At 60.4% G+C, this 132,037-nt stretch overlaps 13 protein-coding genes across 23 annotated transcripts in view; 8 read left to right on the top strand and 5 right to left on the bottom strand.

Moving 5' to 3' along the window:
• The window catches only part of HRH2 (histamine receptor H2), a 13,889-nt gene extending 13,372 nt beyond the window's left edge, over window positions 1–517 (top strand). The window contains exon 4 of the mRNA XM_054217891.1: window positions 1–517. This exon is cut by the window's left edge and continues 265 nt beyond it. The gene's annotated coding sequence lies outside the window, so the exon portion shown is untranslated.
• Window positions 518–17,993: 17,476 nt separating this feature from the next.
• CPLX2 (complexin 2) lies at window positions 17,994–33,429 on the top strand. Of its 2 annotated transcripts, XM_054217860.1 has the most exons (5): window positions 17,994–18,109; window positions 22,757–22,855; window positions 32,021–32,128; window positions 32,622–32,797; window positions 32,961–33,429. In XM_054217860.1, the coding sequence occupies exons 3-5, from the start codon at window positions 32,098–32,100 to the stop codon at window positions 33,156–33,158; spliced, it is 405 nt and encodes a 134-aa protein (XP_054073835.1). In that variant the 5' UTR covers window positions 17,994–18,109; window positions 22,757–22,855; window positions 32,021–32,097; the 3' UTR covers window positions 33,159–33,429. The 2 variants fall into 2 exon arrangements, with proteins under 2 accessions (XP_054073835.1, XP_054073836.1); XM_054217861.1 differs by lacking the exons at window positions 17,994–18,109; window positions 22,757–22,855 and adding an exon at window positions 29,771–29,785.
• Window positions 33,430–35,649: 2,220 nt separating this feature from the next.
• Window positions 35,650–39,495, bottom strand: THOC3 (THO complex subunit 3). Of its 3 annotated transcripts, none has more exons than XM_054217415.1 (6): window positions 39,100–39,495; window positions 38,503–38,659; window positions 37,440–37,644; window positions 36,939–37,100; window positions 36,748–36,848; window positions 35,650–36,398 (listed from the first exon to the last, which is right to left on the bottom strand). In XM_054217415.1, the coding sequence occupies exons 1-6, from the start codon at window positions 39,304–39,306 to the stop codon at window positions 36,235–36,237; spliced, it is 996 nt and encodes a 331-aa protein (XP_054073390.1). In that variant the 5' UTR covers window positions 39,307–39,495; the 3' UTR covers window positions 35,650–36,234. The 3 variants fall into 3 exon arrangements, with proteins under 3 accessions (XP_054073390.1, XP_054073391.1, XP_054073392.1); XM_054217416.1 differs by having other exon boundaries at window positions 39,124–39,492; XM_054217417.1 differs by lacking the exon at window positions 35,650–36,398 and adding an exon at window positions 36,475–36,555.
• On the top strand, window positions 39,435–47,593 carry SIMC1 (SUMO interacting motifs containing 1). 2 transcript variants are annotated; one of them, XM_054217410.1, is made up of 11 exons: window positions 39,435–39,568; window positions 40,351–40,566; window positions 41,128–41,865; window positions 42,110–42,330; window positions 43,070–43,139; window positions 43,544–43,689; window positions 44,134–44,313; window positions 44,767–44,895; window positions 45,864–46,020; window positions 46,102–46,186; window positions 47,148–47,593. In XM_054217410.1, exons 1-11 carry the CDS (start codon window positions 39,443–39,445, stop codon window positions 47,366–47,368), a joined length of 2,289 nt encoding a protein of 762 aa, XP_054073385.1. In that variant the 5' UTR covers window positions 39,435–39,442; the 3' UTR covers window positions 47,369–47,593. The 2 variants fall into 2 exon arrangements, with proteins under 2 accessions (XP_054073385.1, XP_054073386.1); XM_054217411.1 differs by lacking the exon at window positions 40,351–40,566 and having other exon boundaries at window positions 39,438–39,568.
• A 1,821-nt stretch (window positions 47,594–49,414) lies between these two features.
• Window positions 49,415–57,140, bottom strand: KIAA1191 (KIAA1191 ortholog). Its single transcript, XM_054217418.1, has 7 exons — window positions 56,996–57,140; window positions 56,723–56,913; window positions 55,288–55,414; window positions 53,555–53,679; window positions 52,135–52,241; window positions 51,679–51,815; window positions 49,415–51,246 (listed from the first exon to the last, which is right to left on the bottom strand). The coding sequence occupies exons 1-7, from the start codon at window positions 57,021–57,023 to the stop codon at window positions 51,038–51,040; spliced, it is 924 nt and encodes a 307-aa protein (XP_054073393.1). The 5' UTR covers window positions 57,024–57,140; the 3' UTR covers window positions 49,415–51,037.
• An 82-nt stretch (window positions 57,141–57,222) lies between these two features.
• On the top strand, window positions 57,223–60,685 carry ARL10 (ADP ribosylation factor like GTPase 10). The gene is made up of 4 exons (XM_054217414.1): window positions 57,223–58,028; window positions 58,589–58,751; window positions 58,958–59,133; window positions 59,600–60,685. Exons 1-4 carry the CDS (start codon window positions 57,537–57,539, stop codon window positions 59,774–59,776), a joined length of 1,008 nt encoding a protein of 335 aa, XP_054073389.1. The 5' UTR covers window positions 57,223–57,536; the 3' UTR covers window positions 59,777–60,685.
• Window positions 60,686–60,964: 279 nt separating this feature from the next.
• Window positions 60,965–63,716, bottom strand: NOP16 (NOP16 nucleolar protein). 2 transcript variants are annotated; one of them, XM_054217422.1, is made up of 5 exons: window positions 63,558–63,716; window positions 63,244–63,358; window positions 62,485–62,554; window positions 61,671–61,777; window positions 60,965–61,401 (listed from the first exon to the last, which is right to left on the bottom strand). In XM_054217422.1, the coding sequence occupies exons 1-5, from the start codon at window positions 63,662–63,664 to the stop codon at window positions 61,258–61,260; spliced, it is 543 nt and encodes a 180-aa protein (XP_054073397.1). In that variant the 5' UTR covers window positions 63,665–63,716; the 3' UTR covers window positions 60,965–61,257. The 2 variants fall into 2 exon arrangements, with proteins under 2 accessions (XP_054073397.1, XP_054073398.1); XM_054217423.1 differs by having other exon boundaries at window positions 60,965–61,237.
• Window positions 63,717–63,823: 107 nt separating this feature from the next.
• HIGD2A (HIG1 hypoxia inducible domain family member 2A) lies at window positions 63,824–64,682 on the top strand. The gene is made up of 2 exons (XM_054217424.1): window positions 63,824–64,025; window positions 64,326–64,682. The coding sequence occupies exons 1-2, from the start codon at window positions 63,911–63,913 to the stop codon at window positions 64,490–64,492; spliced, it is 282 nt and encodes a 93-aa protein (XP_054073399.1). The 5' UTR covers window positions 63,824–63,910; the 3' UTR covers window positions 64,493–64,682.
• Window positions 64,683–66,732: 2,050 nt separating this feature from the next.
• On the bottom strand, window positions 66,733–73,704 carry CLTB (clathrin light chain B). 2 transcript variants are annotated; one of them, XM_054217419.1, is made up of 6 exons: window positions 73,432–73,704; window positions 71,681–71,727; window positions 70,245–70,362; window positions 69,838–69,949; window positions 69,363–69,416; window positions 66,733–68,867 (listed from the first exon to the last, which is right to left on the bottom strand). In XM_054217419.1, exons 1-6 carry the CDS (start codon window positions 73,613–73,615, stop codon window positions 68,696–68,698), a joined length of 687 nt encoding a protein of 228 aa, XP_054073394.1. In that variant the 5' UTR covers window positions 73,616–73,704; the 3' UTR covers window positions 66,733–68,695. The 2 variants fall into 2 exon arrangements, with proteins under 2 accessions (XP_054073394.1, XP_054073396.1); XM_054217421.1 differs by lacking the exon at window positions 69,363–69,416 and having other exon boundaries at window positions 73,432–73,701.
• Window positions 73,705–73,968: 264 nt separating this feature from the next.
• Window positions 73,969–90,864, top strand: FAF2 (Fas associated factor family member 2). Its single transcript, XM_054217413.1, has 11 exons — window positions 73,969–74,538; window positions 81,970–82,038; window positions 82,474–82,608; window positions 83,318–83,394; window positions 84,548–84,686; window positions 86,015–86,100; window positions 86,181–86,272; window positions 87,720–87,897; window positions 89,372–89,543; window positions 89,762–89,905; window positions 90,361–90,864. The coding sequence occupies exons 1-11, from the start codon at window positions 74,476–74,478 to the stop codon at window positions 90,541–90,543; spliced, it is 1,338 nt and encodes a 445-aa protein (XP_054073388.1). The 5' UTR covers window positions 73,969–74,475; the 3' UTR covers window positions 90,544–90,864.
• Window positions 90,865–93,765: 2,901 nt separating this feature from the next.
• On the bottom strand, window positions 93,766–111,196 carry RNF44 (ring finger protein 44). 4 transcript variants are annotated; one of them, XM_054217469.1, is made up of 11 exons: window positions 111,042–111,196; window positions 98,691–98,871; window positions 98,086–98,302; window positions 97,406–97,573; window positions 97,026–97,202; window positions 96,659–96,820; window positions 96,450–96,574; window positions 96,192–96,279; window positions 95,928–96,049; window positions 95,745–95,844; window positions 93,766–95,473 (listed from the first exon to the last, which is right to left on the bottom strand). In XM_054217469.1, the coding sequence occupies exons 2-11, from the start codon at window positions 98,795–98,797 to the stop codon at window positions 95,411–95,413; spliced, it is 1,329 nt and encodes a 442-aa protein (XP_054073444.1). In that variant the 5' UTR covers window positions 98,798–98,871; window positions 111,042–111,196; the 3' UTR covers window positions 93,766–95,410. The 4 variants fall into 4 exon arrangements, with proteins under 4 accessions (XP_054073444.1, XP_054073445.1, XP_054073446.1 ...); XM_054217470.1 differs by lacking the exon at window positions 111,042–111,196 and adding an exon at window positions 101,655–101,743; XM_054217471.1 differs by lacking the exon at window positions 111,042–111,196 and having other exon boundaries at window positions 98,086–98,205; window positions 98,691–98,816.
• Window positions 111,197–111,291: 95 nt separating this feature from the next.
• On the top strand, window positions 111,292–122,675 carry CDHR2 (cadherin related family member 2). 2 transcript variants are annotated; one of them, XM_054217866.1, is made up of 33 exons: window positions 111,292–111,347; window positions 112,342–112,419; window positions 112,884–112,942; window positions 113,359–113,424; window positions 113,517–113,650; window positions 113,923–113,976; window positions 114,214–114,303; window positions 114,920–115,009; window positions 115,565–115,687; window positions 115,765–115,908; window positions 116,051–116,126; window positions 116,288–116,394; window positions 116,474–116,704; window positions 116,796–116,951; window positions 117,092–117,259; window positions 117,526–117,587; window positions 117,681–117,921; window positions 118,027–118,263; window positions 118,525–118,594; window positions 118,682–119,293; window positions 119,543–119,614; window positions 119,900–119,949; window positions 120,064–120,215; window positions 120,428–120,530; window positions 120,612–120,700; window positions 120,934–121,008; window positions 121,127–121,204; window positions 121,290–121,350; window positions 121,458–121,582; window positions 121,743–121,856; window positions 122,025–122,102; window positions 122,208–122,268; window positions 122,473–122,675. In XM_054217866.1, the coding sequence occupies exons 3-33, from the start codon at window positions 112,897–112,899 to the stop codon at window positions 122,590–122,592; spliced, it is 3,885 nt and encodes a 1,294-aa protein (XP_054073841.1). In that variant the 5' UTR covers window positions 111,292–111,347; window positions 112,342–112,419; window positions 112,884–112,896; the 3' UTR covers window positions 122,593–122,675. The 2 variants fall into 2 exon arrangements, with proteins under 2 accessions (XP_054073841.1, XP_054073842.1); XM_054217867.1 differs by having other exon boundaries at window positions 111,301–111,347; window positions 122,476–122,675.
• A 9,076-nt stretch (window positions 122,676–131,751) lies between these two features.
• Window positions 131,752–132,037, top strand: part of LOC128916088 (glutamate dehydrogenase 1, mitochondrial-like) — a 7,040-nt gene continuing 6,754 nt past the window's right edge. The window contains exon 1 of the mRNA XM_054217320.1: window positions 131,752–131,791. Within this exon, the coding sequence (XP_054073295.1) occupies window positions 131,767–131,791 (25 nt within the window). The 5' untranslated portion in view covers window positions 131,752–131,766. The remainder of the gene's footprint in view (window positions 131,792–132,037) is intronic.

Raw genomic sequence — 132,037 nt, 5'->3', positions numbered from 1 at the left:
GGCAGTGGGTCAGGCTGAAAAGGCACAGGGCAGGGGCAAAGGGGACTGTAGTCAAGGTCTTGGTGCCAGACAGACCAGCCTAGGACGGAGAAGGGGAGCACAAGCTCTACCCTCCCTGGTGCCCTGTCCAAGGGTTGTAATCCACCCCTCGGAGGGGCAAGGGTCCTGGCAGAGGGGTGGACGGTGTCACAGGAGGGCTAGGCACGGTGGATGTCAGCAGCCGCGAGTGCCGGGTTGTCCGTGCACAGGGCGTCCAGTCCTGCAGCATCCATGCCAGGGCAAGCCTGCCTCCCATGTTGGAGATGTTTTGGCATCAGCAGGGCTGACCCTGCTTCACATCCCCTGTCCCAGCCCCACTGCAAGAAGGAGAGAGGCCCTGGAGCCTGCTGGGCCATGGGGAGACACTAAGCCGTGGGGGGTTGTCCCCAGGCTTTGCCCTCCCCAGCAGCTCAACACTAAGACAGGATGTTTCTGCACTGATTACGGGCAGAAGTCATGAATGGTATAAAAATCTATTTAACACAGAGATGATTGATTTATTCAGGCGTGCTCTGTCTTGGGAAGACCCTCCCTGTCCCCCTATACCCTGCTGTCCCATCCCCATGCCTCTGCTGGGACAGAGCCTGGACACACGCAGCACAATCCCCCAGGACATGGGTTGCAGCCACCCTGGGCAGAGCTGGCACCCCCACAGAGAGCACCTTGCCCTGTGGGACCAGCTAAACGATCCCCTACAGGCCCCTGAGCCGGTGGGAAGACGGGGGCAGCAGGCAGTGAGGACCAGGTAGGACAGGAAGGAACAAGGATCCCTCGCTGTGCTGCGGGGCAAGAGTTTTCCTCCCGGAATAAGCCTGACTTGCATCACCCCCGGGCACAGCATGCTCGTTCTGCACCCCACAGCACCCCCAGGGCACAGCGGGGGACAGGCAGACCCCTGTTCGCAGCATCCCGGGGGGAGGGAGGGTACCGAGCCCCCAGGACGGCTGGTTTCGTGTGTGCCGAGGCTCGGCCCTGGGTCTCGGGTGCCCTTCCAGCCGCTCCGGGACGCTCCCGCCCCGAGCTCCGGGGGTCTCCCCGACGGCTGGGGGTGGCCGGAAGGGTCTCCCTGCACGGGGCCGTGCCGGGGTCCCCGACACCCACTCGGCGAGTGTCAGGACCCGGGGGAGCCGGGGACGGGGGGGACCGCGCCGCCCCCCGAGGAGCGGGGCCGGGCGCGGCGGCGGCGCGGGCTCGGAGCTCCCCCTGCTTGTTACCGGGGACAGACCCGCCCGCCCCCCGGGCTCCCGGCCACCCCCCGGGGCTTCACCCACCAACACACCCGGCTGGGGACCCCCGAAACACCCACGGCTCCGGCAGGGCTCACCCCGAGCCGGCGCACCCCCAGAGCTCGGGTCCCCACTCCCCCCGTCACCCCCGGAGCGACCGCAGCCCTACCGCTTGTGCCACTGTGGATTTGGCCCTTCTGCTAGTAATTAGCGATGGCAAAGGGCAAATGGCTTCCAGAAGGGAGGCTGGGGGGTGGGTTGCATCCCCAGTGCCCCACAGCACCCAGCCCGGGCAGCGCTGAGCCCCACCAAAGCATCGGTGGGCAGGGAGAGACCTGCAGCCAGGTGATGCCCTGGCAGGCAACGTCCTACCTCACATGGCCCGGGGAGAGGGAGCTACGAGACCCCCTGGGGTGAGCACCCCACAGCAGAAAGAGAAATTCAATTATTTCTTATTAATGAATTCTTTAAGGTCCCTTCTAACCCGAACCATTCTATGAGATTACCTCACCAGCAGCTTCCTTTGCAAAGAGGCAGGAGCAGAGTCCCCGCAGCCGAGCACACGGGGGACTCGTCTTCTCCAAACCAACCCGACAGCAGCAGGCCGTGAATCGCCTGTAGCATCCACGCTCCAATCCAGCTCAGGGAGGAAAATCTGGCAAACTCACACCCAAACCCCCACCACCTATGATAACAATTAGAGACTTATCTAATTGCAAAAATAATTGCAATTGAAGTGTTTAATTACCATACTAAGCAGGAAGAGCCGCTTCCGACTGTTCCAGTAGCGCTCCCGATCCATCAAACAAGGTTTGGGGCTTGTTTGGGTGCTGGGTTGTTTTTTTTTTATTATTAGATTGCAGCCCCGGGGGATGAGGAGATTTGCTAATTAGGGTCTTGGAGAACAGCTACCAATTCACAAACACTTGCTTTTAATTTCAGTACTAACAAGGCTGGAAGGGAGAGAAATCCAAAACGCAGAACATCTGTGGCAGTTGCTGTCTGCAGCTCTGCTGCCCCCAGCCCCCCAGCGGCCTGGCAGAGGCCTGACACCACTCAGTGCACGGACCGGTCCGGAGGCCGTGAGGATGGGTTAGCACAGTACAAACACAGGCAGGGTGAAGCTGCCGCTCTGGGTCACTGCTGTCACCGCAGCCATCGTACAAACTAATCTCAGCATCGATCATTTATCTGATCCCCCTGGGGACCATCATCCATCACGGTGGTTTTCTCGGTGACGGGATAATCCCAGTCCTGGGGCAGCGGTGCCAGCCCCAGGGGTGCAACGGCAGGAATTTCTCCAGGTGACATTTGGTTTTGTTCTCCCCCTAAACCGACAACAAAAGAGAATTTAATTCTCTCTCCAAGCAGCAATTCTAGGAGGGAAGAGAAACTGCTTAGGAAGCTCCTACCCAACATCTGCTTTCTCAGATAGGAAATATCCCCCCGCTAGCAGTGGGAGCGCGCACAGGGACAGCTGCCAAGTGCACGGGGACGCCCCCATCCCCCTCGCCCTGCGGGGCACACGGGAGCTCGCACTGCCCTGAGATACGGGACCCCATCCTCGCCCTGCTCCCCCAGCCACCCCAGGGACCGGTGGTGCCTGGCAGGGCTTCTCCCACCCAACCACCTTTCCCGTCCTTGCCGCAGCTCTGGGCAGGGTCCAAAAACACACGGAGAGGAGACACGGGGAAGGGGAGACTCACGCGGGAGGCAGGAGAAGCCACAGGGCATCCGGGCGCCCCCTCCCCGAGGAGCACAGCTGAGACGCGGTGGCTGCCATGGGCCGGAGGCGAAGGAGCGTTTTATTTCTTTTAGATAAAAGGGAAACATCAGCAGAATGAGAAAAAAGGGTGTTGGGGTTTTTTTTCAGACTGTCATGTGATTAAACACAGAGGAGACAGAAAGGTAGCAAACAGCCCCAAGCAGTCAAAAAAATGAGAAACTTGTTGTTAGAAATCTCAAGATTTGATTTTCTGGAACAAAATGCATTTTGGGGTCACTCACCCAACAGTTTTGGCTGGGGATTCGAGCTCCTGGAAAGGTTTTGGGATTTATTGCCTCTCCCCAGATCTAAAAATTACATTTCCATGCCAAACCATCTTGGAACCAAGGAGAAGCTCTCCCTGCCTGAAGGAGATGACCACGGGGACGGCATGAGACGGTGACAAGGTGTCCTCTTGGCCTGACCCTTCTTGCCCAGCGTTTCCCCACCGCCCATGAATGCCAAGGCTGGCAGTGCCAGAGGTGCAGGGGGCCACCACGGTATGGTGGCCATGGCACCAGGAATGTAGTCGTGGCACTGGGATGGTGGCCTTGGGACCAGAGAGAGGACAAAGCCACTAGAGGGCACAAGTATGACAGAAACACGTCCCCAAATCAAGGGGCCTCCGGCTCCCCCAGGGCAGCAGTGCCAGAGGTCTCCAAAATCCTCCATACCCCCCATCTCCAGAAAGCCCACCCTTAGCTGTGGTCCTGCTGGCCCCAGGGCTTCGGTGTCCCCCAGGCACTGGGGTGGCACTGCTGCGCCTGGAGCTGCATAGCAGAGACACGTCCGTCTGTCCAGCCACGGACACCCCGTGTCCTGGCCCTGCTGGGAGACCGTCGTCCCGGACAGCCCAGGACCCGCAGCCCGTGCTGCTCGCAGGCAGTGCCTCCAGCTTGCTGCCCTCGCGCTCGGGAGCTGCGCAGCCCCACAACTCCTACCCAGCACCAGCCTGACCCTGCACACCAGCCCGTGCCTTCTCACACCCGGGAGACAGGCTGAAGGGGACCCCCAGACCCTCTCCCCCACCAGCAACGCACCTTCTCCCAGTGGCATGAGAACCCACCACGCGGGGCTGGCTGCGGAGAGCTGGGTGTCCCCGGCCAGGCGGCGAGACGCGGGTCCTGCCAGGGAGCCATCTGGCCATCGCCAAGGGCTGCGTCCAGCGTCCTTTTGTCCTTTTCTTCTCCTTTCTCCCCTAGCGCGTCCTCCAGGCAGGCGCTCCCCTCCCCGCGCCTGCAGCCGGCACTGCTTTCATTAAGGCTCTACCACCAAACCAAACACCATTTGTCAGGGAGACGGATGCCAGAGGCGGCTCTGCTGGAACAGATGCCCCCCGTGTCCCCCCCAGCAAACACACGTTCAACAGCCGCCTTCCCAGCGTGCCACACACCACCCACACACACCCGCACGCGTGTGCACGCTGCCCGCGTGGGATTGCTGTCCTCGATGCAGGGTGGGATGCTGGGTCGCAAGTTCCCATCTCCCGGGCTTGTATTCCTGCTCCCAGCCCAATGGGCACCCCGGGGACTCCCCCTCCGCAGGCGGCTGAGCCTCTCTCGGCAGCGGGGGCTGCCCTGTCACCCGCCTTGGGCAGGGCTGGCAGGGCGCTGCTGCCCTGGCGGTGTTTGCACAGCTGCCGTGGCCACACATTCCCAGCCTGATCTGCTCTCCCTGCTCCCAGCTCCCATTCCAGCGACAGCAGCAGATCCGCTCCCCGCCAGCAGGATCCCAGAGCCGCCGGAGGCAGAGGCTGCAAACGCCCTCCAACCTCAGGCACTCTGGGACCGACGCTGATTAAACGAGGCACCAGCACTGATAATTAATTTCTTGGAGGGCGAATTACTTGGGAAAGCTCCAGAGCGAATGTTGTTCTTTCTTCCACGCGCCCGTCGCGTCTACTTGGGCTTTTAAAAAAACGGACACGGACAGCAAAGGGGGAGGAAAGAGCATCCCCTGATGAACCCCGGCAGCCGTGCCCTGCCTGGGCTCGGGGTCGCTGCCGGGGTCGGGGTCTCTGTTCCCTGGGGCCATGCAGAGCCAGGCAGGGTGGGAGGACACCCTGGCACTGCCCATGTCCCAGCGGTCAGGAGACCCTCAGGGGTGACCATGGGCTTTGACCAAACCCCCTCCAGGGGCTCCTTACGCCCCTGACTCAGCTCATGTCCGGGGGATCCCGGTGCCCCCATGGAACATCCCCAGGAGCTCACAGGGATCTGCCTGCCCTTTCCCTGGGCACTGCCCATCATCCATGGGGTGGGCGACGGATGCGGCTGTGCCCACCCCAGAGCTACAGGGCCTGGAGCTCGTCCCCTCTGCCCCCGCCTCCTGCAGCAGCGCGCGGCGCGTCTCACCGTAGCACGGCTCCCTCCGGGCGCTGGCACGAGGCCGCGCTGGATGCAAATACGGAGCGAGAAGCCCCTGCAGACAGCACTATTACGCAGGGCTCTCCATCCCTTTTGCTTAATGGGAGGCATTTTTCTGTTTCATTTCCCTTACCCTTGGAGCTGAAACCGCCTTTCTGCAGCAAAACGCGCCAAGCCAAAGAAATCCTTCTCCTTTTCCAGCTCACAAACTCCCCTCCCTCCTCCACTGGCAGAAATGCCCACCCCACAGGCCACCCCTTCCCCGGGGCATGTCGTATTGCCAGGGAGACAAATGCTCCCCATCCCGTGTCCTCTCACTGGCACCACGTCCCCGGGCTGTGCTGACTCCGGGCTGCGTTTGGGTCATTCATCCTCATTCCCCAGGCTGAGACGTGCAGCCGCCCCGTTCTGCGGGAGCGCCGGGCGCTCCATAACCCCCTGAGCGCGGCAGCGGGGCCAAAGCCCCTTTCCCCGGGCAGGAGATGGCTGCCAGCACCCGTGAGCAGGATGATGGGACGGACGTGGGGGACAGCAGCGAGGGCTCAGGGGGACACCCTGGGGACAACAGAGGTACCGAGGGGGCTGCGAGGTTTGTTCTCTCCACGTATAGATCTTGCAGATATTTGCAAATACCGCAGAAGGCAAAGCGTGCCCTCGGCTCACCTCCCCCGTCCCTCCCCGAGGGCGCTTCACACGCTTGGCCTGCTTCAAGGTTGAGCTAAGTCCACTGCTCGTTATTGGGTAATTAAGCTCTTAATTAATGGGCCGGTTTCCCTTCAGAGCCCTGCCAGCATCTCCTGGTCCCTCTGGCAGCTGCTCCCCGGCAGGGCGGATGCCGCGGGGCTCAGCGTGGTACTCGGGGAGTCAGGGGCAAACCGGGGCGAGACATGCCCACCATGAGCGATGCTTAAGCCTAAAAACTCCGAGACTAGAAAAGATTCCAGCTTATATAGGGCCACAAAGATGATCCGAGGGCTGGAGCACCTCTCCCATGAGGACAGGCTGAGAGGGTTGGGGTTGTTCAGCCGGGAGAAGAGAAGGCTCCGGGGAGACCTTAGAGCCCCTTCCAGCACCTAAAGGGGGCTACAGGACGGGTGGGGAGGGACTCTGGATCAGGGAGTGTAATGATAGGACGAGGGGTAATGGTTTCAAACTGAAAGAGGGGAGATTTAGATTGGATATTAGGAAGAAATTCCTTGCTGTGAGGGTGGTGAGCCCTTGGCCCAGGTTGCCCAGAGAAGCTGTGGCTGCCCCATCCCTGGAGGGGTTCAAGGCCAGGTTGGACGGGGCTTGGAGCAACCTGGGCTGGTGGGAGGTGTCCCTGCCCAGGGCAGGGGGTTGAAACTAGATGATCTTTGAGGTCCCTTCCAACCCGAACCAATCTATGATTCTATGATAAGCCTTAAAAAAAACCCAAAATAAATATTCAAGATATTCCTGACTAAAAATCTCTCAGCAAACTTTGCTGCCGGCAGGTCCCCTCTGCCCCCTTCTCCCCGCTTTGGGACCGAGCAGGGAGAGGGGGCAGCAGTGCCGTGCCCCAGACGTGAGCTGCCTGGACCATAGGGGACAACATGGGGGCCCTGCCCCAGGCTCCCCACCAGCCTCCGAAAGGCAGAGAACTGCAGCAAACGAGCCGTGATGAGCCACTGTCCTCGGCGGGATGGCAGGGGCTGCCCTGCAGCACTCCGGCTTTTGTGCATTCATCACACGTCGGTTCCCCTTAACCATGAAAAGAGGGTTATCCTCCCCCCGGGCCAGAGCCGCCGTCCTGCTCCCAGTGGGGTTGGGGAAACGGGGGGTTTGGCACCGAGCGGTCCCCGTCCTGCTGCCGAACCAGGGCAGCCGGGTGGGAGGAGAGAGGCGAGTTCGGCTAATCCAAGTGGAAGCTAATTGTGTTTCATTGAGGTTTTATGTCTGCAACTAACAACGCGCTCCTCCAGGAGATTTAGTGGGAAGCTGTCTGGTCCCTGCCAAGAAGGCTGTTTTTCTAGAGAAAGCACATTATGCATTAAAGTTGAAATTCAAATCCTTTTTCCTCCTCTCCCAGAGTATATTTATGAGGCTCCAGGTATTCCTCGCTGTACCGTGGTTTGCAGGAAGCCCCCAGCCTGCCCTCCGGCACCGCCGCAGGAGCCCGGGACCGCCCCGAAGAGAACCGAACTTTTCCTGCTTTATTATTTTCCCCTTTGCTTAAATTGCTGCTGGGTGAGCTGGGGGGGGGGGCCGGGGGGGGGGGGGAGCGGGGACAGACAGGTCAGCTGCAGGCAGGGAAGAAGCCACTGCTGGCGCCTGGCTCCAGGGCTGCTGAACCCCCCCCCCAAGCCCACCCAGGGCTTTCCCACCCAGGGCTGCTCCATCCCAGCCCTGCTGCAGTTTACGCACCTCCAACCCCCCCCCCCCCAACCCCCCCCCATCCCCTAAACCAGCTGCAGTCTGGTGTCTGCAGTCACATCCTGGTCGGGGTTGGCAGCAAATCCAGTGTTTTTTCCTAACGATGCTCTAGTTCTCCTCCCTTCGAGGGGGTTTAGCGGGTTGCAAGCGTTGCCATGCCAGGAGGTGAATCAGCCCAGCCCGGAGCCTGCACCCCCGGGCAAGGGGGGGCGAAGGGGGGGACACAGGGCAGGTACCTCCAGGAGTGGAGAAGGGGGAGCACAGGACCGCAGGCTTCTCTCGGCCAAACCCTTCGGGGTGTAAAGCCACCCGGTTTGCTGCGGGCAGGCCGGGGGGGAGGCAGGTGGCAGCTCCTTCCCCCCCCCACCCAACCCCCGTCCCTGACAACCCATCTCAATGCGTCAGGACAGGCCCAGCATCTGCAGTCGCTGGAAAATCACGCTCCATTTCCAAAAGGGAAAGCAAAGTGTAAATCTCTCCCTCAGACACGCATTTGTTCCTCTGCAGCGAGAAAAGTGGTGAAAGCTTTAATTTCCGAGCTGGGAGGGAGAGACAATGATACATCAGCAGCACCCCGCGCGCAGAGGAAGAAAACATCAATTCTGGGATTACACCAGCGGCCACCAAGATTTCTCCCTCCCTGGCTGTAACCCAGAAATACCGCAGGTTTCCCTGCCGGCCCCACAGCTCTTACCTCTCCGCTGTGTTTAGGGGGAATTCGGATGCCTTCATGGTGATGAGGATGGTTACCGCACCAGTGTTTGCCCAGAAGTGCTGGCATGGGGGGGGGAGGCAGTGATTCCTCCCCCCTCCAGCTGGATTTTACATTCAGAGCTGGCCGGCCGCGGCGCTGGGCTCTCCCCAGAGGTTCCCTTCATAAGAGGGAGCAAATTCCATTTGTCTATTGAGGGGAGATTTGCATTTTAAATATCCCAACTCCAAATGTCACCCAGTTTGATCCCCTAAGCTGAACAAATGCACGGGAGCGGGGAGGGGGCCGGGGGCGGCTTGCCGGCACAGGCCGCCGGGAAGAAAGGAAAAACCCAAGGTTAGGAGCGTGCACGGACGTTTAATCCGGGCTGAGGTTGAGGATGGGAGCAAACGTGGCAGTGACCTTCCCCCTCTCCCAGCCTCTGTCGGGCAGGACACAGGGGAACGGGTATCGGAGGCTTCAGCCATGAAGGATTAGGGATTTCGTGTTTGAGATTTTGTTTACACAATAAGACTTAAGTGATTGCTGCATGGAGTGTAGGTGGATTCTCCCCGGTGCCTGCAGAGGGATTAGTGCCTATAAGGCAGCGAGAATGAGCTAAAAATTGGAGAGATCGAAGTGCGGAAAGAGGAATCCCACGTTCTCGGTAATGGGAGGGGAGGGGAGAAAGAGGCCGGTGGTCAAGCCTGAGACGAATGCGGCTGCCGGCCCCGGAGAGCCCAGGGAAAGGCACGGAGCGTTGCTCACCCTGCAGCTGCAGGGATGCCAGAAGGCATCTCAGGGAGCAGCCAGACCCCGGGGTGTTTTCCATCTTCTCCCGGGGCTTCAAAACCTCCCTGGCCAGCTCTAGCCCCCAGGAGAGAGATGCCCACAGCCCTTCCCGAGCTCCCCGTGCCCACGGGAGCGTCTCTGGGGAGCACAGCGGGAGAGGGGGGTCCAGCCCGGACCCGCCGCTGCAGCGCTGGGGCGCAGGGGGAGGCTCAGCGCCGTGCCCTGCGGGGAGGGGGCCCTGGTCCCGCTGCACCTACCGGGTCCCTCGTGACCAAGGTGACACTGCCCCATATCAGACCATGCCACACGAGGAGGGGACGGGCTCGGCTGGGCCCAGGGGGGCTCTGCCGAAACCCCGGCCCTGCAGCGCCCAGCCTGCCCTCCCCGCCTGCCTCTGCCACCCAGCCGAGCAAATGAGCCTTCTCCTCCTCACCTTACTAGAGCCGTGAGCTGATTCGATTAAAAAGGGGCACCAACCCTCGTCCCCAGAAAGTGAATGGGATGAATGTTTAAGGCATGAAGTTTTCTCGCCCCCAGCACTTCATTAACCACTCCAGTCCCCTGCGCACAGGGCACTGCCTCCTGCCAGCTCCCTCCCTGCCACACACGGCAGCTGCCTGCACCCGGGGGCAGGTAGATGCACCCAGGGTGGGAGCACGATGCACCCGCCAGCCCTGCACTACCGCATCGTGGCCCCAGGAACCAGGAGCCCGGTGGGGCAATGCTGGAAAAGCATCCCAGGCAGGGCAGGCTCCGGTGCAGGCAGCGTGGGGGGGGTCTCTGGCCATGGCAGCCCACAGCAGTAACGCTCACGTATCTGCAGGCAGCCCCTTTTCCTCCTCGGTGTCTGCAGCCAACCAAGTTTGCTCCATCACTCAGTTTTTTGAGAGGCAGGGGGTACGTGCGCCCACCCGCGCGGCCGCCCCGCATCCCTGAGCCTCTGCTGCACTCAGGCACGGGACACAAGTTTTATCCTCGCCCCTGGCTCAAAACCCGCAGGCAGGCGCTCCTTCGCCACAAGCCAGTCTGAAACGGTTCGGAGAAGGACTAATTCCCTCCCTCCTTAATGCATGGAAGCTTCTTACGCTAAATCTATACAGACACAATTAGCATTATTCATATTCCATATGCTCCGCTCCCTTGTGATGAATATTAATCTGTTCCCCGCTCCCAGGCATTAGAGATAACGGCGTTGCGCCGCGCTGCGCTGCGGTGGCAGAGATGGTCTGAAGGAGCGATGCTGCAGGTGGAGGCGGTTTCACTCCTGCGTCGGGAAGGGGAGACTTTGCGTCTTTTTTTTTTCTGGGGGTGGGGGGCTGGTTTTACAGCTGCAGGGCTGGGGTGAAGCAGGGTGTCCTTTCCGCTCCTGCTCCCAGCTGAACTGGTCGCCCCCCAAGGGCTGCCCCGGTCCCCCCAGGGCATTGCAGTGGGGTCAGGCAGCACGAAGCCCTGGCCCTCCCTGCAGGTGTTGGAGGCGGCGTAGGACTCGGGCAGCTCACGTTTTCCAGCCTTTCTGAGGCCGAGAAGCGGTCACCCATCTTGCAGGAGCTAAACCACTGCCCCATGGTGTTCCCAAGAGCACGAGCGGCTCTGCCAGCAGCCTGGGGCATCCCCACTGCAGCGCCCCGCCGTGTCCCCGAGGCCAGCACAGCCGGGCGGCTGTGGACCTGGGTCCCCCTCCCAAGCCTGGTCCCACCTCTCAGCTTCCCTGCGAAGGGGACACGGGGCGGCAGCACCCACCGACGCTGCAGAAGGAGTTCAGGAAGGGGGCAGAGGAAACGAAGCAGCGAACGCAGCTCATCCATGCGGCTGCTGCTGTCTTACAGGGACACGGGGGGGGGGATTTACGAGTCGAGGAGCTTTTGCAAGCCAGGGTCCATCCCGCACGCCAGCAGGGCTGCACGGACCGTCCCCAGCCCTGCATCTGTCCGTCCATCCATCTTTGCCCTCCACGCGTGGCTCCGTGCCAGGCCGGGGGGGCTGCGAGCGGGGGGCCTGGGGGCTGCGAATTGAAATGCCATACGCATGGTGGGGGTGGAAAGGATACAGGCCAAGAGGCACCGCGTCGCTATACATCCATTTGCATGCTTAATCCGCTGCTGGGGAGTATAGCGTCAGGTCCCCCATCTGCTCCGCATCTCGCATCATTAGCTGGCTGGTTTCCGAGGCGGCTCTGAGCAGAGGTGGGAGTCGAGCAGAGAGGGGAGAAGGGAGGCTGGTCCCAGCCCCGCGCTCCATCGTGTGTCGGCAGCCTGGGGAGCTCGGGGGGATCCTTGCCGGAGCTGGCAGGCAGCAGACAGGGGGCCGGGGAGGGGCAGAGGTAGAGGAGGTCGGTCCCTACGGCCCCCTGGGGCGACGCTGTGCTCACAGCTCCCTGCGAGTGGCGGGTCCCGCAGTGGCAGGTCCCCCGTGGGCAGCGCGAAGGGGACAGGGCACCTCCTCACCTCTGGCCGGTGCTGCCCACGCTCCAGCTCTGCCCAGGGGGTGCCTGGGGCAGCGACAGTCCCCGTAGCCGGTCCCTCTCCACGGGCAAACCAGAAAGCACCCACAGCCGCCAGCCCACGCACGAAGGAGAGCTCAGGTCCGCCGCAAGGATCTGGTCACGTCAACCGTCCCCACTGCTGCTAAGCCAGGGCAATGGCACCAGGGCACAGCCCCTTTAAATCCCTGCGCTCGCAGACCGGGCTGGGACACCGTAAAGGGAAAAATAAGGCAAAGAAATTATTTTCTTCTCGCCGGCAAGCCTGGAGAGCTGCCCGTTCCTCAGCAGCGCGCTGCCAGCCCTCCCACGCACCGCACGGTGGAGGACTGCAGAGGCCAGCGTGGGCTGGGGGATGCCGGGGGGGCCGGGGCACAGTGGGGCCCCCCCATGCCAGATGCCCCTGCTCGCTGGGATGCCACGGGGACGGCGGGACCCACGCGGCCCCCCTCGCCCTGGGGCGCACGGCACATCTTTCTGCTCCATCTGCCCCGTTCTACAGGGCCATTCTGATCTCCGAGCTCCAAAAGGGCTCAAACTCACCCAAAATCCCTGCTGAACTCCCCAGGTCGGGGCCACAGGGAGCCACCCCAGCCAGCTGTGCTGAGCAAATTGGGGTTTCTCAGCAAGCGGCAATGAAGAGGGGGTCAGAGGGATGGAGGGACTGGGGAAACTGGGGGGAAAAGCCCTGCGCCCCTCCAAAGTCACTCTCCCCCTCCGCTTTCACGCCTGGCTGGGTTCCTTCATTACTTACCCAAGCTGTAAATTGTCTAATTTGGAGCACACCATTTATCCCTGATGTGCACTTGAGCCGCCAGATTTTGTTTTCAGGTGCGTAATTAATTTTTTTTAACGTGATTTCTCTCCTAGGAAACTGCAAACAAACAGTTTTGGCTTTCAGGGCTGGGCGGCTCGGGTGAGCGTCAGGGCAGGGAACGGGTGGGCGAGGAGCCGAAGCCGGATCCTAGAGGACGCGAGGAGCTTGGGGTTTGCAGCAGCTCCCCGTCCTTCTGCTTTCCAGCCGGAGCCACATCCTTCGGCGGAGGCCTCTGCCTCCTCCGACACCGCCACGCTCCCCTCAGGCACCGGCATGGACTTGGGAGGGGAAGCGACAACCGCTCCCCGTTCCCAACTCTATCTGCTGGGAATTACCATTTTTATTAAGACCTAACATGTCCTTGGCTGCAAGGAATGTGATTTGCTCCTGGAATGAGATTACAGCAGCTCCTGGGGAGCCCGTATCGGCATCCGCCTCACCGTGATGATGCTCCCATCCCCGGTCGGAGCCGCTTCCACCGTCGGGTGCTCCCCGTTGTTATACGATTTTTACTGCTGGTTTTCCAGATGAAAGGAGGTGAAAATCACCCACCCCCCACCCCCCCCCCCCCCGGGTTCGTTAGCTGGCCAGAGGCAGGCCGGAGGATCTACGGAGAGAGCGCTTTCGGAGCTGACTCTCCGCAGGTCCCAACCCCCTTGCCCCGCCAGATCCCCCGGGCGTGGGGTAGCAGTTTGGGGGCGCGTGAGGTGCTGCTGTGCCACCCCCATGAAGGGACTCGGGCTGGGGGGGCTGGGGGGCCGACGCTGCGGGAGTTTGGGGGCGGCTGGTGCAGAGCAGCCGTACGGCTGCTCTGCACCAGCCGCCCCCAAACTCCCGCAGCGTCGGCCCCGAGGATGCTCTGCGTTGTGCAGGCTCAGCCAGCAGCAAGGCTGGGGGTGGGGGGAGTGGGGCCACAGCTGGTGACACCCTCGCGACAGGTCCCCTGCGCTTCTCTGCTTGCTGTCCCAAGCTGCTTGCGAAATAAAGCCACTGCTGCATCCCTCCCCCCCAGAAAAAATGATCATCTGGCAGCGCTTCCCCTCGAGCAGCGGATGCCACCGCGGCCACCGTGACACGGGCAATGACCTGCCCAGGGGGGATGCCACCGCCCGGACCCCCAGGACCACGAGCCAGACTCCTTGGGGATTTTTTTTCCTGCATTTTTAATTCTCTGTTGTTACTTTTGGGGAAGGACGGTGCGGTCCCCGGGGGGCCACGGGAGGCGGCTGAGCGCTCTGCTCCCGCATCCCGCTGCCCTTCGTGCTTTGAAACTGCCTTCCAAGGAGCTGCTTAGCATTCGGAGCAGGCACCCGCGCCGTTTCAGGGCAAAAGCTCCCGTTTGCCTTCAAAAACACATCGATCTTCTGCCGTCTGCCACCAAAACGGGACAGCGGGCACGTGAGGGCCTGACTTGGCTTTCCCAAGGGCAGATGGGATGGAGGGACCCTGCTCTGTGCCCTGCCCCCCAGCAGCACCCTGCCGTCACACCAGAGCTCCTCGCCCCTCGCCGCTCGGCTCTGCAAGCCCATGGGTTCAAAGGGAAAGGCATCAAAGCCCTGATTTCTTTGATTTCCCTTTGCTCTTTTTTTCCCCCATCCTCCCCTGGAGGAGTTCAGCTCCCAGGTGCTACCCGTGCAGGAGCAGGGATGAAAATCCCCGGGAACTGCTGCTGTCCCTGGGAAATTCCTGGCAGGGGTCCTGGCAGCTGAGGTGATGCCAGCTGCGTTTTGCCGCTGGCAGGACCGTGGGCAGGTTCCATCCTGGCTGCTCCCCCCCTCACCGGTGTCCCCTCAGTCACCTTCTGACTGGGAACCGGCACCTTTTCCTGCAAGATTTGGTGCCACGTGAGTGTTAAAGGCTCATCTGCCTAATGGGCACGGCTGATTTATCTGCCTTCCCTCTCCTGATAAGGGCCCGGCTGCGGGCTCTCCAGGCGGAGGAGGTAATGCTTAAATAGCTTCTTTTCTTACACTTTACGTGGGGATTATTATGCCTGACTTAAGTCCCCCCTCCTCTGCTGCCAGCACAGGAAAAATCCCCGTGGTGGCACTGTCAGCAGCGCTGCCACCAGGCAGGATGGGACCATGTCCCCTGGCACCGCAGCCCAGCACCAGCTCCGTGGGCTTCCCTCTCCCACCCGTGCACAGCAGGTACATCCTGCCGGACACCCGCGGTGGCACAGGCAGAGCCGTGGAGCTGAGTATCTCCTCCTGCATCGCATGCACCTGCGCAGCCACCGCCAGCTGCCATGAAGGGCGAAACCTGTCACCGCAGGGAGCAAATTTTCTGCACACCACGAGCCCGGGGATCTTTGCTCCAAAGTGTTTGCTTTTGAGTAATCGCGGTTACCCCAGCCAGGGACCGGTGCCGGCTGTCCCTGCGGCCTCGGCAGAGCCGTCGGGCCCCAGTGCCCAGCTGCAAAGCTCCAGGCTGCGGCACACACCACGGCTCTCGGAGATCATAACCCTGCAAACGCGAAGGAGAAGCAGGATGCGCTCCAGCCCGCCCATGGCTGGCTCCTCACGGCTGCTCCGGGGAAATGACAGGACCGGTGGCTCCCATTAGCAGGGCGAAGGCTGGGGAGAAAAACGGCTATTGATCGCCCCTGCGAGTTCAGCAGTGAGGCACGCACAGCCCATGGCTGTGATCGATAGTGCCAGGGAGACATTTGCTCTTGCTCTCGCTGTGGTCTGTGTCTCTATCCGGGGCTCCGGGAGGGAGCCTGTGCCACACCATCATCCGGCACAGCTCCTGCGAGGGTGCATCCTCTGCTGGGCTCTCTGAGCCGGTATTTCCATCCGTAGGAGGCAGGAGAGCAGGGATGCTCACTGGCGCATGGCAGGGGTGAGCAGGCAAAGCAGCGGTTCCATGGCCAGAGCCTCTCCATCCCCTCGGTTCCCAAGCTGGTGACAGAGAGACAGCCCCGGGGACCCTCTGCCAAGGGATGTGGCGGCAGGCAGGGCTTCCTCGGTGTGAAGCCACCCTCACACTCTCAGCCCCTGCCCCGTGCGGTCCCTTCTCAGCCAGGCGTGCCCCACGCACGCAGGCTCCCATCAGAGCCACGCTCCTGGCCCGCTTCCCATCCCCAGGACCGGCTGCCCTGGTGCCCCACGGGACACACAGCCTTGGTGTGACAGGCGGAACAGGGTGAAAATCGGACATTTCTGTCCCTCCAGGAGCGGCTGTCGGCAGGGAAGGCAGAACTACACTTCCCAGAGTGCTCCTGGCCCTGCCTGCCGCCCGGGGAAAGGCTGAGGGACCCGGCCACCAGCTCCTCCCTGCTCCTAAATTATTCTCCTTATTATTTATTTGTGGTTTTTCTGCATTTAACTGTCTGCCTCGTCCACTTAATTGGGGGATTATTGCCACTACCTGCCCGTCCGCCAGAGCTCAACTCATTAGTGGGGCTTATTTATCAGCAGCGAGGCAGTAGAAATGCACCCTGCAGCTCGCTCTCCTCTGGCGCAGGCAGCTGGAGGCAATGGAGGAAAACGAGCAGGAGCCAGGATAGGGACAGTGACAGCGGGCACGGTTTGGCCAGGTCTGGGTCAGAACCAGCCTCTGCCGGGCATGGAGGCATCACAGCAGCCTCCTCCCGTGGCTGGCATCAGCCCGGGACACCGCCGCTCCTGGCAAAGCACAGGAGGAGCAGCGAGAGCCTGGCTGCTCCTTAAAAGTGCTTCCCGAGCTCAGGAAAGGTCAGTCGCACAGCGCCGTCCTGCTCACAGCGAGGGACCTCATCTCCTCGGCACAGCGCACGAGTGACAGCCGCACGGCAGGGCGATGCCAACCGCTCGTGGGAGCCCACCGTGGGGAGGCGAAGGGGACGGTGCCCCCCAGGCCCGGGAGGAGCCAGCAGCACCCCGCGGCCCCTCTCCAAACTGCTGCTTCCATTTCCAGGCAGGAGAATCCAGGAAAAATGTGGGACAGCGGGAGCGAGCCTGCATATCGAGCGCTTTGATAAATAAAACATGGCGAGAAGGCAATCAGAGCTGCCCACTTGGCTGCAGGCGGCTCTGTCTGCGGCGGCTGCATGGGGGGAATTCACAAGTGGTGCCACCCCGGCCGTCAGGCCGCCGGCCCCGGCGCTGCTCCTCCTTTTGCATCCAAGTTTTGCTGCCTCAGCACCGAGGGGGATTGATTTATTCATCAGCCTCTCCATCCCGCAGCAGCTCTGCAAGGAGGAGCGGTGCAGTGAGCTGCTGTGCGATGTGACGAGCGGCACGGCAGCGAGCAGGGTGGGCTGACCCCCGGAGGTGGCTCCCGGCTGGCCCGCATCCCACCTGCCATGATGCCTGGTGGACAAGGGCGTCCCCAGGGTGGGAAACATGAGCAGCAAACTTCCCCGGGGCCACGCTGCTGTGCCCTCCTCAGGCACTGAGGCACGGCCGTCCTGCACCCCCCTTTCAGGACAGAAAGGCAGGACCCCATTTTTCCGGAGATCGGATCCCAATGGCCAAACCTATCGCAAAGACGAGTTGCAAAGCGAGGAGCTGACCCCAGAAAGCTCGGCAGGAGCCATTCCATGCACCCACAAACCCAAAGCAAAACCCAGGGAAAGGAGTGCTCTGCCAGGGCAGCGAGGGCAGCAGCAGCCTGCGGAGAGGGGCTGGGCAGGGGGAGGACGAGCCCCAGCCCCCCAGGCCAGTGGGGCTCTCAGGAGCCTCTGGGCCATGCCCAGCCCTCCATGTCCCATCCTGGGGACACCACACAAGAGACCCCGGGCAAGGGCTTTGACAGGTGCAACAGGGGTCTCTGATTTGAGGACCGTGGCTGGCACCCCGAGACACCCAGAGATGTCCTGTCTAGAGACCCCTCCTCCGGGGGGGGCTGGCAGTGCCGTGGGAGGGGAATCACTGACTCTGGGGGAGAGAAGTGCCAGGCCCTGGGAGGCGGGGGGGAGGAAGAATATTGGAGGGAATTGCCAGATGGGGGGGAATGGCACGCAGGGGGTGGACAGGTACTGAGGGGAATTGCTGAGTACCGGGGAAAGGGGGGGGGGACCAAGAAATGGGGGGTACTGGGAGGCATGGCCAGGTGCTGGGGGGTGGCTCTTATGGGCACTGGAGGTGCACCCAGGGGCACGACCGGGTGCTGGGAGGGATGCCTGGGTACTGGGGGGCAATTGCTGGGTGCAGGGGGGCATAGCTGGGTACCGGAGGGATGGCTGGATAGCAGGGGGGCAACTGCGGAGTACCGAGGGGGGCGGCTAGGTACCGCGGGGGGGGGGGGGGCAATTACCGTGAACAGAGGGGACCCGCGGGGGGCAATCGCCGGGTACCGGAGGGGAATTACCGGCTGCGGGGACGGCAGGCCGAGGCCGGGGGGCTGCCGCCGGGGGCGCGGGGCGGGCCGGGGGCGGTGCGCGGAGCCGGCCCCGCCCGGGAGGCCGTGCGGCGGAGGGGGAGCCAGCACCGGGTGTCCCCCCCCCCCCCACCTCCTGCCCGTACCGTTACGGCTCCCGCCTCCCTTCCGGCGGCGGCTCCTTCCCTGCGCCGGGGGCGGACGGGGCGGACCGGAGCCGCGCCGAGCCCAGCCAGGTGGGTGCGGGGCCGGGGCTGGGGCCGGGGCCGGGGCGGGCCCGCCGTGCCGCAGAGCCCGGGGGGGGGGCCGGGTACGGGCACGGGGACCGACCCGCCGAGCCTCCCGGGGCCGCCGGCTTATGTAACGGGGCGGCGGCCGCCGGGATGCGGCATGCGGGATGCGGGATGCGGGGAAGGATGCGGGGCGAGATGCAGGATGCAAGGTGCGGGATGCGGGTGGCAAGATGCAGGGCTGAGCGGTGCGGCCCCGGACTGGTCCCCCCACTCCCCTCTCTCCCCCCGCAGGGCTGGGATGGCGGGGGGACGCCGATGCGGAGGGGATGGCGGGAGGAGGGATGTCACCCCCGGACTATGCTTTGTATTCCCCCTTCCAGCCCCTCCGTGCCTGGCCATCCCCTGCGGGGGGCGATCTGCAGAGTGGGGCCGTGAGCAGGGAGAGGAGACGACCTGCTCCCCCCACCACCCCCTGCCTCCACCCGGGGGGGGCTCCACGCAGCCTTCTGCTGTGGGGAGCTCCTGGTACCCACCGGGCTCTTCCCACGCCTGCCCATCACCGGCTGCCTCCTCCATCCTGCTCTCCACCGCTAAGTCCAACCACTCGTGGAGCATCCCTGCTGCACAGTTCCCCGGGCTCCAAACCCTCTCCCTGCTGTACCACCCTTACGAGGTCCCTCCCATGCCCCACACTGCAGCCCCTCTCCTCGCCATGCCCCCAGCGCCATGGCTGCAGCACACGGGGCAGGTGGCTGCTGCGATCCAGGCCTGGCAGCACACGGTGGCACTGCCACCCGCGTGGCACGAGCGTGACCGGGCAGCCGCTGCCCGAGGCAGGCAGTGCGGTGAGTCAGAGCAGTGAAGCCGGGCTGGCACCTTCAGTCAGGATGGGGCTGATGGCTCAGGGCTTCTCCATGCCACCAGCCGAGCTCTGCGGGTAGTGGTAGCGGCTGGCTGAGGTTGGTGAAGGAGCCGGAGTGATTTGAGTCAAGCCGAGGTGCTGGGTTTGGCAAATAGAGGATGAGGAAGGATGGGCCGGGCTCAGAGTGCAGAGAGGTGTCTTCCCTGCCAAACCTTCCCTTCTCCCCCCCCAAGGCCGCAGGACCCCAAGGGTTGGCAGGACAGACTCCAGCGTGGCCGGGAAAAACAGGGATCTCAGCCCCTGGCCCACGGCACTGCTCCAGGTGTCTCCGACCCCCACCATCCTGGGGAAACTGGTGACAGCTCAGCTGAGACAAACCAGCACAGAAAAATGTCTCAAAGTCTCCCTTGGCTATGGGCCGAGTGTTTGTTTCTTCGATTGCCTTGCGTGATAACATTAGTATTGAAATGACCCCAACCAGACAGATCTATTAACACCTCCCGGCGCTGGAGGATGATTGTGGTTCGCACCTTCGCTCTTCCCCGGGTTTCTGGAGACGCTGCTGCCAGGCACAGCCCGCCCAGGCCCGGTGCTGTGTGTCGGGAGCCGAGGGGGGCCGCATTGAGTTGCCCGGCACGATTTAAGCGCCAGAGCTGAAAGGTCCCAGCACATGTCCGGTACCGCAGAGAAACCCTCTGGGGAAGAGACAGTGACCACTGGCAGCATGGCACGTCTCCGTTCCCACCACTGGGCACCAACGTGCCCCCATGAGCTCGAGAGGTCTGGTCTGGCAGGTGGGCACGGTCACTGCAGCCCGGGCTGACACCCTTCCCACCGAGCCCAAGCCCGTCATGCGCTGCCCGAACAGCCAGAGCCGGACCAGACCCCCTGCCCAGAGAGGACCTTCCCGGCAGCTGGAGGATCTCTGCTCTCACCCACAGCCTCCGCATGTTCCTGGCCAGAGCTCCCCGTTTGTTCTTACGCCAGCATCATCCTCGAGTTTAAACGATCCTTCTCCCTCCCCGGTGTTTACTCGCCGGGTGTATTTATAGAGAGCAATCAGGCCTGCTCAGCCAGGGTAAACAAGCCGCGCTCCTGCGGGCTGCTCTCGCGTGAGTGCTCTCTGCTCGCTTGTCCCAGGAGCTTTCCCCTCCGCCTCTCCCGGCTACGCGGAGCCTTCCTGGCCGTGGAGACCTGGACCACCTGCCTTGTCCAGTCATGGGCTCTCCGGGACGTGCCTCCAGGCTCCAGTGTCTCACTAGGTCGCCCGGTGCCTCACCAGGAGCCACTGTCACCTTTCCCGTGCCATTCTGCACCGCAGGTGCCTGTTCCTCCTGTAAGCAGCCAGGCCGGCAGGTCCGTCCCCCCCTAGCTGGTGTCGCAGCTCCTGCTGTAACACTCACCAGAGGTTCAGAAATATCGCTCATCTCAGACAAATCCCAGAGCCCCGTGATGGTGTGACCCAGAACTGCGCTGGCCCATGGCAAGATGAAGTCCGCAAGAGGCGCTGAGATTTTTGAGGCTGAGGGTCTGCTATTTGAAGGCAAGGCAGGTTGGCTGGGGTCCAGGACCCCAGCTGGGAAATGCCTGCGGGGGCTGGCCAGTGCAGCGTGGCACCCCGAGCCCTTTGCATCCCTGTGCGAGAGCCAGGACGGCAGACTGCCAGCACTGAGTCCGGTTTGATGATATTTTCCCCAAGCATTGTGGCTCTGAGCCTCCCTTCTCGTCCCGGTGCCCGGCCACGAAGCTGATGCCAGCCCCGAGGCAGATCACAAGAGCATCTCCCTGAGACAGGAGAAACACTTTGAGATGTGGCCCAGAGTTTCCCAGCCCGCGCACCCCGCTGCTTCCCTTCCCCAGCCCACCCTCCTCTGCAGACGTTTGGACGAGCCCAGCTATAAAAGCAGGGTGCCAAGAGCCAGAGGTGCCAAAGCAGAAGAGCTGTGGGCTCACTAACGGTCTCTTCTCGAGCATTAAGTTTTCTGTGGATACTGTGTCTTGTGTCCGGAGCCCCAGCTGGATGAAAGCAGCCCTGCCAGCGCCTGGGGGCACCGCAGTCCCCAGAGCTGGGGGTGTCCTGGCACTGTCACCCTGCTCTGCTCTTCCCTATCCTCTGCTTTTGGCTGCGGTTGGTGTCTGGTTGCCTGGACAGACAGGCAGAGAGGCTGAGCTAGCACAGCTGTCCAGGTGAGATGCATCTTCGTGATGCTGGTTGCAAAAGCAGGAAAAAAAAGGAAAAAAAAAAAAAACCACACTTTGGTCTGGCCCAGAAAAAAAATATCCTGCAGGGATGGGAGCAGCACCCCCAAGGACCCTCTGCACCTTCTCGGGTACCTGAGCAGGGAGTCCCCGCTCTTCCCACCCTCTGGGGTTTCAGCAAAGAACGGCTGATTTGCGCCCCAGGACATGGCCGACAAAGCAGGGGACTAATCCTGCTCATCTCCTCGGCGCTGAGCTGTCTGGAAACCAGCCGCCCCCAGGCACGCGTCCCCGCAGCACTCTGCAGCCCGTCTTACCCCGTTCCCGAGCCTTCTCACATCCCAGAGGAGGCAGCGGTTGTCCCCAGCAAAGGTCACCTTCACGCTGCTGCCGAGCCCTTTCCAGGCTGCGCTTTTAGCGCTGCGTTTCCCAGGGAAGCAGGTGCCTTTCTGGGGTCTCCTCGGGGGTCCCGCCGGGGACCCTCTGCCCCTTCCCCACAGACCCCAGAGCTCGGGGTCCCCAGAGTGAGCCCGCACCCTCCCCAAACCCAGCGCTGCGCCCGGGGGCTGGCAGTGTCTCCTGCCCCCGGGGCTGGGACGAGGCATCCCAGCTCCTGTAATGCTTTTAAAAACGCAGGTTCCGTCCATGCCAGCCCCTGCTCCTCCAGCGTCGCTGTTTGCCTGTGTTTCCCCCAGCTCCCCTGGGTCCTATATTTGTCTCCAGTTTGCCAAAGCCTCCCTCCTTCCCCAGGGTGGAGGAAAAGCCTTTGCTCGAAGTCAGGATGAATTTGTAACTTCCCCAGGAACCTGTTCCTCGAGTCGCAGAGCACAAATCACACTCGTGGCACCAGCCACACCATGGGGACGGACCACCCCAGACACTGCCAGCGTGGCACCCAGCACCCTGGTACCTGGGTCTCCGCGCAGCCCCTGCCCAGGCCAGCAGCTCCCCGAGCATCACAGAGGGATTTCAAGGACGTTCAGGGAAGGGACAAGATCCCTGGGCAGAAGCTTCCTGAGGTCGCAGGAGTGGGGAGCCGGAGCGGGGCCGGGCTTTCTCAAATTGTAAAGTCCGAGCAAGGGCCTTTGTTTGGCAGCTTGTTTTAACTTGTCGTTATGTTCTCCAAAGAAGAAATTCGTCATTTGCAAGCTGAGGAAGGCAGAGTTAATGTGAAATTTTAAAACCCTCAAAGAGTTGAGAGCTCTCTAAATATTTAATGAAGGCATCCAAACTGCTGGGTTCTGCAGAGGCGGCCAGGAGCCCTCAGCCAGCAGCAGAGGTGGTGTCCCTGATCCAGGAGAGGACCAAAGACCCCGATGGGCTGCCACCTCGTGCAGCCTGACGCCCTCTGCACGCCCCGCTGGGCTCCCACTTACGGGGCGATGGTGGCTCTTGGCAGCAGATTGCTCCCACCCTTGGAGGTTGGGATGCGGGGGGGTGCACAGACCCACCCTGGGCCCCCCAGGTAGGGGGAGAGGGCAGTGGTGTGCTCCGTCCATCATCCAGCAAGCAATCCCAGTTTGTCCATGCCATCCGGTCCTGGGTCCCCACCGCGGAGCTGATCCTCTCGCTGTCGGTGTCTCCCGCAGGCCCCGCTCTCCCTGCGATGCCCAGCCGCCCCCGCGAGGTCCTTGTCCCCCTGCGTTAGGTGCCGAAGCCTGCGGACGCCCGGCGCTGCACACACCAAGGTAGGCAGCACTGCCCCGGCTCCGCGCACCACGGCTCCTGGGGGACCACCTCCCTCCCCACGGTACGGGGGGCAGAGTGCAGCCGGGGGATGGATGGGGGGGTGCAGAGGTACCACCTGGGGCTGCCTCAGCAGAGCCAGTTGGGTCCCCCAGGATGGGGGGGGTCCATCATGGGCATCCTGATGAGACCCCGGTGCGGGATAAGAGGCGTCCGGACCGGCTCAGGACCAGGCTGAGGCCACGGGAGTGGGGAACAGCTCGGACTCTGGGGCGGATGCTGGGCACGGTCCTGCCTGGGGACCATGGCAGGTGACGGTGACTGTGGAGCTGGCACAGGGCCAGCGTGGGGGTTTTTTTTTTCTTTCTTTCTTTTTTTTTCTTTTTTTTTTTTTTTTTTTTTTTTGCCTTTGAAAGCCCCCAGATGGGAAAGGTACGAGCCAAACCCCACTGAAAGCAGCCAAGAATGAATTTTCTGGCCAGAGCCCCAGCAGCTCTTGGAGCGGCGCCGTGCCCGTCCGGCGTCACGCCGCAGCGGAAACCCCGAGCGCAGGCAGGCTGGGGGGGGGCTTAACTGGGGCGGGCAGCAAGCCCCCCACCCATCCCAGCTGCCCCCCGGTGTGAGGGTCTCACCCCTCCCTGCACCCCAAGCTGAGGCAGCACAGGCTCATCCCGCTCCCACCGAGCTGCAGCTTGGCAGGAGCCCAGACACCCAGATGTACCCCCCCACGCTGCCATGGAGCCCCCCACCGTGCAGCCATCTGCTGCCATCGGAGGACAGGGTGTCCCCAGCGTTGTAGCCCTCAGGCAGCTCTGTTGCCCAGGGCACGGGGCATCTCGGCTCCCAAAACTCCCCTCCTATAGGATGCGATGGGAAGGATGCTCCCCCGGCAGGGCAGATGCTCTCCCAGAGCCGGGCTGGGAGTTTGGGTAGAGCAGGACCAGCCATGACGGCATCCCCGCTCCCCTCTTCCTCCTGCTCCCCAGCCTCGGCGGTGCAGGGGGGCAAAGCACCCCAGGCTTCCTGTCCTGCTCTCTGGAGCCCCCCAGAGCTTGCAGGGTCTTTGCAAAACCAAGACCTGTACCGGCACAAGGCTGAACCCCAGGGGAGCAGCACCCGGGGGCTCAGTTTTGAGGGCACTTTTCCTGGAGGGGGGACAAGGGGGTGCTGCCACTGCTCTGCTGTGATCTGGGTGCCCGGTCGTGAGCTAATCGTGCCCTTGTCCTTCCACGCCTTTCCCCTGACGGTGAAGTGCGGGTGGGTTATAACCCCTCCGAGGCTTTCTGCAGGGAGCAGGTGCCCAAATCTCATCCTGACACAGAGCCAGGAGGGGGCCGTCGGGCATCTGCTCCCCGCACAGTCCCAACCGCCTCCGTCATCAGCGCCTGCACGGGGCCTGCCTGTCCCTGCCAGGGCGGCGGGGATGGAAATCAGTATGTGCACAGGCTGGCTCCTTCCCTAAAGTCAACGTCTGGGGCGATGGGGAGGGACGGGGAGGCAGTGCAGGGGCTCAGGGGGGGCTTTTGTCTGCCCCCGGAGCAGCGCCTGGTGCGCAGCGCCCAGCCCCGCTCCGCACCGGCCCCTGCAGAGCTGTGCGGGTGTGCGTGCCTGCCATAAATATTGATGGGGTGGACTCCGCGCAAGTGTGCCTGTATAGACGGCGATTGGGATGTAAATGCTGTGAGTACCTGCTGTGTGGGCAGGAGAGAGCCGTGTAGGTGACAGCACCAGGGCTGAATGCACAGTGGGTTTTTACAGGCAGGTGGGATCCGTCCTGCGTGGGGTGGGGAGGTGGGAAGCGGCCGGGTGAGTAACCCCAGGGGTCATAAACCTGTCTGGGGAATCGGCCAGACCCGCAGCAAGCCGAAATCTTCCGGCTGAGATTGCAGCGAGCCACAGCGGCTCCCGCAGCCCGCTGCCCGCACAGCCAGGCCGGGATAAACAGCGAGGGGCTGCAGCGCCTCTGTTTAATAATGCGTGGCACAGAGGCACCGGACGCACGCCGAGAGCCGCGGGGACACGGAGTCGCCACTGCAGCACTCGACCGGTGGGGTCCATCCCGGCATCCCCCGGCACTCACGGGACACGGACGTCTCTGGGTGGCCCTGAGACTGGGGCTGCGTGAGCAGAGGTCCCCGTCGCAGGGGACAAGGCAAGGCGCTCAGTTGCGCAGTGGCTGACATCCCGGCCGCGCTGGATGATCCTTAGCTGGAGCCTGGAGCTGGGTCCCTGTCCCCTTGTCGCTGGGAGATTCAACCCCACCGCCACTCTTGTACAGATGTAGGCATAGGTGGTCTTTCTGGGGAGTGCTGGGGGGCTGAGCAGCAATGGGAGCACCGCTCCCTCTCTGGCATCCTCCCGGGACGCTGCCATGCTGGGAACAGCTGGAAGCCGTGGGCTCGGTCCCCTCCTCGCCCCATCCCTCCTTCAGCCGCACTGGCTGCCGTGCCCGGGATGAGCAGACGCGTGCCAGGGCCCCGCGGGCACCGGTTCACAACCAGCTCCTGCAAACGGCCCCCCCGGGGGACGCACGCGTCCCTCATTGTGTGCGGTGCCGGGATCCAGCCCCGCCGACCATCTGCCTCGGCAGCTCCCCCCACCACCCACTCCCCGTCCCACGCTGCGCCCCACGGCATCGAGCTGGGCAGGGACGCGCTGGAGGTGCCCAGTGCACCCCCCCCCGCCCCACGGGCAGGAGCCCGGCAGGAGGAGGCAGATGGGTTTGGAGGAGCGGTGCCGACGGGGCCGTGGCGGCAATGCAGATGGGTCTGCAACACTGATGCCGAGGGGGCTGTGGTATTAATGCAGACGGGCCCGTGACAGCGATGCGGGAGAGGGGGAAAAGCCGCAGCATCAGCCCGGAGCCCCTCCGGCTGCAGGAGTGCTTTGCTGTGCCCATGGGGAGCAGGGCACGGGGAGGGCAGCAGGCAGCAGCCTCCCCCCGCCCATCCGGAGCTGGGGAGACCCTCAGGGCATGGGGCCAGCAGAAGTTATCCTGTGAGGGTGGCTCCTGGGGTGGATTTGGCCCATTTTTCTCTGTCCCTCTCTGGTGAGCTCAGGGGGGGCTGCCGCCCCTGGTCCCCCGCCGCAGAGCTGCTCCCACAGTCGGGCAGAGCATGACGGCAGAGCTGGGGTCAAGCCGTGGCACAAGCCCACCTCCCTCCGCGCCAGCCCCAGGGCTCGTGGTGCGCTCCCACGCCGGCCCCGCGGTGAGACCAGCGTTCACACCCCGTGCCTGGGATGGGGGGATGCTGGGGGGGCACCCACGTGTGCTGGGGGGGAGGGGGGTGACTTGCTGCAGGGACAGAGCGGTGGCCCCGCTGTCACCAGGGGCTGGCCCCCAGGCACCGCACACTCGCCCTGAGCACGGCGTAACGCGGTGACCCCGGGGTCCCCTCGCCTCGCGCGGTGTCACCGGCAGCAGGGACAGCAGGGGTGGCGGGGGCTGTCCCCGCAGCCTGTGCTCAGCTGCCACGCTGGAGGGTCCGGCTCCCGCCTGGTGCTACAGCCCGCTGGTGCCTGTCCCGTCCCCGTCCCTGTCCCCGCCGGGTGCCAGCCCCAAGGGGCCGGGGCTGCTCTTCAGAGGCTGCAGCTGCTGCGTGTTTTGTGCTGCCTCTTCCCCTTCTCCCCGCTGCTGTTTTTGTTTTGTTTAAGAGGCTGGGTTACGAATTTTAAACAGGCTCCTGAAAAACCCAATTACCTCCAGAAGACAACCTGATAAAAGCTGCCTAAGTGGCACTGTGGAAATCGCCTTGCGCAGCAGCCGAGGGAAAACCAACATAACAAAGCCTTTGGAAATGGAGTTAACCACTTTTAATCCCTCGGTGCGATGAGGAGGACCAATAATTATTTTCTGCAGAGATGGGGGGGGGATAAGTGAAATAACTGTCCTGTGCTAATGGGTGGCGGTGGCAGCAGGCTGGGCTGGCGGCGCTGCAGGGATGGGTGCAGGGATTCAGGCACCCGCTTTCCCTCTGCCTGGGAGCTTTGCAAGGGCCCGCAGAGGCTTGTGACCTTGCAGGGTCCCCGTGCGGCTGCGGGGCCTGGGGACGATGCTGGCAGCGGGGCGGGCAGGTGCCACCCGGGGGACGCGGTGGGCCATGCGGCAGTGGCTGCCAGCCCCGTGCCCTTTCCCCAGGCGCTGGCGGGGAGCGGAGTGAGGCGCTGCCGGGGCCCTGGCACCCGCTCTGGCTCCGTCCCTGCCACGCTTCCCCCGCGAGCCAGCACGGAGGCGACTTGCAAGGACTTGGCAGCGCTGAGAGCTTCCTCCTCCATCTGGCCACGGCGCTGCCCCCCCCAGTCCTCCCCATCCCTCCCTGTCCCTTGCCTTCCTGCCTCCCCCAGCAGCTCCAGGCAGCCACCGGGCAGGTGACACTGCCCAGGACGATGCCAGGGGACAGCTGTGCCTGAGGAGTGCCCATGCCAGGCACAAGCAATCTCCCAGCACCAGGAATCATCCTCCAAACGCCTGCCAGAGCCAGCTCGGCTCTGGGACTGCGGGGGTCCCCTGGGACCGTCCCCATCCCGGGAGCAGGGTGTCCGCAGGGGCGTGTGGGGCAGGAGGACGGAGGCGATGCCCAGGGCTGGTGACGAGCCCGCGGCTGCCCTTCCCATGGGAGCCCGGCCGGCAGGGCAGAGCTGGGCGCCCGCCAGCCCGTCGGCTGCGGTTGCGCTGCCGGCACCGGCAGCTGGAGTGCCGGGGCGGTTGGCCACAGCTCACACGAGCCTCGTGCTTCCCGCGGCAGCAGGGAGGGGGGCTGCTTCGCCCACCTCCCCCCAGCCACCCCGCGCCCCGCGTGGGGTCCCACGCTTGGGGACAGCACTCCAGGCCACCGAGCCCCAAGGAGGGCAAGCCCGGCTTAGTGCTGGGTGCTGACAGAAGGGACGGCCCTGTTGGCTTGGCCACAGCCCATACTGAGAGCAGTCCCTGGGCACACTGGGAGCTACTGGGGGAGGATGCACTTAATGAGCTGAGGCATCTCCAAAGATTGAAAGACTCAAGGACCCATCCCAGGAACAAAAGGAGGCGTTTGTCAGGCGCTGAGAGACGGGCTCGTTAATTCCTCCTGGCTGTCACACTTATCTGTAATGAATTTGTGCTCCGCTGTATTATTTTTAATACAATAGGAGCGGTGCCGCCCGCCCACCGCCCGGCTGCCGGGAGCGCTGACGTCAGCGCCCGGAGCAGGGCTGCCGCAGGACAGACGGACGGACGGACGGATGGGCCAAGCGCAGGCCTGTCTTGCCGCCCACGCGCCCGTCCCACCAGCTGCCAGCGGGCAGAGAGGGGCCGGGCGGAAGGGCAGGAGGCATTTTTTCCATGGGGGTGGAAAAAGGAGTTGTTGGTCTATGCCACGGTGGAAGGAGGCTGAGGAGACAGGGTGCAACCGAGGGGGATTTTGGGGAGTGGTGAGAGGGGCTGAACAAGAGGGTCATGTCCTTGATGTGTTGTCCCCGTGCTGACCCATGGTGGTGGCCATGCATCAGGGCAGGAGCTGACAGTGGGTGCACACACAGGGGTCTGTTGGTGCCGCATCCTTGTGGAGGTGCTGGGCTGGCATTGCGTGCTGGCTCCGGCCCCCCTGGGCTGCGGGATGGCTCCCCACTGCTGCCCCACATCCTGCATCTCCCCCGTCCTCCCTACAGCAGCCCCGGCAGTGCCCACCAGCACCTGCAGCATCTCCGCATCCCGCACCGCCGGGCTTGTGGGGGCAGCAGCAGCCTGTCCCAGCTCCTCTCAGCCTCCCACGTGCAGAGGTGGGGGGTCCCTGAAAAGCCCCTGCAGCACCCGGACCCTCTCCAGCGCTTTTCTGTGCCGTAGCCGCAAGATTCCCCGCAGGGCTGCTCCTCCAGAGCCTCACCATTAAACACCAGCTCTCCCCAAAGCCTGGCTCAGAGCACCACTAATCTGATTTGCAAAGGGCTCGTCTCGTTTCTAATAACCCAGGGCTGGATTAATTAGGAGGCGCCGGCTGCCCCTCTGCGGGGTGGCAGGGCTGGCGCGGTGGGGCACGCGCCTGTCCCCAGCGCCTCTCCGTGTACCGGGACGAGGATGGGACACCCGGGAGAGCATGGGACACCCGGGAGAGCCCCGTCCTGCAGCCGGGGGGGGGGGGGCGGGGCAGGAGGGGCTGCAGGAGCCCGTCTCCCTTCGAGCAGGTGCGGGGGGGGTGGACAGGGTGATGCCCCCCATTTCCTGCCCACACCCCCCCCCCCGCTGAAGTCCTGAGCAATGCGTGTGTCGTGGCCTCGATGCCCCTCGCAGCATTCCCTGCCAGAGCATCCCCCCGCAGTGGGACACCCCCCCCGCCCCGAGGCGGGGGACAGCACCAAAAATCCAAAGCTGGGGCCTCCGAGCGGCGGCGGCGGCTGGCGCTGGGGCCAAAGTCATTTATCGGGGACTTTAATTAAATTCCCGCAGCCGCGGGATCCGGCTGTCCCCACCGGGGGGGACAGCACCCCCCCCCCGCTGCGGAGGGGGCCGGGGTGCCGCGGATCGGGGTGCCGGGTGAGGGAGCACGGGGGGGGTGCGGAATTGGCGGGGGGGGGGGGCAGCGCCCCGGTGGCTCCGGCTGATTAACGCCTCGTTTCGCCCATTAATTGCCGCGGAGGTGAATCATTAACCCCGCGCAGGACGCGCTCCCCCCTATCCCCATCCCTCGGAGGGGTTTGGGTAGGGGGGGGGGCCCGTCCGCATCCTGAGGAGCGGTGCGGGGCTCCCCGGGCACCGGGGTCGTGCGGCGTTTCTCCGGTGTGGGGGTCCCGCATCCCCCCCTCCCAGTGCGGGGCCGGGCTGCGCGGTGTCGGGGCGGGGGGGTGTCGCCCCGGGCGGGCCCACGCGTGCCGGCGGGGGCGGGCGGGGGCCGGGCCGCGGCGGGGCGGGGCGGGGCGGGAGGGCGGAGCGGCGGCAGCGGAGAGCGGCGGCGGAGCCGGTGAGTGCCGCGCCGCGCCGGTGCTGAAGGGACAGCGCCGCCGCTGCGGCACCGGGCGGCACCGGGCGGCGGGCGGGGCCCCGCGCCGCAGACACCGCGGGGGGGAGGCGGGGGGGGGGGCACGAGATACCGGGGAGGGGGGGGGTTGGCGGCGGGTCCCCGCGGCACCGCGTCCCCTGCGCGACCCCCACCCCCCCGCCACCGCGGCTCCCGCCCTTCCCGTGTCCCAGCGCCCCCCCCGTGTCCCTGCGCCCCCCCCTTCCTCAGCGTCCCCCGTGTCCCCTGAGCCCCCGGTGCGTGTCCCCCGCCCTGTGTCACCCCCCCGCGTTCTCCGTCCCCCCCCCGCCCCCCCCACGTTGCGTCCCCCCGGGTTCTGCAGCCCCCTGCGGTCCCGCTGTCCCCCGCATGCCGGGTGTCCCTTACGTCCCGTGTCCCCGCTGTCCCCCGCCCTCCCGGCGCCCCCCCGTCTCCCCTGCGTCGCTGCAGCCCCTGCGGCCCCGGTGTCCCGGCGCCTGACGGTGCCTCCCCCCCCCGGCTGCTGTGTCCCCCCGCGTCGCTTGTGTCCCTGCACCCCCCGCTGTCCCCCGCGTACTCCAGTGTCGCTGTGCCCCCCACCAAGCGCCCCCCGTGTTCCGGTGCCCCCCGTGTCTCAACGGCCCCTGGCGTCCCCTGCACTCTTCCCTGCGGCCCCGGTGTCCCCCGGTGTTCCCGCATTCCCGGTGTCCCCCTCCCCTACAGCCCCGGGACTCTGTGCCGTACCTCCTGGAGGAGGCCCCCCCCCACGGTGCCGCAGGGTGCCCGGGGGCTGGGAGCAACAAACTTCCCGGGGTCTCGGTTCATGGAGCCCCCGCGCTGCCCGGCCAGGTCCCAGGGAGTTGGGGGGGGGGGGACCCGCAAGGCTGCGGCACCCACACACACACACACACATCCACACACATCCACACACGTGCACACACGCTACAAACCGCACACCCAGGCTGTGAGCACAGCCTGCAGCCCCCCACCACACACACACAGGGCACACCGGGGACACGGGGACACACACCCACATACACACACCCCCCTGCAGTCCCCCTCCGGCACACACACACACACACACACACAGAGCATGCAAACAGCCTGCAACACCCCCACACATACACACGCGGCACAGCCTGCAAATTTGTGTGCAGAAACCCCCCCCATACAGCCTGCAAACCCACGGACCTGCACACACAGCCCCACACACACTAACACAGCCTGCACCCCCCCCCAGTGTGCAAACACATACACGCAGCACAATCGCACCCAGCGCACACAAACACAGCCCGCCAAGCCGTCTGCACACACACGCACCCGTGCAAGCCCTTGCACGCACATCCGCAGAGCTTGCAACCCCCAAAACTCAGGCACGCACGCGCTCAAAGCTTGCAAACAGGCTGCAAACCCGCACACCGTGCGGGCACACGCAGCTCGCAGCCCCACAAAGTTACACACACACGCGCACGCACAGCCCCCCGTGCAAACACAGCCTGCAGCCACCCGCAAACACACCTCTTGACCAAACACAGCCTGCACATATGGCTGGCACATGCACACGGCGCACGCAAATGCAGCCGGCCACACGCAGGGCGTGCACACACGCACTCCGTCCCACACACGCAGTGCCCCTGCATGCTGTCACCCATCCCCAGCACCCCACAGGGGTCACACACACGGCCACAGGCTGCTGCCTGCAACCCCTACAGCCCCCAAACGCTGTCACAACCTGCCAACAGCCTCTTCTCCATCCCTCTGCAGAGCACATGCACTGCGACAGACACACACGCACACACACAGCACCCCGTGTCCAGCTGCGCCGCACTGGCATCCCCAGGCAGGGTCTGTGTCTCCCCTAACGAAGCGGGGACACGTGGTGGGTCCCCATCCCGCCAGCCCCCAGGCAGCGCTGTGGGGCTCCCGGGCTCCTGCTGCCCCACCGAGGGCAGCGCTGGGCTGGGAAGTCCCTCCGCAGGTCCCCACGGCCAGCGAGGATGTGGGGAGGGTGCCGAGGGGAGGAGGTGCTGCCGGCAGGCAGATCTGCCCACCCTCTGCCTGCAGATCCCAAAAGCTCCCTCTGCCCATCCTGGGAGGCATTTGGGGCTGGAGACGCAGAGGGTGCATCCTGCAGCCCGAGGGAACGTCCCGTCCCTCCCACCTGGGTGGTGGGCACCCTGCGCACGGTGTCCCTGACCGTGTCCCTCTCTGCCCACGCAGGTGGCCCTGGTCGGCGAGCCCGGACAGCAGTGGATGAGCGCTGGGCACTGGCCTAGCCACACGCACACACCGGCACCATGGACTTCGTCATGAAGCAAGCGTTGGGCGGTGAGTGGGTGCTGTCCCTCATCATAGTCCACCCTCCGGGAGCGATGCCGGCCCGGCACCACAGGGAGCGCGGTGGGAGAGACATGGCGGGGGGTCCGAGCTGTGGGGAGAGCCACCGGTGGCGGGGAGCTCCTGCCGGAGCCCTCCAGGGCTCCCGTTCCCAGCGCCAGCAGCGCCTGGCTGGGGAATCCCGGCTATCCTGACGCTAAGTGGGATTCCCCGGCGGGTCCCCTGGGTGCCAGCGCCGAAGGAGCTGCTGGCGTCTCCCCCGGCTGACGCTGAACTAGGGCAGCGCAGCCAGCCTGCGGCATTCCCCATCCCCGCAGCCTCCGGAGCCCGTCTGCAGCCAGCCCTGATGTGGGTGGCCCTGGGGACATCCCGGGTCATCCCTGCCCGAGGGGCTCCGGGTCATCCCTGCCTCTGCTGGGGCTTCGGCAGCCAGCGCCGGGCTTCAGCGCCCTTGGGGACCGGCCGATGGTCTTGTGCTGCACAGGGGCCACCAAGGACATGGGGAAGATGCTGGGGGGCGAGGAGGAGAAGGACCCTGACGCGCAGAAGAAGGAGGAGGAGAGGCAGGAGGCCCTGCGCCAGCAGGAGGAGGAGCGGAAAGCCAAGCACGCCCGCATGGAAGCCGAGCGGGAGAAAGTCCGGCAGCAGATCCGTGACAAGGTGGGCACACGCTTCCCCTGCGCCCACCCCTGCCCGCGGCACCCAGCGTGGGGCTGGGACAGGGAGCCGGCATGGCCGGGGAGGAGGGCGGCCCGAGGCGGTGGTGATGGGCACGGGGCGCAGCACCCACTGCCTGCCCTGCTGAGGGCCTGTGTCCTCGCAGTACGGGCTGAAGAAGAAGGAGGAGAAGGAGGCGGAGGAGAAAGCCGCGCTGGAGCAGCCGTGTGAGGGCAGCCTGACGCGCCCCAAGAAGGCGATCCCGGCGGGCTGCGGGGACGAGGAGGAGGAGGAGGAGGAGAGCATCCTGGACACCGTCCTCAAGTACCTGCCCGGCCCGCTGCAGGATATGTTCAAGAAGTAACAGCACCGCCAACCCTGCCATGGGGTGCTGGGGCACGGGCGCCCTCTCCCTTCCGACCCCTCCATCAGTTCCCTTGGCCCCGGGGGGGGTCCCCGCACCCCCTCCCCACCCCCTCCTGCCCTTCGCCCCCGACCAGACCAAAAACCCGCCCCGTCCCGTCCAGGCAGGGCCCCCCCACCACGCCGTGCCAAAGGGGAGCGGCCCTGGCCGGACAGGGCAAACCGTGACCAAATGCACTGATGTAACCTCGCGGCAGGCTGGGGGCACCCCAAGCCCTACCGGCCCCCCCCGGGGTGGCTCCCCGTGCCCCCTGCCCTGCCCTTCTTGCCCTCCCGGGGGACCCTGGCAGGCCTCCGCTCGCCTGCCCCCGTCCCCAGCACTGCCATCCCCCTGCCCCATCCCACCCCGGGCCAAGCCCGAAGCACAAAGCCAGGCGCCCTGCCCGCAGCTCCCCCATCCCCACTCCCCGGGCACGGGGGTCCCCCGGGGCTGCCCGGTGTGCCCCAGCATCGGGGGGTTGGAGGGGACCCCCCCCCCCCTTTCTCTCCTCCCCGCATCTCTGGCCCCATAGTTAAAGCCATATCAGTTAGACTGCAATACTTCAGCACCAGGAGGAGCGGGCGCCGCGCTCCGCCGACCGTGTACAAAGGCGCGTGCGGGGCAGGGACCCCCCCTGCCTCGTCCCCCCCGCCCCGTCCCCACCGCTCGCTCGTCCGTGTCTCGGCCCCCACTGGCCCCCCGTTCTCGCATTAGTGTGTCTGTGCCAGGGTGCGTCCCGTCGCTCCATGCGTCCTCGTGTCCGCTGCTCACGCTCCCACCCGCCCCGAGTCCCCGCTGTCCCCCGGGGGCTGCCCACGGCGTTGTGCCGAGAGCCCCCCGACACGCTGCCGGGGTCCCCCCGCTCTGTCCCCTGCAATAAAGCCAGTGCGGGGCCGAGAGCTGCTGGGCCAGTCCCAGGCTGGGAGCGCCTGGTTGCCCCCCGCCGAAGCTGGACACACGGGCCCCCCCGGGCCTGGGAAGGGATCCCTGGGCAAGCGCCCTGGGCATGCCCCAGGAGATGCTGCTTGCACCCCAAGGGGGGGACGCGGGGGCATGCCATTGCCCTGTCCCATCCCTTGCCGCACCGTGCTCCCCCCTCCCCGTGCTTCCTCTGCCACCACCCCCAGCCGCTCACCAGGGCCCTTCCCGGGAGGCGGTGGGCAGCTCGGGGCCCCGCAGACATGCTGTGACCATCCTGCTCGAACTAGTCTTTGACAAACTAATAAAATAAAGGGATTTGTACATTGCTCCAGCCTCTTCTCAACCATTGCTTCCCTGGGGCCCCGCGCCAGCTCCCTCACCCCTCCATCCCCCTCAGCGCTGAGACCTGGCAGCTCATCACACCAGGGCTCACCCCAGACGGCACCCAAAAGCACCCAAGGTGAATGGAGAGGCCAGACGTGGCTCACAGAGCCCTGCTCAGTCCAGCTGCCTCCCCACACCCCTGTGCCCACCCTACAGGCGCCCTCTCTGGGGTTGAGGACAAAGTAAAACGCATGGGTGCGGGTGGGCGCCCGTCCCATGGACATCGCAGGGGCGCTTCTGCCCCTTCCCCCTGACTCTGGGACTCCCCTCACAGAACGACTGGGGATATCTCTGGGCTACAAGGGCTGTTTCTGGTGGGTCACAGCCTTCTGCCCCAATAAGAGCAGGGGCACGAGGCAACAGGCAGGCCCTGGGCAATGGGGTACCTCACGCGCCCCTCGCCAGGCAGGGCCCCTGGCAGTGCCTGGGCTTGGCACAGCCCTGGAGGCCTCCGTCAGAGTCAGCCTCAGCTTCGACTGATTTGCCATCATTTACCAGCAAAGAGCTCAGCTGTTACCCAGGCGGCATCAGCAGAGCAGTCACCTGGAAAAGCCTCTGTCAGAAGAAAATATTGGGGTAGGAAATGATAGAGATCTTGCAGGCAAGGTCTCCATCGCAGGCAGGCTGCGCCCACACCTCCTCCGCAGCGACCATCTTCCCTGTGACCCAGCACGCCGGGGGGGGTCAGAGCCCCGTGGCTCTCCCTGGGGAGCAAGGATGGGGGAGGCACGACTTGTCACCCCGGCAGGGGCGCAGGGAAGGGCTGTGCCCGGGGCCAGTGGCCGTGGTGTGGGACAGGTGGCATCTTCTGCTGGAGCCACGGCCCTGCTCCATCCCTGCGGGGTGCTGCCAGGCGGGAGAGGGGTTACAGGAGCGGGACAGGTCCCTGCGGCTGTCCCCATCCTCTGTGCGGCTGTCCCCATCCTCTGTGCGCCCTCCCTGGTGTCACTTGTCCCCAGCGTGGGGGCGCAGCGCCCCCTGGTGGGGCGACAGCGCAGGACACTGGGGACAGGCAGCGGGGACAAGGGGGACGGCCCCTCGACACAGACCCCTCAGCCAGGGCCCTGCCATAGCCAAGGGGAAGGAGAAAGGAGAAGGGAGAGGAGCTCAGCACCCCCCTTCCGCCCGCACAGCAGCCACAGGCACCTTCATTATGGAAGAGGATTTATCAAAATTAGAAAAAACAACCACACATACAAAAAAAAGAAAGGGAAAAAAAAAAAAAAAGCCCCAGCTGGGGAAACATCCCCCAACTTGCATCCCCCCACCCCTCCCCTCACTGCCCCAGTGCGGGGAAGGGACACCGGGAGGGGAAGGGGCAGGCTGTGCTCCTGGGGCCGCCCTCGCCACCAGGCCATGCGGCAGAAGGGGACGGTCACGCAGCTTATCAGTGCTGGGGAGCCTGGAGCTCCTCTCTGGGGAGTCACCTTCAGTGACTGACTTTCTTTGGCCACTTGCCTTTGGAACAAGCCCCCCATGCCCCACAGAGGAGGCGGCGGCAGCCCTGAAACAGCGAGGGGGGCTCTGCTCGCATCACCTCCCCTCCTCCGCGGCACACAAGCTGCTTCTGTTATAAATGCTCCCGAGAGCAGTGCGCACAGAGCTGAGCCAAAGATCGCAGCACTGCCAAGCAGGCAAGGAGGGGGGCCATGTCCTTACCCTGTCCTACACTAACTAAGCATTCTCCCATCCCCGAGAGCAGGGAAGCGTTGCCTCCCCCGGTGTGGTTTCATTAGGAGTCATTGGGGAGCCCAAAGAGCTTGACAGTGCCTGCCTCCCGGCTGCTGTCGTATTTGCCATCTTTGTCATCACAGGCGAAGGCCAGCAGCGGCCTCTTCGGGTGCCAGGCCACTGTGAAGGTGGGGGACTCGCACTGCACCTCCCAGAGCTTCTCTCCTGCATGGAAAGAGGGCCACATCAGCCTCTGCCCCATAGCGCGCCCCTGCCACGTCAGCACGCTGCCCCGCAGTGCGCACCAGAGCCCAGCACCTGCTTCTTCTCTCCCGCGTAGGGCAGAGGACGAACACACACTGCTTCAGCGCCTTTTAATCACCTGGTGACAAGGCACAGACATGACAGGCACGTCTACCGCAGACTAACGAGGCAGAGGCTCCCCCTCATGGCGCTCTGCTCTGCACAGCCAAGCGGTTCCTTAGTAAACCAATACTCCCAGTGCCCTCCCAGCTCCACCAGCACTTCTCCCTCCAATTCCCTCCTTGCTGTTCCCCAAAAGCAAAACCGTTACCTGTCTCCACCTCTGCAATATCAATGAAGTGATCTTCCGATGCTGATGCCAGCATCTTCCCATCGTGGCTGAAGCTCAGTGTTCGCACAGGCCAGTCAAGCCTGCAGCAACAGAGCGAAGCAGACGGTGAGCCATCTCCCGCACGGTCACCGGAGAGGGGAGGAAAACAACTTCGGGACAGCACTACTTACCTTGAGAAGCACCTCACACACACCAGTTCATCCACGTCCCAGAGGCTGACTAACGCGTCAGCACTACCCGTGGCAAAGTACTTCCCCATGGGATCGAACTTGATGCAGATGCAGTTTGAAGGATGGGCATTGATGGACTGAATGGGTTTCAGCTCTGGGTAGCTGTGGAGATGAAGGGAGAGGGCAGGAAGCAGTGAGAAGAGTGTAGGATTCACGGGCAGGTCGGACTGGGGCTGCGAGAACCAAGCTGGTGCAAGGCCAGGCTCTTGGAAACCTTGAGCATTGAGTGACCGAGGCAAAGCATCAGGGTCACTCCTGGGCAGCCCAGCCCAGCCCAGAACTGGGGCAACCTCAGCTCCACGCAAGTTCATTCCCACCAGAGGGCTGGGAATCACTGGGGTGTGGGACTCAGGTTCCCGAAAAGCAGCAAAGGGGCTGGCAGACTGATGTCTGCCGCAGCCAGCTCAGCTACCCTGCCCACCCACTGCCACAGGCACCTACCTGAGGATGTTGATGCAGCCGTTCCCATTAGTGAGGAAGAACATGTTGTTATCGTTGTTCCAGGAGATCTCATTCACCTCAAACTTGAACTGCTCCTCAGCTTTGGAGCGATGTGTCTTGGCATCAATGAAAGTGACCACGTCATCCTTGTTCCCCACTGCAATGGTCTGTCCATCAGGGCTCCAACAGATGTTGATGTTCTCCCCTGGAGGGACAGAAAGGCAGCAGGTCCCGTTTCCACCCAACAACCCACAGCAGCCACAAATTAAGCAGACAGGCAGCTTTTAATCCTGATCCAAGGCCACAAACTGCTCCGTTAACTCCAAACCACTCCCAAAGGGGAAAGACTGCCAGGTCTGCAGTCTAACGCACAAACCCTATACAGCAACTGTCCAGCAAATACATACAGTTATTGAAAACTGAACAGGTTCAAGCCCAGATGACTACATCACTGCTCTTCCCATTTCAGCTAAGATGGGACCACAGCAACCACCAAACAAGATCAGCTCAAAGATCCTCTAAACCCAGTGATCTTCAAGATCCAGAAAAACCAGAAGCCAACAATAAATACATATGAATAACAGTAAGAACAAGGCAGGTTTCTGTTTGCCATCTTACAATGCCATTTCCAGCCCTGACAATTAAAAATTGGAGATTTCCAAGGGCAAAGATGGTATCTGGGTTAACCAGCCAATGAATTCGAATAATCGCTTTCTGAATCCACGCAAACTTTTACTTCCACCATGGCTCTCTGCAAACATGACTTTCGCCAGTCTCCAGCCTTGCAGCCCACAGACTCCAGATCCAAGTACACAAGACGTTTTAACAGTCAGCATCATATTTCAGTAGTTTCTCCAGTCCTGACAGCAGAGTAAATCAGCCCTCACGTTCACTGCTGCTCCTTACAGATGAGTGCAACACAAAGATAAAAGCAGTCAGCAAAGATGCCCCCATCACCAACACCTAGAAGAAGGATCCAAAGCGCTGTGCTACTGCAGCCGGGTCCCACGCAGCAGAAGTTCTGCCAGGACCCAACAGCCCTCCCGGGAAGGCGGGGACTCACCTTTGGTATTGACAGTGGCGATGCACTTGGTGGTGCGGACGTCCCAGATGCGGATGGTTTTGTCCCCCGACGCCGTGACGAAGAGGTCAGGGTTGCTGGGGTGCCAGCAGAGCTGATCCACGCTGTCCCCATGGCCCCGGTAGTTGTTCTCCTTCACCTAGAGGGAGAGGACAGGCATTCAGGGAGGGATGAGCCCAGCTCTACCCGCCTCCTGCCCCGGATCCCGGTATGCTGCACCCTGCTCCGCTGTCGGTTACCGGATGGGGCAGGAGCCCAGCCCAGCGCCCCACCACCATTTCAGTCACGCTTCCCACCGGCCTAGAGGAGCCCCCCCGCCTCCCCAGCCAGGCACCAGCTCCAGCCCCGGCTCCCTGGCCCCGGCCGGTGGGCTCCTCTTCCCGGTACAGTCCCCGTTTCCAGGCCTAGTACCGACCACCGGGGCCCACTCCCGGTTCGAGCCACCCGTCTGAGCATCTAGACCCGGGAGGGGTCTTTGGTACCGGCCCGAATCACCAGTCCCAGCCCAAGGGTTCCCTGCGTGCCCCGGTACCGGCCCGAGTGGCCGCTCCAGGTGTCCCCCGGTGCCCGGTAACGAACCGCGCGGTGCCGGGAGGAGCTCACCAGCCGGTCCTTCTCCAGCAGGAAGACGCTGGCGGTCTTGTCGAAGGAACCGGAGGCGAGGCGGCGGCCGCAGCAGCTCCAGGCCACCGAGTGCACCTTGGCGCCGTGCGCCGGGAACTCGCGGCTCCGCGTGTTGGCGCGGAACAGCTCCTGCATGGCCTGCACGTAGGGCGACAGCGCCATGGCGGCGGCGCCGGGGCCGCCACCGCCGCCGCCACTGACGCAGTTTCCGCCGCGCCGCTAGGCCCGACCCGGCCCCCGGACCGAGCGCTGCCCCCCCCGCCGCCGCCAGCCCGTGGGGGGCGGAGCTGCCGCCAAGATGGCCGACAGCGTCGTCCTCATAAGCGACTCGGAGGCTGAGGGCGGCCGCTCGCCACCGCCGCACCGGCGTCGCTGCCGTCGCCACCCGTCGCCGCGGCGGCGGAGCGCGGTGCCGCCCCCCGCGGTGAGTCGGCGGCCCCCGGGGCGGGGCGGGGCGGGGCGGCGGGGCCTCCCGCCGGGGGGCGCGGCACCGCCTGCCCCTCACAAAGATGGCGGCGCTTCCGCCGCGGCCGGGGAACGGGAGCCGCGCCGGGACATGAAGCCTCGAGGGCCGTGGAGGGGCGCAGCGTGTGTCGCAGAGCCGCGGCCGTGTGTTCCCGGGCAGCCCGGTCCCCTCCGTCACCTCCCTCCTGGCCCTAAGGAGGGCTCGGGTCCCCCCGGCCACGTCCCACCAGCAGAGGCCTGGTCCCCAAGCGTGTCCCCCTGGGGGTCCCAGCCGTCTTGGCCAGAGCCCCCTGCCATGGAGCGTCTTGGTCCGAGGAGGGTCCCAGCCGGCCAGGACTCAGCCCCTCGGTGGGGATCCAACCCTGGGCCGTGGTGGGGCGGCCACTGTCCCCCTCACCTGGGCCACCCTGTGGACAGGGCGACGATGGGCTGGTGTGGTGGTGGTGGTTCAGGGCACATTTTCCGTTGGCCCCAGTTATGATGCAAGTCTCTAACACCGGCAGTTCCGTGGCGTCCGGGGCAGCGGGGACGGCTGGAGCCAGGGCAGCCCCCGGCCCTCCAGGGCTCCACCGGCATCCCGGAGCACGCCAGGCCTGCTGGGTTTTGTCACTTCCCCAGGCTACACATGGCCTCTCCTCGGGAAAGGCAGCAGGGCTGAGTCAGGGGAAGAAAAAAAGGATTTAAATTGTCCGCAAAACATGTTCCTCCTTTAAGATGCTGAGGGGTTTGTTTTTTTTCAAGAGCAAACAGGCTCTCACCCCTCCCGGGCACATCGAGATCCCGAGAAGTGCCGTGTCCTGCCTGCCGGAGGTGCGGACACAGCTGCCTTCCCCTGCCCGCCCCTCGGACAGGCGCGTCCTTGGAGCTCCGGGTGCTGCATCACCCGGCGAGGCCCGGATGGGAGACCCCAAAGTCTCGGGGCTGCCTCAGCTCTGGCCTGGTGCCATGGATGTGAAGGTAGCTCTGTTCCCGGCCGCTCGGGTCCGTGCAGTGGGTGAGGCTGTGCTGCAGGGGCGGGGGTGACGAGATTCGGATCCTGCGCTGCTCCTGCCAGGAGCCCCTGGGGATGGGGGATGGCAGCGCTCGCAGGGCTCCCCTTGCCCTCCCTGCGCACCGCAGCAGGGACGGCTTTTCCCCATCCTGGGAGGAAGCTGAGCGGGCAGCCAGGCGCGCTGCAGGCCAAGGTGAGAGGTGTTTGGAGCAGAAGACACGGCCATTTGCTGTAAGGAACCCGGGGGGAGCCGGGGTTTGTCTCTGCCAGGAGCTGGGAAGAAGAGCCCGGGCTGGGCGCAGCCATGCCGCCAGGGGAGGCCAACGCTAGAGCTCGGGCTGCTGCCTCACAGACTGCCCCGTCCCCTCAGCCAGGCAGCAGCGTGTTTGTCCCTGGTTTCTTGGTCTGCTGCCAATGGGCCCCTTTTCCCCCTTGGGCTGGGTTGTCAGTGCCATCACAGCAGAGATCCCTGGCAGGGGAGGACCGAGACACCATCACTGACAGCGCTGGCCCTTCTGTCCCCACAGGAGATTATCGATCTGACCTGTGAGGACACGAGCACAGACCCGTCACCGTGGAGCAGCCTCACCATCATCGACCTGACGGAGGACACATGCAGCCCCCCCACCACTGGCTGGGCTGACCAGGGCCCCGGGCAGGCTCCTGCTGCCCCAGCAGCACACACGTCCCATCCCCAGCTCTGCTCCACCACAAAGCAAGAAACAGAGGCAACATCGGGGCCGAGCCCTGCTGCACCCTCGCACGATGCTCCCACGGAGCCCAGCGCCACCACGGACATGGCAGAAAGCGCAGAGAACTGGAGATGCTTCTCTCCCGTCTCCAGCTGCCACAGCTGCTCCTGCAGCCCGGAGCAGAACTGCAGCACTACCACTTTTAACAGTGACTTGGGCTCCCTGGCCAGCATGCAGCTGGGCTCGGACCTGCTGTCCCCGTCCCCCTCCAGCCTGGACAGCAGCAGGAGCTGGAGATCCTGTAGCCCAGAGGAAGAGCCTCCCCACCTCGGCCAGCAAAGGGAGCTGCCCCCAAGGCTGAGCCCTGCCCCAGCCATCCCCCCAACGCCAGTGAAGGCCCAAGAGCCTTTGCTGGAACCAGGTGACTTACGACACGGAGCAATCCAGCAAGTGATCCCAGCCAGGTCCAAGGCTGACAGCAAAGCCTGGCTGAACAAACTGCACTATTTCAGGAGGAGCGGAGTCCAGCACCTCTTCCTCCAAGGCATAGCACCCAACAGGGAAACACAGCAGGTAAACAGGGTTCAGAGTAGCCACTGCCAAGCCTGGCTGGAGCCTGCTCAGAGCAGCCCCTGCAGTAGAGGACGGAGCAGGGAAAGCTCCTGCTCTGCTTCCCATTTCGGGGGAAGCTTTGCCAGGCAGTTGGGATCTCTGGTTATTGCAGTTCCCTTCGCGGTGGGCCCCACATCACAGCTGGGTTCCTCTGTGTTGGGGAGAGCTGGTTTTCACCCATTGCCTTGCCTTGCCTTGCACGCAGCGGAAGCCTGACCTCATCCCCAGCGGGAAGCTGAGCATGGTGCGCACCACCATGGAGGAGAACTTCCTGGAGGGCACCTTGCATTTCCTGGGCGAGTTCGTCTCCTGCCAGCACCGTCCCCCCAAAGAAATCATCTCCCACCTGATCAGACAGATCCTGTTGAACCCCCACCAAGGGGAGATCCTGAAGGACACCTACATGCTGCTGATGAAGATCCAAATGTACGTGTTCCTTTTGCGATGGTGCCCTGGGGCTGTCTAGGTGCTCCGGGGGGCCTGCCCAGCATAAAGGTTATTCTTCCTGGTCCTCACCCATGCAACAGGGAGCGATTTCCCCTGTAACCCAGGATGATCCTCCTGTGACCAGCACAGGCACACCCCGGGCTAAGGGTGGGTCAGGACCATTGCTGGCCCAGACAGCAGCAGCTAAACCCCTGAGTGGATGGAGGAATGGGGGCGGTGAGAGAGGCAGGGGATGCTGAGACAAGAGGGAAAGCAGCTCCAACTACATCATGAGCATGCTTTAATCCTTTAGTAGCAAGCCCACACAGTGCAGGGACAGCCTGTGACACTAGGGAGCATGTTTGCCTTGCTCTTGAAGAGATCTCGTTCTTCTCTGCTGTGACATGGCAAAAATGCCTTCCCTGGGCTGCAGCAGGGGCCATGGGCTGGAGGTGGCTGGAGCGGTTCCCCTGCCGCCCTCAGGGTTCCTGCAGAGAGGCCCAATGTTTTGTGAGGCCACAGGCCCAGGAGTGTCGATGTTCTCCATGGAATACCGCCCCAGTCAGGTGCTTCTGAAAAATGAATGTAGTCAGGGGAGGAGAAAGGGAGAGGGCAAAGGTGGAGAGGAGAAGGCAGGGCAGGCCCCTGAGCGAGTGGGCTGGGGAAGGGCCAGGGGCTGCCGTGCTTCCAGGCAGGTGGTTGGGCAGTTCAGCACAAATGGACAGTGCTGTCCTTGCAGGCTCCATCCAGCCAACGTCGCCACGGTGGGATGGGACTGGACGCTGCTGAAATACATCATGGAGGACCAGGTACTTGGCACCGCGTGTGTCGCACGGGGCAGGGATCATCCAGTATGCGGTGCCTGAGGATAAGCGTTGCCCCAGGGCCTCATGGCCGTGCCCTGCTGCAGAATGGGCCAATGCAACACGCAGTTTTATTGCGTCCGCTGAGGGCAGCGAATGCTTAGTCTGCTGCGCAGCTGTAGGCACATTGTGTCATCTGAAGAAGACACAGCAGCAGAAAAGGCCTCATTGCCCCAATGCAATGGTACAACAGGTCCAGCCAAGCCCCTGGAGCACGGCCTGATCCAGGCAGCCCCTCCTGGAGCTATTCCTCGGTCATGTAAATCAGCCCATTCCTGAGACAGCCAAATTCCCAGATGCTTCTTGCCCTGCTGCTCTGCCAGGCTTATACCGTCTCCATCTGCCCTCAGGAGAAGCCCCCTGGCTGGCTCCTCTTCCTGCAGTACGTGGTGCAGACCCTGGAGGACGACTTCCAGGAGAACCTGAGGTTGCGCCTGCTGCAGAAGTCAATTGCCAAGAAAGTGCTTTCGTGTGACACGTGCTTCAACAATGTCAAGTAAGGGATGCCTCGTCCTCCCCTGTTCTCTAACCAGATACTGACAGGCAGGGGCTCAGGGAACACTTGTTGAGACTCCAGGTTAGACTTTCCAGGAAACCAGCTTGGGAGACAGAGGGAGGTGTAGGGGCCAAACATAAAGAACAGGAACAGGTTTACAAAAACAAACCCCCAGAGATAACGCAAGACATTTGTGGCCACAGCCTAGTGGGCATTTCCCAGAAACAAGGTCAGATTTGCATTGCTCAGGACGGGACTGAGGAGGAGGCAGTCCTGTTGACAACTGCATAAATCTGCTGCTCAACAGAGCTACTCTCTAGCCTCTCCAAGCAGATGAAGAATGCATCCCACCCTCGGGGTCTTTCCTTGAACTCCAGGTGGATCTATTGGTCAGAATGCAGCAAACCAGGCCTGTCCCTGCTAACGTTCCTGTTTCTGTGACAGGGAGGTGGTCGAATGGTTGATCACAGCAGTGACAGGAGTCGGGTTCTCCCAGCCCCAGGAGCAGCCACAAGAAATTACATCCTCTTCAACAGAAGCAAGGGCTGAACACAGCTCATCTGCACCATGTCTGGCCAGCACTGACCAGGCAGAGGTGGCTCCACCAGCTTTCTTTGCCCAGAGGTAAGCCCCAGAAGTCCTGGCTGCTTGCTGTCAGTATCGTGGGGCCCAAGTCAGGGAGAAGCCAGAGTCTCTCCCTGTCAGGTCAGGGAAGCCAGGCTGAATGTAAAGTTCTCCTTTGAGGTAGACGTACACTCGGTGAGCAAGAGACTTCCTCACCTGGTAGGAAACTCTCAGTGAACGTCCTCCTCTTACATGTAGCATAAGGCTGGAGCTCTTGGCCCACCGCCCAGGCTGCCTCATGCTTCTCCACCAACACCCAAGGGCCCACCTGGGGATTAGCTCTGCTTCCAAAAGCATCAGATTCAAAAGCCACCAAGAGACACCAAATCTAGCCTGCTACGTTCCCCTGCGTCTTTCCCTGCAAGGCGTGAGGCTGAACTAGGTGCCATCCCCACTGCTTTACTTTGCAAGCCGAGGGTAGTGTCTCCTGGTGCTGACTGTCTCTCTAACTAGGGTGATGCTCCTGCTCCAGCGGATGTTGTCCATCGCAGTGGAAGTGGACAGATCTCCCAACTGCAGCTCCTGTAAGATCGCAGATGTGATATTCCCATTTATACTGAGTATTCCCCTGAGGAGCCAAAGGTGAGACAAACATGTACAAGGCAGCATCTGCCTGTGTCAGCAACAGTCTTACTCCTGATCTACATCCAAGTCTGGATGCATAAAATACCAGAGGGTGTAGAAAGACAGGCTCATTTATGACTAGCCAAACACATGGTTGTTGGACTGACAGATCCCATGGAGAAAGAACATCACCAGCTGAACGCATCTCCCCAGCTTGTGTGTTTCTGAGAAAAGTTGATTCTCCCACTTGTTAAAGTTGCAGGACCTTAAAACAGTAAAGTCGGTCTGAAAAGCAGTACTCTGCATCAGCATGGTCACCTACTGGCAAACTCGGCACTGATTCCCAGGGACAACTGAGAAGCTCACCAAAAATATGATGCAGTTCTTGCAGCTTTGCCTTGACATGCTTTTGTTTGCTTTTCTGAGAAACACAGTATTTGAAGCCAAAGCACAAGGGCCTGACTGACTCTAGCATAGACGCGAGACCACTAGACCCAGAGACATTTCAAACCTACGCTTGCCAGCCCCAGCAGGCAGCCCTTTCGGACCCTTTTAGCAGAACTCTGAGCACTCTGGGTCTAACCAAGACAAACTGACTCTAAACAAGCTATTGCTCCTACCAGGACAGATCTCCTAGATCCGGCTGGCTGCTGACCCCACTTCACACTTGCTTGGCTGTGCTCCCTGCAAGTCAGCAGGAATGGGTAACTTGTGCACAGGCTGCTGGGCAGGGTGAAGCGAAGCAGCTAAGCTTGCTTCACAGACTGTACCGACCTCGAGTTGCCACAGGTCAGACCCAGTGACGTAAACATGCCCGTGGCCAAGCTGCATAACAAATGTCACCCTATCACATCTAGTGATTTTCCTTCCACTGCACTGCTGAGCACCACCAGACCAGCACCACTGGGACACCAGGAACATGCTACAGCAGTTGTCCCTGGTCAGGCTGTGCTGTCTCACTCAGAGTAAATCCCTTTATCTTCCAGGGAAGCTTTCTTAAACACCATGGAGAGTCACCTCCTGCGCTGTAAACTGCTAGAGCTGCTGTTCCAGCATAGTTGCGATGTACCCACAACCTTGCCCTTGTCTCTGGCCAAGATCCTGTACTTCCTGAGCCACTCCTCTGTGCTGCTGCAATACCAGGTATCCAGTCCAACCTCTCCTTTGCCTTATTTTCTCCTGAGAAAACCTCTTCTAATAACCAAATACTGTTTCCTGTCATAGGATGAAACAGCAACATGGCAAAGATGGGATGAGATGCTGCAGTACCTGAGTTTGCTGCTGATGAGTTACCAAAATGTAATACTGGGTAAGCAGCCTGTTCTGGCCTTGATAAACACAAATCTCATCAAGACGCTGCAGTAAAACAGCCAAAGTACCCTTCCTCCTCTCTTCTCATAATTCTTGAACTCCCAGCCACCGAGTCTTAGAAGGATAGTGTGCCTTCATCCACGCCAGTAACTATTCCCAGCAGTCAGAGCAAAGAGCGATGTTGCATCAAGCAGAGCACCCAACCTGCTTTGGGAAGTTTAGCCCCTAAAAAATAACCTACTTCCTAAAGGATCAATCCCAGCAAGTACACATGGGGGTGCTTTGTACCCACTGTTGTCTAAGTTGCACACCCAGTGGGTGGAAGAATAGGGTGGTTTAGGAGGAAAAGCAGAAGTCAAAGGCATGGTAAAGCCAGGACACACTTAGCAGACCGGGCAAGGAGCACCACCCACAGTAGCCATGGAAGGAGCAGTATTTCTGACCCCAGGAGAGCAGCACAGTCACAGAATACTCCCTAAACTCCCTAAAGTTGTTTTACCAGAAAATTCTTTAAGTCCCTTCCCTACTTCAGCTGCTTTAGCCCAGGGTTAAGGCTCTCATGGAGGAATGTAGAGGACAACCCACCATCGCACATGCACAGAGTTTTATTCTCCCTGAAGCCCTAGATGATCACTGTTGTTAAGCTCTTTGGAGACACTCCTTTGCAGCTGGAAAGCTGTCCAGTCTGCCACTAGCACAGCAGAAGAGGATGCTACAAGCCCTGCCCCCTCCCCATTTCTTGGGCTCTCTCCACAGGCAGACCAAGCTCCAGGAGGGGAAAGTACCTTCTTCCACCAGGCTAGTCTTGTGCAGCAGCAGCAAGGAAACCATGAGAGGATCAGCACAGTTCCCAACCGCTCCTCACCACGGTGCTGCCCATGGCATGCTGCGATCTGTCCCTGAACAGGTCAGGCAGCCCGCTGTGCATTGCCTCTCCCCACCAACATTTCCTCTTGCAGGGCACTTGCGGAGCTCGCTCAACGACCGGATGGACTTGATCATTCAGAAAGCCAAGCCCAAGCTCCAGGACAGCGATGACATCAGCCATCTGGACGTTCAGCTGAAGATAGAGGACTTCATCAGCCGAATGCAGGAGGCCCTGGGGCAGCCTTTTCCCTGGCAGATCATGGAGAAACTGTGCATGCTTCGGGAGTTGTTCCTTATTGTCACTGCTACCTGATGGAGACAACCACTGCGGCAGGGGGCACAAAGAATTTCACGTTTCCTCTATAAAACCCCATCAGAACCCCCATCTCATGCTGCAGTTGCAAGTGTCATACATCTCATGGGTTTGTTGATACATTTCTTCGGAAAAATGCCTGGTTTACACGGTCCCAGAATTGCTTCATTCTAGTTTTACAAGGAACTTTGTACACTTTTAAAAAAATAAATTATTTTCGTATTTGCCGAGACTCTTCCATCTTGGTGCCAGCCCTGCCCAAAGGAAGCCCAGAGCTCTCAGTGTACCTTGGGATAGCATTACACAAACACAGCCATAAACTGACAATAGTTTGTACAGCCAGCAAAATGCCAAAATACCTGTTCAATATTTAGGGAAAGGTGATAATATTTAAGAAAAAGAGCAGGTGTGGGCTGCAGTGAGGGCATTCACAGTGCAGAGATCCTCAAGCTATGCTAATCAGGAGAGGAACATCTCTGTTCCAAATCCAATACATCTACATGACTTTGCCCAAGGTGATTAGCACGTCAAGAGGGAGGACTGGATAGCAGCATCAGCTGAAAAGGCTGCGCCTCTTCCAGAATGCACTGAAGTGTCTGCAGTGCGGACAAGTGTGCGTGTTATGATGAAGATGAATGTTCAATGCAAATACACTGCCATCAACTCCAATCACAGCTGAGGCCAGAGCACAATTAGGCATTTCTATAGAAAGCCTGCTCAGGCAGTTCAGAAGCAACAGAGGCTGGGAGAGGAGAAAGACTCCTGTAGCTGCCCCACCACCCCTTTATCTGCCTCTGTGGCAGGCAGCCCTTGGCAGGGTCCTACTGAGGAGACCAGAACCTAGGAGCATCGAGCGGCACAGTCACAGCCAGGAATGGAGCAGTCCTGATGTTAGTGCTGCACACACTGAAGACCCGGCAGCTGCTGCACAGCGAGACCTCCTCCAGCAGCCTGGCTTCAGTGAGCCCAGAACTGTTTGGAAGGATCTGACCTGGGACTCTCAGGTTTGCTCCTTGTTCTTTAAGGAAGCCTCCTCCCAACTGCCAGATGTAGAACAAACCACTCATCTGCATGACATTGCTCCTAATCCAGGAATAAGCCATCCAGGGAAAAATGACGTCTATTTTGTGCGTAGTAGCCAGAAGCATTCCCAACAAGTGCTCCCTGCTCTACAAAGCTGCTCTTCCTGCATGGTATGCTCACCCAGGTATGTTCTCCAGTTAAGTCCTTTTAACTGGATTAGATTTCTATCATTAGATTAGAAAAGAAGCTGCAATCCAGCAAGAGGTCCAGAGTTATGGATGTTATTTTGTGATATGTTGGTCATATCCCCAAGAATGATGTTGGAGTAAAATACAGAAAGTAAAATGAAATTATCACACTAAGAGGCCGCACTTTAACCCAGCCCTTCCAAACTAAACTATGAGATTAGCCTGTGTCACCAAGACCTGCAGCAGTAGCCTGTACCAGAGTACTTGGGTGCTGCAGGATCCGTTTCATCCCTTTTAGTTCTGCTAACGCTCTAGAAGCACAGGAAACACCAGTGTTCAGCTCAGGCATCCCCAGCCCAGGAGAACTGTGTGCTCTATCAGCAGTACTTTGGCAGCTACAAATGCTACCGCAGCACTCAAACCAGAACTTTTCAGAGGAAGGCAAAGCAGAGACGGCCACACCACTGGGACCTGGGCACCTCTAGGCAAACAGCAGCCTGGCTCTCACACCCATGCCCACCTCCACAGTACAGGTGCAAACACAGCACACAAGCTGCAAGAGAGGCAACCTCACGAACATGAAGAACACCATTGGAATAGCTCAAGAAAAGACAAAGACTGCATGTTTAGTTTCATCTGCACAAGCACTAAGACAGGACTGAGTCCGGCTTTAAACCCAGTCTCCCTGTCAAAAGGGAGTTTCAGAGAGCTAACATTTTACCCTAGTGCAAGTGCTGCCAGAGCCTTGTTAGGCAGAACCTTGACCCCACACTCACTGGACAGCCCCACGTTTCTTCCACAGCTGCTTTGCCAGCGCTAACGCACACCAAGGACCTCCATTCACAACAATTTTATTTTCTTGTAACAAACAAACAAAAAAATCATACACATTAGAGACATGAATACAGACAACAAATAAATTAATGTCAAATGACAGACTGATTGCCAAGGTGCAAATGAGCAGTGACAGTGAGAACTGCTGGGTTGGGTGGGAGACTTTCAACACAACACACCATTGGCAGTTCTGTTGAAGCTTGAGAGGAAGCAGAGCCACAAAACGTGCTGCTTCAGAGGGGAGAGCAACTAGCCAAGCGAGCCAACCCTGCCTCACCCTCCAGGAGGAATGTTTGGTTTAAGGCAGAAACCCCAGAGCTCAATGGTTACCAGCTGTTAAATAACCTCTGTATAGTGTCCTGGCAACAGAGAAGCTTCCAGTACCAGATGCAAGGCTGCTGCTGCCACCTCGCCACTAGAGAAAGCCTGCTGCTGGCCAAGGGAGCTCTGCAACACAATCGTAAGATCAAGAGAGAGGAGACCTGTTTGCCACAGGACAGGTGAAGGTTACAGAGCAACACTGCCTATAATGCTTAAGGGATTAGATGTGGAAGTTCCTTCCACTTTTCATGAAAGCAAGTTTTAGCTGTTCCCAGTAACTGGTTCTGACTTGGCCAACAATTACATACAGCTGTACCAGAGCAGGGGGGAATGTTCAGCCTTGATCTGCCCTCAGTCCTCCCCCAGCCCTGCAAAATGCATTTAATGATGATAAAGAAAACCCAACTATTTGAGAAGTGCCTCTGGTGTCCAATACACTTCTACATGATTCAGAAAAGATACTAGAAAAAAAAACAAATTAAAGCAGCACCCAGAGTGCCAGAACATCAGTAAGTCTGTTGTCTAGGAGAAGGCAGGACAGTGTTGTTTTGCAAAAAGAACAGAGGAGGATTACTTGGTTCAAGCCACATCAGCTCTGGTCATTTCCACCTTTTTGGAGGAACAGGAAGAGTTGGAGGAGAAGCAATTCTTCCTTGTTACTGCCAAGCCCCATTAGATTCTGCTCCCTGCCTTTCTAATACGAGCATCTTAGAATGGTCACTGCTCCATTTTTCCTTTAAAAGTATCCAAGAACAAAGACGTACTAGGTGTTGAACTATAAGGTCACACTGGATACTAAGGGAGCACCACATTTAAAACTGACCCACCGCATTCCCAGAGCAACTTCTTTCTGGCAGTTAATGGTCCAGTTGCTTGTTTTCATCATTTTCTGCTGGCGTTCTGTATATGCCAGACAGAACCACAGTCCTCCTGAGGATACTGCAGCACTGAGCAGGACAAGACAATCAGACTACAGGCAGACAGGCCAACCTGCTTGCACACCACATGCTGTCCTGTCCACAAAACATGGTTCAAGGTTTCACTGTGGTGTAGTGTACCGGGAAACACATTAGTGCAGCCTAGCAGACCGAACTGGTGCAGTGCAGCAGACAGGATGGTTTACATTGGTTTAGTACTAGTGCAGGAGTTTTTCCAAGACTGGCTTTAGGAGGACAGTCACAGCTGTGTCCTTTTGAGATGAACAGCTGGAAGGGAGACTTTCCTATTTTACTGCAGCACAATGGGACAGGGAAGCAGAGCCTAAGACACCCTGTAGCCCACTAAAGACACCAGAAGCTTCTTCTCAGAACCCGGTGGGAGTGAGCACATTCAGATCCCGAGGTTTGATATTATGGGACCGTGGAGATTGTTTCCTCCCTTCTGTGATTGGAATGTCCATTTTGGGTGGCTTGAAGGTGACTGGATCCTCTGGCATCCTAGTAGCCTGAGCACGCATCAGCTCCATTGGGGATGGCTTCTGGGCACCCTTATAGGATTGGATGGTAAATCCTCCTGATGAAAAAAATCACAGCAAGTAAGACCTAGGAAAAGCCGCCAAGTCCTTTTTCTGCTGCTGCCAGGAGTGAGCTGTGTCACTGATGTTCAACACTGCAGAAAGCCTGTGCAAGACCCAGCAGCTTCATGTCATCTAAAGCCTATTCCACATCAGTGGCTGGCACTTCCAGTTGTGGTTCCAGACAGCAAAGACAGAGTGAAAATCTGTCACCTTCACACCCTGCCCTTCCACTGCAGCTCAGTGCAAGTTATGGCTACTTTCAGATCCTTGGCATACGTTTTACCTAACTGCTTTATATTTAGGCACAGCAATTATATGAATAGCACGCATTCACAAGGCAAGCAGGATAAGACTCCAGAAATGGCAAGTTTGCTCTGTGACAATTCTCCCATAGCTCTTGCAGGGCAGAAGATTTTTAGAGGACATACCTGGATCATTGGTGGATTTCTGGATGGCTTTGGGTCCAAAAAAGCTCCATCTTTCAGATGGCAATTTGTCCCCACCAGCTTCCATGGCAAAGTCTGGGCCAGTGACAGAAGTAGAGGATCCCTGACTAAACCAACCCCTAGGAAAAAATCATTGAGATGTAGAAAACATGAGAATAAATACTTCTAGTGGCCCCACTGTGCCAGGAACTTTACATATAGTTATCAGGGGCAATTTAAACAATCTTGATAGGTTTGTTACCACCCAGGATGAAGATATGTATGCCCAAGTTCCACAAGCTTTCCAACATTTGGATCTATCCAACACAAATCCACAGCAGGGGCTGAATTTCACCCCTCAGACAGTCCCTCACTGGTAAGAATGTTATTTGTAGCAGCTCCCACCTCAGCAGCCTGTAGGAAACCAAAGGCGGCAGTGGTCTGCCAGGAACAGAGTACCTGCTTTTATGCTTGGGAGAGGAGTGGGGGGTGCTGCTTGGAGTGGACTGCGCAGAAGAAGCCTGTTTGTCATCTTTTGTTGTCTCTCCACTCTGCATTTTTAGCTTCTGTTAGGAGAGGCAAGAGAAACACAGAAGCAACAGAGCTTAAATACAAGACATAAGGAACAAACAGCAAGTTTTATTGTCAAAACTGGACTATTGTTTATATCACAGGTGATAAAAGATTTCAGTGTCACTTCACCTAAAGATAACCCAGTATTATAATACTTGCATGCACCCCTCAAGCTTCTTTCCAGATCAGATATGAGCATTTCAGAAGTGCACTACACTCAAGACATCCTCCAGACTAGAGGAAGTAAAATCACACCCATAGCTCACTCTGCAATTCAGAGTCACCACCCAGCAGTAACGCGCTGCCTCAATACCAGCATTCACGGGGAGGTTGCAGACGTAGCAGAGCTACCTTACGCATTAGTTCTGGTACCTGGTAACAAGCCTAAATGCCACAGCCACCATTTGTCCGCAGCACTTTTCAGAGCAACAAAGCTTCCAGGCACACAAGTTCTTTAATGAAGGTGAGACCGGACCTCGTACAGAAGTCTCGAAGCACTAGACCCTGGGAAGTGACTCACTACAACAGGATGGGAACACTGCTCTAGAACATGGCGCTGAACTGCACTGGAAGAGTACGCCTGGTCATGAAATAAACAGGAACCGGGTGTATGGGAGCCAGGTTATTACAAGTCAGACAGTACAAACTGAACTTTGCAGAAGTCACTTGAAGGGCAGTTATAGTTCAAACGCCAACCACACAGGCACCTTCTCAGAATGTTTCCTGTGCCTATCCACGCCATGCTAATGCAATTCACCAACACTGTTATTGAAACTTTGACCTTGTGGGAGTACACTCAGAGTTCACTATTAAACTCCAGCTGCAAGATTACTGTGGGCAACTGAGCTCACCAGAAACATGTTGATTCAAGACCTTTGTCTTTATTTCCAGTAAAAGGCAAGCCCATTTCATCTTTCATCTGGGAACTTCCACATCAGAAATGCAGGGTTTACAAGTTCTCTTGGAACAAACAGTTACAGCAGTCAACTGCACAGCACCATGCAAAGGTACAGCAAGAAACTAGATTCTGGGTAGGGTTGTCCCCACTTGCAAAGACGACTGTGATAGTCTGGCATGACTGTGCAATGTGACAGATTTCAGAAAAAAGTTTGTTTCAAAACTATAAAAGGCAAACACTAACTTTAAAATGCAAGAGGGTAACCTTTGTTACACAGTAAGCTAAAAGCCTTCAGAGGAAGCAGTTTATGGAGAGTCCTAGCAACATGCTCCAAAAGTTATGTCACCAGATAAGTGTTAAGCTAGTACACAACCTACATGGAGAAAGCCAATGCAAAACAAGCCTTACGTGAACTGCCTCTGCCACTCGGTGATACTTGGTCTCCTCCGTAGTGAGGCCTTTGTGGGGAGTGTAGCCAGCATCTCTCAGTCCTGCCTGCTGCTCAAAGCGCTGAATGCTCTCCTGAGTCTGCTCTGGAAAGGACAAGAGCACATCTTCACACAGAAATGCCACCACAAGGAGTTCTAGCAAACAAAAGCAACTTCAGCAACCAAATGCAAGGCCTTTTTTTCATCATTCATACCGAGATATTGTGGCAAGTTGACAGAGGCAGCAAAATGAAGCTAATGAGATATTTTGACTTGAAAACTATCCTGAGTCATAGAGCTAAATCAGATGAACAGCGATTTGTCCTGAATCACCAGATGTATTACAAATGCAAAACCTGCAATTAAACCCATCTTGCCCCAGAAGCTGCACTCCTAATTACAGCTTCCTAAATCCAGGAGACCCCAATAAGCTGGACATTTTAAGTGGCCTTCTAGATTCAAGGGAGGGTTTTTTTGGCCAACAAAAAAAAAAAAATGAAGTCTTCTGAAAGACTGACCAGACTTGGCTAATCTGACAATCACAGCCTTGCAGAACAGCTGGTAAAGACTCCCAGTGATTCTAGACAGGTAAAATTAGCTATTTCAGCCAAATACAGAGCCAGCATCTAATACACAGATATCAATTTCAGTTATGAAATATATAAGCACTTCCACCCCCGGCATAAGATGCTCACTCCCTAGTGAAACTAAGAAAAAAGTCAAAAGGAATTCAGGCACAAAAAGATTACTGGAAAAGCTCAATGACTTCTCTAAAACAGTAACACTTCCCATGTTAATGTTAAATTATTTTCAGGGATAGTGCACTGTATGTATGAGAAAACTAGAAGACCTTTGTCTGTTTATTTCCAACTTGTGACTGAATGTTTTCCTGGGAGGTGGAGGTTGGGGCTCCTGACTTCTTACTGCAGAAGAACATTTTCAGGCCATCATGGTTTTAACTAGATTAGCATTTTATCATTAGACTAGAACAGGAGCTGCTTTTTCCAGAAGAAAGTCCGTATTCCTGAAAATCTATAAGCCTTTGGAAGCATTGCTTGGATGAAGCTCAGATCCCAGCTGCTAGAAGAGGAGGCAGCAGGGACAGATTAACACAGGAATAATTCCTCTTGCTGCAAATGGGCATGTCTTCTCTGCAAACGTAACTGACCCAATTTGATTTTAAAGCATCATGATCTACAAGGTTTGTTTTTTAAAAAGTGTTACGGTTAGCAAGACAGCTGCTGCTGCTATTAACTAACATAAATGCCAGCAAGTGCTCCATTAGCACAGTATATCAGCTCTCCACACCACTCCGGTTAATTTTTAGAGCTTTACCTGTCATTCAGAAATACCAAGTTAATAAGCAAACAGAGTAGCAGCAGCAGCTGCCTCTGCACTCCAGCAACAAGGTGGCGTGGACTGCAGTGTCCTATCAGCAGGTAACATACCCTACACACCTCCCTCCCTCCTCACACACCTCCAGCACCCACCCACCTCTGTGGAAACGCAGAAGCAGTAACTGCGGCCTATTCCCTAATTCCTTGCTCCTTCTAGAAGCATCCTCCAAATAAGCCTCATACAGCTCAAGAGCAGAGTCTGAACCCACGAGCTGTCCAGAAACTCTGGCAGTTACCTTGAGGCATTACCAAGCCAGAGCACGCTCATGTGCCCACACACCCCATTAGCCACCACATCAGAGGTGAGAGCTCTTACTTGTAATGAGAGAGTTCATGATGATGTGAGTGGCCTTGGCCTTCACCACAGGCACCTTGTTCACACTTTCAGTAGACGATGAAGGAGTTATGACGGGTGCATTCATGTTAGCATCCCCTTCCTCAATCTGTGGAGAAGCAGCAGGGTACAGTTGAAGACAAGAAAGTATGTCAGCACCTTGCCAGGACACGTCACTACTCAAATGAGACACAAGGCCAAGCTGCTCTAGCAACTAGCCTTCATCTCATGGGAGGAACCCATACACTATTCTCACTACAGCCCAGGAATGTTTAGAGCTTGAACCTTACAATTCTTAGCAATGAACAAGCAACTTGCATCAAACATTTGAAAACCTACCAGGCTCAGAGCCAACAAGTTGTTAGTCTAAGTACAAAAAGGTGAACAGGAAAGAAAACACAACTTATCTACTTCCATTCTTAGAACTGCAAATTGGACTTCAAGGTCAACTGGACAAACGCACCCTTCCACAGACAGCTCAGAAACACAAACTATTTACAGAATGGCAGTCACACAGATTAGAGGCTCGTGTTTAGACCTTGTTTTCCCCCCTCATTTGTTCTATCAGTTTCTTTCTCAGTGGTTATAGCTCTAACACTGATGATGAGACCCTAGCAACAAAGAACCAAATAATAAATGCTAGAAAACAAGAAATCCTGTGAAACACAGACTTCCTCCCTCCTAACACCAGAGTTACTGTTCCCTGACCGGACAGTTTGCTTTTTGTGCCAAACCACAACTTTAGGTTTTCTTCCATGAGAAAGATTTTAAAACAAAATGAGGTGAAAAGTAGAGGTTAAGCTGAAAGGGACACAGAGCTATTTACTTCCATTCAACAACATTTAACTTCACTTCAAACTTAGACTGTAAATTTAAAAGAGTTGGTCCTGCACTCAAAGCATCCCTGTAGTCATTTCGCAGAACAGTTTGGGTTGAAGGGACCTTCAAAGATCATCTAGTCCAGCCCCGCTGCTGCAGGCAGGGACATCTTTCACTAGACCAGGTTGTTCAAAGCCTCCTCCCATCTGACTTCGGACACTTCTAGGCATGGGGCACCCACAGCTTCTCTGGGCGACGGGTTCCAGTGTCTCACCACCCTCACAGTAAAGAATTTGCATCCAACTGAAAACTACCTTTTTGCTCTGATTTCATTACACCTGGCAACGGCTTTTTTTACCCATAAACGCCTCCTGTAAGCAAGGAGACTCCTCGAACACACCTATCTCAACCATGCCCCGGTGTTCCCTCAACAGAGCCAGGCAGCAAAGCCGGTCCCTTGTCCCCAGCACCTCCCCCGGGCTCCCGGGGGGGCGGTTGTCCCGGTGCGGTGCCTCGGCCAGGCCCGAGGGCCGCCCTACAGCCACAGGCAGGAGGCAGGCCTGGGACAGTGCCACCGCGGCAACCGGCCAGCCCGTACCTTCGAGAGCTCCTGGTACTTGCGCTCGGGGATGACCGGCTGCTTCCAGAGGACGTTGGCGCACAGGTCGGCGGGCGGCGGCGTCATAGGCGCCGTGTCCTCCAGGGCGTCGTCGTAGCTGAAGGCCCGCCGCGGCACGCCGAGGGGCAGCGACATCTTGCCCGGGCGGGCCCCGTCGCCCTGCTCCAGCGCTGCGGACAGAGAGGGCAGCGCTCAGCGCCGCGGCCTACCCGGGCCCGCGGGGGCGGAGGTGGGGAGGGGTGGCGGCCTTACCGGGAGCGTCCGGCTGCCGCGAGCTCATGGCGGCGCGGCTGAGGCTGGCTGAGGCTAGCGGGGCTCGGCGGGGGGAGGCGGGCCGGGGGCCGGTGGGCCGGGCGGCACCATGGCGGACCCGCACGGGACACACGAACGCCGCCGCCGCCGCCAGCGGAGGGAATCACAACCCCCCGGGAGCGTTCTTATAGGCGCGCAGATCTCGCGAGAGCTGGCGACGGCGCGCGGGGCACGCTGGGAGCTGTAGTTCAGCCCTCGATGGGGCACGGTCAGCCGGGAGGGCGTGGCTTAGTGGAGGGGGCGTGGCCGGGCGATTTGCCGCTGGGGGGGCCCGCCGGGTCCGGACCCGGCGGGGTTTGGGGCACGGGCCGGGCCGGGCCGCCGGTCCCTGCCCGTCTTGGTACACCCGCCGCCTGCTCCCGCCCGACCACGCTCCGGCCCCCCGGCAGGGGTGCCCAGCCCGCCCACCGCCCCGGCAGCGGGGCTGGAGGCCGCGCACGGCGGCACCAGGGGAGGCCCCGCAGCCGCTCCCGCTGGAGGGATGGGTTGCGCCACCGGGCAGGATTGCCGGCACAAACGAGTCGCGTGGGTGCCGGGCTGGCGTGGCGCCCCGGGGCGGCTCACGCGTCCGTGCACCGGCTGGGCGGGCCCTGCTGCCTCCCGCCCCGCCTCCCTCCCATCCATCCATCCATCCATCCATACAGCCCTCCGTCCCCTCCGTCTCTCCCCCACCCTCCCCGCCGTCGGAGCGGCCCCTTTAAGCGCGGCGGTGACGTCAGGGGCGGGCACAGCTGGCGCTGGCGCGCGGCCCGCGGGCACAGCTGGCGGGGGCAGCTGCCGGTGCGGCATGGGTCCGCCCGGCGCGCTGCGGGAGCTGACGCTGGCCCTGGGGGCCGCCGTGGCCGCCCTCGGCTCCCTCCTCTTCATCGCCGTGAAGATCTACTTCCGCGGCACCGGCACCGGCACCGGCTGGGGCGGATGGTGGGAGCGGGAGCTGCGGGAGCTGCGGGACCGAGCGCCCCCCGGCGACGCGGTAAGCGGCGGGACAGACCCTCGCCGGGATTCCCGGCCACAGGGTCGGGATCTCCCCGGGATCCCCGATACCAGGAGCCTATTACCGGGATCTCAGGGCGGGGATGGGGCAGGGGGTCGGGATTCCTCCGGGTTCTTCAGATCCCCGAGACCGTCAAGCTGGGGACGGGGCAGGGGGTCGGGGCCGCCCTGGTGATCAGCCGGCTGGGGAAGCCCGTGGATCGCCAGTGGGATCCCTCGGAGCACGTGGGGCTGGGAAAGAGGGAGTGGGGTCAGGACCCCCGTGGGATCTCTCACCAGGATCCCCCTGGAGCTGGTCACACTGGATTCCCCAGGATATTCCGCAGGATGACAGCTCTCGGGGACCGTCCTGCAGCCCGTCCTGATGGGAAAGGGGCTCCCGGTCTGAACCACCCCTGGAGCCCACCGGGCTGGAGATGGGGGCACGGGGGCTGGGGGGACTGTCAGGACCCCTTGCTCCAGGCTGGTCCCTCAAACAGCTGCCTGAACGTGGGGCTCGGGGTGCCGGGACCAGCCCCACACCCTCCTGTGTCCCCACAGCTGGACTGGCGGCAGGTCCTGGTGCTGGGGCTGGATGGGGCCGGGAAGAGCAGCGTCCTGCACTACATCTGCAGCCAGAAGGCCAGGGACCGCATCGCACCCACCCACGGCTTCAACTCTGCCCAGCTCTTCGTCAAGGGGATGGAGATGGACCTGCTGGAGGGTAAGGCTGGCATGGCCCTAAGGTGGCCTCAAGGTGGCCCCAAGGGCTGAGCCCACACGGCCCAGAGGGTCCCCCCACCCGCTGGCACCAGGCTGGGGACACCGGGCATCCCGGGCAGTGGGAGGTCTGGTTCCCTGGGGTGCTCTCGGGAGGCAGCAGCCCCGCTTGCCCCCACGCCGGTGCCTGATCCTGCCCATCTCCCGCAGTGGGCGGCAGCCAGAACCTGCGGTCCTACTGGCCCCACTACCTGAGCGAGGCCCATGTGCTGGTGTTCGTGGTGGACTCGGTGGACAGGTCGCGCCTGCTGACGGCGCGCCAGGAGCTGCACGCACTGCTGGCCGCCGAGCCCCGGCTGCCAGTGGTTGTGCTGGCCAACAAGCAGGTGGGTGTCCATCTGTCCATCCAGCCCTTCAGCTGCCCCCAGAGCTGTTTCCAGTGAAAGTGTCCCTTCCCAGGGCCCCGAGGGGAAATCCTGACACCTAAAATCCACCAGCACTTGTAAAATCTCATTTCTGGGAGCCCATCTCCTTCAGTCTTCATCAGGAGGCGTGGCTGCTGTTACCAGTGCCCCGGCAAATGAGTTTCAGGAGAGCACCCAGGCGGCAGCATGCAAAATCGCCGAGGGGAAATACATTCCCAAGGCAGGTGGCCAAGCGCGTGCCTGGTGCTGCTTCCCCTGAGCGTGTGCCAAAGCGACTCCAGTGCAGCAGCGAGGCAGCCCTGCCTGCGCACCATCCCCGCCAGGACGGAGCTCCTGCCAGCCGGCAGCACGGCTCCCAGCACTGCGGCCCCCAGCACTGTGGCCCCCGGCACCGCTCCCCTCCTGAGCGGCCGCCTCTCTCTTGCAGGACAAGAGCGATGCCCTGAGCACGGCAGAGCTGCAGGAGGAGCTGGCCCTGCACACCCTCAGCGGGCAGCGGGAGCTCTTCCTCCTGCCCACCAGCGCGACCTGGGACAGCCTGAGCACCGCCACCAGCGTCCTCCACGTGAAGAGCCTGCTGGTCACCCTGCTGTCCCAGCCCTGAGCCCACGGCAGGGGCAGACAGGCTCCCACCCCGGTCACGGCTCCTCTTCGGGCTCTGTGGAGGCGGCTGGGTGGGTGCCGCTGGAGCTCAGACTCGCTGGTAGCAAGCTGCCAGTCCTGGGGCATTCACTGCACCCCACCAGGTTTGGGGTTGAGCTGCCGCACGGCTGCCCTCGGGGAACACGAGCAGCAGGCTCTGCTCTCTGCTGCGGGGAGAGGGCAGCCGCCTCCCCCAGTTCAGGGATGAAATCTCCCTTGGGCTGGAGGCACAAGCACGGCTCTTACCTCCGGGTGAGCGGGAACGTGCAGCACAGGGCAGGGCCCTGCACCTTCATGGAAGCCCTGTGGGATATTTAAATGAACGGGGCCGGACAAGCGAGGTAGCCCTCTTGCCCACTGGCATCCCAGGAGATGGGCTCTCCTTCCCAAAAAACACGCGGAGTTACTGCTGGCGAGCCCTGCCAGTATGGTGCACACCAGTGGGAATAACCCAGGCTGTCCCTCACCAGGGCTGAGCACAGCTCTCAATTCCCCCAACTGTATTTAAAGCCCTGTCTAGGAGATGAAGGCAGGTTTTGGGCAGCCCTGCACTTCCCCATCACCCTCAACAGGGCTAAAGACGGGCTGTTTGATAGGAGCTGAACTCAGCAGGCATTTGCCCCCCTGCCTGGTCTCCCTCCCTCTCAGCTGCCCCGGGGAGAAGGGGAAGGAGCCAGGCTCGGGGCTGCAGGAAGCCCTGCCTGCAGGCGGGAGAATGCTGGGTCCGGCCACGGGATACCAGCTCCTGGAAAACCCATTGGGGAAGCTGGGGAGCACATCAGGGAAAGGGAGCACAGGCCGGCCGGTCCCTGCTGCGAAACCTTTTGCACAGTCGCTGCTTCCTTTTATCAATAAAAGAGACTGCTCACTCTGCGCTGCCCTCCAGCTCCTTGGCGGGGAAGGAACCTCCAGCCCGGTCTCCCAGGCTGCAGGCAGGAAGGTCGCTTGTGGGGGAAGGAAGCAACACGTGGCCCCACTCCAACCTCTGCTGCCTACAGGGAAATCAGCAAAGGCCCAAGCGCCGCCCCCAGCCCCGTTGCTGCAGAGGGTGACATGCACCCCATGCCCGTGTCCTGCGGGTCGGCACCGGGAGCTCTCCGAAGCGGGACTGTGCCAAGCAAGAGCCCACGGGCAAGACACTCACACCAGCTTGAGAGAGCAATTTATTTTAACAAGGCAAAAGAAGTGCTGCCTGCCACACAGAAAGGGAGCGGCCCAGCACATTCGGTCCCAGCGCCATAAGCCACAGCCAAGAGTCTTTCACGCCTGGTTATTACTGTCTCTGTCTGATAAAGGTCTTTCCTCATCACCAGAGCTTTTGTGTAGCTCAGCTTGCTGGTGCTGAGCCTGTAACTGTCACCTGTTTGTCAGTCCCCGCTCAGTTCAGAATATGGTCACATCAAGCTTGCACTTGCAGGCAAACCTGAAAAAAAAAACCGGCAGTCACTGCACATCCATCTTTTCCTGCTTGAGTGATGCAACGAAATCCTTGTACTCCTCGGGATAGAAATTCTTGTACACGTTGATCTTTCTCTTAATCTGCTTGGGAGTATCCTGGTAGTAGTTCTTCTCGTCTCGAGCCATTTCCTGTGACGAAGGAGAGGGTAAGTCAGAGGAGCGGCCCCAAGAGCAAACACCAAACCAGCCCGGCCACGCTCCAAAGGCCCACCCAGGCCAGCTGCGATCACTGCCTGAGTCAGACAGGGATCTGGACAAGGTTCAAAGTGCCACTTCTTAACAATCTGCTGACTGCAAAACAGGATCCAGGACAGAGAGGATCAGCAATTCCCATCCTGCAGAAGAGCCAGGGGTGAATCGCTCCGGGTGCTCCTCTCTCTGGGACAGCCAGTACTCACCTTGTAGTTCTCCCCATGGTTCTGTATCATGTACCGCACGTAGTCAATGAGGTCTCGTGAGAGTGTGTTTGACTTCTTCTCAGGGAGACTGGCCTCATATTCCATCTCTAGGCAGAGGACAGAGACACCATGAAGCAGGGAGGGAAGCAAGCAGCACCTCAGAGGTCCCCAGCCTCCTCCCAAGATCAAGCCCTGCCAGTGCTGCAGAAGGGAGGTGACTCCATCTGCACAGCTCCACAGCTCGCACACGCAGGGCTGCTTCCCAGGAAAACAAACAAGACAAGAGCCCTCCACGTAGGCTGCAGGCATGCAGGCCACTGCGAGGAGTGGAGCCTTTCCGCCCGGGCTGCAGAGCGTGACTCTTCAGAGCTGCCCAGCCCACCACTAAAACATGCAGGGTACTGCAGCCACAGTTTCTTGTCACCCTGGTGCCCGGTTTCAGAGTGACAAGAGCCCCCTTGGGGCTGCAGGCACAAATGCTGCGAAAAAAGCAGCACAGGAGACAGAGGATACACAGCAACAGCAGAGCTGCTGTTCTGGCTCCCGGCACAGCTCTGTCCTGGCTGGGAACCCCCAGCTGACTGCTGCCAGTGGGGTACTGCTCTACAAGCCCACCAGCCTGGAGAGAAAGCGCGCCCTCCCTGCCCCTGGCACAGCACAGCCGCTAAGGACAGTCTGGCAGCACAGAAATGAGTGACAAAATAACCCACAGGGCCTTGGGAGAACCCCAAATGCAATGGCAGCGGTGCGGTTCATCAGGAAACCTGCCAAGGCTGGTGAAGCGCTCCCTGGGGAGGACAGAAGTGGCACTGACCGTTCACCACGTAGGGCTTCCGCACTATTTTTTTTCCTTGCCCTCGTCCATCGCTTTCCACCTCCATCCCCTGTGTTAAATGAGAGAGAAGGCAACTTAAGAAAAGCATGTTCAGAAGAGAGACAATTCCCCATATATTGCTCCCAAAACTGCAAACTGCTTCACAATGTCTGCAAGGACCAAAACACCTCAGCTGGCTTTAAGCAGAGCCTTATTTGCGCCATTCAGCTAGCCCATGGGCAAACCTGTTGCACGAGCAATACTGTGTGAACCGAGACAAGTGACAAACAAGGTCACGCCTGTTTTTTTTTCCATGAGTGTGATGTTTCATGGGGCCACCTTTCGCAGTACCCACCAACGCAGGCAGGCTGGGCTGGCGCCGCTGTGCACAAAGAAGCTTTCTTTGTTATCAGAAGCAACTTGGCTGCCGCGTTCCCAGCCCCACCTCTCTCTGGCAAGTCCCAAGAGAATGACTGATGTTATTTATACTTGTTCTAAAATCCATTACTCCTCCGTGACACTGCAGCTCGTTCCCACGCTTGCATCTTGGCGACAAAAGCGTATTGATAAAGATAGGAGGCCCATCCGCCTACAGAGGCTGATCCAGAGCCACCTGATCCACGCTCCAAGGCGGGCTGCTCTCCACGCTGCTTTTCCCCAGCCTGTCCTGGGGAAAGGCCTGGCCTCCCACCCCCCCGAGAGGAGCAGCCGCGGCCGAGCCCCCCCTGCCCTTCCCCGGCGGGCCACGGCCACACTTACCAGCAGCTTCTTCTTGGGGATGGGGACGGCCTTGTTGGGATCCTCGGCCAGGCCCATCTCGGCCAGGTTCTGCGCCACCGACTTGGTGGGGTCCCAGGCATGGCGGATGTGCGAGCTGCGCGGGGAGAGGCACCGGCATCACGGTCACCCTCCCCGCGCGGCGGGGGGTCCCCCCTCCCCACAGCCCCCACCCAGACGTGCGGCAGGTCCCCCCCACACGCACCCCGGGGCACCCGCTCCCACACGGCGTGGCGGGCCCACGCCCGGTCCCGCGTCCCCCCGCGTGCCCACCCACGCGCCCTCCGCCGCCTCACCAGGCGATGCGCGGGGCGGCGCGGCGGCGGGCGCTGCGGTAGAGCCGCTTGCGGTTGAGATTGTAGGAGTATTTCTGCCGCCGGCTCTTCCCCTTGGCCTTAGGCATGGCGGCACCACGCTGCTGCTGCCGAGCGCCGGGCCGGGCCGCGCCGCGGGGCACCACGGGAAGTGTAGTCCCGCTCCCGCAGCACCGCCCTGAGGGCCTGCCCACTGTGGACTACAGCCCCCGGCATGCCTCGCGGCGGGCTACTGGGAGCTCCCCCCCCCCCCGCGTCCATTGGCCGTGCGGCGCTTCCTGGCTACGGCAGCCGGGGAGGGCCGCGGGTGGTCACCTTCGCTGCCGGCCGCAGTCATGGCGGCCGGGCCTCCCCCGCCGCTGGAGCCCAGCCCGCTGCCCGTGTTCAGCGAGGAGGGCTTCGGGGACAAGTTCCTGCGCAAGACCCGCGAGAACCCCCTGGTGCCGCTCGGTGAGGGGGCAGGGCCGGGGGGGGAGGATGATGGGGAAGGGCCGGGGCGATGGGGGCTGGCGACGGGGGAGGGCAGCGAACAGCGGGTCGGCTCCTCATGGGCCCAAACCCGAGGGGCTGCCCTCGGGGGGGACATGTCCCTGCTTTGAGGGTGTTGTCTCACAAGCCAGCAATGCTCAGGTGCGGGGGGATGTGGGGGGAGATGTGGGGGGGGGGATGTGGGGTCAAGATGGAGGTGTGGGCCTCACCTCACAGCCCCAGCCCTGCTCCGCTGAGCCCTCTCTCCGTCCTTCTCTGCAGGCTGCCTCTGCACGGTGGGCGTCCTGACCTACGGACTGATCAGCTTCAAGAGAGGCAACACCCGTCGGTCCCAGCTGATGATGCGGGCACGTATCCTGGCCCAGGGCTTCACCTTCGCGGCCCTCCTGGGAGGCATGGTGGTCACAGCCATGAAATCTAAAAACTGAAATCAGGGAAGAGAGAAGCTGCGGCCGCAGGTGTGTGCCTGCTAGCCTGTGCCGCAGCTGGCAGGGTGGATTCTGGCTGCGGATGGAGTTTTCCCAGAGACAGTTGTGGTGCCTCGGTGGAGCTCAGAGAGGCTCAGTGTTCCAGAGCACTAGAAATGCAGCTAATACACCTCTGTGATTTAACCTGAAATTTGGGCTGTGGCATTTTTTGCTTCTCCGAGAGCTTATCCTCCTGCGACACCAGAGGCTGCGCCTCACTAAGGCTCTCCACCCCCGTCAGACCTCTTGGTATTGTCACAGTCTGTTAAAATTGTGTCCTGTGGGTCATGGTCTGCACTGAGGTGTGGCTTTAGTCAGGCAGCGCACCAGCATTTGAGAAATGATCTGGCTGCGTAGGAAGGAACAGCTCTGTTTATGGCTTGATCCTGGCAGGAAAGAGTCCATAAGCAGCGGGTGAGTTGTTTGGGGAGAATATGTAATCTGTTCAGTTGCAACCGGTGAGTAATAAAGTGAATTGCAGCGAGATTCTGGCTGATGCTGGATTGCAGAGCATTGAGAAGCCAGAAGAGTAAACAGTGTAGGAAGGAAAGGGAGCGGGCACGGCTGCCGTGAAGCTGTGGTGGTGCAAGCAGGACACAAGAGATGTGACTCCCTGCAAAAACAAGTTGGGAACTCACATTTGCAAAACAGGCCCTGGCTGCGTTCTCTGGGACGCGCTGCTGCTTCAGCTGCCTTTGCTGGGAAGTTGGTTCCTGCGCAGCTCGCTGCTTTTTGTGAGTTGGAACTGGCTGCTGAGCAAGCGTCCTCTTCCCGAAGGGAGCTGCAATGCCTGTGTGTCGTGACAAACATCATCATGGGCAGCTCTGAGTCCTGCTGTTGGCATTGGACCATTTGGGTCATACCGGGGGTGTTTGGTGGGCAAGGGGGCTTTGCTCTCCCACGTCAGGGCTGCACAGCAGGGAGGAAGTGGGGCCGTTGGATCTGTTTGCTGTGTGGCTGCAGCAGCTTGTACCTGCCTGTATGAGGAGAAGAAGCTGGGCTCCGCACAATTCAACGCGAATCAAGAGAAGCCACTTTAATGCATTTTAACCTGTTCTTTTATACATTATCACTAAGTGTTCACGCGCTTTAGCAATCTCCGATTGGTTTCAAGCCTTGTTCATGCAGCAAGCATGCGAGCCCAGGCGGTAGCTGGTTGGTGCACTCAGATCCTGTTGACCCTGTCTGGGTCTCATCGTGTTCCCTTTATGCCGGTGAAGCCAGCGCTTTTCTTCCTCTTTTTGCTCTCCCAGGGTGACCTTAACTGGCCTTTGTTGGGGTCATTGTTCAGTCCAGGCTTTCATATGGCTGGCTCACATGGCCGTTTTCTTCTAGATACAATCCCACACCTGTAGGCAGAGAGTATCTCTGCAGGGGAAGGGCGCTAACGATGCTGCGATGCCTCCTCACTTTGAGCTGCGCGGGGCATTTCCAGGCTTTGCCCTCTGGGTGTCTTCATGTTGGAGCCTCTGCCCCGGCCCTCCCTGGCCTGCGGTGGCTTTGCAGCCGGCCGCCTGGCAGCTGGCTCGTGCCGCTTTGCCCTTACAAGCAGCTCTGTGGGACAGGGTGAGGAGTATAACTCACTCTGCCCATGAACGAGTGCTTGGTTTTTCCCATCTGGGGAATCGTGGTGCCGGTGGCCCTTGACAAGGAGAGGGGGAAGGCTCTCACCCACCAGAGCTGATTTCTGAAACGTGAGGGTGGGGACAAGCCATCGCCGGTGCTCAGCAGGGTGAGCTCCACCTCTGCACCAGGGAGCCCAGGGCTCTGCCAGCTGCAGGGCTGCCCGCATTCCCCGTTTGGCTGCCTGCTCAGCACGTCTTTCCCAGAAGAAGCCGCTTTTGGCTCCTTCGCTAGCACTTCCAGCCCAGGACAGGGCTGCGGGAGGCAGCTGGTGGGCAGATCGACCAGTGCAATCCCTTGGCAGCCCAGGGACGGGCGCGGTGAGCTGGGGAGTAGCTCAGGCCACCTGGACAAGCACGAGCTCACGATTCCTGGGGGCAGAGCAGAGCCCCCCAGTCCTGCTGCCACCACTTCTGCCCCAGCCTAGCGCAAATCCTCTGGCCCTTCCCCTCCCTATTTTTTTGCTGTAGGATGTGGTTCTCCTCCAGCCCCATCCTTTCCACAGAAGGCTTCATGGCTGTGGGTTCTCCTAAACACACACCCGTGTGTTGCTGAAGTGGAAAGACGACAGTGCCCCGTGGGATTGTAGATGTGGTTTATTGTCACAGGTAATTTGAACAGTCACAGATACCAAAGCCGAGGGGATGTAGAACAGCTGTGGGCACGGCTCCTCGGGAGCTGGCTGCCCCTGCCTGACATGAGGGGCACAGCAGCTGGGGGACCCAGGGGCTCGGCTGCCTGCGGGGCCAGAGGGACAGAGCACGAGGGGCGCTCCTGCCCCCAGCGCTTCCCGTTGCTCTGCAGTGAAAGGGAGAGGCAGGCAGCCAAATCCCGAGGTATCCTGCATTGGCGTCCATCCTGCGCTGCAGCAGAGCTGCCTACGCGTGCTGGAGCGCAGGGGGACAGAGTAGGAGTGATCAGCCCTACAGACAAGGGGGCACGATCCCAGCACACAACACCAAGTGACTCCCCACGCACCCATTTCCCTTTCCAGCCCGCTGCTGAGCCCCTGCCCCAGAGCACCCCGCGAGGGCTGCAGCAGCAGGGCAGGTGACCTTCCTGACTCGCAGAGCCATAGCTGCAGGCCAGCACAGCTCTGCACACTTGCTTTATCAGCTGAGCAGGGCTCTGCAGTGAGGCTCAAGCAAATGTTTTGTGGGCTTTGCTCCATGTCCCCCCAGCGCGCTGCTGCAAGCTCTTCCCAAGCCCCCAGTGGGCCAGAAACATGGCACAGTGCACACAGGCCTCCCCCTCTCCTGCTAGCTGGAGTTCTGCATGTTTCAAGGACTGGGACTCCGAGCCAGAGGGGCTGGTTGCTGATCCCACCAAGCAAAAGAGAGAAAGCTGGTGTTTGGGCAAGAAAGCTTGTGCCTTGTAGGGCAGGGAGCGCAACTGCGGCATCTCACCACGCTGCCTTAGGTGTGCAAATCCAGCAGGGACCAGAGAGGAGCCCACAGAGCAGCTGCAGACAGACGCGCGGCTTGTTGTCCAGGGACGGCACAAACCCCAGCACCAGAACTGCCCAATCCTGCTCTGGGCCCCTGGGTTAGGGAGCTGGAGGCTCAACCTGCCCCACAGCAGCTGGACCTTCCTACCTGCTTCCCTGCAAGCACACAGCCTCTGCCTCCCATCCTAGTAGCAGGGAAAGGAGCAGAGCAGAGCCAAGGGCCCCCAAAGTCTGGCACCCCACATTCCCAACTGCTGGTGGCCTTGGGGGAGGGACAGAAAACATCCTGCACACTCACCCCATGGCCCCTTCCCGGTGCCCTGCATCACCATGCTGCCTGGCACCAGCCGTCCCACAGGACAGACGGGACACAGACACTGCTACTGCTGCTCGGAGCCCTGACAGCTTTTCAGAGTGCGCAGCCAGGCTGGGGAGAGTCCTGCTGGGCTTGGGGCAACCGCTGGCAGTCCCGGCCCAGCCTGGCTGCCTGCACTTGCATTCCTCAGGCCCTGCAGCCGCGCTCCCTGCAGGACATTGTGATGCGGAGCTGAGTCAGGGCTGTTCCTCTGCCCTCCCAGCCCCGCAGCCAGCTCTGCTCTAAACCCCGCCAGAAAGGCAGACGGGTGCCAGGGGTCCCACTAGGATCACTGCCCTGTGGCTAAGACCCAGGCCCAGACGCGGGGCTGCCATGCCTACACTCACCCAGCACCAGGACAGGCGCAGGCAGGTTTACTCCCAGCACAGGGATGAGGTGGGGAACAGCGGGCGCTGTGTTCCCCCTCTCACCCAGCCAGGCCCCCGGTCACAACCTCTCACAGAGCCCAGGCTGGGGGCTCTCCCCCGAACTCAGCTCTGCCACCCAGTGTCGCTTCCCGGGAAATGCCACAGTAATAAATAAGTGTAGAAAGAGACTGATGCACCTTTTAAGCAAAGGAAAACCATGGGGAGAGTTACAACCAGTGACTCGAGCGCAGCCGAGGCACACACCAGGGAGAAGGGGGCAGGCAGGGTGAGGCCCCTCATGGGCTGGCCCCACGAAGCCGCCGGTGAGCCTGGCTTTGCCCCGCTGCGCTCCAGGCCGTGACAGGCGGCAGCTAGCGGGACAGGGGCGTCTGTTTGAGGGAGATGAGCACCGAGCGCATCCGCGAGACATCCTTGCTCTGCTTGCTGCTCTTGGGGTTGAAATCACAGAGCTGGGCCACCTTCTCCCACTCAGAGCCCGGGGTTTCCTCCTTGGACTCCTTCAGAAATGCTTCCTCTGAGGCCCTGTGGAGACATTGAAGGTTGTCACTGGCAGAACCCTTTCCAAGGAGACCCTCCCCTCTGCCTGGGAACCTTTCGTGTCCCTGCTTTGTGTCCCCGCTTTCTGTCCCCTTGCTCCAGCCAATGAGCTCGGCGTCCTCCGGGATCCAGAGACACACGATGCTCAAGGCTGCACTCACCCAAGACATCATTTGTCCAGGGGCACTGGGGTGTCTGCCTGCTCCCAAGACTTCTCCACCCCCAGAGCTATGCCCCAAAAGGCACAAAACCCCACGGCTTTGCCTCTTCAACCAGCCCCCACGGGGGCATTTCCAGGAGCTCCATTTGCCTCCTAAGACTCCACCATTTGGAGACGTTCAGTTGCATCGTCCTCCCTCCGGGACCTCACCAGGGCCCAGGACCTCCCAGCATCCCCCCTCCCCTTGGCTGGACAGCCAGTTCTGGGGCCAGGACCCCCAGACCCTGCGGGGCAGGATATGGTCTGTAAGTGGCACATACACATAGCCAATCACATCGGCGTCCGGCTGCTGGTAAAAGGCTTTGTCAGCGATCCTAGCCCCCGAGGCACAGACAAGAGAGAGAGCGCAGAGCAGACAGGCAGGCAGAGGGTTAGGAAGAGAGAAACAGAGAGGGGGTTAGCGTCCTCCCGCAGAGCGTGACCCACTCACCACACCAGGAAAACCTGCCCATGATGGCAGGGCTGCACAGACAGTGCCCCAACCCTGCCCCGATGTGAGGCCCACGCGGGGGGCAGCAGGCAGTGAGATCCCAGGGTGGTCCCAGCCAGGGCGGCTCTGCACAGCCACCAGAGCCACTAGAAGCCCTGGAGCCTCTCCCCTTGCCTGGCAAAGCTCTGGCCCTGTAGGGCTGGGCCCCACTGTGGGGAAAGAGGCTCCCAGACATCCCAGGAAGGCAGATCTGGCTGTACAGCAGCTCCTGTCGTAGCCCTCATGGCCATGCTACCCCGACATACCTGTTGTTTGCCCGGTTCTTCTCCATCTGCTCATTCTGACGCAGGTTCCACTCCTCCAGGTCCTTCTTGGCCTTCTCACGCCATTCCTGCTCAGTCACCTTCGATGCTGCATCTAAGGCCAGAGCAAGACAGACCCCATCAGCCAGACTGGCACCCACTGGGTCTGCTGGGCAGCCCCTCAGCAGGCAGGACAGCTGCAGCCCCCCAGGCCTGTCTAGTACTGTCTGAAAGGCACCACTGCCCCAAGGACCGCAGATCTTTGGCAGGGAACCCATGCAACGCAGCCTGGGGCATGAGACACCTCTCTGGGGTGCAGCAGGGTCACTGCCAGATGAGAGACCCCAAGAGGCCCAACTGCCACGTCGCAAGGTGCCACGGGTGTGGCCACACATGGCCTTGGGTCTCACCCAGCTCCTCCAGGCGCTTCTTCTGCTCCTCCCTCCACTTGCGGATGCTCTCAGGTTCCTGGGTCAGCTGGTCAGCCTTGGCTATGGCTGCGTAGGCATCTGTGGGGCCGTTGGACTCCTGCAGGAGATGAGCACCTCGCCATCAGCACCAGCTCCTCCCACAGCCCAGCTCAGCCACCTGGAAGGGCTGGCAGCGCAGGGCAGGACTCCACGCTCACAGCACTCACACAAGCCAAGATAGGAGGTAGGGCGGATGACACAATGGGACATCTGGGACAGTGCTGCTTAAGCTGCTGTCCCAGCTCCAGATCCTGTCACCCAGAAAGAATTCCCAGTGTTCCTCTCCTTGACTTGCTGCTCACTGCCAACACAGCTCTCGCACCCTCTGGGCAGCCCCACAGCAGAGGACAGCCACCGTTTTTGTGACGTGCTCCCCAACAGCACTGGGCTTCCCTGGCCCTGACTGGGGCTGAGGCAGCCCCAGGACTCTGCGTCGTTACATGCTTGGCCCCAACAGACGGGGAGAGCCCAGGCAGCACCCAAGGGAGGTACCACACTCTCCACGGACACCAGCCTGCAGGCAAGAGCCTCCCTTGCTCCTCTGAGCCGAGCTGCCTGTACAGCTCCCGTCAGATCCAGCACCACGCTGGCTCAGCGCCGCTCCTAACACCCTCCACTGGCTGGGATGCCCAGCCCGACACCAAGCTCAGCAATGGGATTAAGGCTTTCCTCCGAGATCCCCAATCTAATTAAGTCTGTCCCGTTTCTGATGTGATTATCATCCCGCAAACTAGGCACAGGCAATGCACATGCCACACTGCTGGGCACTGAGCGGGGTGAAGCGGGGGGGGGCACTCAGACACAAGCTGTGCATCCTTGTCAGATGCATGCACAGCTTCTCCTGTAGACAGCAGAGCTGGCCTTCGAGCTTTCAGAAGGAGCTGAGACCCAGGTGGGTGGCCCCCACGAAACACCCTTGGCCATGGGGCAAGTGAGTTTAATGGAGATGCTGCAGAGTCAGCAAAGCGAGTGTCCCACGGCAGCCATGTCCTCACTCCTGCCTCTGCCAAGAGATGCTCCTGACTGCCCCGAAGGACTCCAGGAGCTACCCAGGCTGGAGAGAGGGGGCTTCTGTAGGGGATGGAGGATTTGTCATCTGCTTTTAGGGCCTAGTCATTCGTTCAGGGCACAGGCCACCTGCAAACAGATCTGGGACAGGTCTTGAGAGGCAGGACCAATCTTCTTTGAGCAGGGGTGAGAATGGGGCAGCCAGGACTCTCAGCCGAGCCCCAGACCTTTCCAGGGGCACCATAGCTGTTCTGCAGCTGGATAGCAAACTCCAGTCAATCCTGGACGCAGAGCAGAGGAGTGCTGGCTCCATATCCACCCAGTCTCCCTTAGCACCACTGGGCCAGGATAAGGGACTGAGCTCTCACCTGAAAGACATCTCCATTGACAGTGGCTCCTCCATTCTGGAAACCAGCTAGAGAAAAAGTAAGAGAGAAAGAAAAACACAACTATGGCAGCTGCAAGTAATCCTAGAGGGGCTGCTGTTCACGAAACAGAAGCAAATCAGTTCCTGAGATTTTGGCTGTGCCATTTCCAGCCCAGCACACCCATCCACCACAGCCTAACATACATGGGCCAGGCCCAGTGGTCTCCTGTCCTTGGTGGGATTCAGCCAGCACCTCTCTCTCTCCTAGACAAGCCTCTCCAGGCACTTATGTCTTTACGGTGTTTTCACTGGTGTTTTATCTTATCTGAAGACTAAGGAAACTGTTCCAGGCATGAGGCCGGACACAGGCAGGCACACTGATTGTAGAAAGACAACCTGACCAACGCCAACCAGCAGGAAGCCAGGCAGAGGCTGCCGATGGACACAGCCAGCTGACCCAGAAGCTGTCGGCCCAGTGCCCAGCAGTGCAGGGCTGTGAAGGGAAGGCAACCCTGCCAGGGACAGAGCCCACAGGAACACTGCAGTGTGCTCCGCCAGGAGAGGAGGGCTGGCGTGTGCACCGAGGTTCTCGAGAGCCCACCTGGGGGGATGCCCCTAGGACAATCTGCAAGGTTAGGGCCGGGAATGAGGCACCACTGACACCCACAGCTGGGGTACAGCTCATCTCCCCCCCAGCCCCACAGAACTCTGAGAGCTTGCCACCAGGCCAGCCCCATGCAGAGGTCCCCGCTGCTGGGAGAGAAGAGGCTTTGAAGGAGGCATACTGCAGGCCCTGAGCTCTCCCCAGTGACAACCACACGGCTTTTACCAGCCGGCTAGCTGCGGGCACGGGCAGCCGCACAGCCACGGCACAGCTCAAACAAGCACCATCCCCACAGTGCTCGCCCCCACAGTGCAGTTCCGACTACACCCAGCTCCAGCCTGTCTGACTGCATTTATCACCATGGCTGTCAACACTTCTCCAGGCCCAGATCTGCTTTTGCGGCCCTGCGTATGGAGAGGTGAAACCACTGCTGCATGGAGAGCACAAGGCGTCCCTGCAGGCCTGGGTTATGGGAAGGAGCCAGAGTATTGTGGCAGCAGCGTCCCTACGTCCATGCAGAGAGCAGACCCTGCCCCTGAAGATCAGGATTAGCACATTCTACCTGCAGGGCCTGGGACCACAATGCCACAGTGGAAATGCCTTCCATTTTGCACCCCAAAGGGCTCTCCTGCCTGTGTGGACAGTGACAGGGCTGTCACTGCTCCTTAGCTCCGCCTGGATGCCTCTCACACTGACCTAGCTGGGGGCACTCAGACATGGAGATGGGAGTCCATCCAACTGAGGGAACCCAGCCTGAGCACACGGGGGGAGAAATCACCCCACAGCTGTCATGTCCCAGCTCAGGATTCACCCCACATCCTGAGGCTTGAGAGGGAACCCCAACATCAAGCCCTTTGTCACCAAGCACAGGCCCCGGATAGTCCTTATGGGGAGGCAGGCCTGATCCGCTGGGGAAACCCTGCTGCCCGCCCACTGGGGGTGCAGCATGGACCCCATCACCCACTGGGGATGCAGGGCATCCTGCGGGGAACCCCAGCCCCGCGGGGAGGGGAGCCTGGAGGGGAACCCCTGCCTGCCGTGGGTACAAAGTCCTCCTTTACACCCATGGGGGTGGCACGACAGCCCGCTCCGTGCCCGCCGGGCGCGCAGCCAGCGGACCCCCCGGGCAGGCCCGGCGCGGCGCTCACCCGGTTCCGGCGGGGCCGCCTGCCCGGCCGGGGCGGTGGCCGATTCGCCGTCGGTCGGCCCGAACCCCTCGTCGTTCTCGATGACGGCGATCTCGCTCTCCTGCTGGGCCAGGAAGGCGGCGGCCGGGTCCTCCTCGGCGCCGGCCCCCTCGGACGAGGAAAAGAAGCCGAAGTCGTCGGCCATGGCCCGGCCCGTCCGCCGCGCTCCCGCTCCGGCTGCTCGGCTGGGCTGGGCCCGAGTGGGCCCGGGCGGAGCTGTCACTGCGGCGGCGGGCGGGGCGGCCGCCTTGACATCAGCGACGGGGCGGCCCCGCCGGCCGCGTCCCGCTTCCCCGCCTCCCGGCGCAGCGCCAGGCCGGGAGTCGGTCGCAGCTCGCTCTCCGCATCGCCGCTGCCGGGACGGGACGGGCGCGGCCCCACCGCGGGCATGGAGGGCCGGGGCTGCTCGGCCGCCTCCCCTCGCGCTCGCCGGGCCGTGGTCCCGGGGCACCGTCCGCACCCGCGCGTGTACTCGTAGCGCTGCGGGGTGGGAGCGGCCGGCCCCTCACTGCCACCATCTTGAGTGGCGGCCGCCATCTTGGGTGGAGCCGCCGCCGCTGGACGGGCGACGCGGCGGGACGGGAGGTGGCCGGGGCAGCACCCACCCAGTGGCGGACAGGCCACTCCGGTGACAAGCAACTCCCGAGGGGCTCCGGTCCGCCTCCCCCCTCCCGCGGGGCCCGCTCCCACAGCCAAAGGCAGCCCCCCCCTCCACCCCGGCCAGCTCCGGAAACGCCCGAGCGGCTTTCGGCACACTTCGGAACTCTTCGGAGCGCCAAGCCCCGCCGATGAGACTCGGGTATTTCCGGAACGGCCCGAGAGCGCTTCGGCTTTTTACGGAGCGCGGTCGGGCATTTCCGGTGGCGGCCGATAAACGGCCGTCGGCTTCGTAACGGCGCCTCGTGCGCGCGCGCTCGCCCGCGCCCTGGAGCTGGGGCAGGAAGTGCGGGTGGGAGACGTCAGTTCCGGAGAGTGACGGAGCGGCGGGTCAGAGGCGGCAGCAAAATGGCGGCGCCTGAGGAGCGGGAGCTGACGGCGGAGCAGACCGAGAAGCTGCTGCAGTTCCAGGTGCCGCCTCGGCGGGGGGGCCGTGCCGGCCGGCGGGAGCGGAGGAGGCGGCGCGCCGGCACGGAACGGGTTGGACTGGGCCCGCCCCGCCGGCCTGCGGCGGGCCGGGGGTACGGGGTTCACTGAGAGCTGGGGCAGGCCTCGCCTGGAGCGGGCCCGGCGGTGGGGGACGAGAGGAGAGACCCCTGTGGTCCTGGCCCTGGCGGGGGCAAGAGCGCTCTCCGCGGGGGCGAGTGAAGCTCCTCCGTGGGGCTTGGGCTCTCTCGGGCTGGGGCCTCGCTGAGGGGCCGGCCGGTGCTGTGCGTGCCCGGAGCGCTTCGTTAGGAATGGTGTTCTGTCATCGCTAATTGGGGAGGCAGGAAGTGACTGTTGAATAAACCCCATTATAATGCACACGGGAAAAAACTCCTTGGTAAGACGTGGCCGTTTTAATTAAGTAGTCTGAAAAATTCCCTTTCTCGTTATTAGCAGTGAATGGGAGAAGCTTTCCTGGCATCTTGGAAGGGTTAGCCAGTGGGTTTTTATGGAACGTGGTTTCTCAGAAAGTTGTTTCTAACCCTCATGGTTTGGTAATGCCTACTGGGGGGAGGCCACTGGGGATTTTAATGATCTAATCTTGCTGTCTGCTACATAACATGGGCTGGGTCTGTTAACCTTTGGTTTGCCGGAGCACTGGGGTTATGCAGTAGTTGATTAATTAAAAAAAATAATCTGCAGATGTGGTTTATTAGGGAGGAAATAGTGCTGTGGAGTTAAAATACTTAGGGCTGCTCAGTGAGAAGTAATCAAGCATGCTGGCCAATGAAAATTGTCTTCAGGTGTCTTGGATTTGTTGCTGAATTGTAGGGCATCATGTGGTGTTCCTTGGATTGCAGAGTTCTTTTACAAATACGGTATTTTCTCTCAAAAGTGCTTTGTTGCTTCATGGTCATTTTTTTAGGCTGTGCTCTGTGTTTTTTGATGTGATGTAACTGTAGAATTATAGGGCTTAAAGGGACTTCAGAGGCATCCAGCCCTGCCTTGCAGAGCTGAGAGGGGTGCAGGTGTTGCTCATCATTCCAGACAGATATTTGCCAAACCTTTACCTCTGAGCCAGAGGGATTCAACAACCTCCTGAAGTAATTAATGTGCTGCAGTGTTAGCAGCACTATAGTTAAGAAAAAACTTTTTTACATATATCCCCTCTAAATCTTTACTGCAAATTAAGCTTGTTGGGCAGTCTTACAGACAAAGGAGGCAGAGCAATGTTAACAATTGCTTTCTCAATGTTACCATTTCCCTGGTAAGTATGTGAGGTTTAAGCCATTGTTTATGCTGCACACATATATATGTGTAAAAGGCTGTCCTCCAGCTCCCATTCTCTTGCTGTAAGATATTGTAGTACTTATTAATCTACTGAATCTGGACAGATAGGACCAGCTGCACTCATCAGTGTCCCTGTTGCTATTTTCAAAACCCTGTGGGCAGCTGTGAAACTAAAGAATCCTGTTTCCTAGTGCTACCTGGTGTTGCTATGGCTGGTAGACTGGGGGCTGGAGGGGAAGGAGTCAGAAGGAGGGATTGGGGTTTTAGTCCAGCTTCCTGTTCAGCCCTGGTGTGAAGTGGAGGGAAATGCTCCTTAGACTATAAAGGGGAGAATTTTTTTCAGATAGAAGACAGCTGCTGTCCAGAGCCTGGTGTGAAAGCTGTGGTCCAGAAGTCTTTGATACCAGGGTACTCTCATTCTTCTGTCCCCTGGGGTATATGGGATTAGCTTTTCACCAGGGCTGGGCCAGTGACAGACTTCATTGGTGATTCCTTCTCCTTTGGTACTTGACACCTGGCTGAAAGGAGCTCAGGTGTGCAGTCCTGCTTGTTTCTTTGAAATGAGATAGAGTAAATTAGTCCACCTGGAAAAGTTTTTTTTTTTCTCTTGTTTGCTTTAGCTGGACTCTGTTAAAGAGCATTTGCTGTTTGGAGAGGATGGCAAAGTCTCACTAAAATAATTTGTATGTTGCTATTGCTGCAAAGTACTGCTACAGTTAGCTTGTAAACTTTTCGGGGCTTCCTGCTGTCTTTGCAGGGAACACTCAAATGTTTTCAAAGATAACTTTACACTTCTGTTGTTATGCACTGTCATAACTAATTTGTACAATATTCATTTTGTGGTGGCAGAGCATTGTACTTCCACAGAAGGTGGCATGCCACTGCCGCGTGAATAAAGCAGGAGAGCAGACTACGAAAGAAGGGAGTGTGTATAACAGATGAGGCAAGCAATAGCAGAAAGCCTTCAGTAGTGTTACAGTTAAATGGAGAGCCATAAGGGAAGCATTGAGCAAGAGCTGTAGGCTGCCATTCACCCAGCAAACAGCAGTTCTGGGTGAAGACGCTGTTGTCCTACCCTGTTTATCCTACTTCTGCTGGAAATGCCTCCTTCCAAGGTAGAGACATGAACGCCTGTTGTTGTGTTTGTGGGCCAAGGTGTTGGGGTTACAGTTTAAATACATGCTTTGCATTAATTCCACTGATGTTTGCTTGATGTGCTTTGATAGTGCTCATATAAACAGCTGTGCTGGCAGAATGGTGGAAGTAGCAGCTCTCTTCCTATGGACAGGCCTGGAATAAACAGTTGTCTGCTACACTGCTATGGCAGGTTAATGGAGTGGAAGGAAAAAAAAGTACCAATATGGAGAGATAATTGGGATAAACTTGACATAACAGCAAAAAAAGCACTCTTAGGTGCTTTTGGCCTCCCATTTACTGCAGAAGCATTGGCTAATGTAAATGAATAAAAGCATACAGATTATTTGCCTGTTGAGACTTTGCTGTCTTGACATTTGTAGAGAGAAACTTGCTTTGAACAGGTTAAGAAAGCTGTGGAGATACAGTTCCATTTGGGAGATGGAAGAAACAGCCAAGCAGCTTTTGTAGGATCTTGTTATTGATCTGTGCCCATTACACTTGGGCTGATGTCTAACATAGTTATAATATGCCAGTGCAAAGTAATGGAGTGTACTCACAAAGAAAAAAGGTAGCACTCATGATACCATCTCTAGCTTCAATTGGGGAAAACAAAATGTTCAGGACTGAAAACATCTCTTGCTTAAAGAGGAAGGAGGAAACAAGAAACTCCAGGCATCTTTCCTATTCGGTGCATTGCGTATTGATCAAAACCCTCTTAAAAGCATTTGCTGTAATATGCAAAGAGAAACTCTCTTGGTAAAGGCTTTTTTTGCTGCCTGAAAGTCAGATGTTCTTTGCTCTTGGAAACATAATTCTCTGGAATTTGGCAGTGGGTTCGGAGCTAAGAGCAGTGCCAGTTAGTCCTGTGGATTTGCATCTCTATGTTTCAACACACGAGTGTATCAGCAGAGGGGAACAATTTCGTAAGTCCAGTTTACAACCTTTGTCCACTCAGGAGTATTCCTTCTGCATTTGAAGCATGGAATTGCATTTTTCCACTACTTCAGTACTGAGAAGATTTTATCATTCTAGACAGTCTCAAAGGTAAGAGATGCAAATAACTATATCCAACAGCAGCTTTGGTATGTTTTAGGACAGTGCTGTGCTTTGAGGAGTTTGAGAGGCAATGTTGAACTTCCCTGGCTTTTGTGGTACTGAGTATTTTGTTTTCTAGATGTTATCCACTGTCTTGAGCTTGGATCTACATTTATTGAAGGTTTGAGGGTGCTAGTTTAATGGGATTAATTTTATTTTTAAGAGGGGGCCTTATCTTTTTATTACTCACTATGTCTGTGTAAGATGTATGCTCTCTGAGGCACCTAATAAGAGACAGAGTAGCAAACTAGTAGTTGGTGACTGATTTGAAGATAGTGTTTGTTGTCTTCCCTTAATGATGCTAAGGTATAATATATGCTGCTTTGTCTGGCATATGAATAGTGCAGTTGGCAGCTAGCCATGAGATTCACCAGAAACGCTGTAACTGGTGCAGTGGAAATGATGTGGTGGTTCAAGTTTGTGATCTGTTCCTGTGACTAAGGTGAAGCAGTAGCTGTAGAAGGTACTGAGATAATAGTATAAATGGTCATTGGGAGTGATAATGAACAGTATCAGTGTTTACCAGCAAGTGTTGTCTAAACTGACAGTTGAACTGTCTTCCTGTGGTTCCTTTACATTGAGAGCAAGTTGTTCTGAACCCATGTGTGTTTTCCAGAACATCCTGGAACTGGAGTGTGTCTGTCTCATGGAGTGTGTCAAAGTAACATTCAAAAAGGTGTTCAGTTTTTAAAGCTGCCTTTACACGGGCAATTTCTTTTCCCTGCAATGTTTCATTGTGTAGTTTCATTGATCACAAGAGTGATGGGAGCACTAGGCACAGTGCTACTGGGGTGGTTTTGTCACTTCTGTTTCATGTTGAAAGCCACTGTATTAAGATGCTAAGAGGAAAAAAAAAAGTAGCTTCACCTCCAAGGAGAAGTGCTGTTGTAAGAAGACTCCGAGATCTGACAACAGCATGCCTGTTGCTGTAATGGTGGTCGGGAAGGGGTGAAGTTAGCCAGCCTGTCATCTGTCTCTGTGGAGCTCAGTAGGTCTTGCAAATGCGGCAGTGATTCAGTGCTTATTGAATACTTTTTCATAGTTCTGCATGGCTGTTACTTTGGTGCTGCTTTCTGACCTAAAACTGCTAAAGCATTTTGCATAATTTGAAAAGGAGGGAATGTTTGGTTGTGAAGGTCTGTTATTAGCACTGAGCGATAATCCAGATGTCTAGAGACAAAGGTGTGAATGAGTTTGAGTCTTGTAAATTTTGCAAACAGCAGCAGAATTTTCAGGGTGTTAAAGAATGGTGATCAGAAGACTTTCAAGGCTTTTAAATACACATGTTGTTGTAAAATCAAATAATTGAGTAAGTTGCAGATGCCTTTTAAGATGTCCTTGTAGAAGGACAATGAAGTGCCTTCTGTAAGATTTGGGGGTGAAAAGATCAGAATACAAAACCTAAATTTTACTCAGTGAAACAAATCTTTAAAGATGGTTAAATGAAAACACTAAATTGTGAAGTAAGTGATTAAGGTGTTCTGGCAGCAACAGCTGAGTTCACTGAGCTTCACTTCTTCTAGGAAATTAACTGCTGTAGTGCTCCCCTGCAAGGCTTGCTGCAGACTTACTTTTTAATAACTATACATCAATGAGCAGTGACTTGAAGTGCTTTTTTTCTGAGTAACTGCAATCACATAGTTAATGTCAGCAAGCTTTGAACAGTCTGGTTCTGTATGGCAGAATGAAACAATGATTTTTTGCACAGTAGATTAGGGAGAAGGTAGAGGTCTGTGGAGACTTCATGAGAAAGGAGACAAGAAATGCTCAAAGTTTGAACTCAGCCCAGAAATTGAATAGGGCATTTGTCCACAGTGTGACTCAGGTGGAAATAGCATGTGGAATGTATGAATGGGGGCAGGGAAGGGAATAGATGCACCATCCTTATAGTGATAGGGTGAGGGGCAATGTTTTCAAACTAGAGCAGGGTAGGTTTAGATTGGATATTAGGAAGAAGCTCTTTACACGGAGGGTGGTGAGACACTGGAACAGGTTGCCCAGAGAGGTGGTGGAGGCCCCTTCCCTGGAGATATTCAAGGCCAGGCTTGATGAGGCTCTGAGCAACCTGATCTAAAGATGGCCCTGCTTACTGCAGGGGGGTTGGACTAGATGGCCTTTAAAGGTCCCTTCCAACCTGACAAGTTCTATGATTCTATGATCCTTTTCCAGTAAAACCCCAATTCAGTGTGTTCTTAAATGGTCAGCTTGTCAAGACTGCATCAGGGGCTTTTAGATGAGGCAAGAAATGGGGGAGATGACAAGCAGAATTAAATAGGATTGATAACAATGGATTGGATCACAAGGTGTAATAGAAACAACGCACAAGGATTTATCTCAAGTCACTGCTCTGTGTTTGCAATCATCATAGGCTGCCTCTTGCAGAAAAGCTGTGTTCTGCTGTATGACAGACACAGGGAGCAAAAGTTTCCTGCTCTTTGCCAAACTCCTGCATGGCTGAGATCTTAGGTGTGGCAGAGAAGAGTGCGTGGCGCTGGTGGGCAGAAGACAGGCAAGGCTCTCGTGTAGTTCAGCTCACACAACCTCTGCAGGTCAGCGGGCTCCATCTATCACAGTGCAGGGCAGCCCGCTTCACTACTCAGCATGGTCCCTGAGCCACCCAGGGAGGTGCATCCTCTGTGGGGTTACAGCCTGGCTAGGGAGGTGTCTGGAGAGAAATCACCAGGTGACAACATGAAGCATTAAGAAATCTGTGGAGTTCTATTGTCAAGAATGGCCTGGCTGGAGAAGCTGTCATATTTTAAGTCTCCTTATATCACCAGCTTTAATGTTGAATTTGTTACACTGCTTATGGCAATTATTGTCATTGCTTCTGCCATCATGTATCCAAGCTAAATAATTGTGGCTGAAGGTATAACTGCTTTCTTGGCTTTCTGTAGCCCTGTTATAGAAAATCTTTTTACTCCTTTTAATTTTAAAATAACAGTAGTTTCCTTCAAAATTGCCAGCGTTGTTAATGGTGCGACATGTAATGATCTTTCACTGCCTGATTCAAAGGATTGTTGTTAAAAGGTTAGCAGCAGCACATTTGTGGCTTTGTGCTTTCTTGTGAAAGTGCCTGCTTTGGCTCTGTGGTGGTAGGTGCGGTGCACAATCCTGGAATGTCCACTCAAACACCTTCCAGCGAGTGGTGTGGGGAGAGATGTGTTTGTGGCACAGTGACAGGGATGTTTGCTTCAGTGAAGATTCCTCTTCATTCAAGAGGTGCTGACGTGGCTTCCTGTAATAACAAATACTGTTGTTTGATCTCTTGTGCAGAAGTTCTGACTGGCACAGGGTTAAAATATGCCTTCCAGACATTGGTGTGAGAGCCCAGTGGCTTTGAGGTCTGCCGGCGTGTTTGGACTATGTTTTCTGTTTTGGCTCCTGTTTGTGTTGGACTGGATTTTTTTTACTATAGAATCCCCTGTGATGCTGGAAAACGCTACCTTCATTAGTGCCCAGCTCATTTTGGTTTTAGTCTGTTTATGCTTGCAGTGAGTGAAGTAATGGTTGTCCTGGGTTTTCAGAAATGCTTTGCCTGTCCTTTAAGTTGATGCTTTGAGGTGACGTTTGAGGGCATTGGTCTGGCATGTCCTTCCAGAGTGAAATTTATGGGCAATATTATGTTAGACTCTTAACTGGGCTGAGTGCAGTTGTAGTTATGGGCCGTGGGCACTGGTGAGAATGGGCTAATGCTGGAAGAGTGCAAAGGCCGGTTTGAGGCCTCCTGTGTGTTTACGGATTTGGGCTAGCTCAGATTGCTCTGCTCTTAAACTGAGAGCAGAGGACTTTAAAAAAAAATGTTGTGGTAACTCCTGTCAATGCTCACATGTTGCAAAGAACAGTAAAAATATAGCACTCTCCTGACACTCATCTGCTTTTATTCTTCTTTAGGACTTGACTGGCATAGAGTCCATGGACCAATGTCGTCACACACTGGAGCAGCACAACTGGAACATAGAGGTACCACTGCAAATAAGATTTGTAGCAGTTTCCAAGTACCTGGATTAAGCAGAGTACCCTGTGGGGAGGGGAGGTCCTACCAGTAAGATTTTATGTGCCAACCCCTGAATTTACACTAGTAGTTCTTTATAACAGTGTCTTGATATTGCTGGAGAGCTGCTTCCAGAAGTATACAGCGGAGTTGTTACAACTGAACAATCACTTGTCTGGCACGTTGTGTAACTTCCCATAGTGCATGTGTGCAGGCAGCCATGGAGAAGGCTTTCTGTACAGAAGAGGGTATTGGTGGTTACAGTTTGTAATGAGTCGTGCTTATTGCGTGCTCTGGGGCTGTGGACAAATAATACCTACTGTTAGTGTCCAAAGTATAAAAAAAGACATCTTCTGCTATCCTTGAATGTCTAAAACCTCCCTTTGCTCTTTCTTTTGTCAAAGGCAGCTGTACAGGACCGACTGAATGAGCAAGAGGGTGTCCCAAGTGTGTTTAATCCTCCTCCATCGCGGCCGTTGCAGGTCAATACAGCCGACCACAGGATCTACAGCTATGTTGTTTCAAGGCCACAGCCAAGGGCAAGTTATCTTACAGTGGATTTTTGTCCTGCTTCTTGGGTGACTGTTTGTGAACAACAGAACTTGCAAGCAGGGAAAGGAATTGTTTCTTTGTATGCTGTTATCTCCTTTCTAAATATTTTATCTTCTGAAAACAAAATGTAGACCTGTTCCTTCAGCCGGTATTATTACTGTGGATATTTTCTCTGTGGTGTGATTCACAGTATGAGACAGCCTTATTTGGCATAGAATGTCTTGCTGTGGTGTAGAAAAGCTTTTTGATCAGTTGGAAAAGAGAACTGTCTGCTCCTTATGGCAAAGTGATATTTTTTCTCTTAAGAGCCCCCCTAAAATTTATATCAACTTGAATACAGAATCAATTACTTGCACTAATGTTCCGCAAACAAATTTGCTTGAGCACCTGTAAGACTGGGTGCTGTTAATCCCTTTGTACAGTTAAGAAAACTAGCACAGAGCAAAAGCATTGCTGCTTGAATAGTCAGTGATGCCGGTTTTCAGACGTGTCATGTTGAATTCTGACTGAACCATGCTAGTCACTTAAATTTGATTTGATGTGTCCAAAGCCATGAAATATTGCTGAGCTTTTTTGCAGTGGTTAGAACACTGATAGTCCTGTGTGTGCCTCTAAGCTTGATGCTGGTGGCCGCTTTGCTTTAGCAGGTCTGTTCCTGGGATGGAGACTGTTCTAATGCCTTGTTTGTAATTGCAGGGCCTGTTAGGATGGGGTTACTACTTCATAATGCTTCCATTCCGATTTACCTATTACACATTACTTGATATATTTAGGTAAGTACTTTTTTTGTGCTGACTCATGTATTGACTGCATCAAGGCACATTCTAGCTTAGATTTGGCTGTACCTCTGTCACTTGGATCTTTAATGTCAGACTTTCCATTTATTTGCTGAACTGGCTTAATCTGTATCCTGGTAAAGTTCCTGTGCTGTTTAGTAAGAAATAAATCTTATTGCAGAGAAAAAGAGCATCGTGCAGCTCTGTAAAGGAAATATTTAATTGGAGTTCTAACTCAGCACAGCTTTACAGTTTGAGTGCCACACAAAGGGGATGCAAAACAGTGTGAAACTGTCTGGTATTCTTGGACAAACACCTTGATCAGAATTGTGTCCCGCTGGGCTGCAGGTTAACCTGCCCTAATACCTGTATATTACTTGGCAAAACCCAAACTGTAAACACCTCTGCTTTTTCCCCTTTGGTGTCTGTTGCCTCTTCTCCCTTTAGTACCCTGAGGGGCTAGTTCATCTTGCCTCCTTAACAGCATTGATAGAGAGAAAAGGGAGTATTGAAACGTGGTAAATATCCAGCAGTCCTGCTATCTGTATTGTTTTGGCAGCTTATCCTTTGAGTTACTCCTGCCCCTTAAAGACTTTTTCAAAGTTCAGTGTAACTTCTGTGCATCAATAGAACTAAACAACATTAATATCTGTCTTGCAGTTAAGTTTTTTCAGCCTCAGAGGAATGGCTGTTTATTCTGTCTTCATCGGACTCCTAGTGTAATGTTCTCTTTCTGTAGCTCTTTGCACTGTGGAATTGTTAGTCTTGGAATAGCAGAAATGCAGTTTTCAAAGTTATCTGGACGAAACTGTGTGGCTTTTAACAGCCTGTCTTTGACTAAATTCCTCAAACCTCATACTGTTGGCGTGGCTTATGCCTGATGCTTCAGAGGAAGTCAAAACTGTTAATCACACAGAATTCAGATACTTGCTGATGCCTGGCATGAGATATTATTTGACTGGGGGGAGTTCTGTAGGAATGGTATCAGTTTGGAGCAGGTGGCAGTTTAGGTTGTGATTAGAAATGTTCAAGGGTCTCAGCTGTGACTTTTTTCCTCCTTATGAATACCAGTGACTGTCTGTGCAAAAGAAAACCTGTTCTTCAGAAAGTCAGTAAGCTGAATTTCCAGTGTCCTGTGCTTCCTTTCTAGGTTTGCTCTGCGTTTTATACGCCCTGATCCTCGTAGTCGGGTCACTGACCCAGTGGGTGACATTATTTCGTTTATTCATATGTTTGAGGAAAAATATGGGAGGATACACCCTGTCTTCTACCAGGGAACTTACAGCCAGGTCAGTGTCACACCTTGGTGCGTAGATCCTGGGGAGATGGAGAGTGGGGATTTTGCCAGATGGTGTCAGGGCCTACATGGCAAAATCACTTTTCATTTAAAAGCTCAGTGTTTGTCCCCAAACTCTCTAACAGGGTAATGGAGAGCTAGTGAACAAGTGTGTTGGAAAACCAGTGGCTGCCAGGCTTGATGATATGCCAAGCCTGCAAAGTTGGAAAGCAAAGCTGCTCTGACTGTTCCTCGACCGTCTGTATGGCTCTGTAGCCAACAGCTATTCTTTGTAATCCTGCCTTTGTTTTTATAAACTGATGCGGTATGCCAGAATCTGTCCTTCTGTTCACCAAATTGGGATTGACTGCCTGGGCTTGTATTATAATGAAACTCCAGAACTTGGTGTGGGATCTCAAAATTGAGAGAGGGAGTCCCTGAAGAAATTACGTGAGGTGAGCAATCTGTATATTAGATCTGGGCTGATGGTGCTCTCTGTAAAAGTGGGACGTCCCAACGGGTGCTGCCTCTTCTGCAGCTTCTCTCGGACTAGCCAAGGGAAGGGCCTCCTGCAGTGTGTCCCAGCAGGCAGTTGGATCAGCACTGCTTCCTGAGTGCCAGAGAAGAATGTGGAGTCTGTATCTGCTCCACGCTGCACAGTGATGGAGCTTGCCACCTCCACAGCTCTTCTGGGCCCCTCTGTCTTTCCTGGAATCCAAACTCAAATAACCATGTAATGGTTAGGCTACCAAAATTCAGTGCCTGTAAAACAGAGAGCCTATTATGCACTTATCCTGTGGTCTTGCTAAGAAATGCTCTTGGGTGGGTGGAATCCAGAGACTGTAGATGCAAAAAGCGGTTTTTGTTGTTGGTTGGTTGGTTTTTGTTTTGTCGGGGCCTGCAGCATTATTGAGTTATCTTTTTTTTGTAGTGTTTTCACTTGATGTGGTCTGAAGGTTGTGTCCTGTACGGGCTAGATTGGAAAGCTCAGCCTTGGCTGCTGGGAGTCTGAGGGATGAAGGAGGGCTCTTCACTGCCAGCTGGGTCTGGCGGGGTGGTGGGGGGTGTTGATCTGCGTAGTTGTCTACCTGCCTTCTCCCCGAGTTCAGTGTTCTCCAAAGCCTGAAAGTCCTGAAAGGAGTGTGAAAGAACAGCACTAAATGAGGGTTTAGTCAGAAGCTTTGACAGGTTCGTCTCTGCTGCTGCTTTATTAAAGCCATGCTAGTGGCAGAGTAGTGGGCTGGGTAAATGTTGCTGAGCTGTGTCACGTAAGTCTTGTGGGTGCTGCTTTCCCCTTGCCTAGAGACCCTGTAACTTAACTTCCTCTGCTCTTATGCCAAGGCACTGAATGATGCCAAGCGGGAACTGCGCTTCCTGTTGGTTTATCTTCATGGAGATGACCACCAAGACACAGATGAATTCTGCCGGTAGGTAGGAGAGTTTTTCAAATAGTTATCTTTGCACTTTTAACACAGCTTCGTTCACACAATCTCTTCTCATTCCCTAGCAATACGCTGTGTGTACCTGAGGTGATCACCCTCATAAACACTAGAATGCTCTTCTGGGCTTGCTCGACCAATAAACCAGAGGGATACAGAGGTGAGTATGTCCCTCCTGGCCTTTACCAGGACAAACTTATGTGTTTGTTCTCTGGGACAAACTTTTAAAGTTTGTTTAAAACTTATGTGTTTTGTTTTTATGCAAGGAGACAAGAGATTTCTGGATTGCAGGGGGAAATACATGTTGTTTTTCGTGTAGTATCTCAGAGGGCCTGTTTGGATGCCAGAGAGATACCTTCTGTTGTTAACCTCTACTGTTCCGTGTCTTGCTGGGCACTCCTGGTTGTGTGCTCTTTGCTGTGGGCATTCAGGCTGCTTTTAGTGCCTTGTTAGTGGGAGTTGGTGGGTGTGTGCTGAGGATTAAACTGAGTGCAGAAACAAGTATCTAACTAGCTGTGCCCTTAACGCTGGTTCGTATTATGCCTGAGGCCAGGAGTGACTTGTTAGGTGCATTCTTTCCCTTTCTGAGACAGCCATCTTCACTCCACGCCCAGTCCCTCTTTCTCCTTGAAAGTCCACAGTGAGGTCTTTTAAGTACAGTCTTTCCAGAGCTGTTGATACCTGGCCTGTCAGCATTTTGATAGGGTTTTGCTGCAAATAGGGGCTTTTCCCAAAGTTCTGTTCATGCATCCTGTGTCTTTTCCGAGCCTTGTTTCATGGCAGGAGAGACCAGGAGTTCTGGCTCTAAATCTAGGTCATTCCTGGCTTCATAATTCAGCAACCAGCTATTGGCACCTTGAAAGAATGGCTTTCTAAGGAGACATTCTTCTACTTATTGCAGTTTCATTGCTGCAGTGCTTTGGGAGTCACAGCCTAGAAAGCAGAGCTGGAAGGGATCGTGGGCCTTCATTTAATCCATAGGTTGCTCTGATTTGGTTTGGAGGGTTCCTTTGGTAATGACCGTTCCAAGCTGAGTGATATGCTGTGCACATCTTGAGGAGGAGGTAGCAGTCAGTCACAGGTGAACAGTAACTTAAAAAACCCTGATCTGCTTCATTCCCTTCTTCAAGACAGAGCCTGCCACTGGCAGAAACAATTTAATTTTGTTCTGAAATGTCCAGGATGGACAGTCTGCTATCTTCCCTATGACAGTATCTTTCAGAGTCTGGCCGTTCCTAAAATTAGCAAGTGTTTCCCTGTGTTTGACCTTTTTTCTCTTCCTGCAGTTTAAACCCAGGGGTTTTTGTCCCATTCGGAATGGACATTTAGAGCAATTTACTTCCTGCTTGAATTCAAGAACCTTTTTCGTTATTTGAAATCTTGTTTGTTCCCCCCCAGTCTCTATGCTCCAAGCCATTTTCTCCCATTGCTAGTTTATAAGCTGTAGTTTGACAAAATGGAGGCTGAGGCCTTTTCTGCCTTGGAAGAGGCAGTGGCTGTGGAAGCTGCTTTCCTAGGCCCTTAGTGATGGAGAGCCTTTGGGCTGTACCTCCTGGCTCACCCTTCTGGATGGGGCAGTTATGGTGATGTTTGTGCCTATTTCCCAGTCTCCCAGGCTCTGCGAGAGAACACATACCCGTTCCTGGCTGTGATTATGCTGAAGGATCGCAGAATGACGGTAGTTGGGCGGCTAGAAGGCCTCATCCAGGCTGATGACCTCATTAATCAACTGATGTTCATCATGGATGCCAACCAGACATACCTGGTGTCCGAACGCCTGGAAAGGTATGATGGGACCTGAGCTCCAGCAATGCAGACCTTGTGGAGGCAGGCTCTGCCCTGCTCCCCTCCTCCCTCCAGACACTATGTGTAGGCAGGTAGGTTGGCATCTCCTGTTCTGTAACAGAGACCATGGGTTCTCCTCTTCCCAGTGGGATTGTTGGTCCATAAATTCAGGCCAACCTATAGCCAAGGAGCTGGATGTGTTGCCCATACAGACCCACTACTAAAAGGTGGGTGTGAGTGCTCTACTGGTTTCCACAGTTGGAGCACATCCGTAGCGTGCTGGAGCTTTGCAGGTAAAGCTTGGACAGTAGCCAGGAGGAGCCGAGTTGGGAGCAAAGGCATCGCAGGCAGGAGGAGAGCTGGTGTCTGCAGCCAGTCGGTGGGCGAGTGTTGCAGCCTGAGCTGGCTGTCCTGAATTTTGACTGTGGTGCTGGTAGCGCCTTGTGAGCACGAGCTCTGTAGGGACTCGCGGGCTGTGTCTGAAGTAGATGCCACCTTCTGGTCTTCTGCCTGCCCCTCCACTGCCCCATTGTCCCCCTGTTCTCAGCACTGGTGAGGCCGTACCTTGAATACTGCATTCAGTTTTGGGCCCCTCACTACAAGAGAGACACTGAGGTGCTGGAGCGAGTCCAAAGAAGGGCAATAAAGCTGGTGAAAGGGCTAAATAATAAGTCTTATGAGGAGCAGCTGAGAGAACTGAGATTGTTTAGCCTGGAGGAAAGAAGGTTGAGGAGAGACCTCATTGCTCTCTTCAACTGCCTGAAAGGAGGTTGTAGTGAGGTAGGGGTTGGTCTCTTCTCCCAAATAACAGGAGATAGGAGAAGAGGAAATGGTGTCAAGTTGCACCAGGGAAGGTTAGATTGGATATTAGGAAAAATTCTTTGTTGAAAGGGTCATCAAGCATTGGAACAGGCTGCCCAGGGAGGTGGTTGAGTCACCATCCCTGGAGGTATTTAAAAGACCTGTCGATGTGGTGCTGAGGGACACGGGTTAGTGGTGGACTTGGCGCAGTGTTAGGTTAATGGTTGGACTCGATGATCTTAAAGGTCCTTTCCAACCTAAATGAGTCTATGGTTCTGTGGTTTCTGCGGGGGACTCAGTAACACATTTTGATGCCTCTGGTTTCTAAAATGCAGAAGGAATTATCGGAAGGAGGTAAAACTGTGCAGAGTCTGAGGAATGAGGCAGAAATCCTGGGCACTGCTTGTGTGCTGTCTGTCCACTCTGTCAGGCTGCAGTGGGTGAGAAATCTTTTGTGTTCAGTTCACTTCCACTCAACCTAGGGAAACCACTGGTGTGCTAGGGACTGTGGAGACTCAGCTCGACTTCTAGGAGCTTGTGGTACTCAGCCCTCTAAATGAGGTGTTAACCGATGTGCGATGAGCTTGTGGCTGTACCTGCACCCTCAGGTCTGCCTGCCGTGCCTTCACTTTGGGGCCTGCTAGCCCTGACCGCTCCCTGCTTACGCTTGCAGGGAAGAGAGGAACCAAACCCAAGTTCTGAGGCAGCAGCAGGACGAGGCATATCTGGCATCCTTGCGTGCAGACCAGGAAAAAGAGCGCAAGAAGAAGGAGGAACGGGAGAGGAAGAAGAAGAAGGAGGAAGAAGTGCAGCAGCAAAAACTAGCAGAGGAGAGACGGCGACAGGTGAGAGCAAACTGACTGTTGGAGAGGCTGCTGTGCCCTCCAGGACGCTGAGGTTGTGTAGGAGCAGTGCCTGCACAGGGCTGTCTTGTTGGATTGGAGCTGCTTCTCTTGCTTGGGGCCCGAGTGTCCTCCAAGGCTCCTGGAGCAGCTGCGCTGCAAGGGACAAGCATAAAGGTCATTCAGTGCATGCCCCTTGCTCCTGCTCCTTTACTTTGCAGACGCTGCAGGAGGAGAAGGAGCGGAAATCCGAATGCCTTCCTCCTGAACCACATCCTGATGACCCAGAGAGCGTTAAGATCATTTTCAAGCTGCCTAACGATTCCAGAGTGGAGCGGCGATTCCACTTCACACAGTCATTGACGGTGAGCTTGGGGCAGAGCTGATGGGCTTCCCAGAGTAAGAGAGGGGTCAAGAGGTTCTCCAGGTGGCTCCGCAAAGCTGTGGTTCCATTGGACTTTGCCAAAGGGTGACCTTTGCTGAGAGTCTTAGCAGGCAGGGTTGTTCCTGGGTAAGGAGGATGTCTTGGCGCCTGGTCCCACCAGTTTAGGAGTTTAGAGGGGGGGGGGGGAAATGGAAGAAGCCTTTTCTTCTCCTGAAAAAGAAGTCCTGAGTCTCTTGTTGCTCCCTGTTAAATAAGAGCTCTGGACTCCCCAGGTACTCTGTCACAAGTCCATTTTCGTGCACACTAAGAAAATGGTTGTCTTGTGTCCACAACACAGTTATGGTGCAAATCTGGTAACCTGTGAGATGCCATGGATGTGTTCTGGCTGTGTCATTGCTCCCCCAGCTGGCAGTTATTTCTGTGCTGCTTTCCCAGGTGATCCACGACTTCTTGTTCTCCTTGAAAGAAAGCCCTGAAAAGTTCCAGATTGAGGCCAACTTCCCTCGCCGTGTCCTGCCCTGCCTCCCTACAGAGGAGTGGCCCAACCCACCCACGCTGCAGGAGGCCGGACTCAGCCACACGGAAGTCCTCTTTGTGCAGGACCTCACGGACGATTGACACTTTTCCAGAAGACACAAAATGGAAAGAGAAATTCATATTATTATTATAATACAATATTTTTTTTAAAAGACTGCGTACAAACGAGGGATCAGAGACCACATTGCCTGTGCCAGCTGTGCTGTGTGTGTGCACTGGCAAGAGGAGGTGTGTGCACGTCCTCACACCCCCGTGTACACAGCCATCCCCTACACTTGGAGGGCAGAGAGGGAGGGGAGCTGGTGTTGCCCCTCCGCCCTCCCTGGGGAGGAACAGGAATGGCAGCTCTCGGTAATTATTGCTTTTATTGACGACAATAATAATAAAACCCCAACAACCTGACATCTTGTGAAGATTTGATACTCTGCTGCTCCTGACAGCCAGAAGACCGGGCACCTGAATGTGCTGGGAGAGGGTGGGGAGGGAAGGGCTGGACAGAATCTCTTCACCTTCCCTCTGTGTATAAATACCTTTCTTCTAATATTTCTCTTGCTTTGTAATGACCAAAGGAGAATGGGGTTGACTATAGTATTAACTTTTTGATAAAGAGCTGGTTCGATTCTTACCTGTGTGGGGTCTTGCCCAGGGTTCTTAGCCTGCGTAGTGTAATAAACTCTGCCTCTAGCATGTCTGTGCCGATGCTTTCTGCCTGGGCCCCTGCCACAGCCCAGCACTGGGGAGGGGCTGCCAGCAGCTGGGGCTCTACAGCAAGTTACTGCTCACGGCATCCTGGGTTCGCTTAACTTCTGGCCTTGGATTGGTAATTCTGTGCCAGCGGAGCTGCTGCTGTGAGAGGAACACGAGTGTGCAGACCCTGGGGGGAAGCGGGGCTGGGGGTGCTGCCTGCTTGCAGCAGGAGCTTGGGGCTCAGGCTGGGTCGGAGGGAGGTGGCCCTTCCTTGAGCCCTCCTGTGTCAAGTTAGAAGTGGAGGAAGAAAAAAAAAAAAAAGGACAACCAGAAGGACACCCAGGAGGAAGGTGGGGGTAAGTCTCTGCGCTCCCCCAGAGGCTTGGCCATGGCTGGGGTGTGGTGCTGTTGGCTCCTGCCCAAAGTGGGAGGGGTGGGAGCCTGCTCCTTCCCTACCTGCTCCTCCCCTCCTTGGGCAGGTTCCCCTTGCTCACATGCCTGTACCAAGCACAGAAGGGAGCAGGGATGTCTCTGCCCCACCATTTCTGAAGCCTGCAAGCTTATAGTAAACCAGCCCCTTTTCCTGGTGGCTCCAGGGCCTGGTGTGGCTTTCTCAACAGGGAGAAGAGATCCCTCATTTTCCTCCCAAAGGAAGAGCTGTTCCCTCTCTGGCCACAGAGCCTTCTGCAGCAGCATGGTTTGGGGAGCAGCAACCTGCTCGTACCCTTGGGCAGCCGGAGCTCCTGCCCTCTGTCACGTGTAGGGTGGATGTGTCTGTTCTGCTCAGCTTGAAGTGCCCAGCCTGGGGCTGCTGAGGTCGCCTGGGGCTGGGCTGGTCTCCTGCCAGCCAGGGGAGCACAGGGATTGCCTCTTCCCTGGCTGGGCATGGCCATGCTGGAGGGTTGGGCTGTAGGAGAGGTTGAAGCTGTCCCCCTGGTGCTGCTGGAGCCACCTGGAAGGATGTGCTGTCCCAGGGTGGCATCCAGGAGGACTTCCCATCTCAGTGCAAGCTGTGAAGGATCTCCAGGTGGGAGTGAGGGGGGTCCGTGGTGCTGCTGGGTCACAGACCCTGCTGGGGTAGAAGACCTCCCTACAGCTCTTGCTTCCCCCCGCAGGGTCTCCTAGTCTCCTCCAAGTCCATATCTGGGGTTCTTCCAGCCTCCGCACCCTCCCTCCACCTGCTGGGTGGCGACCTGGGGACACCATCCCTGCCCAGAGTGCTGGCCCGGCCTCAGGGCCACCCTGGGGACCCGGCGGGGCCACCCCGGCCCCCCTCGAGACAAGAGCCGGGGCACAGCGCGTTGGTATACATCATACATTTATTAGTGAATATCCCTCTCAAAATCAGCCACAACATTAAAAAAAATAATGATTGCACTACTTGGTCAAGCAGAACTAGCAACTTTCATTTTAAAAAAAGTACAAATCTGTTAAAAATTTCAATCAGTATAATACACATATATATAATACAACATACTAGTTATGTTAAATGCTACAAAACCAATATGATTCCAATGGAATGGAAAAAAAACAAACACTTTTAGAGCTTTAAGAACCTTTTTTTTTCTATATATTAGCCTTTTTTCAAATACATACATGGGAAAAATGAGGTAACTGTAAAATGTGCAAGTAACAGAGCAAAAAAAATTATATATATATATTTATATATATATATATATATATATAAAAACTTTCTAACACAGAACACACGTCCTAGCACCTTCCGGGGAGCCGCGGGGGCCGCGGGGGTCCCACCGGAGGGCCCGGGGACTGGTATAATAGAACAGTAAACAGTCCACTATCCCACCACAGGAAATCATTGGTAAACAGTGGTATCTACAGCGCAGTCAGCAATCACAAACACCCTAAATAATTGTTTTTTAGTAATTTTTTTTTTTTTTGTAATTTTTTCTTTTTGTTAATTTTTTTTTTTTTAAATGATACTTTTTAGCTGCTCATTGGAATAAATTCTGCAGCACACGAGCTGTGAGCTTTCGAGTCGCCGTCAAAGGACCGTAAGGCTTTCCTGGCTCCCTGGGCACCGCGAGGGCGGGAGGGGAGGAGGGGGGGTTGGGTGGGGTGGCGGGGGCGTCTCCGGGGGCGCGAGGCCGCCGCGCGGCACGGGGACTCCTTTGGTTATCTGTCACTGAGCGAGGGACGGGGAAGGGGGCCGGGGTCCTGCCCGAGGGGCACCGAGCCCAGCGGTGCCAGCGCCATGGCGGAGCTGGTGGTGCCGGGCCGGGAGCCCTCGGCCTCGACGCTTGGCAGGGAAAAGGCGGCAAAGGGTGAGCCGGCCAATAGCGCCGCGCCGCTCGCTGCTCCCCTGCGCCTGATTGGCTGGGCGGAGAGCGGGGGGCCGGGAGAGGCGGTGCATGGCCAATCGGGAGCGGGGTTACCTCAGCACCCCGGTGATTGGCACCGGCCCCCGCTGACCTATGGCGTGGCAGCGCGGGCAGCATCACCCCGCCCACCCACCTGCCGGGCGCGGCCCCTTGCCTCACGCCCGGCCCCAACATGGTGGCCAGGGCCACTGCAGGGGGCCAGCCCCGCCGCCTGCCCCCCGCCCCGCGGGGAGCCGCCTTCCCCCTCCACGCACCCTCCCACCCCACCCCCCAGGCCCCTTGCACACGCCGCCGCCGCGGGCACCCCTCACCCCGGCCGCCGCCTCCCGCTCGGAGGGGCGCAGAGCCCGCGGGGACGGCCCTGAAAAGTCTCACGGTCCTGCTGTGGCGTTGCGGACATGTGCAGTACAGTGCATGGCAGTATCAGCTGAGCACAAAAACCCCCATCTCCCCACCCCCCCTCACCCCACAGCCGGCTAGACGTAGCCAAGACCACGTTCCAAGCTGGTCAGACATGCATGCATATTTTGTGAACATTTACATAGGGCTGGCGTCCGCTCGGAGGCTCCCAGGCGTCAGCAACACGTGCCGCGAGGGGAGGGTGGTCCCTCTCACCACCACCACCGCCGCCGCTGCCTCCCGTCACCCTCCTGGCTAATTAATCATGCAAAACAACGGCCACGCGGGATTGCTGGAGCCGGGCGGCGGCGTGGCGGCAGCTTCGCTCCTGGTCCAGGCGCGGGCATGGGGGGGGGATATGGCGGCGAGGGGCTGCTCACAGCTCCCCCCGCCCCGTGCCAGGGCCAGGGTAGCACTGAAAATACACCATGAGGTGATGGATAAACCCCCCCCTCCCCTGCTCCGGGGGACAGGGGGGCACCCGCCGCAGCACGGCTGGCCACCCCTGCTGCCCATCAGCCGGGGGCACCGCGCCGTGCCGTCCAGCCAGCAGGACGGGGGCGCGGGGCTATGTCGATTCATGGCGGCGGGCCAGAAAAACAGCGGGAGCCGGGCGGCACACCGCATGCCCATGGCCGCCGGGACAGGGCTGGGCCCCCACCCCAGGCCTGGCTGCCCCGCGGGACATCACATGGCCCGGCCCCGGGAGCTGCGCCGGGCGGGCACGGGGGAACGAACGGGGAGAGGGGCCGGGGCCGCACCGTCCTCCCACCAGGGAAAGACCCCAAGCAGCCATAACCCTCTGGGGCTTCCCAGGGCAGCCAAGGCGGGAGAGGGGCCGCGCCGGGCTGTGTGCGGGAGCGGGGACGGCAGCGTTCCTGCCCCCGCCACGCCGCGGGGTTGCTGGTGTCCCACCTTGGCCACGCGCCACCGGCCACCTCCTCCGGCTGCCCCCCGGGCCGGCTCGGGGTGCTGCCGGCATCAAACCCACGGCGCTCCCTCCTCTCTCCTCCCCGCGTCCTCCGCGAGCAACGCCGAGGGGAGGTGCCGCCTGCGCACCAGTGGGTCAAACGGCCACGGAACCAAAAACGCGACGGAAAAGGAAAGGAAACAAGGGGAGGGAAAAAACAACAAACCACTCTACCATGAAAAAAAAAAAAAAAAGTGACAAAGGGAAAAAACACTAATTCCCTAGTGGAGTATAAAGACCTGGAAAGTGATGGAGCAACAACAGCGTCTTTGGAGCGTGGAGGGCACGGCCACACGCCTCCCGCCTCCAGCACAACACGATTCGGGGCCCGGGGAGCGCAGCGGGCAGGCGTCCGGCCGAGTCCGTGCCCCAGCGGGGAGGAGGAGGGCTGGCCGGGAGCCCGGACTGCTCAATGCTCACCACATCCGAGGAGAGGCTTTGGGGAGGGGGGGTAAGCGCAGGGTCAGGCCCTAGCAGCGGGCAGCGGCCCCCGCCCCTGGCCCGGCGTCCTCGTCCTCTAGCGAATTGTGCGGCACAGCGCCCGCCAGCCTCAGTCCGCCTCCCGCTGCACCTCCGACGCGTCCGCCCGGCAGATGGGGCACGTGCGGTTCGCCTGCGGGCAAGGAGAGACGGGGGCAGGTGAGTGGGCACCCCATGGCATCAGCTGCACCCAGGGTCCCCCCCCCTGAGCCCAGCGCCAAGGGTTGGAAGCACCCCATAGTGTGCCACATCCTGGGATTCCCTGACCCGTCCCAGCACGGTGCTTGGCCCCTGCTCCCAGCGCATCCCGTGTTGCATGGCACCGAGGCCACCCGAAAGGCAGTGACACCCCAAGAAGCCGCCCCGCTCCCCACCCCCCGTTCCCCGACAGGCACGGGCAGTACCTTTAACCATTTGTCGACACACTTGGCGTGGAACTCGTGGTTGCAGGGCAGGACGCGGAGAAGCTGCCGGGCCTCGAAGTCGCTGAAGCACACGACGCACCTGGGGGAAGCAGCTGTCAGTATGGCCCCGCTGCACAGCCATGGCCCCCCCATCCCCCCCGACGGTGCCCCGGGCTCACTCACAGGGTCTGCTCAGACTGGTGGCTCTCGGGGTTGAAGCGGTAGGACGGGAGGTGCTCGATGTCTGCTTTGGTGAGTCCCCGCGGCTTGGCCTCCCCCAGCCGCTCGGCCAGGTTCAGCAGTGCCTGGAGGGAGACGCAGAGGCCGGCTCAGGTCGGCTCACGCCCCGGCACAGCACCCCTCCAGGCTCTCCCCACCCCGGCAGAGCGATCCCCAAGCCCCTCCCCAGCTCCCCCATTCCGTCACCCTAAAGCAGAGCTGACGCACCTCGTAATTCTCCATCTCCACATCGTCCACGTCCAGGTCTAGGCTGATCGTGGGCCCCACGGCCGTCGGCGACACGGGAAGCATAGAGCTGGGTTGGGGGGGAAGGACAGGGGGGTTGGCCACAAACCCCAACCTCCACCCTGGCATCCCCAGGGGGGCAGAGCCATCTGTGCCAACGCCACGATGCTGTGCCCCCCATCTGTGGTGCCACCCCTGCCCCACACGTCCCCCTGTATCCCCCCCCACCCCGGTACTCACAGGAAATAGGGCAGGAAGCTCGGGTAGTACGGGGGGGGCGGCGGAGGGGGCGGTGGGGGGGGCAGCGCCTGCTGCAGCCGGTACCGCTGGGTGTTCAGCCGCCGGGGCATCATGTGGGGGTATGGCTGCGGAGAGAGACGGGGTGCTCAGAGCTGTGCCAGCCCCACGGCGTCCCCCCCACCCCCACCCCCCCCACGATGGGGACTCACCACGCCGAATGGCAGTTCTTGGTGCAGCGGGTCATGGGGGAGGTAATGCAGCGGCACGGAGGGGGACAGGGTGGGAGCGTGGTGGGATGGGGGGTACGTGAAGCCCGCGATGGGGTGCTGCTCCCCTCGCAGGTCCACGTCATTGTCTATCCTCTGCAGAGGCTGTGGGGAGAAACAGTTAGGCTGGAAGGGGCGTCCCAAATTACACCCCCCTGACACTGGCAGGACAGAGGCACCCTGGGCATCCCACCCATCACCCCCGGGTCAGACCCACAGGACAGGGTGCAGAAGGACAAGACCCCAAGGTGGTCTTCGTTGGGCCATGGGGCATGTTGTGTCCCCAGCCCGTACCCCCACCCCAACTCACCATGCGCGGGTGCTGGGCTTGGAGAGGTACGAACTGCCCCAGGGGGGCCATGTGGGGCGGCTGGTGGGGGGGCACTGGTGGCGGAGGGGGGTGCAGGATGTAATGGTCGCTGGAGATGATGGGGGGGAACGTCTGGTAGGAGACGGGGAGCTGTTGCATGGCGCATGCCTGGATCAGCTGTGGGGGAGAGAGAGAAAAACAGGGATCAGACACCCAGCGTGGGCATGGGTGCAGCCCTGCCCCCTCCCAGGGCCTCCAACAGACCCCGTGCCCCCAGAAACTTGCACTCCAGTGGGCCTGGGCACCCACGCGATCTCCAGGCACCCACGGCCCAGGCTGTCCCCAGGCGTCCCCTGTGGGTGTCCCCCGCCGTGACTCACCGGGGGCGGGAGGCAGCAGAGCGGGTAGTGCTGTCCACTGAACATCACTGAGCATGCTGGGAGCTGCTGGGTGCTGCACCCAGGGATGTGCTGGCCGGCGTGGATGGGGAAGCCTTGCGTCGTGACGGTGGTAACCGTGTAAGAGAGAGGGACGGGTCCCTGGTGCACCTGAGGACGAGGCGCCGAGGGCACAGTCAGGGTACAGCCCCGGCCGAGCTGTCCCCGTCCCGGCAGGGTGGCAGCAGGGCGCTGAGCATCCAGCACTGAGACGCAGCCGCCTGGCACCTCCATCCCACTGGTGTGGCCAGAGGAGGGGGACTGAGTGCAGGATGGGTTCGGGGGAGGGTTTGGACCCCTCTTTGCTCCCCTCAGTCAGCTGGCATGGCCTCCAACCCAGCACCGCCACCACGGACAATGGTGACAGTTGTGACATGAACAACCCTATGAGGGGACTGTCCCCAGCCCCTGGGAGCAGGGACCACCCTGGGCACACCCAAGCTGGCAGGGGGACCCCAGGGTTTACGTGCTTGGAGGACAAGAGCCCTGGCAGCCTCAGGGCTGGGTGCTTCCAGCAGCAAGAGACTGGCCAGAGGGGACGCAGGGGCATGTCTCGGGACCGCTGCCCAAGACACCAGCCCGGGCCCACCCTTAGAACTGAGGCTGGGGGCTGCAGCACCTACCTGGTCATGCAGATCCACCATGAATGGGTTCTGGTGGGGCGGGTGAGCGGCCGGGTGAAGCATTCGTGGCGGCGTGCTGGGGAGAGCGTAGGCGCGGGGCTCATCTACAGGGATGTGCGGCTGCTGGGGGAAGGCAGGGTGCAGCTGGGGCTCATCCTGGCCCAGCAGGGTTGCCAGAGGTCGGTCGCGTCGTCCCCACTGACGCCTGGCAGGGGGGCTGCGGGGCCACCGCAGGAGAGAAACAGAGCAGGAGTGACCCCTGGGCCAGGGGCACCACAGCCCCGGGCAAGGTGGCTGCAGGCAGGTCAGTGCCAGCCCGGCTCCCAGGACGAGATGCTCAGGGCATCGTGCCAGGCCAGGCTCCTCCTCTGGCTGGGGAGCTCCAGAACTGGTTCCTCCTCTCACCCTGCATGTGTCCCCCCGCCATGTCCCCAGCCCTGCTCCTGGGGCACCCGTCGGCTGGGCCAGGTAGACACGGTTCCCTGCTGCGATCTGCCCGCAAGGCCCCCAGGAGAGAGTGGCTTGCCCCAGCAGGACCATGGAATCAGCCCCGTGTCCCCACACACCATGGGTGACAGGGCCCCGCACTGCCCTGCGCCCCGTACCTTCGCCGGAGGTGGTCGGGGCTGCTGCAGGGTCCCCCCGAGAAACGGCGCTGGTTAAAAGGGGCAGAGGGTGGCCGCCTATTCACTGCCAGTTCCCATGGTCGCATTGGTGACGTCGGGAGGCGGATGGGCACACGGGACCTCAGGCTCCAGGCAGGGCGAGACACCAGCACCTTGGATCCTGCGAGAAGGACAGCGGGTCACGGCACCCCAACCCTGGGGGCTGGGTGAGCCCCGAACCCTCCCCGCGCCCCAGGCCTGGGCAGCACCGCCCCAGCCCCTGCCCCCGCCGCCTGCTTTGGGAGAGGGATGGGGGGAGAGGCATGGAGCGAGGCCAGGGCAGCCGCTGCACCTGCAAACATGCTGGGGGGGGTTGCAGCCCACCTGACTCCTGCCCGGGCCCCCTCTGCATTGGGAGCCAGGTCACCTTTCCCATGCCCAGCCCTGTCACCCGCACAAGTGACTCTGGGCCACTCCAGCACCACTGTCCCCGCACGGCTCAGCCTGCTGCTCCCTCCCCACAGCGATGGTAACGGCAATGACCCCTTGCTTCTCCAGGACCTAGACCTATGCCCACCCCACCTCCTGGGGCTGGATGCAGCCCTGGGTGGGGGGGGCGGTGGGGCAGGAAGAGCCCGTCCCCCTCCCAGTTACCCTGTTACTGTCCCTCCATTGCATGGCCAGAGCCACCCCCCCATGCAAGACACGGACACCGAATGAGAGAGAAGCACTTGTTTTTGGCACAGAGAAAAGCAAGCGGCGAAGGGCCCTGTGGCTGCGGCAGTGTCCCAGGCTGCTGGCCGGGGAGCCTGAGCCCTGGCGTGGGGGGGGTTCCAGCGTGTCCGTGGCCAAGACAGGCTCCGGTGCTGCTCTAGGGGCGGCTCTCTCTCGCTGGGCTCCTGCACGTCCTACTCTGGACTGACGCTGCCGCCCCAGTGACAGGCGCGGGTGGCTGGCAGGGGACAGCAGGGCTCACGGCCCCGCTCCGGCTCAGCCTGTGCAGTCAACTCTCCGCAGCATACGGGGCACGACCGCACGTCCCCATGAAGGGGCGGACAGGCATGGGCAGCTCTGCTCCCCGCTCCGCCCCACAGGCAGGGGGTCAGTGGGAACACATCCCCAGGCCTGCCCCACCTCTCCTCCCGCGCCCAGCCTGGCAGGTGTCCCCATGTCAGAGCCCCACATTTCGCCCCCCCAGCCCCAGTGAAGCTTGGGCACTGCACAGAGGAGACATCTGCACGTGGGGCTGCGCTTTCGCAGGCTCTGGCTCCCCTGGCCCCAAAAGGGCTTTCCCCTGCCTCCATGTGTGTTCAACCCCCCCCCACCTCCCCCTAAGAGGCCTCCCCCGGGCACCCTCCAGCCCCTCTGCCAGCCTCCCTCACCCTCCATAGCCACGGCCAGCAAGCGGGAGCAGCCACGGCCTCGGCACTGCACCCCACGTGCCCCTAAATCCATCTCACTTGCAGGCTGATGGTGTGTGTGTCCCCCTCAAAGCAGCTCCTTCAGCCCTACCTCCTCCTCCTGCTCCTCGATGCCCGTGGCAGAGGCACGCCGGGGCCAGGAAGGGCACCCCGAGCCAGGGAGCACTGCCCAGCCCCAGGAGGAGCCCCCCAGGGTCTCACCCCAGCAGGGAGAAGGTGCAATGTCACGCCTGGGTGACAGACATCACCAACCGTGGCGGGAAGTCACCGGGGCGAGCCCTGTGCCACACACAGGTCTCCTCTTAACCTCACCCCCATCTACCATACCATTTCGGAAGCTGAAAGCAAATTTCTCTCTGTTTTGGGGGCAAAAGGAAAGAAGAAAAACCCCAAAGCCACAGGCTGAGCCTACCAGGAGCCCGTCTGTGGCTGCCGCCGGGGAAGGGGCCGTGCCCAAGGACAGGGGTTTGTCCCCGGGGTGTTCTATCCTGCTCCCGAGCCTCTGCCCGGGTGTCCCCGCCAGCGGGCTGGGGGCTGGGGCGCAGTGGTGGCCCGGGGGTGTCACTGCCTCCCACTCACTCTCGGTGCACACGTGCTGCAAGGGCCCTGCGTGACCCGGCGGGCACCTTCCAGACCAGACACCCCAGCAATGGGCTCGGGGACGGGGACACTAAAGCCACGCAGGGGCTCTCCTGTTGGCGGGACCCCCGGAGCCGGGGCGGGGGGGGCTGCCCGGGCTCCCGACACCCCGAGGACACGTCTCCCAGCGCGGGATGGTGGTGACCGAGGGGCACGGGGCTGGCATGGTCCCCCCGTCCTGCCACAACCAGCACCCCCCCGAGGCACTCATCCTCCTGTCCCACCCCGGGCAGGGTCACCGTGACCCCGCGGGGGCCACCGGAGCGCAGGGGACCCCGCGCCCCTCGGTGGGGCGAGGCAGCTGCCGGGCCCCGCCGAGAACAAAGTTAGCAGCGCGCCAGCGCTCACGCCCGGTGCCATCTGCTCGGGCAGAGCCGGGCTCCGGGGCCGCCGGGGGAGCCGCCCGCCCCGCCGCCGCCTCCGCGGGGGTCCTGCCACCCCGCTGCCACCCCTCGCCGGCTCCGCTCCGGCACCCCGGGCTCCCCCGCCGCCCCCACGGGAGCGCCGCCAACTCCCCCGGGAGCGGGGTCACCGCTGGCCCCGCGGCCCCGTCGGAGGGCCGACCCTGACCCCAAACCCGAGCCCAGCCCCGGGGCTCTCCGGGACGGCGGAGCACCCCGCCGGGTGCAGCACCCCGCCGGGGCACCCCCAACCCCGCAGCCCCCCATCCCCCGCGGGTGCACCGCCCGCCCGGCAGCCCGCGCCCCCCGCCGGTGCCGGTGCCGGGCGCGGAGCTGTGGCTTTAAGAGCGGCCGCTCCGGGGCCATGTGCTCGGCGCCAAACAAAAGCAATAACAAAGGCGGCCGCCGGGCCCCGCCGCCGCCGCCCGGGGCAGGTGCCGGCGGGGCTCCGGGGGGCGGCCCCCACCCCGCTCCCGCCCCCACCCCCACCCCCCCGCACTTACCTGCACCGATGGCCTAGGCCGCCGCTCCGGTGCCGCTGCGGCGCCCCCGCCCCCTCCCGCCGCTCTTTGTTCGCCGACGCCGGGCCCGGGCCTGCCCCCCCGCCCGCCCGCCGCCGGCCCTCCCTCCCGCCCGCCTCCCGCCCCCCGCCGGGACGGCCCCCTCCCCGCCGCCGCTGTTTCCGGTGCCTCTTTGTTTTCCGCCGCGGCGGGCCGGGGGGAAGGGGGGGGTCGCGCGGGGGGGGTGCCTGCCCCTTTAAGAACCGGCGGCGGCAGCGGGACGCGCCGGACCGAGTCACAACACTCGGGAGGCCCCGAGGGCGCGCGCGGCCGGGGGGGGGGGGGGGGGGCGGGAGTGTGTACGGGGGGGGAGGGGAGTGAGGGGGGGACGGCGCGGCGCGCGCGCGCCCCACGTGACCAGGCGTGTCACGCTCCGCAGCCATCTTGGAGGCGCGGGGCCGGGCCGCCACGCGGGGCAGCGCCGGCCCCCCTCGCCCTCGCCACCCCCCCCCCCCCGCCCCGGGGGGCGGTGTCCTAGCAACGGTCTCCATGGAGGGGGGGCCCTAGCAACGGGGCCCGCGGGCACCGGACGCCCCGCCGCCCTCAAGGGGCCCGGTACCGGACGGGCCGAGCTGGCACTTTACCTGCGGCTCTGCCCGCCGGTCCCGGCCCGACAGGCCCAAGCCGGCCGGGCCGGCAGCTCCGTGAGGGCGGTGGACCGTGGGGGACGGCGGCACCGCGTGTCCCGGCATTGCCGGCCGTGCCGCCGCGCTCCCGCTGCCCGGGCGGCCGAAAAGCTCCGGGCAAGGGGGAAGGTGAAGACAAGAGCCGGGCTCCCCGCCACCCTCCCGCGACGGGACGGGCGAGAGGCTGCGCCCCTCCCGCACCGACGGCCTGCCCGGCACGGACAGCTCTCCCAGGGCATCGCTACCCAGTCCTAATCTCCAGGCACCAGAAAAGCTCCTTTTGCTTCAGAAAAGCCTCCTGCTCTCTCCCCTCGATTAAACACGGAGCAGGAACTCCTCAGAACATCTCCCGCAGGTCAGCCCAGCAAGCAGCCCGGCTGGTGGCTAATGCCACAGCGAGAGGCCGTGCCACCGGCTCCCCACGTGCCCCCGGCAGCACCATCCATTGCCGGTCAAAGCCCTGGGCGCAGGAGAGTGCATCGGAGCAGCCTTGCTGAAAGCCAGATGCTGCATCCAAGCCCAACTTCCCCGGGTTACAACACACGCTTAGAAATTCCCAGGTAGGCGAGCGAGCCAGCCGGCAGCCCTGATGTAATGCCTATAAACCAGCCCTCCCCTGACAGGCTTTAAAGTGCTAACAACCAAAAGGGAGCTAATTAATTTGCAACATCACCCCTTTTAAAGAAGACCTCAGATCAGTGGCAACGATTTAACGATTAAGGTTCATCATTGCGACGAGCAGTCGGATTCAGTTTTGCCTCATCCCAGCCCCGTGCCCAGCTCCCTCAAGCCCCCTCTCAAGGCCAGTTTGCCATGTCTCATCTCCTCACCCCTACTCCAGGCATACAGGAGGAACCACACCAGCCTCGAGGATCCTCCAGCACATGGAGCATCCTGGGGCAAGCTCCACAGCCAGCTGTTTCTGCCCCCATGGTATGGGACACATGGGACAGGAAAGCGGCAGGGCAGGGGGCAGACCTGTGACGGGATCAGACCTGTCACCCCAGGAGGGTGTCAAACGACTGAATCGTCAGCGCAGGCCTGAACAATCACCCTCAAGGTCTGCTCCACTACAGCCTCTTTGCTTCAAGAGCTGGGGACCAGAGGGAAGAGGAGGAAAACAGCACTCTGCACTTCGACCTTGCCACTATTTGCAGGCAGAGGCAGCACTACACCTTTACAAGGCTGGCAGGACATGCTCTCATCGGGGACAGACCACCGCAGCAGGCAGAGGCCACAGATGGTGGATATCTGTGCAGACATTCCCTGATGACCCACTCCAGCGTCACCAGCTCCCCCCCAGCCAGCAGCTATCGATGTCCTGGGGACAGCATCGGGAGCAGCCATCAATGGAGCATGGCTCGCTGGTGAGGCACTGCTCATGCTCCCTGCCCAGCCAGGCTGGACGGTTCCCGTGGCAAAGCCAGGTCCAGCCACGCCGTGTGCGGCCGTGCTGAGCCTGCCCAGCCAGCTCCCGTGAGGACAGGCATCGTGTGTCCAGTCACAGGGTTAGAGCATGCGGAAGCGGCTCAGCCCACACCTGCACCACACCGTCTCAGGAACACAGCCACACACACAGCCACCAACATCACGCTGCCCCAGGTCCAGGAGCTCTGCCTCAAAGAGCCCTGCGCTCTGATGCTACAGCAAGGCTGGCCACAGACAGCAGCACAGGTCAGTGCTCCTGGGCCAGGACAAGGGGTCCCCAGTCCAGCCACCAACACCTGCGACACCCCAGGTGAGCGGGACCCCCTGTGCCAGGCAGCAGCCTTAGAAAGCTGCGAGGGCTGCGAGGGCTGAACTTGGCTGTTCCATAGCCAACAGGCAGCCCATCCTCTCCCTCATGAGAGCCAGGGGCCAGCAGAACCAAAGCCTCCGCGAGCCCAGGCTCTTTAAGACACCATCTGCTGCCACAGACGTGCCGCCTCCCTTGCCCCATATATAGGTCAGATCTGTCACAGGATTAGCCGGGGTGATTCGAGTGGTGTGAGCACGTCTCCCACTGGAGGTGTGCTCTGACCCATCCTCTACCCAACACCCAGCATGCCAACGGCTCGCCTCCACACTCTCCCCAGCCTCTCCCCCAAGTCCAGGGAGAGGGAGAGGCCCCAGATCCTTCTCTCCCCTCCCCAGTGCCTGCAAAACAAGTGGGAAGAAACCAACACTAAGCACCCAGAAGCTCTGAGGCTGCAGGGGGAGCAGCAGGAGTGTCCCCACCCTACCCAAGGCCCAACAGAAGCACCGGGGGACATGGGACACCCCATCAGGAGCAGCTACCGCAGGGTGAAGTGCATCTCCACTGGGGAGACGGGGGGGTGAGGAGCTCCTTCCCTGCTCCGCACATCCCAGTGGAGCCGAGTTCGCTGGCAGTGGAGGCAGGACGCCTCTGCTGCGATCACACGCCACCCACTCACACCCCCGGACTGACAGCACTCCCATCAAACGCCTCCAGCCACACACACGTGGAGAATGCTGACATGAGGAGCGAGTAGCTGCACAGGCAGCGGAACTGATAACGCCCGGTTTCCTGTCGATCTCTCCCACGTGGATTCTCTGATGTCTAATAGCAAGGCAGAGCTGCACTGCAGAGGGAGAACTAGCAGCATCTTCCTCCCCACAAGCCAGAGCCTGTAGCAAGCTGAGACCTTTGAGACAGCTACCACACCTGACACCTACCACAACTGACACCAACCAGCAAGTTCAAAGTGGAGAGGAGAAGACTCGCAAATAAACAGTAAGCTTGCACAAGCCTTCACTTCCTCAGGACAGGGGAAAAAATCTGCAGAGATATCTCCACCTTCCTTCATTTGCCCTAGAAACACCGGCACGACCTGAATAACACGACCAGAAGGCTGCTGGTGCAGCAGCCAGGTCCAGCTCAGGTACCTCAGTAGCTCAGCAGCATCAAGCAATCAATGGGTCGTGCCCTCCGCTCTTCTGGGTGGACTCTTCTCCCCTGGACAGAAGCACTTTGAACCGCGCTCACCTCTGTCTCTCCTGGTGTCCTGCAGCAGCCAGTTCCACAGCTCAGTTGCACATGGGTGGAGAGAGAAGAGCAAACGCCACCACGTCCGTCCCCAACCTGCTGCCTGGGCAGCCTCCCCAGCCCTCCCCTTCCTTCCTACCACAAGACACCGTGGCTCAGGACTCCATACTCCTCCGCCCTTCACATTTTAGTTCTCTTTTCAGACAGCTCTTTCCTAAAACAGACCCAATCTCTCCTTGGGCAGCACCAGCCCAGAGAGCAGGGATTCCAGCCCTCCTCCCCATCCCCACACAGCATCCCTGGGAGTCCCCAGCTCACCTGCCACCACTCCACAAGCATCCTTCCGAGTCCAGCCCGCTCTCTACATGCTGTGCACAGTGTTAATAGCGTCTGCCAAACGAGCGGTCGAGGGCAGAAGGGGCTGGGTTCCAGACACCTTCCCCACTGCTCGGCCGGCTTGGCTTAGGCTGGACCCCTCCGCCTCCCCTCCCCGCTGCCCTTCTGCTGCCGGTGCGCAGGAGGCAGAGCGGCAGCGTCTGGTGTCGTGGCTCCAGCGAAAGGATACGGGCAGAGCCAGAAGCTGGTGGACGGCGAAAAGCAATTTCGTTACCGCTCAGCAAAACGAAGCGTCTCTTGAAAGCGCTAGTGACAGTCAGGAAGTTGGGTTGGGTGTTTTGTTTTGCATTTTAAGAAGCCTGCAGGGACACTGACAACCTGCAACGATCATTTTCAGAAAGGAGCCCAGAGAAATTCATGGTTTTCAACAATCATTTACCCTCTTTTGTCCTTGATTTAAAATTTGCCAAGAGGCTGCTTGCAAGATGCACCTAAACAGGCACGGACCACTGCCTTAAGCGTGAAGGAGGTTTGCTGCAATACCTCCCCAGTACATCACTCACAGAGAACCCCACACCAGTGCCTGGGGATGGTTTTAAACGCAAAAACATGACTTCCAAGCTGACAGCCCCTGTGCACAAAGCGCAACTGTGCGGTGACAACAGAGCAGCCTGGGGCACAGGAGCTGGCTGACCTCTGCTACAGCTCTCGCCGGCAGATTTTTATTGTTCACCGCTTTCCCCAAACACAGGCGCAGAGAGAAAAGCAACTCAGACACTCGGCTCAAAATGCAAATGCAGCCAGGGAGCCCCACCAGCACAGCGGGGAAAAGACAACCTGCTGGAGGGGACCGACGCTCGGCGCTGCCAGGCTGGGGGGAGGAAGGACCAGAGCACGGGCCCTCCCTTCCCAGGGGTGACAGTGAGAGGTGCTGGAGCCCTCGGTCACCACCACAGAGGTTCACCCAAGAGGAAGCAGCTCCTAGCACACGACATCGCAGGCCAGTCCTCCGCTCTGCAGGGTCAAGCTGAAATCCCTTGTCCTGCTTTCTAGGGTAGCCAAGGAAAGCCCACAGCTACAGCTCTGCAGCCAGCGAGGCCAGGTCTCCAGGGACCGGGCTGCAGCTGGAAAATAATATTCCCAAGGCCTGTCACAAGTGCTGCTTGCTGGGGACACTGCTTGCCTCGCCCTCTGCCATGCAGGCAGTGAAGTGGGGAGCCCTCCCAAACCACCCCGCTCCAGAAAACTCAGATACCCGGCATTTGACACAGGCCCCCATGGGCTGCTTGTGCCCTCCAGAACACAGCTCCTGCTCTGAAAGGCTGAGGACTTGCAGGTGCAAGGGCAAAGATAAGCACCCTGGTGTGGCTCTGCTGCCCAGAGCTGGCAGGCTGGCTTCTCCCAGCACCCTCGTGAACCAACAGCACGGATCCACACTGCTCCTCACCAGAACTGACCTGTCCCGGGCAGCCACGCAACATCTTCTTGCAGCTCGGTGACCGCAGGGCTCAGGGCCTGGCTCTCCCGAGTTGCTGCCAGGCCAGTGTCACAGGGCCTCTGGAACGGGTCCCCAGCACCAGCAGCTTCCTCGGACATTTTAGCAGCTTCTAACACACCAAACTGGCACCCTATGTTCTGTGCCTGCCTGGTGGGTATGCAAATCCCTTGGCCAACCATTCACCTACACAGGGCAGGCAACAAACCACGTTTCTCCAGCTCACCCTGAGCAGGGAGCTAAGGGATAGCAGAAAAATGCCATGCATCAGCTCATCGATTCAGAGATGAAAAACAAAAGCATCCAAAAGCTCCATGTTTTTCTGCCGAAAACCAGCGGCATGCAGCTCGCCGCTGGCTGCCCAGCCACCACCTCCCCAGCCGTGCCCCGCGGCCAGCCTCACGTGACGGTGAAGTGGATGCACACAGTAGGAGTGGCTGTAGTGACAGCGTTACAGCTTGTGTCCGACACACAGCTAAGCCCAGCAAATCCCAGCGCTCTGCAGCTCTCATTTACAAACCCCACACGCTCTGCGCAGGTACACAGGCTTCAGTGAGAGCTCGGTGCCCATGGCCCCGGGGAAACGACACCTGGGGGTGACAGCCCAGTGAGCAGGGGGCTTCCAAACTCTCCGAGGTCCACCAGTGTGAGGACAGGCCCACACCAAGCCTCAGGGACAAGAAGACCTCCTCTTGGAGCTCGCATCCCCAAGGCCAGCCCCTCTGCTATTTCAGCGCAGATACTCCCACCAGGGAAGCAGGAACACCTGGGCAGGACAACCAGCACTTCGTCCCGTCCTGCTCTGCTCCCAGTGACTTTGCTTCGTTCCCCACTGCTGCCCCAGGCTGGCAAGACTTCGCCATCTCTGCACACACCTGGAATAAGTGCTGCGAGCCAAAGCCTGGGCCCTACCTGCTGGCTGTTATTTCATTCCTCTAACAGGTCCATAAAACAGGGATAATTAAATCTCCCCTAAACTCTCTTCCATTTAAAATAAAAATCTATAGTCCCTATTTCATTAGCTGGCTCTGGGTTTTACAGCTTGATCAATTCCCCTCGCAGAGCCCTGGTCCCAGGCAGGCAGACACAAACACACAGCAGGCAGCTCCCACGGTGCAAATCAATGGGGATTCACAAAGTCTCCTCTCCCCGTTCTTTGTTCCTCGCTCACCAACAGGGAGCCACACGGTGCAGGTAGGGGTGGCGTGTTTCACTGCTCAAGGGAATGTCACTGCCACACATGGCTTCAGAGGTCAGATTTAGCGCCTGGCAAGAGCGGAGGCAGCGGCAATGCTCCCCCTCCAGCGAGGAGAGAGCCCAGCACAGGGCCCCAAAAATGCAACCTCAATGCTAAAGGCAAGGCAGCCCAGCACGCAGGTGGGGTGACGCCTCTCCGCTCACTCCAAAGTGAAGAGGGACAACGCTCAGCTCTCACGGCCACAGTCAGAGCCTTCCACAAGCATCAAATGGGAACCAAGAGCCGCCGACATCACTCTGACCTCCCCACACACAAAGCAGAAGAGACTCATCGCGGAGACTCGAGCGCAGACTCCTGCCCTTCTGCCGCTGCCCTGCCACACACCACCTTCCCCCCGCCAGCGTGCCAGGCCGGTGGCTGGAGCTGCCGGGGCTCCAGATGGCTCTCACCACCCCTGCAAGCCTCTCCCTCTGCTGCAGTGGGGAGCTACCAGATGGAGGGACCACAGCAGCAGTGAGAGCTGCACAGACAGCGGATGGACAGGGCGCCTGCCTGCCCATGGAGCAGAGATCCGCACCCCGTGCAGCCCTTGCCCCAGGTCAGCGCCCAGGTGCCACCCAGCGCCCATCACACCATTTCCCTCCGCTCCAAACACGCACTCCTCCCACCCGCCTTTGCTCAGACAGAAAGCAGCGAGATGCCACGGTCCCCGTCCTGCCTGTGCCAGGACATGCCGCAGAGGCAACCCCGGAGGGAAATCCCAGCAGCCCTGGCCGCACAGTGCCAACGACCGACAGACCGCACCGCCTGGGCCTGAACCCCAATCTCCACCAACCCGCCTGCAGGCAGGCCAGCATGCTGGGACCTGCCAGGGGACATCAGGGCAGGTCGCTGGGACACGGGAACAGCCACATATCAGAGCGCCTGGTTCCAAGCAAGGCTGGGGGGGACAAAGCCCCGCCACCCCCCCACAACTCCCTGCATGGCTGCCTGCAAGGGGGTGACACCGGAGCCTCCCAAACGCACCGAGGTGGCTCCCGTCTCACCTCCCATGCCGACACCTGCTCTGCTGGTACCACTGCCCAAGCGCAGGGGTGCGCAGGGGTCACAAGTCACCTGCAAAACCAAACCCACCACCCGAGGGGCGTGACACCGCAGAGCGTGGCTCCCGCCACCCGTCCAGCCTCAAAGCAAACACCCAAAGGTGACAAACAAAGGCACCCGGCAGGCACTCCGCATTAGCAGTATTTTTAGACACTGCTATGGAGCCGGCCTTATTATTTTCATTGCAACGTGCATAATTACCCACCATGCACCGCAGTGACATCAGACGCAGCCTGCTCCCCTCTGACAGCCGGAGAGGCCGGCGCCTGCTCTTCCTCCTGGGTCTCCCAGCCTCGGGGACTAACCTGTCCCCCTGGGCTCCGCCCGGCGCATCTCCCCAGGGCACAGGGGGACGTGGGGTCCCAGTGAGTCAGAGCCGGCAGCGGAGCCAAAATGGGTGCAGGTGGCAGAGGGACTGAGCGAGGTGGTGACACGGGATGGCGAGGAGGGGAGCACGGGGACAAGCTCCAGAGCTGCAAGGCTGTGCCGGAGCACGGGGCCGGTGCAGAGCTTGTGGCCAAGATGCCAGCACAAAATCGAGCCATGCTGGTGGGAAGAGGGACTGTGCCCACAGGGAGGGACAGCCCCCACCTGGCCACAAGCTGCCCGCGGGGCTCAACCCCTACCCGGGGAAGCAAGCCCCGGCACACACCCCGGCTGCCTGCACCCCAGTCCCACGCATCCTCTGCGGGACGGGGCTGCCACCGGCCCCGCTCGCAGCCCACGCTGTCGGCACACACCCCGCAGGGTCGGTGGCACGGCCTGTCCCACGGCCACGGCCACTGCCACCACCACCCGGTCACTCGGGGCTTGTTTGTTTCCCACCTCTTCCCCATTTACAACTTTCTCAAGAGTTTCGCCATTTCCCCTCCCATCCCCTCTCACACGCCCCGAGCCGGGCCCACCTTACCGACCCCGGGTCGGGCAGCGGGGCCCCGGGGCTCCGGCAGCAGCGGTGGAACATCCCCGGGGTGTCCAGCGACACAGAACCGACCTCGGCAGCAGCCACCGGCCGGGGACGCGGGAGCCCCCCGCCCCCGAGAAGGGGCTACGGCCGGGGCAGCCCCCGCTCCACCGGTCAGGCCCTGAGGGGCGGCAGGGCTCCGGCTCCGCCGCCCTCCCCGGTGCCCGCGGCTCCCCCCTCCCTGAAAACCGGGGGCTCCTCCCGCCGCCGTGCGGCTGCCGGTGCGCCGGGCCCTGCCGCCCTTTGCGGCCACCACCCCCGCGCACCGGGCCCTGCGCTCGGCCCCGGTGCGCCAGGCCCCCGCCCCCTCCAAGCCACCGCGCACCGGGCTGGGCCCGGCCGCCCCCCGCCGCGCACCGGGCCCCGCTCGCTCCTTCTCCCGTCGCACCGGGATTCGCCGGCCCGTGCATCCTCTCCCCTCGCACCGGGCCCTGCCTGCCGCCCTCCCCGCTGCACCGAGGCCGGCCTCCCCGCCCCCCTGCACCGGCCCTACCTACCTCCTTTCCCCGCTGCACCGGGGCCTGCCCTCCCCAAGCCCCGGGCCCTGCCCGCCGCCCTCTCCCGGTGCACCGGCCCTGCCCAGCGCAGCCCGGGCCCGCCGCCGCTGCGCCCCGCACCTACCGGAGGCGCGCCCCCGGCGCTCAGCGAGCCTCTCGGTGCCTGCCCCGGCCCTGCCCGCCGCTCAGCCCGCTCGCATGGCGCGGCGGCCGGGCCCGCCGGGCTCGGTGTCCGTCCCGGTGCCGCTCCCGCTCCGGCCTCGGCCCGGCCTCAGCCCCGCCTCATGGCTCCCCCGCGCTCGCCTCCCCGATGGAACCGGCCGCTCCGCACCGCCCTCCCCCCCCGCGTCCCGCCGATGGGCGCGCCCGCCGTACTGCGCGCAAGAGCGGCGCCGCTGGAACCGCGCGTCGGGGCGCGCCGGCCGTAATGGTGCGAGTGGCGGCGCACACAAACGCTGGTCTCGGGGGAGAAGTTCCCGGACAGCCCTTGGGAGATGTGGGGCGGTCCCGGGGCAGCCAGAGGCAGCGCGCAGAGGGGTGTCCAGCACCAGCCCCGGAGGGCTCTGGGGGGGCTCATCCTGAGTCAGCTCTGGGGGGCTCCAGGGGTACCCCCGGGCAGCCACGGGGTGTCTGTGGGGGTGTCCCGGGGCAGCCCTTGCAGGAGCTGGGGGGATCCTGGACCAGCCCTGGAGGGGTTTGCCGGGGTCGGGGGTCCCAGGCTGGCCCCTGTAGCTCTTTCTCCGGGAGCCCCTGATCCAGGTGTGGGGTGAGATGGGGACCTCGGAGTAGGCTGAGGGTTCAGGGGGACCCCAGAGCTGCCTCGGTGCCCGGACCCCACAGGTTTCCAGGGGAATAGGGACAAAGGGGGCCAGGGCCACAGAGATGGGGGTCCCGCGGGCCCGGGGATGTCTGTGTTTCCCCCTGGCCTCCCAGCCCTCTTCTGCTTGAGCGGAGTGGCACAATCCGCCCTTGTCCCCAGCGGGTCTGAAGTAGGTCAGGGAGGCTGGACCAAGCCCCTGAGGAGGGGAGCGGGTGACAGGAGGGCGCAGAGGGCCCCAGGCACCCGTCCTGATAGCCACACCACTGGGTTGGTGCCCATCCCCTGTCCTGGTGAGACCCCAGTGTCCTCAGCTCAGGGGATGCTGGGTGTTTTCCCAGCCCCTTGCTGGTCCCCTGGGGTGTTTTGGGATCCTGCTGCATCCCTGCAGGCTCCGCATCCCTCCTGGGAGCCGGAGTCCCATGGGTGCAGGTTGGGGTGGCTGAATCCTGGGGGATGGCACCCAGTGTGGGGTCCCGGGGGTCTGGGGTTGGGGGGCAAGCGTGGGGCTGAATCCTGGGAGATGAGCACAACAAATAAGGACAATGAGAGAGGGATTTCTCACTCCTTAATTGCAGTTAATAATTGATGAATGTGTTTACTGCAGGAGGCAAAGGTCTCTGGTGGTGTCAGTGTGCAAGCGCAGAGCAGCCGGCCGGCAGCATCCCCAGTGACGTGGCCACAGGTAAGGGACATCAGCCCCCGTCCTGTCCCCCATGGGCACCGCGGCCCATCGCAGGGGGAGGCGGGGGTGTCTGTCAGCTGTGGGGCTACCCACAGACCGTGGCACCACGGTGGTGTCACAGATTGCTCCTGAGCTCCAAGTGCTGCTTGGGGTGGCCCTGTTGAGCCCAAGTGATGGAGCGTCTAGCCATGCCCAGGAGAGGCTCCTGGGGTCCCCAAGCACCCCCATGGTCTCCAGCACCAGGAGGCCAACCCTGTCCTCCCATGCTGTGTCCCCAGAGAGCCTGTGCCTGGGGCTGTGGGCTGGAGCCTGGTGCTTGTTCACCAGCCCAGCTCAGTGGAGGGGACTGTCCCCACCAGAGCCCTTCCTGCTCTGGGGGCTGCTCCCCAGGAGGGATTTGGAGTGGCCGGTGGGAACAGGCAGCCATTAGCCCCAGGTGTTATTTCTCTGGTGTGTTTCCATAGGCTTGCTGGCAGGATGGCATGGCGCTTGCTGGTGCTGGTCCCCTTCCTCCTGACAGCAGGTGAGGACTTTGCTCGGTGACTGTCACAGATGGGTGTGAGACATTGGAGGTGCTTTCAGCCCCCAACACTCTTTCCAAATTCCCTGAGGGCAGCTGGGACTCCCAAAACAGCTGCCCACTCCATTGGAGACCCAACAACAAACCTTGCTGCTCCATGGCAAGGCAGAGTGGGCAGGGGGCTGGGCAGCGGGGATAGCATCCAGCACCGGTGCTGCAGCTGGAGGTCAAGCATGATCTGGAGGTGGGAGGTGTGGGATGAGCATGAGGAAGGTGAGGGGTGGTGGGTTCTCCTGCCTCCCCCAGAGACCCAAACCATGGCCAGGAGCTGGGACTGGAGCTCGGTAGGTGCTGCTGGCTGTGGGGGTGCAGGCAGAGCCTATCACAGGGGTGGTGCTCAGCACATCTCCTCCTTTTAGTTTCAGGCAACACAGCCCCATTTTTCAACATGACTGTCGTCTACGTGCCTGAAGACCTGGAGCTGGGTGAGTCGGGCAGCTTTAGGGAGTCCCTGGGGTGCAGGGGGAGCAGCCATGGCAGGGAGCCGAGCAGGGGCTGATGTTACCACTCTCCCCAGGCCAGTATGCTTTCCAGCTGCAGGCTACTGACTTGGACGGGGACAAGCTCACCTACAGCATCGGCGAGACCTTCTACTTCTCTGTCAATAGCCAGACAGGCAATGTGACGCTGAGGAACTATCTGGACCGTGAGGTGAGGGCAGAGACTGGGGCAGATGTCCCTGCCCAAGCTGGGGGGGGGCTGGGGTGATGGAGATGGAGGGCAGAGCCGTGAGTCCTGGGGGAGAGCTGCTCACGGCGGTACTGTGGGGTCGCTCACTGGCCCTGAAGCCCGGCTCCTTGTGGGAGAGCCGTCTGGGAAGATCATCCCGCCCAAGGGTGGTGAGTGGAAGGGTGCTGGGGCTCAGCCATCCAAGGATCAAGCTCTGCCTAGCCCTAACCGAGTCCCGCCTTGTGTCCCCCCAGACCCTGCCCAGGTTCCCCGTAGCGGTCAGCGTGTTCGATGGGGTAAACGAGCCGGTGAGTGCTGGGGCATGGGCTGGGTGGCTGTAGCGGGCGGTGGGGATGGGAGCAGGGTGTCAGCGGGGCTGTGGATGAGGCTCAGTGAGGAAAGGGGCTGGAGGGGGCTTTGCCCAGGGGTGGGTGATGCTAAGGGCTGGCTGTGGAGCTAGGCGGGTGCCCGGTGACGGAGCTACACCCAGCTCTGCTGGGCACCATCTCCCGTACTCACCCTGCGCCCTCCCTGGCACCTGGTAGGTCTCCAGACAGCTTACAGTCATCGTGGAGGACCGTAACGACAACGCCCCAGTCTTCCAGGGCCTGCCGTATCAAGCCTCCATTCCTGAGGTACCTCCCCAAGACCTCCTGGCCCTGTGGGCAGTAGGGAGGGGCACTGGGTGGCTCCTGTGGCATGGGTGTGCCGTCAGCAGGACAACGGTGCACTTGGAACAGGGTGACCCCACGCCTGGGCATGCAGTGACGGTGTGCCTGGGTGTGGGCTGATGGTGCAGCCGGCACAGCTGACCTGGGAGCACTCCGTGCTGGGGGCAGTTCCCAGCGGGCACCTCTGTCCCAGTCCAGCGTGCGTGGCTGGGACTCTGCCCTCGCGATGAGTTTCTGATCAGGAAGTGCCCGAGCTCAGCCTAGGTCCGGGTGAGGCTGGAGCAGGGTGCAGACGGGGTGTGGGGCTGATCCCAATCCCTCTTGGGCATCCCCCGGGGCTGGGGTGCAGCCCCTGCTCCCAGGGAGCCCCGAGGAGGGTGGCAGGGGGCATCTGGCTTCAGTGTCATCTGCCCGGTGTCAACAAGGGCAGCAGCTCATCCCTGCGTGGCCCATGGTACTGGGCGGCCCCTGGAGCCCTGTGGGGCCAGAGCACCCCAGAGCAGGGCTGGCAGGGGCTGGGCCCAGCACCACCATCCCGGCTCTCCTGGGCGATGCCACCAACACCCCTCTGTGTGCCCAGAACATGACGCTCAACAGCACCGTCTTCACCGTGTTTGCCAACGACAGCGACACTGGGGATGCCTCCAAAGTCAGCTACAGCATCAGGGAGGTGAGCACAGGGCTGAGCCCCAACATCGCGGGCATTGCCCTGGCCAGGACCTCAGTGTGCTGGGTGTGGGCGGCCAGGAGGATGTCGGGGGTCCCAGGACCTCCCCAGCAAGCACTCTGCCAACGGGAAGACGACGTGGCTCGACCATATGAGCCAGGGCAGACTGTGGCATCTCCCCTGGCTGAGCTTGCCCGCTCCCTGGCACCACGGAGGGGTTCATGCCTGCTCGAGTGTACTCCCAAGTGGGGCATACCATATCTGAAACCCTCCCCTGAGTCATCTCTGTGGGGCAGAGGTGCTGGGGGATACAACTAGGTTCAGCCCCATGGCTCTGGGGGAGCAAGGGCATGTGTTGGGTCAGAAGGGCTGGCTCTGCACCCACTGGGCAGTGGGTGCAAGGCGCTGAACAGTTGCAAGTTGGGGAGAAGTCAGGTGGTAGGGGGTCCCCACAGCCTATGGACCAAGCCTGGCAGAAGGATGGGGGTTAAACCCCCATCTCTTCTGGGGCACCTCTGCTCCCTGCCTTGGTGACACGGGGTGATGTCCCTTGCCCAGGTGATCCCAGACAGCAAGAATAATCTCTGGCTCTTCTACATCCTGCCCAACGGGAAAGTGGTGCTCAATGGCTCACTGGACTATGCCAGGAACACCTTCTACCAGCTCAAGATCTTTGCCAAGGTGGGGGCCAGCTGGGCCAGGGGTGCGGGGCTGCCGGGTAAGAGTGCTGTAGGACTAACGGGTGCTCTGCTCCCCAGGACGGTGGAGGGTTGCTGCACGACGAGCTGGTCTTCCAGGAAAGCTGGACCTACCTGTCCCTGACCATTCTTGACTTGCCCAACCTGGACCCACAGTTCCTCAACGAGCCCTACTCCGGCTCTGTGCCTGAGAACTGTGACCTGGTAAGGAGACCACCTGCCCCAGCGGCACGTCCCTACCCCCGGCCCTCCCTGGGAGCTCTGACAACCTAGGCTGTCTGGGTCATGAGGCATGGGGGTGGCTGGAGGCGTCATGGGTCCTGTCCTGATGGCTGCGTCCCCACAGGGCACCACTGTGCTGACCGTCACCGCCATGGACAGAGACACGGGGGTGAATGATGAAATCTCCTACAGCATCGCCAGTGAGTGAGGGGGCAGGGTGGGATGGGTGTGGGGGGGTGATCAGGCAGCAAAGGGCACCATGGGGACTGGTATTGGGCTCTCAGGTGCTGCCAGTGGGAGAGAGGGCCAGGCCTGCATTTTCCAGTGGCTGCAGCTGGTTCCTGCTGTCCCCTTGCCCTAGATGCCAGCATCCCCTTTGCTATTGATCCTAATACGGGCACCATCACTGTGAGTGAGCCCCTGGACCGTGAGCAGCTGCCAAGTGAGAAGGTGCTGCTGGAAGTCAAGGTGAGTAGGAGGCAGCAAGGGGAACCTCATCCTCTTCCTCTCCTCGGGCCCCTCTGACCCACTCTCTCCTCCTGCTCAGGCACGTGAGGAGAACGTGGACATCCATGGCAAGGTGGCCCAGGCCAGCACCCTCGTGACAGTCCTGGTGACTGATGTCAATGACAACAAGCCCCAGTTCTACCACTGCTCCCTTCCCAGCTGCAACTTCTCCACCAGTGCCCAGAACAACTTCAGGGGCAGCATCATAGAGCATTCCTCCTCCAGACTGCCCGTGTCCAACCTCAGCATCGTCGCACACGACCCGGACGAGGTGGGAGCTTGTCCTGGGGGCTGGGCTGGAGTGCAGGCACCTGTCCTGGTTGCACCACCCACCCTCACTCTTGTGCATCTCCCCCTGGCAGGGCATCAACAGCAGCTATGAGCTGCACCTGCAGGGTCCGAATGCCAGTGCCTTCACTGTCTCCCCACCAAAGATCGTGGGCACAGGGGAGGTCCAGCTCTTGGTGCAAAACCCAGCCGCTGTGGACTACGAGATAAGCCATGTCATGATGGTGCAGGTTCGCTGTGGGGACAGTCCCTGCTCCCTGCGTATGTCCTGGCAGCTTGTTTGGTGCAGGGAAGCTGGGCTGGAATGTGACAGGTCTCTTTCTCATGTTTGGGGACCTGTGTGAGACACTGTCCCTTCTCCGTTCTGCAGATCATTGCTAATGACACAGGGAACCCCACGGACTGCTGCTCCACGGCCACTGTAACCATCGATCTCATTGACAGCAACGACCACATCCCTGAGTTCCCTCAGAGCACCTACAACCTGAGCGTGATGGAGAACTGCCCCGATGGCACCATCATCGCCCCAAACATCACGGTCAGGCGCTGGGCAGGGAGTGGGCACAGCTTATGTCCCCCAAGCAGGGCGCTGGGCACGGCTGACGCTGCTGGTGCAGCTTGCGTTGAAGGCACTGGTCTCTGTGCACACAGGAAGGAGATGGTGCCAGCAGGCAAACAGGGTGTGGGACCCTGTGCCCATCAGGGCCACATTTTTGGGGTGCTCAGTGCCAGCAGCCGGTGCCCCAGACTCATCACTGCCCTGGGGGCTGAGGTGGATTGACCAAACGCTTCTTTCTGTTCTAGGCCTATGATCCGGACAGCGGTGTCCTGGGTGAGATCACCTACCAGCTGCTGCCGGAGACCATGTATGTAGGGGCCCAGCCAGGCACGACCGAGGCGTTGTCCCGCTGAGGGGACTCCAGGCCTGAGCCCTGGTGACATCTCCATGTGTGCCATAGCCATACAATCTTCACGGTGAATGCCACAACTGGGACAGTGCTGGTGCAGAATGGGAGCTTGCTGGACCGTGAGACTCGCTCCATCTATTACGCCAACCTCCAGGCCAAGGATGGGGGCAACCTGGTGGGCACCACTGTGCTGGAGATCACCGTGCTGGATGCCAACGACATGGTGCCCATCGTCACCGGCTCCTACTTCATCTCGGTGGAAGAGGGGCAGAACATCAGTACGCAGATTCGGGTATGCACCAATGGAGGTGGAGGGGGCGACAAGGGGTTGTCAGAGAGGAACAGGGACTGTCCCTGAGGTGCCGGACGGCCCCATTCCAACCCATGACCTTTTCAGGCCATTGACAACGATGAGCCTGGCAGCCCAAACAGCAACTTGGGCTTCAGGATCCTACCAGGACCGTTCAGCGAAAACTTCACCATCAACGAGACCACGGGTGAGATGCACAGCAAGGAGCCACTGGACCGTGAGGCCTTGGAAGATGAGCAGGGTCGGATGGTGGTGACAGTGTTGGTGTACGACCACGGTGTACCACAGCTCAACACCTCGGCGAACGTCACCATCACTGTGGGGGTGAGCCCTGGGCACAAGTGGGGATGCGCTGGGGCAGGCAGTGGCTTGGAGCTGGGATGCAAGGGCAAGGACGGGACGTGGGATCCCTGGCCGCAGCTGGCTTTCTGTGGGGGCAGAGGGAATAGTCGATGCAGGGAGGCAGAAGAGGGTTTGTGTGCCTCCTGCCTGTGGAATGGCAGGTGTCCACACTCCTGTCCCCAGCCTGCTCTGGGGGACCCTGTTTCCTGGAGCAGCTACAACCATGGACTTTATCTCCTGCAGGACTTAAACGACAACGCACCCGTGTTCCTCAATCAGTCCTATGAGTTCTCAGTCTTTGAAGACTCCCCAGGTAGAAGCTGCGTGGCCAGACTGGTGGGACCAGCGGTGTTACGGAGTCAGTGCCCACTGGCCACTGATTATCTGTCTCCACCTGCAGGGTCCTTTGTGGGTCAGGTGCAGGCCACAGACGCTGACCGGACGGAGATCAATTACCGCATTTCCTTCCTACTTCAGAGGGGCAGCGGCTCCAGCAACTTCTTGATCCGCTCGTCCCAGCTGGGGCTAGGGCACTATGGTGGGCAGCTGTCTGTGGACCCCGACATGTCCCTGGACTACGACTCCATGCAGCAGAAGTTCTTCTCCTTGGTGGTGCAGGCAGAGAACACGGCCGCAGACGTGGGGGACACTGCCGATGTCTCGGTGGTGGTCCATATCCTAGACGTCAATGACGAGCCCCCCAGTGTCCTGCTTCCCTCTCCAGACAACGTACACGTGAGCGAGAACAACACGCAGCAGGGTCTGGTCCTCACACTGGTCGCCTCTGACGCAGACACCAACCACTCGCTGGTCTTTGAGGAGCTGGATGTTGCCTGCTTCAAGGGGGCGATCAGCGCTGGGGAGGTGTGCTGGGACTGGTTCGTGCTGGCACCCAATGGCTCGGTGCTGGTGAACAGCTCGGACATTGACTACGAGCTGTGCGACGTGGTGGAGCTCACACTGCGGGCTGAAGACCTGTACACCGAGAAGGGCAACCGCTACAGCCAGAACGGTACACAACGCGCTCCCTGCTCCTGCCGCTGCCACTGGAACCTGCCTTTCCCGCCTCCCAGGAGGAGCTGTGCGGAGCAGGGCAGGAGCTGGGCAGTTTGGCGATGGATGGAGGGTGTCCCCAGCTCTTTTGGTCCCTGACACAGGGACCTGAGCCTGCTGGGAGGACGGGACTCCCAGGGGAAGCAAAGGAGGGTGCTGCAGGACTGCTCTGTTGGTGACCAACAGTCTGCTTTTGGGGCTTTTGCAGAAACCCTGAGGATCCTCATCACCGATGTGAATGACAACGCGCCACTCTTCCTGCCCATCTCGGAGACCTTTGGTGAGCAGCCAGGGCTGGTGCATCCTCTGAGCTTCTTTGCACTCACGCGTGCTCTGCCACGCTCCCTGGCAGTGAGGACCTTCCTCCAGCCAGGACGGGGCTGTGGGAGTGCAGGGGCCGGGCTGGGGTTACTGGATGCTTTCCATGAAGGCTGTGGGGTCAAGAGCAGCAGTGGGGGGGGGAATGTCCAGAGCTGCGCTGAGCCCTGGGGCTGTGCGGGCATGGGGTCTGCAGCAAGCCTGGCTGCACACCAGCGTGACCATGCTGTCTGTCTGTCCCCGGCAGTGGTTGTCCCTGAAGTCTCTCCTGTGGGCCTGCAAGTGGCTACGGTGAAGGTGAGGAACTGTGTGTGTGCTTCCGTCAGTCTGCAGAGCCAGGCTCACCTGTCCCTGCCGTGGGCAGGTGGTGGCCATTCCCATCCGTGTTCCTGCCACGCTTTGTCCCCCCAGGCCACAGACGCTGACTCGGGGTTGGCAGGAACCATCACCTTCTCCATTGCCAGTGTGGTGCTCGTGGAGGACAACGGGGCCAGCCAGCTTTTAGAGAGTCTCTTCAATGTGGATGCAATGAAAGAGGGGGACACCTACATCGGGACCATCCGGTGAGGCCGCGGGTCTGGGCCAGAGTGGGGAGAACGTGGCTCAGCTCCTGCCTGCCACAAGGCAGAGGTGCAGGCAGGGCCAGGACAGGCTGGCAAGGGGACAAGACCATCCTGGGGTCCTGCGCTGGGCATGGTGTCAGGGTGGAGCTTGGGGGATGGCAGTGCCCTCCCGGGGATGTCCCATGGGTTCGCTGTTGTCCCCGTCCTCGCAGGGTGGCCAGCAACCTCGATAGCTCGCTGAAGGGGCAGTACCAGCTGACGGTGGAGGCTCGGGACGGAGGCCTACCAATGCACACAGCACAGACCGTGCTGAACGTGAGTGTCACCCCTGTCCCCCCCGTCCGGGGATGCCCCGCACTCTGCCCAGCCCTGCTCACCCCTGCTCTCCCCGCGCAGATCTTCGCAGTGGATCAGAGCTACCGCGTTCACCTCCAGTTCATGGAAACGGTGGATAAAGTCCAGACTAACTCCGAACGTATCAAAGCGTAAGGGATGCAGGGCTGGGCTGGGGGGGGTGCATGGCTCTGCAGCGGGCAACACAAGCATGCAGGCCAGGACCCGCCGACCGTGTCTCCCAACTTCGTGGACTGTGAAGGGGACCAAGGCAGGCAGGTCCCCACCGCAGCTGGAGGCTGCAGGGCGTCCAGCTGCTCCCCATGCCTGTGAGCAGAGTGGCAGCACGCCTGGCCCAGCCTCCCTCCATCCCTCCTGTTCCTAGGGCCCTGACCACCGCGACCAAGGCAGGGGTCTACGTGGCAGCCATCCGGAGCACAGAGGACACCCGTGCCCCCCAGTGAGTGAAGCCATGCAGGTGGTGGGGAAGGGGATGTGGCGGTGGCGTTGGAAGGGGTCTTCCTGGGGCAGGGCACTGTGCCCTGCACCCCGCTCACCCCATCTCTTTGATCCCGCAGGGTGGAAGCCAAGTCGGTGATGGAGGCGTACTTCGTCTACAGCAATGGCACTGCCCTGGACGTCAACCAGCTGAGCGTGTGCGCGCCAGGGTGGGGGCCATGCACGGCCAGCACCACGCACCCAAACTGGCCCAGCAGCTCACCCCTCCGCTTTCCTTGGCAGGCTCATACAGTCCGACCCGCAGATCCTGGCTGAGCTGGTCAACCTGGGCCTGGCCGTCATCGTGAGTGGGGCTGGGCAAGGGACACAGGGAGAGGGCAACAGCCCCGTGTGGGGCTGGAGAGGACGTCCGCTGGCCGGGGCTGTGCCCTCATCCTTCCTCTATGCCAGGGCCCTGGGGAGGTGGTAAAGCCCACCAGGGAGACGGAGCTGATCGGCATCATCGCGGGGCTGGCGGCGTTCCTGCTCATCTTCATCCTCATCGTGACCCTGGTCTTGGTTCTCACCACCAAGAGGTACTGCACTGCCCACACTCCCTCCTGCCGCCCCCCACCACCCCCATCCTCACTGGCACCCCCAGACCCATCCCTATCCTCCGTCCCGCTCCTGCCCTCCCCATCCCACAGCCCGGTTCCCCTCTGCCCCTCTCACCCACCCCGTCCCTGGGCTTTGCAGCTACAAGAGGAAGCTGAGTGCGATGAAGGCTCTGAAGGCGGCCACGACGTTCAGCCCTGCCATGGCGCAGCAGGGAGCTGGCATCCCTGGAACCAACCAGTACAATGCAGAGGGGTGAGTGGCGGGGCTCCCTGAAGCAGGAGGGGAGAGCCCAAGCTGTCCCCACACCCAGGGGCTGCAGGGCTTGCCGTCACAACCCTCCTGCCTGGGGAACACGGCTGCCCTGGGCTGACCCCGCAGCCCCACGGGATGGTCACTCACCTGCCACCCATCCCTGGCCAGGGCCAACCCCATACTGAACCTCTCGATCGATCCCTCCCATGACCTGGGCTTCCACGAGGACTCCGTCTCTGTGGCCAGGTGAGCTCTGCAGGCAGGTCCTGAAGGCCATGGGGCCATCACCCTGCGTTCCTGCTCCACCAGTGCCTGGGCCCTCTTCTACCCCCCACCCTTCACTTTCCACAGCATGAATTCCCTGGATGAAAACACAGTAAACGCACCTGGAGACAACAACCCTGGGGACAAGGTGAGTGTGCAAAGAGCTGCTGGTGCCCAGCAGGGTGTCCTGCCACTGCACCCCGCAGCCCCTCCTCTCTGCTGTGGTGCCCAGGCCCCGGGATCCCTCATGTCCCTTCCTCTCCATCACCTTGACAGCCCCTAGGGAAGGACGGGAGCGTCCCCGTCCTTCATCTCTGTCCCCATCTCCTCTGACCACGCTCTCCTCCTGCAGCAGGGCCACGTGCAGCTGACAGACCCCAGTGACGAGGAGGTGCTGGTGGCCGCCCTGAATGGGAAGGAGCCCACCAAAATGGCATACATCAACACCACCTTCACCACCACCGACTTGTGAGCGGGTGTGCACAGCGCAGCGGGGCCAGAGCCGGACTCGGGCAGCTGCTTCGGTGATGTTGTGTTCAGAGGCTGGCAATAAACCTGTCCCACGGTGGTCACGGTGTCCTGTGGACATCAGCCCATTGCCTTGGGAGGCTCAGCCAGCTTGGGGTCACCTCTCCTGGCGCGAGGTGCTTGTTTCAGGCAAGGCTGGTGCCAGAGGGGAGGTGAATGCCACCACAGGGCTTGGCCTGGCTTCTTGTCCCCAGGACGCTTCCCTGGGCTGCCCCACTGTCCCCTGGCCCCGCTCAGCCCCAGGGGAAGGAGGTGCAGGCAGCCCTGCGCAGAGGTTTGTGCAAGGTTTTATTACCCAACATCCACGGTGACAGGTTGGTCCTCCCCCCTGCTTCCCTCCCCCCCCCCCCCGCCCCCAAAAAAAAGAAACAAAGGGAAAAAAAGAAGAAAGTAGGTGATGAAGCCGCAGCGCTGCTGTGCCGCAGCTCTGCAGCGTGGGCCTGGAGGTGGGGGACAGCCCAGGGCAGGGGGGGATGCCCTGGGGCTCCTGGTCATCCCCGTGTGGCCGTGGCACTGCTCCCGCAGCCCAAGGCACTGAGCAGAGCTGGTTCCTGGCAAGCGCCATGGCACAGAGCGGGCACTGGCCGCAGCTGCCAGCTGGCGTTTCAGCGAGCCCTTCACAAAGCCCCCCCGGAACAAGAGACAGCCCCGCAGGGCCAAAACAAGCCCAGGATGTGCAATGGGGCTGGGGGGGCAAGACTCACCCCTTAAAGAGGGGAAGCGGCTGCACTGGTGCCCCCTGGCACTTGGGGCCCACCTGCACCTCTGCCCGGAGGGGACGGTGCAGCTCCCCAAGCACCCCCCATTTGCAGCCTCCTGCCCATCAGGCGCTGGGCACAGGTCTGGGCCCCCCCTCGCTGCGGCACTGGGGGGTCGGTGCTCCGCACCGGGCCAGGCTGGAGGGGCCAGGTCCTGCGTCTCCGTGGGATGCTGAGGAGCTGCCAGCCACAGGGATGCTCACCCGGTCACGGGGATGCTCGCCCCCCCTGCACGCCGACCCCGCGCTCCCGATGCTCTCCAGCCCGGCGGGGCACAGGCAACATAGGAAAAGTGTTTGAAAAGAGGGTCACGGCCCCGCAGGCCACTGGGGAGGAGGTGGCTCCAGGCAGGACGCGCACAGCTGAAAGTGTCTCTTAAAAAGCTCCAAAAATGCAAACACGGTTCAATAAAAGCCCCCCTCCCCCCCCGGCCCTGTAAAACCCCAGCTGTAAAAAGTGGCAGCGCTTTGCAGCGGGCGCGTCAACGGCTGCTGTCGGAGGAGAGCAGCCAGCGGGGCCGGAGGGACCCGCATGGGGACAAGCGCCCATGTCCCCAGCACATGGGTCCTCTCCGGCTGGATGGTCCAGGGGCAGGGCAGGCTTCATCCCCACTGCCAGCCCTGGCGAGGACGTGCCCTGGTCTCTGGTGGCCGCCCCCAGGCAGGGGGAGCTGGGGGCCATGGGGACAGACTCCCCAGGTGCCTCCAGCCACGGTGACAGGGACGAGCGGCTCTCCACCACAGGCGTGGTTGGCCCCAGGCTCTCTCATTTGAGATCTGTCCCGGTGCCCCACGTGGCCATGTCCTCCCAGCTCCGGGGCACCCACGGCACGGCGGTGGGGCAGAGAGGACAGGGCTGTGGTGGCCATGGGCTGGTCGGAGCGTGGCTGAGCCCTGGGCCAGCGAAGCGGTGGCAGAGCGATGCACCAGCATCTTTCCAGCACGGGAAGCGACGCTGCTGCCTAGGGTACAAGCCAGGCCAAAGCTCGGGGGAGCCAGCAGTGACCTGCCCGTGCCCACCCGAGCCATCCCCAGACCTGTGCCACAAGCAGGAGACGCCAGGGAGCAGCCACCTCCGGCTGGAAGGAGCCACGTGCTTCCTCGTGCTGAAAAAAGCCACCAAGCACAGAGACCAGCCTCATGTCCCAGGGCACCTCCAGGGGCCAGGCTGGCGGGGGGACCCCAGGGTGGCAGAGGGACCCCCAGCGAAGGAGATGTCTTGCCCCAGCGTGCAGTGCTCCATCACCACCTGCCCCGGCCCCAGGAGCCCCGCACGCTGGCAGCAGGCGTCTCGGGACCCCTCCCCGCTTCCCCCCCGAGAAGCCCCACAGCACCCCCCCCTCCGCCAGCGCGGGCAGCGGCTCACTCCATGGCGGGGCCGGCGCGGGAGCAGCACCGGGGCCGCCGGACGTTTTGCAGCAGAGCCCGAAAGATGCTGGGCTGCCTCTTGGTCTCGCCTTTGCGGGGGGCTCCCTTGACGGAGCCGGTGCGGGTGCTCTGGGGGGGGGTCACCACCTGCCGCCCGTGCTCCTCGATCTGCTTCTCCAGGTGCTTCTGGATGGCCATGCCCAGCACTTCCACCTCCATGGAGGCCCCGTACACCTCCCACGTCATCCCCTTCTCGTCCCAGCTCACCTCCCGGATGGGCTCCGGAGCCTCCTCCACCACTGTCCCCTTCACGTGCACCTCCGGGTACGAGGCCTGCGGGGACTTGGCCACCGGCGTCATGGGCCCAGTGGCCACCGAGCGGGTCTCCACGGGCATGGACACCTGCATCTCCGCATCCTTCTTGGAGGGCTCCGGGCGTTGGGGGGCAGCGGAGCCCAGCTCTCTCTTGGGGAAGGTGAAGGCAGCAGCCCCGCCTGGGGGGCTCATGGGGCTCAAGGCCACCGACACCAGGGACGCTCGGCTGTCCACTTGCGTCCCCATGTCCTGCGTCCCAGCGTCCTGCGGTGGGGTCACCTCGAAGGAGTAGGACTCGCAGAGCAGCTTGGCTGTCCGGGGCTGCTGGCTGCTCCCGGCATCCGCACCCCAGGCTGGGCGCCCCTCGGCTCTGCCCTGGCCCAGGGCGGCGGGGCTCGCCCCTGCCTCGCTTCGGCCCCCGCTCCCCACAGTGCCGGTGCCCGGGGGGTCTGCCGTGCCCCCCTGGGGGTGCTTGGGAGCCTCACTGCCCCTCAGCTGGGGCGCAGCGCCCATGGACGTCCCAGTGCCACCCTGGGGCTGCTCCTGGCTTGGAAGCTCAGCTGCTCCGGTGCCTGCAGCGGGCTCCATGAACGCCACGTGTTTGGCAGGAGCCAGCGCGCTCCCCACGTCCTTGCTGGGCGCCTTGAGGCAGGGCTCGGGCAGGGGGGGCACGGGGGCTGTGTTATCCTTCTGGGCGCCGGGGACCCCCATCTCCGCAGGACCACAGGCAGTGGCAGCGCCACTTGGTCCCCCACAGCTCCCCGTCGCTGTCGCCAGGCTTGGCTCCGCGCCGGTGTCCGGGAGAAGCGTGCTGGGAGCTGATCCCGTCGGCGATGGCACCTTCTTCTCTGCCGCTGAGCCAGCCGTGGTGCCCTGGGCCTCCGGCTCAGCCACGCAGCAGGTCCTCATGGCACGGCCCCCCGCGGCACAGCCGGAGCCAGGCAGGCACTCGCCCGCCGGCGGGCAGCCAGGGGAGCTGGCGCCGGGCTCGCAGGCGTCCTCGGCCCCGGCCTGGCGGCTCAGCAGCTGCAGCCCCTCAGGCTCCTTAGCGCTGCCCATGCCCGGGGAGGGCTTCTCCCATGCTAGTCCCGCCACGGGTCTGCAAGAGAGAGGATGGGGCAGTGAGGGGGGAGCAGCATGCAGCCCCCAGCCCCCCTCAGCTGCCAACCGTTTTTCTCCATGCCACCCATGACAACAGGTTGGGCGGCCACCTGGAGCACCCACCGTCCCCGGCACAGCCTGTGTGGTGGCACCCCACGGGAAGGGAGGAACGGTGTCGGCTGCCTACCGTAAAAGCCAGCCTTGCCCCCCAGCACGGCCGGACCGGGAGCGGGATCCAGGTGCTGCTGCAGCTGCCAAAGCAGGGGGATGTGGCGCAGGCACCCCTGCGGAGAGAGCGGCAGCTGGAGCGCGGCCCCTGGCACCCGGTTGAGAGCCTGGGGGGGCTCAGCATCCCCCCCGACAGCGGGGAGCTGGGTGCAGCGTGGGGTGAGAGCGAGCTAGCCTGGGGGCTGAGGGGGGCTGCATGGCACGGCAGGCGTGCGGGGCAGCCCGAGCCGTTCCCTCTGCTGACTGGGACCAGCGTCCCCAGAACTGGGAGTGACATCTGTCCCCCGGCCACGGGAACCCCCAGCTCAGCGCCTACGCCCCATGTCGAGGGTGCACCAAGCTCCGGCCATGCTGTGCAGAGCCGGCCACAGGCGGGCACCCCGGCACAGCAGGGGGGGGACAGCCTGGTGTCACCCGACTGGCCCCAAACCCAGCCCTGCGGGGCAGCCCTGCAGCAGGAACACGGTGGAAAGCCCCCAGCTGTCCGGGAGCCCCCCAGCTCCGTCAGCGCGTCCCTCTGGAGCTGGGAGCGCACGTGTCCGGCAGCCGTGGGGCACCCCACGCCTCTGGCCACGGCCGCTCGTGGGTCCCGGAGACGGCAGAGCCGAGCAGACGCGGCTGGAGCCGAGCGAGTCTCCCCCGGCCGAGGCAGCACCGGGGCCCCGGAGGGCAATGACACCCCCACGCAGCACGCCGCTCCCGGGTGGGGTGCCGCCCTGCACCCTCGGTCCCGAGTGGGGGGGCCGTGGTCGCCCTGCCCGTCCCGGGACTGGGCGCGCTGCCCCGGTACCGCCGCTGCCCGGGGGAGCTGGGAGCCCCCGGCACACGCGTGTTCGCGGACGCGCGGGCAAAAACACGCGTGTGCACACGCACAGGCACGTGCACAGGCACGGACACGCGTGTGCACACGCACAGGCACGCACACGCCCGGCACATGGCGGCGGGCACACCCGCACGCGTGTGCGCGCCCCCATCCCGGTTTCCCGGGACGAGCCCCGGACAAAGCCGCCCCCCGCGGCAGCCCCGGACGCGGGGGGACACCGACCCCCCGACACCGACCCCGGCCCCGCCGCCTGTCCTGAGGCCCGCCGCCCCCCCCCCAACCCGCCCTGGGGGTGCCGGGGCGGGGCGGGCGGCGGCCGCAGGTGCGCCCCGGGGCCGCCGTTACCTGCGGCGGCGGCGGATCGGATCGTCCCGTCCCGTCCCGTCCCGCTCCGCTCGGCTCGGCTCCGGCGCGGCGGCGGCGGCGAGCATGCGTGGGGCGGCGGCGGCGGCGGGGGCGGTACCGCGCCCCGGGCCGCTCCCCCCGGCTGCCGCCCGCCCCGCCGCCCCCGGGCAGCGGTGGGGAGGGTGGGCTGTCGAGCGGGGCGTGGGGGTCCCGGTACAACACACACCACCACCCCCCCCGGTGTCATCGCCGTCACCCGCTCTGGCAGCGCTCCCAGCACCCCACAGCCCCCCGGTACCCCCCCAGCATCACCACCCCGTATCCCCCAGGGATTGTCACCCCGGCGCTCCCCGGTACGCCCGGGCTTGGTGACGGCCTGGTCAGGGGGTCCCCAAGCCTTAGCGTGGGTCCCGTGGGTGGGGGGGTGACAGCGACACAGAGCCCGGTCCCCCTCCTACCTGGTGATGGAGACGGCCGCTTCCCTCCCGGGCATCACCGGGGGGGTGAGGGGGTGCACCCCAACCGGCCCGAGGGACGGGGACAACGTGCCACCGCGGCGGGGATGGTGGTGGGCTCCTGCGTACCCCTCGCCCGAGGAAGGGGGGGAGCACGGGGAGGGGAGAACGTCCCCGTCTCCCTCCCAGCAGCGCTTGCCTCTGCTCCCGGGCTCAGGCTTTGTCTAACTCCTTCCCACGCACTCCCGCTCGCGCTGCGGGGGGGAAGGCGGCCTGCTCGCCTCCCCTGCATCCCCCCCCGCAAAAACCCTCCAGCATCCCCCCCCCCCCCAAAAAAAAACCCAACTGCCCCCCCACCATCACCCTATAGGGTCAGGATCCCCTCCCTGCTCCGGGGATGTCAGCACTGGGGCAGGAGCTATAGATCTATAGGGTCGGCGGGGGGGGAGGGGGGTGCTAACGTTAACCCCAAGATGGGGGTTCCTCCGTCTTGGGGTTAACGTTAGCACCCCCCCGCACGCTGACCCTATAGATCTATAGGGTGAGGCAGGAGCATGGGAGCTGGCACACCTGGTTGCTTGGAGACAGGGGAGGTTGGAAATGCTCCTGCCAGTAAACAGCCAGGCTGGAACAAAACCCCGAAGGCTAAAAATAGGGAGTCAGGATATGGAAATAAAATAAAAAAACCTTGCCTTCCACCCCCCCACACCCCCCCCATCACCCCAGGGCAGAAGGGGGCACCCCCATGTCACCACCGGGCAACCTGACGGGTGGCTGGGGTGGGTAGTTGTGGGGGTGTATCGCTGCACCCATCAGTGTTGTCCCCCCACTTCAAGGTGTGTGTCCCCACTCGTGGTCCTGTGTGCTGGTCCCAGTCCCGCAGCAGTGACTGGGCCCAGTTGCCTGCCTGCTGGGGGTCGGGGGGGCGCATGGGATATAAATACGGGTTTACATCCCCGTGTGGGATCAGACCTGAGCACAGACGCTGGGGGGGACAAGGGACACTGGGAGCAGGACCAAGTCCTGGCAGAGGAGGGGGCCGAACTGTCCCCCACCCCCTGGCCGGGACTTTGCCGCAGGGCGGGGGGCTGCGGGGTCGCATCCCGCTGGCATTTGCTTCCATCTGCCACTCTCAGCTCTGTCGGCAGCCACTCTCCCCGTCCCCATTGGCATCTCTGCACCCATCGTGTCCCCATCCCCAGGGCTGGCCGGGGGGGAGGCAGGGGTCACCGGGAGCATCCTCCCCTCCCTGCCGGCAGCCTTCATCCCAGGCCAGCTGCCTCCTCCTCCTCCTCTCCCCGCCCGGGCACCTCGAGGCTGGCAGGAGAACAATAGCGAGGAGGATGAGTAAGATGGTCCCCATTGCCTTGGCAACGCACTCCCGCGCTGCCGGCGTGCGAGGAGTCAGGCAGCTGCCTGAAAAGCGCATTCTCCCTCGGTGGAGGGGGCTGCCATGCTACCTGCACCGGCAGCCCCCTCCCCGGGGGCCGCGGCCCACCTCCCACGCCGGCACGGGCAGCGCCACGTGAACGCGCCTGGCTCCCCCACAGCCGCCAGCACGCCGACGGTGCAGGCAGGCACACGCGCCCGGCACACGGCTCAGACCAGCTTCGACTCCGTGTTGTCCGGTTCATCGGTCCTGGTTGTGCCGGGGAGGGGTGGGATGCAGCCGAAAGGGTCTGGCTGGCACATGCGTCCCCTCCGGGGCTGCCCAGCAGGGAGGTGATGGGTTCCCCCCATGGCTGCTTGCCGTCATGCTGCCTTCTCACGCGGCTGCCCGTGTTGTCTGTGGGCAGGGAGGCCGGGCCCGGAGCTGATGGGGTGCTGGCAAATGGGAGCAGCAGAGGACACCGAGGGACGCCAGGGTCCGTCACTGACTGCAGCCACACATCCCCCGCTGCCCCCCAGGCTCCCCTCCCAGGCCATGTCATGCTGCCGGTGGGAGGACCCGCAGGGTGCCCAGGGCTGCGAGTGTCTTGGGATGACAAGGACATCACCAGGAGATCCAAAAGCACTAAGCACCCTAAAAATAGTGCTGCCTTCCCACCCCCCTTGTTATGGAGGTGCTGGGGAGGGGGGGGAACCTGATCCCTGCCAGCACCCTCTGCCCTGAGTGCCCCGAAGCACATCCCGTGCCTGTGGTTGGCCTGCCTGGCGGGAGGGCACCGTGACCGGGACACCGCAGCCCGGTGGCCGAGCACATCGCCCTGCATGCTGCTGGATGCCCAGGGACACGGCCGCAGGGCCACCTGGGGGGCACAGGCAGGGACGGGCACACAGGGAGGCACTGCCGGGATGGCGGCGTGGGGCTGTGGGGGCCCTGGGAGCTGGGCGGGCGCCTCACGGTCCCCCTGCCCCATGGCCCAGCCCCACGGCCCAGCCCCACGGCCCCCCTGCCCCACGGCCCCGGCTCCCCCGTGCCGCCACCTGGCCACGCCCCATTTCAGACCACGCCCCATTTCAGACCACGCCCCCACGTGACCACGCCTCGTCGGACCGTCTTCTCCCTGTGCAGACCCCGCCCCTCATCTCCCCACCTCCCATTGGCCATAGAATCATCCAATCAGAAGCACCAGGCAGTGCCCGCCCCGCCCATTCCGCGCTCCACAGTGCCCCCTCTGGCTGTCTCGGCGGGGCTCAGCCAATCAGAGAGGCGTTTGTTGAAGGGCGGTCCCTCACCCGCCGGGCCGGGGGCAGCCATGTTGGGAGCAGTGAGGAGGCGGCTGGGCCCCGGCGGTGCCATGGTGGTGCCGGGGCGGTGCCGGGGCACAGCTGGCCTGGCGAGGGGCAGCCCCGACGCCCCGGGGCTGCTGGCCATGGTGGAGGCCTTCTACGGGCGGGCGGCCGCCGCGGTGGAGGCGGAGGCTGGGGCCCAGTGGGGCGGGCTGCCCTGGGTGCGCGGGCTGCTGGAGACCATCCGTCGCTGCAGCTGTGTCCTGGAGGTGGCCTTCCCCCTGCGCAGGGACAGCGGCACCTGGGAGGTGGTGCGGGGCTGGCGGGCCCAGCACAGCCAGCACCGCCTGCCCTGCAAAGGGGGTGAGGCAGGGAGGGCAGCCCCACTGCGCACCTCTCCGTCCCTACCCAGCCCTGCGCCTGGGGCTCTGCTGGGCCCACCTCAGCCTGGCGCCAGCAGCCGGAGTGGGAGACCGTGTTAGTGCAGTGGTGGTCAGGATGCGTACAGAGGTGCCCAGGAGGACGCTCTCCGTGTGTGCTTCCCACAGGAGGCACCCGGGGGAGGCAGCTTTGCCAACCTTAGCTGCAGCCCGGCTGCTCCAGCTCGCACAGGAGCACAAGAGCAGTGTGCCTGGTGGCCACCCCTGTGTGTGTTTGACTTCTAATCAGAAACCTCAAGGCGGCGACAGTTCTGAGCCTGAGGGGGCTGGCCCACCCTCCCGTCCCCTCTCCCTTAGCTTGAGGCTTTTGCCGTGCTTTGACTGCTCTGTTTGAGGTGCTCGCCATAGCAAGGGCAGGTGTCTGTGGGACGGCCGGCTGGTAGGAAACTACTTTCCATTCTGTGGTGATCTGGAGGAACAGGTCTAGCTGAACGATTGCTGATCACCTATTGCGACTAGATGCTGCTGTTTCAGAAGAGGCAAAGCCTTTTCTACAATGCCTCTGTGCCATTTGTGGTAAAAAGGCAGGGACTCTTCACTTCTCTTTCCTTTCCCAGGGGTTCGTTTCAGCAGCTCAATCGGCGTTGATGAAGTAAAAGCCCTGGCTGCATTAATGACATACAAATGCGCCGTAGTGGGTAAGTACAAGGGGAACGTAAAGCGCATGGTGACTTGGGCATGGGATCGGGCTGTGATACAGTGACTCAGAAAAGCTTGTTAGATGCTTTGAAAATCAGAAGTGCTCCAGAAGTGCAGGATGTTCCCCTGGGCACGGATGTGCGAGGACAAGGCTTGCTGCGGCTGCAGAATATGCCACTGGCAGTCCGGGATGTTCGTGTTAATCAGGGAGCATCAAGCATTGTGCTTCTCAGATGCAGTCTCTG

Source organism: Rissa tridactyla, chromosome 11 (genome assembly GCF_028500815.1).
Source record: "Rissa tridactyla isolate bRisTri1 chromosome 11, bRisTri1.patW.cur.20221130, whole genome shotgun sequence".
Classification (NCBI taxonomy): Eukaryota; Metazoa; Chordata; class Aves; order Charadriiformes; family Laridae; genus Rissa; species Rissa tridactyla.
This window is presented reverse-complemented; position numbering and strand designations above follow the sequence as displayed.

Excerpts from the sequence above, each read along its gene's own strand:
- SIMC1 (XM_054217410.1), top strand. The coding sequence starts at position 39,443 with ATGGCCGACAGCGTCGTCCTCATAAGCGACTCGGAGGCTGAGGGCGGC. Across the intron at positions 44,314-44,766 it reads CCAGCTTTCTTTGCCCAGAG|GGTGATGCTCCTGCTCCAGC; the intron begins GTAAGCCCCAGA and ends CTCTCTAACTAG. Across the intron at positions 46,021-46,101 it reads CTGTGCTGCTGCAATACCAG|GATGAAACAGCAACATGGCA; the intron begins GTATCCAGTCCA and ends TTCCTGTCATAG.
- CDHR2 (XM_054217866.1), top strand. The coding sequence starts at position 112,897 with ATGGCATGGCGCTTGCTGGTGCTGGTCCCCTTCCTCCTGACAGCAG. Across the intron at positions 115,688-115,764 it reads AGCTCAAGATCTTTGCCAAG|GACGGTGGAGGGTTGCTGCA; the intron begins GTGGGGGCCAGC and ends TCTGCTCCCCAG. Across the intron at positions 120,531-120,611 it reads CAGCACAGACCGTGCTGAAC|ATCTTCGCAGTGGATCAGAG; the intron begins GTGAGTGTCACC and ends CTCCCCGCGCAG.
- CLTB (XM_054217419.1), bottom strand. The coding sequence starts at position 73,615 with ATGGCCGACGACTTCGGCTTCTTTTCCTCGTCCGAGGGGGCCGGCGCC. Across the intron at positions 70,363-71,680 it reads TCAATGGAGATGTCTTTCAG|GAGTCCAACGGCCCCACAGA; the intron begins GTGAGAGCTCAG and ends CATCTCCTGCAG. Across the intron at positions 68,868-69,362 it reads GCCGATGTGATTGGCTATGT|GGCCTCAGAGGAAGCATTTC; the intron begins GTATGTGCCACT and ends ATGTCTCCACAG.
- FAF2 (XM_054217413.1), top strand. The coding sequence starts at position 74,476 with ATGGCGGCGCCTGAGGAGCGGGAGCTGACGGCGGAGCAGACCGAGAAG. Across the intron at positions 84,687-86,014 it reads ACCAGGGAACTTACAGCCAG|GCACTGAATGATGCCAAGCG; the intron begins GTCAGTGTCACA and ends TCTTATGCCAAG. Across the intron at positions 87,898-89,371 it reads GTGTCCGAACGCCTGGAAAG|GGAAGAGAGGAACCAAACCC; the intron begins GTATGATGGGAC and ends TTACGCTTGCAG.
- THOC3 (XM_054217415.1), bottom strand. The coding sequence starts at position 39,306 with ATGGCGCTGTCGCCCTACGTGCAGGCCATGCAGGAGCTGTTCCGCGCC. Across the intron at positions 36,849-36,938 it reads TGTGTGAGGTGCTTCTCAAG|GCTTGACTGGCCTGTGCGAA; the intron begins GTAAGTAGTGCT and ends CTGTTGCTGCAG. Across the intron at positions 36,399-36,747 it reads TATTGCAGAGGTGGAGACAG|GAGAGAAGCTCTGGGAGGTG; the intron begins GTAACGGTTTTG and ends CTTTCCATGCAG.
- CPLX2 (XM_054217860.1), top strand. The coding sequence starts at position 32,098 with ATGGACTTCGTCATGAAGCAAGCGTTGGGCG. Across the intron at positions 32,129-32,621 it reads CATGAAGCAAGCGTTGGGCG|GGGCCACCAAGGACATGGGG; the intron begins GTGAGTGGGTGC and ends TGTGCTGCACAG. Across the intron at positions 32,798-32,960 it reads GGCAGCAGATCCGTGACAAG|TACGGGCTGAAGAAGAAGGA; the intron begins GTGGGCACACGC and ends GTGTCCTCGCAG.
- RNF44 (XM_054217469.1), bottom strand. The coding sequence starts at position 98,797 with ATGCGACCATGGGAACTGGCAGTGAATAGGCGGCCACCCTCTGCCCCT. Across the intron at positions 98,303-98,690 it reads CCCGACCACCTCCGGCGAAG|CCCCCCTGCCAGGCGTCAGT; the intron begins GTACGGGGCGCA and ends GTGGCCCCGCAG. Across the intron at positions 96,821-97,025 it reads AAGCCCAGCACCCGCGCATG|CCTCTGCAGAGGATAGACAA; the intron begins GTGAGTTGGGGT and ends TTCTCCCCACAG.
- KIAA1191 (XM_054217418.1), bottom strand. The coding sequence starts at position 57,023 with ATGAGCTCGCGGCAGCCGGACGCTCCCG. Across the intron at positions 51,816-52,134 it reads TCTCCCAAGCATAAAAGCAG|GGGTTGGTTTAGTCAGGGAT; the intron begins GTACTCTGTTCC and ends ATTTTTTCCTAG. Across the intron at positions 51,247-51,678 it reads GAAATCCACCAATGATCCAG|GAGGATTTACCATCCAATCC; the intron begins GTATGTCCTCTA and ends TTTTTTCATCAG.
- HIGD2A (XM_054217424.1), top strand. The coding sequence starts at position 63,911 with ATGGCGGCCGGGCCTCCCCCGCCGCTGGAGCCCAGCCCGCTGCCCGTG. Across the intron at positions 64,026-64,325 it reads GAACCCCCTGGTGCCGCTCG|GCTGCCTCTGCACGGTGGGC; the intron begins GTGAGGGGGCAG and ends CCTTCTCTGCAG.
- ARL10 (XM_054217414.1), top strand. The coding sequence starts at position 57,537 with ATGGGTTGCGCCACCGGGCAGGATTGCCGGCACAAACGAGTCGCGTGG. Across the intron at positions 58,029-58,588 it reads GAGCGCCCCCCGGCGACGCG|CTGGACTGGCGGCAGGTCCT; the intron begins GTAAGCGGCGGG and ends GTGTCCCCACAG. Across the intron at positions 58,752-58,957 it reads GGAGATGGACCTGCTGGAGG|TGGGCGGCAGCCAGAACCTG; the intron begins GTAAGGCTGGCA and ends CATCTCCCGCAG.
- NOP16 (XM_054217422.1), bottom strand. The coding sequence starts at position 63,664 with ATGCCTAAGGCCAAGGGGAAGAGCCGGCGGCAGAAATACTCCTACAAT. Across the intron at positions 61,778-62,484 it reads GAAGCCCTACGTGGTGAACG|AGATGGAATATGAGGCCAGT; the intron begins GTCAGTGCCACT and ends TCCTCTGCCTAG. Across the intron at positions 61,402-61,670 it reads ACCATGGGGAGAACTACAAG|GAAATGGCTCGAGACGAGAA; the intron begins GTGAGTACTGGC and ends CCTTCGTCACAG.